Raw genomic sequence first — 120,884 nt, 5'->3', positions numbered from 1 at the left:
GTCAGTACGAGACCCTATATGTGAGCCAATATGTGCGCCATACCCTCCGCCACATTCCTCACCAAATGACAGGGTGTGACAAGCAGGAATGTATTTCTCTCTCGATGATACTAATAAAATAGCCTAGCCCAATTACACACCGCCTTTCCTAACAATCAGTTAATGTTTACTAGGTAGTGTGCTCCATGTTTTTACATATTTCATTTTACTTTCACAGTAACCCTCTCAGGTGGGTTTTGTTATCTCCTTTTTACAAATAAAAAGTCTAAAACTCAGGAGGGTTACGTGACTTGCTTGATGGAAAATCAAGTCTGTCTAAATCCAAGGCCCATCCTCTTAGTGGAAATATCTTCTTTGTTTTGCTTAACACGATTTTTAAAAACATCTATCAGCCTTCCAGGGGCCACAGATTCTGGTGACTTCGACATAAAGAAAGCCTTTACCTCTTTTCTCACCCCCTCCTATTCCTCCCTGTGTTAATCTTCTTAGGCTACCATAACAAAATACGATAGACTAAGTGGCTTAAACAACAGGAATTTATTCCCTCACAGCCCTGGAGGCTGGAAGTCCAAGATCAATGTGTCGGCAGGTTGGGTTCCTCCTGAGGCTGCTCTCCTTGGCTTACAGATGGCCGCTTCTTGCTGTGTCCTCACGTGGCCTTTTCCCTGTGCATCACTGGCGTCTCTTCTTGTAATGACACCAGTCCTATTGGCTTAGAGCCCCATCCTTATGACATCATTTAACCTTAAGTACCTCCTCAAAGACCCCATCTCCAAATGCAGTCACCTTCTGAGGTACTGGGGGCTAGGACTTCTGCATATGAATTTGGGGAGGGGGACACAATTCAGCTCATACCACCTTCTTACCAGGTGCCAAGGATATAATAGTGCTAGTTCCAAGGAGGCCTCAGAGATCTCTGGATTCAGCTGATGTTCCAAAGAGAAAGCCTTCAATCAAGCGGGATTTACTCACCTTCTCCCCTGCAATCTGCAAACTTCTATGTACTTGCCCTCATCTTCATCCCATGATGTTCAGGCATTGCTCTCAACTCCAATTCGGAGCTAATTCTTCGTCCCATATCCCCGCCTCCCCAAGCTCCCAGGGGTCCCAACGCACCTGTGACCACAAGTCATTTTCCACTGGCTCTTTCCCCTTCACCAATAAACATCCCTATTCCTGCAACCCTCAAAGAACAGTCTAGACCCTAGTGGCTCATGCCCTCTCACTCCCTCCTTTAGACCAAATTTTTCAGAGCTGTTGTCTACTTGCTACCTCTGCATCCTCACCATCCACTCACCTCTCAGCACACAGCAGCCTAGCTTTCTCTCCTGTCACTCCCCTGAACCTGCTATCGTCCCGACAGGAAACCACAGGAAGCTCTAGTTGTCCTTATCTTCATTGATCTTTATTTAAGCAGCACTGTTTGCCCTCCCTCTGCAAATTCTCACACACCCAGGCTTCAGCTAGTAGATGTCTACTCACTGATAGCCCGTCCATCAGCCTGATTTCCCATTGGCCCATCTGCTTCTAGCCTTTGCATAGAGCAAGGTTCCGTAATTGCCTATTAAATCAAACAAATAACACAAAGGTGAGGGTTACCAAGCTGCTCAAGAAAATGAATGGCTCCTTTCTATGAAACAGTTTGGCCACATATATCCAAAAGCCCTAATGGCAAGGGTTGCGGACGGAATGCCCACGGAGGCTGGACGAGGAATGCAGGCTTGTGAAGAGGGTGGTGTAAGAAGACAGCTACACAGGACCAAGGATGACAGGTAACTGACACGGAGGGACAGGGAGAGACAGTAGGGAGGGCTGGAGAGCGGATGCTCTGTCTGCGGGGGCCCCGCTGCACCCTCTAGTCAGTGGACGTCCATGTGAGAAGGCACACCTTGGGATGCCTGATCTTCAGGCTTTCGCAAAGGAAGCTAGAAATCCAGGTTTCTATTTCCAGTGTCCTAACGAAATGTTGGCAACCAATTCAAAACTTTAAGGAAGATGATCAATTATGAGCCAAAGAAAACGTTTCTGTGAGCCAGATGGAGCCCAGCTGTGAGTTTGCAGCCCCCTGAAATGAAGCATGTCTGCCAGCTGACTCATTCGGGCTATCCTGGGGTATAGTTGTGTACCCCCTAAAAAGGGATTCGATTCACTTTTAGATGTTAGCAAGGGAGCTGTGTTTGAAGCTAGTTGGCCGTTCTGGTTTCTGGATGGAAAGATGCTGATTACCTTATTTTGAAGATGCTCTTTGTTTTAGGAAATTCACCCAGACGGTGGTGAGTCACAGGCAGGCAGGACCCACGCAGTGTTCTGCGGGGAAACCGTGACGTCACCAGGAAACCGAGTGCTGTGGTATAGACCACTGGCTTAAGGGTCTGTTGGTTGTGTGAATTAGCGAACTCTTTCTCTTGATAGTGCCCTAAAAGGGAGGGAAAATATTTTCTCTAAAGAGATGTTAACTGGATTCCTGATGTCCCCGGCACTGAATAAAAGCACTGATGGTGTGTTCTTGGACCATGTGGGGTCAGTGGGGGGTTTCCGCAGAAGGAAATGGATGACCCCAATGTCCAACATCTAGGAGCTGGAAGGACTGGAGGTTGCGGAAGAGGAGAGTCCTCGAGGGAGGAGCTGGGAGCTCCCGCACTAGCGGGAGGGAAGCTGGGCCCTGCGGGGAGAGGCCCTGATGTGGGATCAGAGCATCACCTGGAAGCACTGCCCTCCCCCTCTGAGCTTTAGGCAGACTCCATCGTGTGACCTTACTTGTGTTGGCAGGACTTGTACGTGTTAGGAGGGAATTGATTCAGGAAACACAAATAGCTTGGGCAGAAGTAGTGCCTCTGAGTGCAAAAGCTGGGCCGAGGTGTCAGGCCGCTACCAGAACAGATTTCCAGCACATGGCCACATCCTTCAGGGATTCCCCCAGAAGCTCCTTGAGGAGGGGAACCCCAGGAGAAAGACCAGACTTCCTGCTGGTTTGAGCCATTTCATCTGTTTTGCTGTTTCTAAGCATCTGTTATCAGCCATTGAATCTACTTCGTGAGAAAGTTATCCTCAGGTCGTCAGGGTCTTTAAGCAATCATTAATCCTGATTGGTGAAGGCACTTGCAGAAAGTTTTTCTCTTCAAATAATTTCATATTATTCATAAGTGTATATGTGCATGTGTGTGTATATACACACATAGTCCTTCTGAGAAATCATAGACTCAGACATAATGTGCAGAAATAAATCTCAGATCTAACCTCATACCCATTCAGAGATTTACATTTTCACAACAAACTTACATGCTAAAAGAAACAAGAAGAGAAAAAGGAATACGATTTCATGTCATTATGTTACACAGCAGACTGAAATGTGTACAGAAGGTTTGGACGACGCTTACTTAGAACTGAAACTCTATCTCATAAGCTCAAGAAAAGAGTGAAAAGAAATTACAAATCTCTTAGGTATGACTATGTCATTATGAGCCAACAAGCCATGATTTTTTAGCAAAAAAAAGTAGTTCACAAAGCCTAGTCTGTGTGTACCCATAAAGATGCACACATACTATATCCAAAATGGAGGGAGAGATGAAAAGAAGACAGCTTTTTCAAAGTATTTGGGTACTTCCAGTGTTTAACTTTCTACTGCTCTGATAAAAGATCGTTTTATGCATTTGTTTCTAAGAATGAAAAGTGGTCGTGTGTTCTGAATCTTCTTCACTTATGAAAGAAAAAAAGGAAGTGACAGGACCCCAGTCATTGCTAAAATACACAGGTATATGCTGTATGTAAATATTTACACAATTTGGCAACATCTCACTATACAAATCAATTTGTTTTGTGACGGTTGCCAATAAGTGGTCCCAAATATTGAGTAGTCTGATATTTTTACACTCATCAGTAGGTAGAAGTATTTGAAATACAAAATACTTGCAGTTTTCATGTTACATATTAGTTACCCCAAACCATCTAAGAATCCCAAAAATAAATTAGAAGATTTACACCTGTATCAAGAATATAGAGCCATTTCTCATTTGCTCAAGAAATTCATCGCAAAAAAAAAAGAAATTCATCACAAAATCTTGATTAGCCTTTCCTTACACTAAGCACTAAGTGATATTTCTGAAAAATGCTGTGTAAATGGACACTAATAACGCTGGTTCAGGAGCTGAATTACTGAGTCGGAAGGGATCGCCGGTATAGGAGACATTTTTTTGTCAGTTTCTTTTCCTGCTTCGTGGAAAACTCCATCCCGGGAAACAATCAGGCCCATTGTCCCCTAGCTGTAGAGCTTCTGGCTACTGAAAGGCTGGCAGCTGAGTTCTTGTGTTTCCCTGGGGCTCCCAAAGTTTCCACCCCTGCAGCATTCTTCTCTTCACATCCTGAACTGTGATTCTGTCTTGCTTCTTGCGCCTTCTTTCTTGGATCATTTTCGTTCTTCCTCAAGTACATTTTTTACTTTAGATTTTTTTTTTGTAGTGAGGGTCTGTTGGTAGTAAATTCTTTCAGTTTTGGCATCTGAAAATATCTTTGTAACTACCCACGTTCTTTAAAGGCAGTTTCAGTGAATATACAGTTCTGGGTTGACAGTTATATTTTCTCATCAATTTGAAGATGTTATTCCACTGGTTTCTGGCTTCCATGTTTTATATTGAGAAGTCAGCTGTAAGTCTAATAAGCATTCTGTTGCAAAAGGTAGGTGTATTCATCTACTAGGACTGCTGTAACAAACTGGGTGCCTTAAAATAACAGAAGTGTACTCTCTCACAGTTTGGAAGACCAGAGGTCCAAACTCACGTCAGCAGCATTGCCTCCCTTCTAGCCTCTGGTGGTAATTAGGTTACCAGCAATCCTTGGCATTCCCTGGCTTATAGATGCCCCACTCTATCCTCCACCATCATGTCATGTTTTCCCTGCCTGTCAGTGTCTTCACATGATAGGGTATGTGTGTGTGTGTGTGTCTGCATCTCTGTGTTCTCTTATAAGAACATCTCTTATAAAGAGCATTATGACCCACCCTAATCCAACGTGACCTCACCTTAACTAATTACATCTGCAAAGATCTTATTTCCAAATAATGTCACACTCTGTGGTTCCAGGTGGACAAGAATTTGCAGTAGGGGAGGGAGCATTATTTGACCCAGTACAGTAGGTTATGTCTCCACCATAAATATATCAGATACACAGAAAAGTCTCTGTGCTTGATTTCAAAGCTTTCTCATTGCTCTTGACATTCTTCTGTGTCTCGAAAGATATTTCATTCTTTTATTTATTTGTTTTTAATTTTAAAAGTTTTATACAGTGTTTAAAGTTTACTTTCCATTTACAGTTATTACAAAATATTGGCTATATTCCCCATGTTGTTCAATAGATCCCTGAGCCTATCTTACACCCAATAGTTTGGACCTCCCACTCCCCTACCTCTATATTGTCCCTCACCTCCTCTCCCCACTGGTAACCACTAGTTTGTTCTCTATATCTGTGAGTCTGCTTCTTTTTTTGTTATATTCACTAGTTTGCTGGGGTTTTTAGATTCCTTATATAAGTGATATCATACAGTATTTGTCTTTATCTGTCTGGCTTTTTTTTTGCCATGCCACACAGTTTGTGGGATCTTAGTTCCTCAACCATGGATTGAACCTGGACGCTGGCAGTGAAAGTGCTGAGTCCTAACCACTGGACCACCAGGGAATTCCCTGTCTGACTTATTTCACTTAGCATAATGTCCTCCAAGTCCATCCATGTTGCTGCAAATGGCAAAATTTCATTCTTTTTTCATGGCTGAGTAGTATTCCATTGTGTATATATGACACATCTTCTTTGTTCATTCATCTGTTGATGGACACTTTGGTTGCTTCCATATCTTGGCAATTGGAAATAATGCTTCTGTGAACACTGGGGTGCATGTATCTTTTTGAATTAGTGGTGGTTTTTTTTTTCTTTCTGATATATGCCCAGGAGTGGAATTGCTGGGTCATATGGTAGTTCTATTTTTAGTTTTTTGAGAAACCTCCGTATTGTTTTCCATGGTGGCTGCACCAATTTACATACTCACAGTGTTAGGGGGTTCCCATTTCTCCCCTTCCTCTCCAACATTTGTTATTTGTGTTTTGTTTGATGATAGTCATTCTGATATGTGTGAGGTGATATCTAACTGTGGTTTTGATTTGTATTTCCCTGATGATTAACAACGTTGAACATCTTTTCATGGGCCTGTTGGCCATCTGCGTTTCCTCTTTGGGAAAATGTCTGTTCAGTTCTTCTGCCTATTTTTAAATTGTGTTGCTTGTTTTGTTTGTTTGTTTTTAAGATTTTTTTTGATGTGGACCGTTTTTAAAGTCTTTATTGAATTTGTAACAGTATTGCTTCTATTTCACATTTTTTGGGTTTTCTGGCCATGAGACATGTGGGATCTTAGCTCCCCGACCAGGAATCAAACCCACACTCCCTGCATTAGAAGGCAACGTCTTAACCACTGGACCACCAGGGAAGTTCCTGGTTGCTTGTTTTTTTGATGTTGAGTTGTATGAGCTGTTTATGTATGTTGGATATTAATCCCTTATCAGTCATATCATTTGCAAATATTTTCTCCCATTCAGTAGGTTGTTTTTTTTGTCAATGGTTTCATTTGCTGTGGAAAAGATTTTAAGTTTAATTAGGTCCCACTTGCTTATTTTTTATTTTATTTCCTTTTCTTTTGGAGATGGATCTGGAAAAATATTGCTGTGATTTATGTCGAAGAATGTTCTGCCTATGTTTTCCTCTAGGAGTTTTATACTATCCAGTCTTACATTTAGGTCTTTAATACATTTTGAGTTTAGTTTTGTATATGGTGTTAGAGAATATTCTAATTTACTTCTTTCACATATAGCTGTCCAATTTTCCCAGCACTACTTACTGAAGAGACTGTCTTTTCTCCATTGTATATTCTTGCCTCCTTTGTCATAGATTAATTGGCCATAGGTGGTGGGTTTATTTCTGGGCTCTCTATCCTGTTCCGTTGATCTATTTTTCGATTTTTGTGCCACTACCATACTGTTTTGATTACTGTAGCTTTATAGTATAGTGTGAAGCCAGCACAACATCACTCTGCTTCATTCTATGGGTTAAGGTGAGTCACAGGCCCAACCCAGACTCTGGGTGGGAGAGACTACACACGCCCATGCATACCAGGTGGCATGGCTCATGGGGGTTACCACACATGGACACCATCCTTGGCAGGCTATTGTGAAGCAAAGAGGTGGAGAGCCTCTTTCTCTACCCCTTCCCCAGATTTTGCTCCTTCAATGCAACCTCAGAGCAAAATGTCTAGAACCCCAATTACAGACTCCAGTGGTCCAGCTGTCCCAGGCCCTCAACCTAGACCTTCCAACATGATGACAAGGCTGTTCCAGTACCAGCCAAGTCCCACTCACTCTTCACATACAGAGAGTCCCCTCATGGGCTCACAGGATTGTCTGGAGCTGGACTTCCATTGCTTCCCCTCCAGACTTCCCAGGCAAGTCTATATTTACTGACACCGCAATTCAGACATTGTTCAAATCCTCCCCCATCTTGCCCCATAATCAGCAAGACTCTACAACTCCAAATCTCCCCTGGGAATTGGGGAATCCTTGTGGGGAGGCCCCCCTACTCGATACCACATCTGCTCTGAGCTTCAGCTCTAGAGTTTGGACTTATAGGTGACTTCCCCCCCGTTATTTTTACCTATTTTCAAATTTCCTATAATGAGCATGGACTCCCTTTTACTACAAAAAGGATATTAAAAAACATTTAAGAAGAGAATTCCCTGGGGGTCCACTGGTTGGGACTGCCGAGGGCACGGGTTTGGTCCCTGGTCAGGGAACTAGGATCCCACAAGCCTTGTGACACGGCCGAAAAAAAAAAAAAGAAAACAAGTTTAAGAAGTACCATGAAAAAAAAAAAAAAAAAAAAAGAAGTACCATGGAAAGATGATGTTCAGGAAGAGTTAATGATGTGGAAGAATGGTTATAATTTTTAATTATTCAAAAACAAGGTGCAATTTTACATTTTACTATATATACATATATATGGTACATTTAAAAAAATAAATTTATTTATTTTATTTATTTATTTTTGGCTGTGTTGGGTCTTTGTTGCTGCACGCGGGCTTTCTCTAGTTGCATCAAGTGGGGGCTGCTCTTCATTGCGGTGGGCTTCTCATTGCGCTGGCTTCTCTTGTTGGGGAGCACGAGCTCTAGGCCCGTGGGCTTCAGTAGTTGCGGCTTGCGGGCTCTAGAGCACAGTCTCAGTAGTTGTGGCGCACATGCCCAGTTGCTCCGCGGCATGTGGGATCTTCCCAGACCAGAGCTCAAACCTGTGCCCCCTGCATTGGCAGGCAGATTCTTAACCACTGCGCCACCAGGGCAGCCCCTAGTACATATTTTTTAAACGACAGGACAAAATACACGTTGGCAGCTACTTACCATGAAGTGAATGAAGCTTCAGCTCCAGGGCCCCTCACTTGCACAGGTTACTTTGAAGACCCTGGGAGGGGCTCTAACTATGCATTCCCAGGGTCATGTGTTTTTGCAAATTTTGCAAAAGTGAGGTATTTGAACCACAATTGGTTAAGATCACTGACTCCACTCTACCAGCCCCCGCACATTCTAAGTGTTCATGGAGAGACCCCAGGCATTTTTGTGGTCTGGCTAAGGGGAAGTTGCATTGGGGACATATTCAGTTTAGGTTTAGTGGGACACAGTTAGAGGACCCACAATCCTGTACACATCCAGTTATGTGACTGCTAGCTGTCCCGGTGTCTGAATTCACCTGGGGCAGGTGTAAGGCCAGAGGTCAGATCATCATACAGACACGTCCCATAGCACGTGTCAAAGGTTGGGCTCTTTGGAGGCAGATATTGAGATAGAGCCTGTGGTGCAAGAAGTTTACTGAGGATCGAAGCCTGGGAGGGGAAGGAGTGAGAACATGAACAGCAACACAGGTCTGACACAGCCTTAGCCGACCAGGTGGAAACTCTGGAGCGAGGTTTGTCCACGGGGGTGTCCTGTGAGCTGAGGGGCAGGGCCTTTATGCTCAGTGGCTGGGTATGGCTGCCCTGGGAAGGGCGTGACCTGGGATGAAGCAGCTCCCAGTGGATGGACAGACCGAAGTTACAGATGCTGTACCCTGACCTCACTCTACTCAGCTGACCAAGCTCTCCACAGCTACACGGGAAGTTCCTCCTCCAAGGGGATCCTGGTGGTGCGTCGTTGGGTTTCATAGCCCATGCTGTTCGTACGCACACACCTCTCTCTCTCTCTCTCATATTTTGAGGGTTCTGATCCTGCAGGATTTCAGTCAGCCTTTCTTCTTGCTTTCCTTAGAAGAGGGAAGTTAGCAGGATGAATTGTAGCCATTGTCACTGGAGGCAGCCCCAAAGCTGCAAGGGATACCCATCCTCTCCCTCCTCCATTCTAGACTCCCCTCACCTTTAGTTACTACCTCTGCTGGCTTTGATGGCTTACCTGGGGGCATGACCCAGACCTTCATCTCCCAGGGACATGCCCTTCTCAGGCTGGGGCTGCTGTACCCATTCATTTATGGTCATAATTGTGCAAGGGACTACCAGGAGGCTCGGAGTAGATCACCCGAATTTTATGGAGTAGCAGCGGCGCTACCTCCTCTTGGTATTAGGGTCAATTTCCCTGTCAAAGTGGGGGCTCTTCTTGCCAATTGGTGTCTGCACATAAGAAGCCCAAAGTACCCAGGCAGCATCTGTGGCTTATCATCCCATCGGACTCTTTTGTGTCCTTTGGTGGAAGTGTCCCCCTTTGGGGACCAGGACTCTAGCCCTGCAGAGCCCAGAGTTGCGGCAGCAGAAGTGATGGGATATCCCTTCCAAGATCAGGTTATAAAAAGACTGTGGCTTCCGCCTTGAGCATCTTCTCTTGCTTTCTTGCCCACTTGCTCTAAGGGAAGCCAGCTGCCATGGTATAGCTGCAGTAGGGTGAGGCCCACGTGGCAAAGGACAGATGTCTCGTGCCAGCAGCCAGAGAGGGCCCAAGGCCTACCAACAACCATACCAGTGAGCCTGAAAGCTGATCGGCCCCAATCATCCTCCACTCAAGCCTTGAGATGACCACAGCCCTGGTCAATGCCTTGATTGCAGAGCTCCTGAACCAGAGGCCCCCAGGCAAGCTGCAACCAGATTCCTGACCCACAGAAACAGCGAGGTAATGAATGTGCATTGTTTTCAGCTGCTAAGTTTGGGGGTGATGCGTTACCCAGCAACAGATATGATACATGGGACCACTCCTGCTTCCACCCCTTGGTGTCCAGGTCCATGCATTCTTCCTTGTGAGGACACAGTGCCAGGCAGAAGTTTAGGGCACACGCCATCCTGGGGGATGGCACCTCATCTTGCCGAGCACTGCCCTTGAGCTGGCATTTCAGCTGCACCATCCACAGGCTGTGCCATCACATCACCCCTAGATGGCAGCTTCTGGGTGGTGTGGTGTGTGATATCACCAGCGGTCCAAGGGGTCATGGGCCCACTTCCTACTTCCTTTGCTGAGGAGTGGATCCTCCGGTGGGTTGTAGTATTACGGGGGTCCCATGCTGGTAGATCAAGCACTCAGTAAGCTCTCAGCGTGTGGTGTCAACAGAGCTCTGCATGCAGGAAAGGCAGGTGTAAGCTGATTGGCAACCTTGTTAGAGGCCCGATCCTTTGGCCCCTTGGAACACCACATTTGTTTTGGTTTTTGTTTTGGGGGGTGGGGGGAGTTGTGTGTGTGTTTTTTGTTTTTTTTTTGGCCATGCCATGCTGCGCAGCTTGTGGGATCTTAGTTTTCCGACCAGGATCTAATCACCTGCTTTCTTGGACCCCCACCTCCAACTGTCACGGGGTGGGTTCTCCAGAAGCAGCTGCCACCAAGATGGTTTGGGGTATGAGATGTTTATTAGGAACCTGAACCTGTGGAGGGCAGAAGAGGAAGCAGGATTGGGAAGATGGAGAAGTCAGTGGTTACACAGGCCCAAGAAAGTCACGGCCACGTGATGCGGAGTTTGAGACTGAGTGTGGTCCACTAGCATGTCCCTCTTCAAGGTGACATGGCCAGGCCTTGACACCCCATCTCACTCTCCGGCAGCAGGTATGGGCTTGGGTGAGGTGTGACCTTGGATGAGGGGTCTCTCTGTAGCTGCCAGCTGGATCCTGACCACACTTCTGCAGCTGGGGATGCATCTCTGTGTCTAGTGGGGCACAGACAGTGTGTGCAGTACAGAGGGCGAGAAGTTAGTGTGCAAAAAGTTCTTCCAACCAGTAAGAGGGTAAAATGGTAGGTGGACGATTGGGTTCTCAGTGATGCTCCATAAAAATGGAAAATCTCTCCTGTGTCAATAGATTCAAAAACCCAGTGTATACAGTTATGGACACAGGATTCATTTTTGCGTTCATGGAAATCCAGTGAGGTAGAATGATCACAGTTCCTCTGTACCTCTGTGTGAAGCACAAACCCTGGTGGAACTCAAACATCGCATGGGTCTTTGGATGAAGTTGCATGCCTTATGTATCACTCCAGCACTGGTTTTCTGTGACTGGGTAACAAATTACCCCAAAATTTAGCATCTTAAAACAGCAAATATTCATTTTGGAATGAATATGTATTTTGGAAAGCCAGGAATTTGGGAGTGGCTCAGCTGGGTGCCTCAGGCTCAGGAAATATCATGAGATTAGGTAAATAAAAATCTAAAAAGTTTACAATTTTCCTGGTGCCAAAAGGGAAAAACACCCTCCCCCCAACACACCTTTTCTTTCAGCATTTCCTTTAGAAAACTTGTCATCTTAACTCCTTTCTCTGTCTCTTTCAGGCACATAAATCTTTTTAAAAACTAAATAAGCCTCTTGCCAGTTTTGCATCCTAGGACTGTCCTTGGCGGGTATTGGAGCTGTCTCTTTGAAATACAAACACCAAGGCTTCCTGTCTATGTGGGAGTTTAGCCACTGTGCCTGGCTCACAGTCATAACGTCTTGTTTGTTGAAAAGATAAGTTTTCTCTTTTCTTTTGGACAAAGACAATTCATATATATGTAACGAGTTGTGTCTGCCTGGCTATATATTAATAAAAGGGTGAGATTTCTTTCTGTCCGAAATCTCTTTAGTGGATTGTCTGTGATGCACATCACAGTTTGGTCTGATCCTTATTCAATAGCAAAACTATTGTATTCTTTGCTATATTTTGAGCAGAGGTTTTACTGGGTTGGCCAGAGATTTTATTTTTAATTACATTTCCCCAATAGTTGCATTTAAGACATCAGTCGAGGTTGCATTCATCCAAAGGCTTGACTGGGGCTGGGATACTTCTTCCAGGATGGTTCATTCACACGGCTGCTGGCAACGGGCCCCAGTTCCTTGCTGGCTGTTTACAAGAAGACTCAGTTTCTTACCATGTGATCCTCTCCGCACGGTTGCTTGTGTGTCCTCCTGGCCTATAGCTGGCTTCTCTCAGAGTGACTGATGAGAGAGAAAGGAGGAAGCAAGAAGAACTTTTATGACCTACTTTTGGAAGTGATATGACATCATCTCTGTCATATTCTTTTTTTTTTTTTTTTTTTTTTTTTTTTGCGGTACGCGGGTCTCTCACTGCCGTGGCCTCTCCCGTTGCGGATCACAGGCTCCGGACGCACAGGCTCAGCGGCCACGGCCCACGGGCCCAGCCGCTCCGCGGCACGTGGGAGCCCTCCGGACTGGGGCACGAACCCATGTCCCCTGCACCGGCAGGCGGACCGTCAACCACTGTGCCACCAGGGAAGCCCCCTGTCATATTCTATTTGTTAGAAGTGAGTCTCTAAATCCAGCTCACATTCAAGGTTGGGGGAGGGGATTAAGCTTCCCTCTTAAGGGAAGTGTCAATGAATTTGTGTATGAAAACCATGAAATACAACAAGAAGTGCCAACAAGCTAATTAGTGTCATCAATCCAAAAAGTATTACATTAGTCCTTGCACAAGAAAACTAGAAAATGCCCTGAAAACTTGGAGCTTTCTTCTTTTTAAATAAATTTATTTATTTATTTTTGGCTGCATTGGGTCTTCCTTGCTGCGCGTGGGGTTTCTCTAGTTGCGGCGAGCGGTGAGCAGGGGCTACTCTTCGTTGTGGCGCGCGGGCTTCTCATTGCGGTGGCTTCTCTTGTTGTGGAGCACGGGCTCTTGGCTCGTGGGCGTCAGTAGTTGTGGCTCACGGGCTCTAGAGCTCAGGCTCAGTAGTTGGGGCACGTGAACTTAGTTGCTCCTGTGTATGTGGGATCTTCTGGGACCAGGGCTCGAACCCGTGTTCCCTGCATTGGCAGGTGGATTCTTAACCACTGAGCCACCAGGGAAGTCCCAAACTTGCAGCTTTTATATGAAATAACTTGATTGAGGTTTTCTGAATGTGACAACTGTCCTAATAACGTCCCTGATATTACCAATAACGAGTTGAGAAGATGAAAGAAATGTTTCCAAACTATCAAAAGCATTTTTCAATTAACCATGATGGAGAAAACATAATTCTTCTATTCTCTCTATAGAAAATATTTCAAAATCATTGTTGGGGTGAGACTAGGCAAAATGGATAAAGGTGGTCAAAAGGTCAAATTTCCAGTTATAAAATAAGTCCTGAAGATGTAATGTACAGCATGGTGACTATCGTTTATAATAATAGAGTCTTGTATATTTGAAAGTTGCTGAGAGAGTAGATCTTAAAAGTTCCCATCACAAGAAAAAAATTGTGTAACTATGCATGGTGACGGATGTTAACTAGATTTATTGCGGTGATCGTTTGCAATATATACAAATATTGAATCATTACATCGTACACCTGAAACTAATGTTTTATGTCAATTATATCTCAATAAAAAATAGAAAAAAATGGCAATGTTCTGCATTATTAAGGTTGTTAATCCCAACACACTGACATACAAAAAAATCATCGTCCTATGAAGAGGTGGCTGAAGAGTGTACAATGAAAAAAAAGTAGGAAAAATGAGCATTACAGAAGTGCGCCAGTGAGTTAATTAAGAAAAACATGTTTCATTTTCAGGATTTAGTGTTGTTTGTGGTATCTGTTGGCAGGGCTGACTTCATGCATTTTCACAGGGACAGAAGGTCCCATAATCAAGGCACAATGGTCTACCCTCATCTTCTTCAAACTCTTAATAATTTTACCTTTGGATTTATGTCTTGCAAGTGAGGTCCCATGAGACAATGGCACATGCAACGGAGACTTGGAGTCTTGGCTCCTGGTCGTTTGTCCCTCAGCGTGCCTGCTCCCCTGTGCCCTGGGAGCCCGGCCTCCTTCTCTCTCTCCTGCCCAGTGACCGCTGCATCTTCTGCTTACGTGGGGGCCAGGGTGCAGGTGCAATGTGGGTCAGAGTGGGTGGGGTTGAGCTCGTGTGCCCTGCGGCTTCTCTGAGCAGGACATGGTGATGGCTGTCCCACCTTTTAGCGGCCAACCTGGCAGGCGCAAGCCTCGTGCCCACCCCTGATCCAGGTACCTCATGTGTCCTGGCACCGAGGTTGCAATACGCTTGATGTTGCCCTCTGCCATGGGTTGAGGTGGTAGAGGATGGTAAGGGGAGGTGCCTGGTTTCACCTCGCTGCCCCAGCAAGCTCAGCTGGAGGGAGAGGGAACCAGCAGCCAGCAGGCCCATGCTGGTCCTCCAGCCAAGTCCAGGGCAAGACCCTGGCTCACTGGAGCAGTGGCACTGGCCCATCCATTATCCCACGCCCAAAGAAGTGCTCCTTTGGCCTCCACTGTCCCTGGGGACCCCTTTTTCCTCCTTCCAACCTTCCTGGGTCTGGCCTGTGTTCATCTCTTCTGGCCAACTCCAGGCGCCCTCCATGCACAAGCCATAAAATACAAATTACACTTTCAGCGATTCCGCACCCGTGTTAAATGCTCTGATATTTGCATTCAAAACTGACATGGCTCTATATAAAGACAAACGGTAAAATTCATGATCATAGTTTAATATTTTCTTTTTTCTTTACTTAGAATGACATGAAACAGAGAACAGGAAGCAAGTCGAGAGAGACTGCAAAATAAAGGGAAAAGGCTTACATTTTAGAACCTTTAGCAGCAGGTTTTTTTTTCCTGCATTTGAACAATCAGGGGACCCACGTTTTCATTTTGCACTGGGCCCCGCAAATTATGCAGCGTATCCTGTTCGTCAGCTTCGTTCCGTTAGTAATTTCTTGTGATTTATTTTCACATCCTACAGAAATGTTCGTTTTCTACCTAATTTTGCACACTCTTTGTCAAAGAGAGTCCCCAGAAGGGTAAAATCTTCAGATCCCCGCATAAGCCTCACCCTCCCAGAAACCCCAGTATCCACCTTATCTTAAGTGATGCAATCACATTAATTTTTTCCCCCTCATACTTTTTCATACGGTAAGCCTATAGAGCTCTTAAGATCAGTGGGAGGGGAAAAAATATCCCCCACAAGAGAGTGTCATTTCAAAAATTAAAGGAAATCGCTGGCACCCGAAGGGAAGCCGGAAACCCGGCAGGGGGAAGTTCGCAAGCAGTCTGGGTCCTAGGTAGGGGGCCCCGGAGCCTGCCCGCCCTCCCGGTCTGCTCCCGAAGCGTCCCCTTTAAGGGGCGGGGAAGGGGCGGGGCCTGGCGGCCGTCCGCTCTCCCAAGCTGCCCCGCGCGCGCGCCGGCAGTTCGGCCACGTCCCTGGCCACGTCGCGCTCGCTCTCGCCATCTTCGCCGCTTCCTGTCTGTGGCCGCCGCCGCCGCCGCCGCCGCTGCCTGAGCCGCGGAGCCTGGGGCCGCCGCGCAGACCGCCGCCGCCATGAACATCTTCCGGCTGACCGGGGACCTGTCCCACCTGGCGGCCATCGTCATCCTGCTGCTGAAGATCTGGAAGACGCGCTCCTGCGCTGGTAAGCGGCGGGCGAGGCCCAGGAGAGGCTCGGGCGTGGGGCCGGGTCTCTGGGAGGACCAGGCGACCTCGGCTGCCCCACGGCCCGCGGGCCTGCGCCGGCCCGACACACCCCCTCGGCCGGCCTAGCGGGCGGCGGGGCCCGGGGGGAGCCTGCGGCCCCTCGGGGTGGAAGCTCAGGCCGGGGTGAGGTGTCGCGGCGCTGGGCCCAGCTCTGCACTTGGTCGGCTCGCGAACTTGAGCCGTCGGAGCGGGGGAGGCGCCAACTGGACAGCGCGGGGCCTTGTTCTCTCTGAAAAGTTTGGAGGGGGGGGCGGGGGTCCGGCAGGCACGGCCTCCGCCCGCGGCTTTAGTGGGCGCTTCTCCGAGCGCCTGTTCTGGGGGTCCCGAGGTGCGGAGAGCCCGCGAATCAATGGGACGCGCGGGAGGAGGATGGGCAGGACGGCGGCGGCTCGGCCTGACGTGGCAGACTACCCAGCCCGGTAGGTGGGGCTGGTGTGGGGAGAGGTCACCCTGCTCCCTACCCTGTTCCTTCGAGGACTGGCCGTTACGTTAGGGTGTCCGGGCAGGCCTGTCCTTGGAGTCCTGCTCTAACACGCCAGCTCTCGGGTCCAGGATCACGCCTGCCACGGGAGGGGGTATGGGGAGGTCTCTAAGCGAATTTCTTGGGGCAGTTAATGCTGCTTTGAGGGACGATCTACTTTGTCAAACTCCGAGTGCCTTCATCTAATAAAGGGTTCTCTTCAACCTGCGGCGCGGCGCCGGGTACCGCCGAGGTCTCGTGTGGTCTCCTGTAATTCCTCACTCCACGTCACCAGTGAGTTGGCGGCTCGCTCCTCTGGAGTACACATTTCATGCTCACACTGCTGAGAGGCAGTGAGACAAATCTTTACCGGCTAGTAGTTGCGGGGTTTTGCATTTCATTAACCCTGAAAGCTTAAGACTGGCGAATTTTAAATGATTTCTTAAAATTACAGCGTCTTCCTTAAGCATATTTTTGATGCCATGGCCTTAGTATAATAACGTTTGATGAATGAAAGAGCTTAATTTTTGCAGAGACAGTAAAAGATGGGGTCCCAAAGGACCTGGGTGGCAGAGATTCCATTTACCCGACTGATTTCTAAATATTTTCACCTGTCAAGGAACACCACATCTTTGGCGAACATAGCTGAAATCCAGGAAGTAAGCAAAACCAAAAAAGACCTTTGAGCAATCAAAGTGGATATTACAAAGTCCATGTACTGAAGCTGGTGTGTTTGGCTTGGAGGTGATCTCTCAACTTATGTATAGTTCTGACAGGTTCAGTTGTATGATTTCCAAAGACAGTGAAGTAATTTCAGCGATTGTGATAGCTGACATTTAAGTGCTTGCTGTGTATTAGGTAGTGAGCTAAGTATCTTATGTGGCTTATCCCATGTCGTCCTTGAAATACCCTTATGAGGTGAGTGCTGTTGCCCCCATTCCGTGGACCAGGGAACTGAGGCTCAGGGAGGTGAGAAAATTAGTGCCAGGGTTGGAACACAGGTGATCAGTAACTCACAATTAAGGATTTGAATAAATATCTATTTGGCCTGAATAATTTTGTTTTAAATTACTCAAAATTATTCAGGTGAGTAGTTTAGGACATTTTCTGTTGCACTCAGGAAATGTTATTTTTTATCCCTGCTTTATTGAGCTGTAATTGACATGTAACATTATATTAGTTATAGGTGTACAACATAGAAATTTGATATGTGTATTGTGAAATGATTACCAGAGTAAGTTTAGTTAAGACCCATCACCACACATAGCTACATTTTTTTCTTGCCATGAGAACTTTGAAGATCTACTCTTAGCATCTTTCAAACATACGATACAGTGTTGCTAACTACAGTTAACCACTGTATGTTACATCCCCAGGATTTACCTTTTGACTACCTTCACCCATTTTGCCCATCCCCCCACCAGAAAATGTTACTGTTAATCTTTATTTTTGCTCCAAAATCTTTGTATGAATCTCTTTATCCTTCATATGTTCCTCAGAACCCCCTTCTCTGTCAAGTCATTAAATGTTGAAGCACGCGGTCTCCTAAATGTGTATCTAAACTAAGATGTTGGGGAGAAGTTAGTGCAATGCTGAATATAGAATTCTTAAGGGAACCTTGAGTAATAGGAGAAAGTAAGGAGGTTTGCTATTTTGTTTGTTTTAAAATATTCATTTAGAACATTTTTAAATGTTCTCATTTGGGAGATTTAGGAGCATTTAGGAAAATATAAAATACTTCAGCCAAAATAATAAGGAAGGTAAATAGGTGAGTTAAGTTTGTGTGCGTTTGCCCAGCATCATTTTAGTTCTTATATGTGAGATTTCCTGGCCTTGTAAAAATCAAAATCACCAAGATCGTTTATTCAGAATTAAAGTCTGAATTTGACTAACTGCCTTGTTTTTTCCATCCTAATTTAAAGTTGTTTAGAGACTTTTGAAAGAGTAAGAATTTGATACGAGGTTCTCAACTAAAATAGGAGACGTGTACATTCAGGTTGTGTTTCTCACTTTGAAAATACTGGTATTGGGGTTCATTTTAGGATTTTGGCATTTGTTTTGAACACAGCTGCAGCTGCTACTTCCCTGGTGGCACAGTGGTTAAGAATCCACCTGCCAATGCAGGGGACACAGGTTCGAGCCCTGGTCTGGGAAGATCCCACATGCTGCAGAGCAACTAAGCCCTTACACCACAACTATTGAGCCTGTGCTGTAGAGCCTGCGTGCCACAACTACTGAGCCCGCTTGCTATAACTACTGAAGCCCACGCACCTAGAGCCTGTGCTCCGCAACAAGAGAAGACACTGCAGTGAGAAGCCTGCGCACCGCAACGAAGAGTAGCCCCCGCTTGCTGCAACTAGAGAAAGCCCGTGTGCAGCAACGAAGACCCAACACAGCCGTAAATAAATAAACAAACAAACAAATAAATAAAAACAAACATAGCTGCAGCTATAGAACCACGGGGCTTTTTCTCCTTAGGGTAAGGGATGAGACAGGTGAGTGAGGAAGATTCTGTTTTCTTGAACAACTGCCTTAAAGGACCTATTTTAAAGTGAGGGCAGGGGAGTTCATCTTGGTTTAGTTTGAACTGGCATTCTCCGGTGTCTGCCGTTGTCATGCCAGAGGGGTACCCGAATGAAGTGTGAGTTCCTCATCTTCCTGAACTATGACTGCAGCTGGATCCACAGTATGCTCAAGTTGTCACTTTATTGTCTTCAGCACTGACCTGGGTAGTGTTGGGAGAACAAGCCTTGGTTTGTACGTGAAGGATTTCCTATCTACATTTTCCTGTAGGCTCATAGTTATTATCGGTACTGTATCTATTGTGCTTAAAGTACTAGTGGAGTTCTGAGCTCCAAGGCTCCCAGCCATCCTCCCCGAGTCCTCCCCTTCCCTCCTCCACCTATTGCTTAGATTGTTGTTAGCTGTTGTCATGTAAGTTGCAGACTTTTCATTCTCCTGAAGATGACTGTAATGTACAGTGTCCCTGCATTGCTTGTAATTGGACAGTTTTTATATGTGTGTGTGTGTATGTATGTATATATATTTACCTTTATATTTTGAACTTATTAGGAGATAGTTTTTTTGCAATGAATGTATCTAATTTACAAAAAGCAGCCATTTTCTTGGCTCTTAAATGTGTTGAAGTTTTAGGTTTTAATATATTTCATCTTAAATTGTCTTAAGTAGTACGCAGTGTCTGGTATTTTGATTGATTGATTGATTTTTGTAGTTGCTCTTCCAGATGTAGGGAGTTTTTTCCCTCTTTTTGTTTTTTTTTTTTGTTTATTGAAGTGTGGTTGGTTTATGGTGTTTTAGTTTCAGGTGTACAGCAAAGTGATTTATATACATATATATGTGTGTGTGTGTATGTGTATACATACATATTCTTTTTAAGAATCTTTTCCCTTATAGATTATTATAAGATATTGAGTATAGTTCCCTGTGCTATACAGTATGTCCTTGTTGTGACAGTTTATATTTTTGAAGCACATGGAAAAGACCTCCTCTTTTATTGTCACTGAGTACTTCAGGAAGCTTTTGCCTCACATTCCCAGCTCCCTCTTGGTAGCAGCTGTCACCTTTGTTCTTTTGAGTGCCAGTCTTGTGAGTAATCATTGCTCTCACTTACTGACCACCCACCATGTGCAAGGAGGCACTGGGGGCACAGTCCAGAGCAGCAGCTTGTTGCTGTCAAAGTTTCTGCTCTCAAGAAAGCTGCAATTTAGTTGAAATAATAAGACATGTATAAGAAGATAAAAACACAGGGTATCAAACCATATAGGCAGTAAATCCTATGGATGTGAAGTGGCAAGACCCTAGGGAAGGCTCCCTTAATTTCCCAACAAGGAGGGTATAAGACCTCCATGAGGAAAAGTATGAAACTTTGCTCATGGACATAGCAGGTGACCTTGAATATATGTTCATACCAATATCCTGGATAGGACCAGGCAGGCTGGTGAGGAAGCAAGATGATTTGTCTCTCCAAATTAACTTACTAATTCAGAATATCATCAAAGTTAAAAGATAATAAACTGAGAGAAATAATCTGCAATATATCTAAGTGACAAAAGGTTAATATCCATAATAAAATACTCCTACAAATTAAAAAAAACAATCTGATAGATAAATGGGCAATGTTGGCAGTTCACAGAAGAATAACAGAAGGCCAGTTAAACATGGAAGAATGCCTTGCCTCACTAGTAGTTAGGAGCTTGGATATTAAAATAGCAGTGCATGCCATCATTTGCTGCTGGGTGGGAAAATGTCAGAGGTTAACAAGATCTAATGTAGGCAAGGGTGCGAAGTAAGGCGTATTCTCATCTGGTGTTAAGGAATATGTAAATTGGCACAGCCTATGTAGAGGAAATTTGACAATATTTCAAAACAAAGTGTTTATTTTATCCCAGCATTTCTAGGGAGTTTGAACTACAGAAATTGTCATATATGTGAACAAACTATATATAGGTATAAAGATGTTTGTTGTACATAAATAAATACAAAACACTGTTTATAGATACAAAGATGTTTTTATAAGAACAAAAATTGTACACAACCCTAATGTCCATTAGTGGAAGGGTCACACATGTCGGTACCTGCACGCTACGGAGCACTATGCAGCCACTAAGAAGAATGAGCCGGAAGTATTAACAGGAGAAGGTAGATCTGAAACACTGAGTTAACAGAGCAAATTGTAAAGCAAGAGATGGTATGGCCCCATTTTAAGGGGCAAACGTGTGGGCCCACATATAAATACACATATAGAAAGCGGCTTTAACAAAAAGCCTGGAACATTGCACTTAAAATGGAGGTGGGAGGGGTGTTAAAAAGGTCCTTTTGATTTTTATTCCATGTATGTTAGTCCAGTTGTTATTTTTAATAAAATAGCATGGATTTCTCTGAGAACAAGAAAAGATGGCAAAGCGATACATAGTAATAGCTGTCATTTGTTGAGCGTTTGCAGCATGGCAGGTATAGTCAAAAACACGTTTTCCAGTAGTCCCACAGTTTGGCATAATTTGTCCCCATTTGACAGCTGCAGAAAGTGAGGTTTAGGGGGGCCAAGAATGTAATAGGCCCTGACTTACCTGGTGCATTCAAGGGCTGAGCTTGAACCCAAACCTTCTGGCTCCAAAGCCTCTTGTTTCCCCAAGTCCCAAGAGCTGTGTTATGAGTCAGGTGCTCTGTTGGGCTGCTGGTTCCAGGGTAAGTTAATGGCCTTTAGGAGAGCTTCTGGATCCTTTGAGACAGTGGGTCAGAGCATGGTGCCTGGGACCCTTGTTGAATGCTGCCATGCAGATTATCCTGGTAGTCTGACCTACAGTGCTTGGTTGCATCTCAGCTGTTGCCAGGACAAAAATAATTCATTGAACGCTTTTCTTTTTGGTTGAGGGCTTTGTTCTATAAATACAATGGGAATATGAGAAGTGCAGCTTTTAACCAGCTTAATTTAAAGTAACATACAGTGGAGTATTTAGTTGTAGGCTTTTATTAAACTTGGCCCAGTGGGAAAAGACAGGAATGGTGTTAAGTTTAATGACTGGTTTCCACTTTACAAGCTATACTCCTTACTCTGGGTATTTGGTGCATTTGGTATGGGGATGTGGCTGTTACAGAAGCATTTAGAGTGAGTGTTCTTGAGAGCTCGTTACCGGTAGCGTTCGCATGCTTCGGTCTCGACTCGGAAACTGACCGTGGGAGCCCCTCTGGCTTATAGCAAGTATTCCCCCTGGAAGGAGATTCCTGCCCCTGCCTGATCTGTCTTCAGCTGGGATCCCTGCCTTCCCGGGAAGACAGAACAGTTTTTCTGTTTTAAAGGGAAAAGCTGCTACCTGCTAATCAGGATCCCAGGCCAGGAAGAATAGGGTAAAACTGTGTAAGCACACTCAGGTTTCCAGCATGGCGGTTCCTGCGTGGATTCTGCACCACGGGACGAGCTGCAGGCCACTCGCTGCCTGTCCCCTGCTCCTCTGCCCCACCCTCTGGCTGGCAGTAAATTAGGGCAGAGCCCAGAGCATGTCGCCTATTTACAGTCGTAGAGACGCAGTATGACTTAGAAACTCTTTGGAAGTGTTACCCCAAAATACCATAAAATGAGAGCTTACCCCCATGACATGAAAATAAAATGAATTGCATTTTCTTTTTTCCATTTGCTCATTCATTCAGCAAGTATTTTCTGCGCCCTGCTGTGTGTCAGGCCCAGTGCTCAGCACAGAGAGCACGAAGTGGAATAAGGCATGACTCCGGCCTTCGGAGATCTCTGTGTCTGGTGGGGGTTTGGGGGAGAGGGAGACAGGCAACCAGGTAATCACAGTGTATTTATAAGCACTGTAACAGGAGCTAGGGCAGCAGCTGGCTTGAAGTAGTTCCCAGTATATACTTGCTGAAGGAATAAACAGCAACGAGGGAGGGTGTCTTCAAAGACGACTTCCCAGAGGAAGTGATGTGAATTGGGTCCCAAAGGGGAGTGGTAAAAGCAATATGATAGTCCCTGATGTTTAGTATAGGAGTGCTGAAAATGAGGACATTAGAATAAACCCTTTACAACAAAATTTGCCCATGTGTATTCCATAATTTTTTATTTAAAATATTGGAAAGAACCGTATAGAAAATGAACTGGAAATTTCTCACTCAAGGCTTCAGCAATCACCAAACGTGAACTGCATGCTCCCTGTCCTTTTTCCCCCATCTTGTCTTCTCTCTCCCATCTTCTCTATGTCAATGGCAGCCTCATTGTTTCTCCTTTGGAACACTGATCTTTGATAAGAAAAAGAAGTTCCTATTACTGGAGAAAAGACTAGAAGGGGCAGGCTGACTATCTGTATCTCCACCTTTGGCGCTTGAAATTGGTTACTACTGATGGATCCAGAGGGATAGAGTCAACTTTTTCTTCGGTTTCTATTTAGGTATTTTTGTGAATAGGTTGGAACTGCAATTATGCATGTGTAGAAAGTAACATTTTTAGATCCAGGCTTTTCGCTTCAACAGGCTTTAAAATTGTTTTGTAAAGTAGTGTTATTTGTAAAATATCATTTAAAACAATGTGATTTTCACATTCTGGAAGAATATTGCTAATGATTTGGCTGCAGTGACATTTCTGCTAAATACAAACTTGCTTAAATGTCTGGTGGTGTGAAGTTTGCAATGTAGGTGAGGTTGGGCCGGTTCTGACACCTAGTAAGGCTCAGTTTCCTTAATGAATTCGCTCTTTCTCCAACCTCTGAAACCCACAGTTCACAGTCTGTTGTCACACAAATATTTGGCCAAATCCAGATGTCGGGTACACTCCACCTGATCTACTAGATGTCCCCGGCTGTGTCTCCATGTGCCACAACAGTGCTCTGGAGGGAGAAACAGTTTCAAAATGTGAAAACAATAGAAGACTGCTCTTTGGGAGACTAGCAGGTTCCCACCCTCTTGTTGCCATAGCATCCAGGAGCATTTTTATGTGAGTCTGAGATTGGTTGTGTGATTCATCTAAGAGAACTTTTTTTTAAAGTTTTTAACCTGTCCCAAGTAAATGCTGCCCTCACAAAAGAAGTCATCTTGGGAGGCCAATCCAGGAGGATTACTGCTCAAACTCTGCCCTGAAACACTGTCCCCCACAGGGTTCCTTAATCCAGGTAGATTCCAGCTCAATCCTCGAAAGATTTGTCACCACGAGACATTGTTTTAAAATGGAAAGATGCTAAAGGTAACAGACAAGTTACAACACTAAGTAACAGCAGGGTTTTTGAAATAAATTTCCTCCTGCTTAGACATATTTGAGAAGTTTAATGTTCATTTGAACAGTGCACATCCTGGTATATTGGAGCTGGCATAATTAAGTCACTTTCTATGGTCACCCATCATAGTAAGACAGAAAAGTTGTTAGAACCTTCCCAAACGGTTATGTTCAAGAATGTTAAGGGAAAGAAAACCTGAAACTGCTGTCATTTATTTAGAGTCATCCCGACCACCAGCCTTGACCCCTGGTGTCCCACTTTCCTGTGTTTCCTGCACGGTGTTGTCTACAAAAATCATAAAGCTCTTGGAGGCATTTCTAATGCTTTCCTTTTGTTTCTTTAGGTATTTCTGGGAAAAGCCAGCTTCTCTTTGCACTGGTCTTCACAACTCGTTACCTGGATCTTTTTACTTCATTTATTTCATTATATAATACGTCTATGAAGGTATGGTGTGGCATCCAGTGGAATGTATTTTATCCGTAATTCACAGACCTGTGGAAACTGTTAAATTTATGTCACCTGTGCACTTAATTAAACATCTTCAAGAATAATGTCTAAATATGCTGTTCTTGATGTAGGCACTTTTAGACCACCTAGTACATATAACTAGGAATAGTTACCATTAAGCATAATTTTTTCCTACATCAAAGCAGTATCTATTTAATGAAAGTGCTTCACACTTAGAGATTTCTTAGTCTTAAGTTCCTCAACTATGATAAAGTTCTAAAGCTCTTGAAAACCTTATAAGAAAGAGGGGTGACTATCATGTTTTCAAGCAGTGGGAAATTACAGACTCCCTGGGAAACCCAGCAAGTTGGTTCAGAACGAGAAGCGAAAGCTGGGGCTCCTCGCCGCACAGCCTTGTCCTGCTGCTCTGGGAGGGCCGGGGTGTGCCATCTGGGTGTCACTTTTGCTGTGCTGAAGCAATAGCTGCACCATAATTTACTTAATATGGATTTTAAACCTTTTAACTTGTCCTAAGTATCAGTATCCATGACACCTTTGGTGTCCTATATCCCCGCATGAAAACAAATGTATAGCTCTCAAAATACAAAATGTTTGTATACCACCTAGCCTCTTGTGTGCCACTGGTGGTACGCGCTCCACGCTTACGGCAGCCTCAGTTCTCTCCCACAGGCACTGACCTCACACTTGGTGAGCACCGCCAGGGCGCAGTGAGGGTGGGGCAGACAGCAAGCAGCACTCCGTCTGACAGCGGAGAGCAGACTGTCATAGCAGCACTAAATGGATGACTGCAGTGTGTGACTGGTGCCATGAAGGAAAGGATGGGGCTCTCAGCGTGTGTAAAGGATGTCTGATTTCATTCATTCATTCATTCTTCAAATGCTTAACCGCACCTGCGTGCTGGGCACTATGGTAGGCACTTGGTTATTGGTACCCAGGGAAGCAATGTTTAAAGCCATGGGTATGGTATTTAAAGCAACTCCCCCCAACACTTTGTGTTCAAAAGCATTTTTGTAAGCACAGGTCAAAGTAGACAAAGCAATATTTGAGCCTGTGGTCTTTACTAAGAAGCAAATTTGAGCTACCTGTAATCATTCCATTCTTTATTACTAAGTGATGGGAGCGTCATTATCAGGAAATAATTAGCTCCCTTAAAAATGGCTAGGTCCGGGAATTGCCGGCAGTCCAGTGGCTAGGACTCTGCGCTTTCACCGCCAAACTGCCAGGGGCCCGGGTTCGATCCCTGCTAGGGGACTAAGGTCCCACAAGCTGCATGGCGCTGCCCAAAACAGAAAGCCTCGGCCTTTGCTTGCTGTGCAGGCAAGTTACAACTGTAGATACTGGAAGTGTATGAGTGAGAGTCCCCTTACCCCCAGGATGCCTAGCTTTCAGAGGAATCCTTACTTGCTTAATTGTTGCTTCCAAACATAATGTCTTGAAAATCAGGGCAGTGAGAGCCAAGTTTTATGTGCTCATAGCTTTTTACTTTAAATGCCAAGCACTGGTGAGAGGAGAAAAGCAGCTGCTTTTCCCAGTGGCTGCTAAGCCTTTATGGGCCCAGTCTGGGCTGGCTGCAGGAGTGGGGCTGGGGAGGGACCCCCGGCCACCGTGTGCCTTCACAGGTTGTTCGGGGGCGGGGGGGCTCTGTACATAGATGTGTGTGTATTTTGTTTATACATGTGGATTATATGTTATTTTATTCATATACATACGTGCATATATTTTCATGTGGAGAGAACTCTAACAGTATAAGATATTGACCTTCCTTGATTTTGCATTGGGGAGTGTGTGTGTTACTTCTTGGTGTATGGGTATCATCAACAATTTTAAATAACTTCATGATAAGATGCCAGGGACAGTTTAGGTCTTTGTTTTGTTTTGTTTTTAAGCGTATGTGGACTGGATGCTTGCTCTCATTTTTCTCTGAAGTTGTCTTGCCCAAATGTTTTCCTAATCAGGTTTCACAAGTTGCCTTTCCTGGAGAGAAGTGGCACCAGGCCACGCGGCTGACATCCTGGTTGTCTATGTTTATAGGCTGGAATTGCCGTTTGCTTCTTGAGCCTAAAATTCTGCAGTCTGAAAATTGGTGTAATTTCAGAATATCAGACTTTTCCTTGGGTTCAGATGAATATATAGTGTTTTACCTTTTGAATGTGAAAGACGAACATGTAGGCAGCAGTGTTTTATAAATTACCACTTAGTTTGGTTTTGCTTTTGTTACGTTACCAGGCAAAATTTCATAGCAGCAATATATAAGTTAAAACCATCATTGCAAAGTTTAACATGAGTTACATTGTTTATCTTATCTTTAGATAAAGCACTAGCTCAGAAATATCTTCATGCTGTAAGGAAGTGCCTTGGTTTTGAACTGCATTGAACTTCCCGTTCACTTTTTTTCTAAAGCTACTATCTAATAGTTTAAAATGAGATTAAAAATACATTCTTTGCAGTCTCTTATATAAAGTTAAACTTTAACACTTAACATATGATCCAGCAATCCCACTTGTAGGTATTTACCCAAAAGAAATGAAAACTTACGTTCACACAAAAGCCTGTACACAAATGTTCACAGCAGCTCTACCCACCATCTCCCAAGCTGGGAACAACCCACCTGTCCTTTAACTGCTGGGTGGATGAACAGCTGTGGCACCCAGACATGGGCTGTTGCTTTGAAATATGGGGGGACCAGTTCTTGATACACATGACAACACAGCTGGATCTCAAATCGTCATGCTAACTGAAAGAAGCTGATCTTAAAGTTGACATATGGTTATGATTCTATTTATGGAATGGAATTCTAGAAAAGGCAAAAACTGCAAGGACCAAGAACTCATCAGTGATTGCCAGAGGTTAGGCTGGGAGAAAGGCTTGACTCTGCAGGGGCAGCATGAGGGAATTTGGGGTGGCGGAGGTGTTAGGACTGGTCTGTGTCTTGATTGTGGTGGTGGTTATATGACTTATAGAACTGTATATCCCAAAAAAGTATATATTTTAAATTAAAAAATATATATATATATATACACACGTGTGTGTGTGTGTGTGTGTATACATATGGATGATGTAGACAGCCAAGAGAGTGTGAGCAATTTTAAGATATTGATGACCCAGTATTTTTTTTTCTTTGTAGCTTATCTACATTGCCTGCTCCTATGCCACAGTGTACCTGATCTACATGAAATTTAAGGCAACCTACGATGGAAATCATGATACTTTCCGAGTGGAGTTTCTGGTGGTCCCTGTGGGAGGCCTCTCGTTTCTAGTCAATCATGACTTCTCTCCTCTTGAGGTTAGTTAAGAGGCTATTTAGTAATCCTGTCTGGTTCCCTAGGGAAATAGACCTGTTTGCAGGTAATGGGGTTCTGTTTTGGTTTGGTTTTTGGGGGGGCGGGGCAGTGGGTTGGCAGACATACATGGTTTGGTGTAAATAAATCGTGGGCAGGAATTAAGCACCCAGGTTAGACACCTCTTTGGGTGTCTCTGACTCTCCTTTAGAATATAAACTTGGCTTCTGTGATTCCAAGCACAGTGCACTGCCTGTCCGAGTGTCTGAAGCACACGGTCTTCTCCCCGCTCCTGCTCTTCGTGCACGGGCTTCGCTCATTGGTGCCGTCTGCGAATCACCTAAGTAGCGTTGCTTCAGTCCTCGTCTTCAGGAAGCGCAGTTAGCGTGGTGCCCCAGCACTCCTATGCGCTCCGCCCACCCCTGAGCGTCCTGGGCTTGATTCAGTTACCGCACTGACGGTGGTCATCTGATGGTGCAGGGAGCGCCTGGGTTTTGAAACACTTCGGGGACTACTCACAAGTCCTCCTTTCGTCATCGTGAATGAAGTGTTGTGTTGGGCAGAGAGTTCGCATGATTACAGCTCTGACTTCCTACCCCTTTGATTTAACCATGCTAAAAGAGCCTGAAGGATAAGAAAAATAGTGAGCCGATTTAAATAGCCTGGAAAGGAGACCCAGTTGGTGAGGAAAAACAGCAGTGAGGGAGTGGAAGGACCCCAGTCATCAGTCTTGTCAACCCTGGCAGAAAGCAGAAATTAGGGACCCTAGATTCGGAGTGGGATAAGCTGACGCAGGAGAAGCAGCATATATGTAGAGTCCCAGAAAATTGAAGAATGCAACGCTGGAGAGACAAGGGGATGAAAGTCCAAGAGGTAGAGCTGTGCAGGTTGTCCAGCCTGTCACTGGGAGCGTCCGTGCCTTTTATCTCTGCCTGAAGTTTCTGTGATTTATTAAATTGCAAAGCTACTCTGGCCTGGGCTCTGATGCCAGATTCCCCAGTCTATGCTACTTCACAGTAAAGCAAGAGTGTTTCCTGTGAACTCATGGCGGGCACTGGATGCTGACCAAAGCATGCTGTTTCTCTTACAGATTTTGTGGACCTTCTCCATTTATCTTGAGTCAGTGGCTATCCTGCCACAGCTCTTCATGATCAGCAAGACCGGGGAGGCCGAGACCATCACCACCCACTACCTGTTCTTCCTGGGCCTCTACCGTGCTTTGTATCTTGTCAACTGGATCTGGCGCTTCTACTTTGAGGGCTTCTTTGACCTCATCGCTGTGGTGGCCGGCGTTGTCCAGACCATCCTATACTGCGACTTCTTCTACTTGTACATTACAAAAGGTACGTTGGGCTGTGTCCTGCCAGCTTTGTTGTACGGCCGTGTGTTCTTCTAGGGGCTCTCCTTGCCTCGCATGCTCCTAATCTGACACTTGCTCAGAAAGCAGAACTGGCTTCAGAGGAACGTTTTAATGACTGTCCAGTTAAATTCTCGGTCAGGGTTGTCAGGCTTTCTTTTTTTTCTTTTTCTGTAACTTTATTGTTTTCTACAATGACACGTTTTCATTGTAAAATCAGTCAGAACTAATAATTCTGAAAACAATCACCCAGAATCCTACCACTCAGAGATAATCATTGTTAATGCTTCAGTAAATGTAATCATTTAATGATACATGGTTTCAACTAAACATGTTATTCTATAATCTGCTCTTTTTCCCAGACATCTACATAATTTTTAATAGCGATAGAGTATTATGTGGATTACCATAATTTACTTACTTAGCCCCCTGTTCATGGGTGTTTGGGCTTAAAAATCCAGTGCTTATATCAGCATCCTTGTATGTGTATATTTTTGCATTTGTATGAATAGAGGATGTGTGAACGTCACGAAAATCTGATGAAAGCCGTGGTCCTTGCTGAGAAAAAAATGCACAGTTAGACATATTCACACAAATATATGTGTAGAGTTTTAGGGAATTCAGGAGCTTCTGAAACCCAACCACAGAATCCTGGCTCTGCAATAAAATTCCTAATGGTGGAATTGCTGGGTATAAGGGCATATGTGTCTTATCTCCTTTTTTTAACATCCAAAATATCATAACAGTTATATTTCAGTACATGTTAATTAGGGAAGAAAGTCATGATAAAAAAAAGCTGCGGGCTTCCCAGGTGGCGCAGTGGTTGAGAGTCCGCCTGCCGATGCAGGGGACGCGGGTTCGTGCCCCGGTCCGGGAAGATCCCACATGCTGTGGAGCGGCTGGGCCTGTGAGCCATGGCCGCTGGGCCTGTGCGTACGGAGCCTGTGCTCCGCGATGGGAGAGGCCACAGCAGTGAGAGGCCCGTGTACTGCAAAAAAAAAAAAAAAAAAAAAGCTGCGGTGAATTTAGTGACAATTTCAATTGAATTACTATTTTCAAATTCAATTGCTGTGGCATCCAGATACATGATGAAAATTCCGGCCTGTGTGTGCGCGACACTTCCATAGTTCAGAGGGCTTTGTTTATTGACACCAAAATCAGACGCCTGTTGGTTGCCAGAAGCTTATTTCCTTGTACCTTACTATGTAGTATCTTGTATGACAGACTTCTGGGAATGGGAAGGAGGAAACTGTAAGCTTGTCAGGGTCAGTAACCTTTTGTTTTTTTCTCCCTCTCTTGAAAATTCTAGTACTCAAGGGAAAGAAGCTCAGTCTGCCAGCGTAAGTGCCAAAGACCATGACCAGCATCTGTCCTTCAGGGTGCTCGGACAGAACTCTTACCACAGCAAAGGCACAAGATGCTTCATATGGAAAATCAGAAACTTAACTCTTTTGTTGCAGATAGTCATCTATGGCTCTGTAAGAACCCAGAGAGAAAGAACCAGAAGGTTTCTGTTCAGTGCATCTTGCCTTATCTTTTTTTATTACTATGTACAAAGATTTTTTTACACAAAGAAACTTAATGCTGTATTAATAAAGTCAGTGTGTAGCTTCAATTGGGATAGTTGCAGAAGTGAAGATTTCGTGAGGAATAAGTGCACACTTTTTTTAAAATTCTTTGAAATTGTTGATTCTTTGTGTCTGCAATGAAATCATACTCCTTGACAATTGGTAGATCATATATTCCTCCATCTATCAAACTTGCATTCCACTATATTTATTTTTTTGCCAAGAGATAAGTTATCTTTGTTTGAAATCTGAGACACCGTGTCCAGTTTGGTACATCTGTTCAAATCACTTCCCACCTGATGTGGAAATCCTTCCTTGGACGTCACAACACTACATTTAAGGCTGGTAAGGGTGACTTGCAAGTCTTACGGTTTTCATTACCAAAATTTTAAGATTCTGAATGTCGATGGAGTCTCATTTAGGAGTCACCAAAGGTGCCTGCCCTCCTCCCCTGCTAAGAAGTGTCAGTTTGAGACCGTCCCAAGGCTGTTAGAGCTTGGGCAGGGGCTGTGGGCTGCCTGCTGTCTGAGCGTGAGGTGCAGGAAGCATTTGTGATTATTTTGGATCTAGGACTCCTCTGAGAAATGGAACACAAGTAGTTACCTATCACTTTAATTTATAGTTACAAAAGATTACTACAACCATGTCTATGCTCAGATTTTTCATATCACTTTTGGAGAGCAAAGTGATTCACCTTTTTTTTAACTGGCAGCACCATTTTCAATTCTTTTTAATTTTTTTGTTTTTTTTTTTTTTTTTTGTTTTTTGTTTTTTTTTTTTTTTCTTTTTCCTTTTTTTTTTTTTTGGCGGTACGCGTGCCTCTCACTGCTGCGGCCTCGGGCCCAGCCGCGTACGCGGGCCTCTCACTGCCGCGGCCTCGGGCGCAGCCGCTCCGCGGCATGTGGGATCCTCCCGCACCGGGGCACGAACCGGCGTCCCCTGCGTTGGCAGGCGGACTCTCAACCACTGCGCCACCAGGGAAGCCCTTTGTTTTGTTTTTACTGAGCTCTTGCGTGACTTATCTTGTGTTACCATCCTAAATAAACATTTTACTAAACAGAGAATAAACTGTCTTTTTTCTGAATTAGGCTTTTGGAACATCCTATGTCAGGATGGGTTTTTATGTTTTTCGATTGGCAACAAAAGCTCTACATAGGGCTGCAAACATTTGTTCTCCACTTAATAATCTAAAACCCTCTGTATTTTTTAGAAACTTTGGAATTTTCCTCCTGATTTTGCCATTGTCTTGGTTTGCTGTGTTTTTTTGATTTATGCAAAAGCAGTTGACTTTGTTTTTCTGTGATGCACCATAAATGTTAACGTGTTGAATACTAACAGTGCTTACTACAAGAAGGATGTAGTCTTCTTGCTTGCTGCATTAAAATATCTTGTGGAGGAAGGGAGCTGGATGGGTTTTACTTTTATCTAGTGTGTCTCGTAACATCTTTCCAAATAAGCAGTGTAACTGCATAGTTTAACCTCCTGTCTTTCTCTCTCTCATTCCCACCTCCCGACCCCCCGCATGTCTTTGCTTTTGTGTATCAGAGTATCTTTCTTTCTGGCATCCTAGTTTTGTTTCTGTTTTCATCCTCCTTGGAAGATTCTAATAGTGTGGAGGAAGGGTAGGAAATCGTGTCCTAAGTGGAGCAGACTCCTTGCTGCCCAAGCTGGGGATGGGTGGGGGTCTCACACTTGTTTTTGTGCATGTAAATCAAACACAGGCTGGGATCATTCGTTGGAGAGCACAATGCATAGAGCGAGGATCTGGGACTTCCGCACGCCACTTGATTCATGAAGTGTCAGTGCCTCCTTCAGTCATTCTGCCCCAGTAACTGTAAAGCTGGCTAAGATGCTGCCACCATCTTGTGGCCCACCAGGATGACATCTTAACAGGTGCCTTAGGGGAGCACAGGACTGGGCAGCATCCTTGCACACGCTGGAAACAAAGGCATTGTCTGATGCACCTCACGAAGCACTGTTTCAGAATTACTCTCACTTCCTGAATAAAGGTTATCAGGTAATTCATACTTTTGATAGAGCTGTTTTATTTGTGTGAATTTTTTTTAATGTAAACATACAGAGAAATAAAGCAAAGTTAACAAATTTGCCCACTAAGTAACTCTGAAAAGCTGCTGGCTGTTGGCAGCTTACAGACACCAATCCGTTCCCTGTCCAGTTCAATCACAGGCATCCTAGTTTCCCAGGGAGTTCCCTGGTGGTCCAGTGGTTAGGACTCGGTGCCTCACTTGTGGTGGGTTCAATCCCTGGTTGGGGAACCAAGATCCTGAAAGCTGCTCAGCATGGCCAAAGAAAAGAAGAGGAGGAAGGTTTCCCGCTTTTTATAGTCGGGTCAAAGAGAGAAATGGCTGGAGAAAAAAAAGTTGCAGGTGGAAGGCCTTGCTAGGGAAGATCCAGCCCAGCCTTTCCAAAGATACCAATTGGTTGGACAGTTTCCTGGAAAGATCAAGCAAAGATTCCATTTCAGTAGAAATCGTAAGTGGTTTGTGGGAATGCTAGGTAAGGCACAAGCTTTGGGGTCAGACTTGTGTTGAGTCCTGGCTCCCCCACACTCTAGCTCTGACCTTGGATTTAACGTGAGCCTTGTTCCCGCTCAGTTACCAGCAGAGACTCCTGCCACAGGGTTTCTGCGAGGTGTAGATGAGCCCATGTCCTGAAGCTCACAACACAGAGCTTGGGGTACATCAAGTGCTCAGGACCTCAGGGGCCCTCTTTCCCCTCCCCTTCTTTGTGCTTAACTTGGGACAGCTGCCTTGAAAGCCGGCTGGAGCCAGTTCGGCCAGAGTTCCTTTGACCCGTTTGACAACTTTAGTAGTTTTGCCCTTGCTAGAGAGCTTGCATCTTCAGAAAGTGACTCCCAGGTACCTTGTAAAACCTGCTGTCAGTGAGGTCTGATGAGGGCTGATTGGATTGGGCTTCCATGTGGGTTTTTCTCCTGTGTGCTTCACCATGCAGTGGCTGAATGTAGAAACTCCAAGGAACCTGCACTCTGCCCAGTAACCACCGCTCCCTCCGCTGCCAACTGATCTGGTTTAGCCTTTGCAGTGTAGAGTCTTGTGCAGGAGCTGGGCAGGGCATTCTCTTCCAGTTCTGAAACAGTTCCCACGAACAACTTGTCCTTGCAATTTAAAAGCAAGTTGCAGCATAGTATAGCACTAGTCCTTTTAAACAATGACAAGGATACTTCTTTATACTACCAGAACATAATATTCCAGATTTCTGACCTAGGGTGACCTTGGGTACTTAAAAAGTGAGTCTTCAGGCAAACACTCTATACTGACCCTGTTACCAAAATGGAATGGAAATACAGAACCTATTTACTCATAAGTTTTCTAAGACAATAAATAGTTCTGTAATAGGAAAACTGGTGTGCCCTAAAACTAAGTGATGTGTTTACTTCAAGTTCTGAGAACTGAAGATCTCAGGACTTTAAAGAATGCTCAGAGAAACAACTATCCAACTGATGGAAAGATCACCTGGCTAAAAGCCCCCATCCCAACCCCCATCTGACACAGACAATAGAGCAAACATTAAATCCAAGGATATTAATCCTATTCAGAACATAGGGGTTTACTCAAAGAAAATCCAGCCCTAAAGGGAGAAATAGAGGAAGATGTGAATCAGTTTGAAACACAGAATAAAGATCAGTTTCTTCAAGTTAATATGAAGGTAAAATGAAATGCCAAGAAATCGCTGAAGAATACCTGCTGTTATTTGCAGATACATAGTGAAATTAACCTGAAAGAACAAGCAGGGAAGGATATCAAAGATCTCCCCCCCACCACCACCAAATTCAAGATGAAGCAAATATGGCAGGATGTTATCCCTTGTCAAATCGGATGGTGGGTCCTTAGGTATCAGACATCTCTGTATTTGAAAATTTTCATCATTTAGAAGTCATGATGGGTCATTCACTTTTTCAAGAGCTATGCTTTGACTTGGATATCTCATTTGGAAGTAACAAAAAATAGTTATTTTTTAACGTTGATTTTTAAAAACTTTTAAAATAGCTATTTTTAATAGAAAATTGAAAAAAAACTGTAAAATAAGGGGCTGTCTGTGCTTTGTATGACATACCCACATGATGGCACAATATATTGTTTTAAAATAGCTCCAATTCAGGACTCCCCTGGTGGCACAGTGGATAAGACTCCACGCTCCTGATGCAGGGGGCCTGGGTTCGATCCCTGGTCAGGGAACTAGATCCCACGTGCGTGCCGCAACTAAGAGTTTACATGCCACAACTAAGGAGCCCACGTGCCGCAACTAAGGAGCCTGCCTTCCGCAACTAAGACCTGGTGCAACCAAATAAAACAAATACTAAAAAATAAATAAATACAATAGCTCTAATTCAATCAATGGAATACTGTTAACGTGGAAATTGCAGAATATACCTGTAGTGATTAGAACTATACAAAATACAGGGAATTCCCTGGCGGCGCAGTGGTTAAGAATCCGCCTGCCAGTGCAGGGGATACGGGTTTGAGCCTTGGTCCAGGAAGATCCCACGTGCCACGGGGCAACGAAGCCCCTGTGCCACAACTACTGAGCCCGTGCTCTAGAGCCCACGAGCCACAACTAATGAGCCCGTGTGCCGCAACTACTGAAGGCGGTGCGCGTAGAGCCAGTGCTCTGCCACAAGAGAAGCCACTGCAATGAGAAGCCCATGCACCACAACGAAGAGTAGCCCCTGCTCGCCACAATTAGAGAAAGCTCGCACACAGCAACGAGGACCCAACACAGCCAAAAATAAATTAATTTAAAAAAATACATTTACCTTGAAAAAATTTGTTTACTCTTTTTTTAAATTAATTTATTTTGGGCTGGATTGAAGACCCCAATGGCTGAAGACGAGAGGAAGACAGCCCTGGAAATGGTCCAGGCAGCTGGGACAGATAGACACTGTGTGACATTTGTATTGCACGAGGAGGACCATATCCTGGGAAATTCTCTTCGTTACATGATCATGAAGAACCCGGAAGTGGAATTTTGTGGTTACACTACAACCCATCCTTCAGAGAGCAAAATTAATTTGCACATACAGACTCGAGGTGCCCTTCCAGCTGTTGAGCCCTTTCAGAGAGGCCTGACTGAGCTCATGAATAGACATCTGCCAACATGTGCTTGACATGTTTGAAGCCAGCATAAAGGAATATAAGGATCAAAAAGCCAGCAGAAATGAAGCCACATTCTAGTCCCTTATGCACTATGCAGGGAGGACTGACCTCTAGGATATTCTATTCATGTTCTTGCAAAACCCAGAAGTAAACATTTGTGGTTACAACATGACCTGTCCTCCAGAAAGGCTTCCTTCTAGCTCTTAACCCACTTCTGCTGTTGGAGTCCCCATAAGAAACTGTATTCTTCTAATAAATTCCCTCTTTTATTTAAACTGGAAAAAAAAAAAGAAGGCACAACATTCTAACTTCTGAATCACCCTTTTTCACCTTAATTGCTACTCTTCCTCCAGATCTCATTTTAATATCTTCTTCAGGGAAGTCTTCCCTGACCTCTCTGATTAAGTCACTTCTGGCCACACCAAGTGCCCAATAAATATTTATTTTATGAATGATTGAATGATTCTCTTTTTCTATAAAAATCTCATAACTTCCTTGTTTACAATTCCCTGTATCATTTTCACAACCGTCAATACAGTTTCATTATTATTATTATTATTACTTTTTTTAACATTATTATTTTTAACTCTGAAATTCTGCCCTTTAGAAGACCACTGAAGGTTCTTCAGACTTGGAAAATTTTGACATTTGATGTTTGTTTGTGCATTAATCAAGTATTTAATAAGTGCATTTAATGTGCTCTATTATGTGCATTGCAGTGAACAAGATGGACAAGGTTTCCAGGCTCAGGCAACTTAACACACTCAAGGTGGGAGGCGAGCGGTAACACACGTGATACAATGTCAGGGAGTGATTAAGAGCTGTGAAGGAAACTAAAGCTGGGCAAAGGAACGGGAACCGATGGGTGGGCTGTTTTAGATGAAGTGGCCAGGGAAGGCTCTTGAGGCAGTGACACTTGAGCTGAGGGCTGAATGAGTGAGAGAGTGACAGGGAAAGAAATACCTGCAGGAGGAGCGTCCCTGGCAAAGGACACAGGGACTTTGAAAACCTTGGGGGCGAGGATAAGCTTGATGTATTTCAGGGGGAAAAAGGTGGCAGGCAGTGGAGTGAAGGAGGGAGAAAGTAGTAACCCTAACCCGGGAAGGCAGATGATCACGCATTTACAGACTTATGCTGTGTAACTACCAAGGAAAAGCTTCTCTAGGGGTTTGGAGTGCAGCTTTGCAAGATCCTAAGCTGATGGGCCTGGTTTGACGGTTCAACAAGGTCACCCCAGCTGCTGTAGGGAGAATGCACCGTAGGTGGGGTGGCAGAGTGGGGGAGAGCAGTGGGGAGACCGGGTTAGGTACACGATGAAGGGGGCTCGGGCCAGGGTGGAGGCGAGTGGAGGGGCTGAGAAGTGGTCAGAACCTATGACCTGCTCGGGAGGAAGGAGGGCAGATCAGGCTATTCCCCACTCCCCAGCACAAAGCTGCCGTGTGGCTTCAGGCCCTGAACCAGGGAATGGTCCTAAAGAGGCACTCCTGACCCCAGGATCGGTCGGGGCTGGGGGCAACTTCGTTATAGGCTTGCAGCCCCACAGACCTGGGTATGAACTCCAGATCCGCCACTGACTGCTGGGTGTCTCTGGGCTAGCTAACCCTTCGGGTCAGGAAGACTCCTTATCTACAAAATTCACACCTGCGAAGACCCTACGAGGCCCACCTGCGTCTTCCGGGTCAGCTCATCTGCGCAGGCGCAGAGGCCCAGCGGCCGCTGCGTGGGGCTCAGTGCGCGTGCGCCGGTCTCGGCCTCTCGCTCTTTCTCCCCCCCACTTCCCCCCCGCACCCGCCCCAGCGTGCGCCTGCGCGGAGTCGCGGTTCGGCGGTGGAGATCGGAAGGCTCGGGGCTCCGAGTGGCAGCGCGCTCGCGGCGAGCCGGCCCGAGCCCGGGCGGCGGGTTCTTCGCCATGCCGGGGATGGTGCTGTTCGGCCGGCGCTGGGCCATCGCCAGCGACGACTTGGTCTTCCCGGGGGTCTTCGAGCTGTTCGTGCGAGTGCTGTGGTGAGGGCGGGCTCTGCGGGCAGCGGGCGGCCGGGACGGAGGAGGGAGCGGGGCCGAGGCGGTCGAGGGCAGGAACGGTGTCGCCTGCCCTGCGTTCTTGTACCTGGTCCTCTCCACCGCCCGAGGAGGTGGGTGCCGCTGCTCTCCCCATTTCCAGACGGCATACGGCGGCCCAGAGCGGGGGCGCCGTGCCCGGCGTCATGGGGTGGGCCCGCCGGCGGGACGTCGGCGCTGCAGGGCACGGGCACTCCTCCGGGGCGTCGAGACCCGGGCCTGGGAGCCGCCGGGGCTGCGCTGCCGCCCAAAGCCGTGGCCTCGGGACCTCCTGCCTCGAGCCGGGAACAGCCATCAGCATCACTCCAGCGTTCTGCATGGAAACGCACTGCATCTTGTCTGCCAAACGCAGGAATGGCAACAATACCGTTCGTGCCGTTCCTGAGCCGGTTGTGGCTGAATCCCTCGACGAGCACACAGGACTGGCATTTTCTCTCTAGTCTTTCAAAATGTGGAATCCGTGGGAAGTGGAATTGGGTGCCTGAAAGTCAGTCCCGGAGGGTCTGAGCGAAGAGTAATATCATCGTTATTAAAAAGTAGATTCTTAAGGGGAGAGGAATTTAAAAACATGAAATTATGAGCTGCTTTTAGTTGTTTCATAGTTTTTAGGGCCAGTCTTTCTGAGATCATTTCCCGTTATTATTTCTAGACAAGGATGTAATATCACAAAACTGACAAAAGCGTAAAAAGTTATCTAGTCCAGTTCCTCTTCTGGCCTTGAATCTCTAATACCGCGTTCTTGCGAAATGGTTCCCTGCCGGATTCTGAAATAACTCTAGTGAAGAACACTATCCCGTGGCATTGTTTGGTGCTGCCTTTCATTGTTCTGTCCCGAATTACAAAATATACTTATGAGTCTGCAATCCTTGTCCTTTCAAGTTGATCAGTGTTCACCACAGAACATCTTTCCATAGCTTGCTTCCCATCCCCTTGTTTTTGTACTACACCCAGCAGATTACGATGTGCGTTTGTCAGTTTCTTGTTAATCCACAGAAGTAAAAATTCTCTTGCTGATGACTGAACAAGTGTATACTTTGTTTACCAGGTGCATATCTTGGAGTCAGGATGGGGCAGCTTTCCAGCAGTTCACATTATATCTGCTTGCTTATGGCTTTAAATGAATTACAACAGGCACAGAATAAAAACGATGTAAGCATAGAAAGTATAAAACTCATTAAAAATAAAAAAAAAAGCCATGCTCTTTAATTGACTTAGTAAATATTTTATTGAGGAAGATTCAGTTCCAAAGTGAACCTCGCCTTGTTTTGGAAAGTATTAACTCCATTTACTTCCTTCCATGGTGTTTTTCAAAGCGGCTCCTTGGATTCCATTTCTGACGCTACCTGTGTCTCGGCAGGTGGATCGGCATCCTGACGCTGTATCTCATGCACAGAGGGAAGCTGGACTGTCCTGGTGGCGTCCTGCTCAGCAGTTACCTGATCGTGCTCATCATTCTGCTGGCAGTTATCATATGCACCGTGTCAGCCATCGTGTGTGTCAGCATGAAAGGTAAACACCAGTCTCTTCTGTTTGACACCGCTTCTTCCTCTTCTTCTTGTTTTGGCTGCGCAGCCTTGCGGGATCTTAGTTCCCAGACCAGGGATGGAACCCGGGCCCCCTGCAGTGGGGGAGTCCTAACCACTGGACCACCAGGGAATTCCCAACACCTCTTCTTTTTTAATCGCCTTTTTGAGATACACTTCACATACCATACAATTCATCCATTTAAGTGTACAATTCCGTGATTTTTCGTATATTCAGAGAGTCGTGCAACCCTCCCCGCTATCAATTTCAGAACATTTCATCACCCCAAAAAGGATTTCCTGTGCCCACTAGCAATTACTCCTCATTTCTCCCCAACTCCCTCAGCCCTAGGCATCCGCTACTCTACTTCCGGTCTGTAGATTTGCCTGTTCTGGACATCATATAGGTGGACTCATCCACGATGTGGCCTTTCGGTCTGGCTTCTTAAACTTGGGATAACGTTTTCAAGGTTCATCCGTGTTAGAGCATGCGTCAGCACTTCATTCCTTTTTATGGCTGATTAATATTGCACTGAACGTGTATACCACAGTTTACTTATCCATTTGTCAGCTGGTGGACATTGGGGTTGTTTCCACTTTTTGGCTGTTACAGATAATGCTGCTTTCAGCTTTCGCGTACATGTTTTATATACCCTTATGTTTTTTTTTCTCTTGGATATGTACCTAGGGGTGGTAGTGCTAGGTCACATGGTAAATCTGTTTAACTTCCTGAGGAACAGCCAGACTGTTTTCCAAGCAGTTGCACCATTTTTCTTTCCCACCAGCACTTTATAAGGGTTCCAGTTTCTCCACATCTTCACCAATACTCATTATCTGACTTTTTGATCGTAGCCATCCTGGTAGACATGAAATGCTATCTCATTGTGTTGTTTTTGTTTTTTTTTTTTTTTTTTTTTTTTTGCGGTACGCGGGCCTCTCACTGTTGTGGCCTCTCCCGTTGCGGAGCACAGGCTCCGGACGCGCAGGCTCAGCGGCCATGGCCCGCGGGCCCAGCCGCTCCGCGGCATGTGGGATCTTCCCGGACCGGGGCACGAACCCGTGTCCCCTGCATCGGCAGGGGGACCATCAACCACTGCGCCACCAGGGAAGCCCTCATTGTGGTTTTGATTTTCGTTTTCTTGATGACAAATGATATTGAGCATCTTTTCATATGCTCAGTGGCCATTTTTATATTATTTTTAAAGAAATGTCTGTTAAGATTCTTTGCCCAATTTTAAATTGGGTTCTTTGTCCTGTATTAATGAGTTGTAAGAGTTATATCTCTTCTTGATAGTTTTTTTCTATATGTTACCATTTTCTGCAGACAGTCGTTTAGCTGAGAATGTCTGAAAACGCTGGAAACCATCGCTGTCGATGACTGTGGTTTGTAGGATGAGCTGAGCACTCTTGTGGCTGATAAAGAAATGCATCAGTAAATGAAAACTCATCCGTCAAGGGCAGGGCTGCGTGGCATGCTACCATCCAACGCGTTCTATCACTGCTTGAATCGGGATGTAGGAGGGAGGCTTACAGATTGTAGATGATGATGATAAAGCTGGGAGGGAGTAACTAGCTGATACCCTGGGTGATGGAATCAAGATCTTGATAGGGTGGAACGATAGACTGAAACTTAATAGATGGTAGTTCGTGGGGAGAAATACAGAGAGAAATGTCAGTGGCAGAGTGTTTCACGAGAAAAAGCCCTTAGGGTTCGGATGACCAAGAAGCATGGCGCATGCCCACGCACTGCAGTAACGTAGGAAAGAGAGCGCTGAGTATTTTAGTTTACCTCTGAAAACGTGAATGCGTGGGGTCTGGATCAAAGACGGTCCCAGTTCTTTGGTCTCTGTCGGACCCCAAGTCTGGATGGTCACTGGTACTGATGCTGAAGGAAAGGAAGGAGCTGAAACGTGTACGATGAGGATTTGGCACTCTGAGGTCCGTGCTGAGCTCAGATTTTCTGAAAGATGGTGTTGTTTCAGGTACAGGGTATCTAATTTAGTTTCCCTGTCTGTCCACAGCACATTCTGTTTAGCACACCAGTTTACAACTGTAATAGTGGGTTAAGTACAAAGGCTTTTTCTCCTGAAATGCTTTTCGTCGGATATTTTGGGTGGTGTCAGGGCACAGTCACACCCCTGCGGTGGATGGATGGCCGCATGCCTCAGGCTTCTCCTCGCAGGCACCGGCCACACGTCAGAGTTCGGCAAACCTCTGTCGGTTGTGTGGGGTGTTCTGGGTGGGTTACTTACGCAGCAGCCTCCTCCAGACAGGACCTCCCCCCAACCCTCACAGAAAACCGGCCCTGTGCCCGGTGCAGGACGGGTGGTTGGTTCAGGACTGGACACGTGCCCTGATTCGTGCCAGTGAAATTCAGGAGTTTCCTGGGAAGTTCCAGGGAAGTCCTTCCCTGCTCCTCTGGGAAAAGATCCGGAAGGAGCATATGGTTTTCCTTCTGGATGGCGCTGTGCACGAGTGAGCTGCTGAGTTCCTGCTGACTCTCCTCCACTCACAGCCCAGGAGGAGCTGAATACAGAGGACGAGCAGGGCTGAGAAGCAGAGGACGCCCTGGTGCCAGTCCTGGCCCTGCACTTCCAGCCGCTTGAGTCAAGACAGGTCCTGCTTGTTCTTATTTTTTTTAATTTATTTATTTTATTCACTTATTTTTGGCTGTGTTGGGTCTTCATTGCCGTATGCGGGCTTTCTCTAGTTGTGGCGAGCGGGGGCTACTCTTGGCTTCTCATTGCGGTGGCTTCTCGTTGCGGAGCACAGGCTCTAGACACATGGGCTTCAGTAGTTGTGGCACGTGGGCTCAGTAGTTGTGACTTGTGGGCTCTGGAGCGCAGGCTCAGTAGTTTGTGGCGCACGGGCTTAGTTGCTCCGCAGCATGTGGGATCTTCCTGGACCAGAGCTCGAAACCCGTGTCCCCTGCATTGGCAGGCGGATTCTTAACCTACTGCACCACCAGGGGAAGCACCCTGTTTGTTTTTAAACACAGTTTGAGTTTCTGATACTTGTAGCTAAAGATACCACAACTGAACTGAAGACGGTACTTTATAAAAACATGTTAGTTTAATTGCCAATTTGTTACAAATCAATAACATCGTATGCTTTATTTTAAATATTATGTAAATTTCAGTGAAGAATACCATAAAGTTAAAAAAAAAGACAGATGATGGTTAGGGTCAAATAAGAAGAGGAATAACCATCCAGCCGACAGTAGATGATGACTGAAGATTATCAGTGAAGTAATACATTTGGATGAAGTCAGAATTTCTCTTAACAACCTAGGGGTATAATTTCAAAGCAGTACTGGGGATACAGCTCATTACCTTAGTAGAAGCCATAAGGTTGTTTTCATTTTCTTCTGATGGAAATTAACCTCTACTACTAAAATAAATAATAGAATCTATAATAAATGTCAGAATTGGCATATTGGTGGATTTAATCCACATTTTAGCGGTAATTGATCATTGCTTAACGGTGTCACATTTGTGTATCAGTTCAGGTTTGAAATGAAACTGCTGTTACAACCAGCCTTTGCTGTAGCGTGCATACCACTGAACCTGTTTGAAATAAAGTTTTTCTCTTACTTTTTCAAAGAAAAAAAAAGACAAATGGGAAAAAATATTGTAATAGATGAGACGTAGAGCCAATCTCCTTAATATAGAAGGGCTCCACGATAAATAAGAAAAAGACCAATAGCGCAAAAATGGGTAAATATGGTGAACAATAAAATAAGTAAAAGAGATTTTTACATATATAAAAAAACATTCAGCCTCAATCATAGTAAGGAAAATTCATCAAGATGATACACTGGGTTGGTGAATCTGTGCAGCTGTGAGACTGTTGCTTCTGGGTCTTTCCTGGAGCAGGGAACGCCTTCCCCAGAACCTCCCTTCTGCTCAGGCAGCTCATTTTGTTGGTGGGCATGTAGATTTGTTGAATCTCTTGGAAGCCTAATTGGGCTGTGTGTGTTGTGTACATGTGGGTATCAGTCGGTTTCTTCCCTGTGTATTTGCACGTGTGCAAAATACTTGAAGTTTGCCACCGTGTTGCTCGTAGGCATGGAAGATTGGAAGAAACTCGGTGCCTGTCAATAGGCCGCCGGTGTAAGTGTCACTCGTTCGTATGATGGTCTCCTGCGTACCTGTTAAAAAGAATGTGAAATGCTTTGTGAATGGACAAGGAGTGAGTTCCAATATGCTAAGGTACGGGACACTGTATGTAGTTTGTTTCTTTCTTGTAAAGGGATAAACTTACCTGTTTGGTTTATGTGTGGACTCTCTGGGGTGGGTACACGAGTGACTAGTTTACCTTGAGGGAAGGTGACCGAGGGCTGGGATTCAGTGGTGGGAGGGAGGCTTAACATTTACTTTATACCCACTTGAGCGCTTTGAACTTTTCGCCCTTTACCTGCATTGCCTGCACAGAATCAGAGTCTTTTACAAGTCATAAACTTCAGGTGTATCTTTGAATAACCGTGAACCCCTTGGTAAACCTTATTACTGATACATGGATAACTCCCGTCACCCCTTCTGTTTCGTAAGTCATCTCAATAGTTAATCTGTCATTTGAACGGAAAGGCCCTGTTTCTGAAGCTTTTGGTTGATAACACCTCTAAATGAAACAGCGCACATTGTAAGGGAGCATTTGGAACAAAGAGAATTCAGTCATCTTTATCCAGAAAACCGACGCTTGTGTAGTTACCTCTTTCTTGGTCTTCACTGTAGAATCTTGATATCGTGGTAGTTTCTAGTTTTGATTTGAGAACCTCCCTGATGAAATCCTACTGTTTTGACCATGTGGGAGGTTTAATTAGGGAAGATCCACGCTCGCGACTATGGTGTTTTGAGAGAACGTCCTCAACTTCCAAGGTCTGCCCTTCGCTGTGTTTGGTTTGTATTCTGGGACATCTTGCATTGCCTTGGCGTTTGTGTCTCAAGAGCTCCTCTCGTTCCGGAGGAAATCACTGCAGTGGCTAGAGGTGTCAAGTCCCGAGATTCTGTGACACAGGCCTTCCTTGTGTGGCTCTCATGTCATTGGCTCAGCCATGTGAAGGGCAACGGGGTTCCTTCCTGAGACGGCGTCAGGGATATTACGATCGGGGCCGTAGCCACGCTCGTTCATTCTGGGGCGCCAGCCTTGTGGTGCTCGCTGCAGCGCCAGTTCCACACCGGCAGCTCTTTACGTCGAGGGGAAAATAAAGGTCTGAGTAAAATAAAAATGCTTTTCTAGGCAAAGCGTAAACATAAAAAGGCTTTTTCAGTCTCTCACGTCTTCTCTGGACCCTTCACCAGAGCTCCGTCTCCTGCTTCCTTACCTCTGAGTTTGCTTCATCCGGGCAGTGTCCCGGGCTGGAGCCTCCCTGCTCCAGCAGCCTCTTCTTTGGAATCCTAGCCCTCCAGGAGGTAGGATGTGGGCAGGTGCTGTTTCTTGTTTCTTTCTGCTGGTTGACTATTGCTATATAATAATACACTCCAGATACACGACTGATTTTTACATACCTGCACTATTTGTCCCTCAGGGAGAGAGAGGGCGTGCTGTTTCAGTTATCTTAGAACATTGTGTCTTTGTGCCAAAAACAAGGCCGGATAGTGTCTAATGTTTTAAAATACGACTCTGAGTAATTCATTCTAATGGAAGGTAGCTTTTGGAATTTAAAAGCTATTTCCTTATCCAGTTATTTTTTAGATCTTAGATTCTTTTTCAGTCACTGTTTTTGTTTTAATCATGGGGCATTTTTATGTTGCTTAAATTGGTGTTTATCACAACTTTTTCCCAAAGGGAGAGAGTTGATTTACACCAAGAATTAAAGTACACAGGCCTCTAATGATACTTGGATTTGTTTTACAAACAGTTTTATTTATTTATTTATTTATTTTTATAAATTTATTTGTTTCTTTTTGTTTTTGACTGCGTTGTGTCTTCGTGGCTGCACGCGGACTTTCTCTAGTTGCGGCAAGTGGGGGTTACTCTTCATTGCGGTGCTCAGGCTTCTCATTGTCGTGGCTTCTCTTGTTGCAGAGCACGGGCTCTAGGTGCTCGGGCTTCGGTAGTTGTGGCTCGTGGGCTCAGTAGTTGTGGCGCACGGGCTTAGTTGCTCCGCAGCATGTGGGATCTTCCCGGGCCAGGGCTCAAACCCGTGTGCCCTGTATTGGCAGGTGGATTCTTAACCACTGCGCCACTAGGGAAGCCCCAAACTCAGTTTTAAATGTTGTGTCTAAGTGGTGGGCTTCTGCAAGTGGTCTCACACATCAGAATTGTTCGCTTCCCAAAAGTGAGGACCACAGATCATTGGTGAGGCAGAGAGCCTGCAGCATGCGAATCTGGGTTATGTTTTAGAAAGTGGTTACTAAGCCCTCTGAGCCTCAGCTTCCTCATTTGTAAAATGGGATGATGACTGTGTCACAGTCATTGGGAGGATTAAAGAATAACGGGCCCATGCTGTTTCAGGTGGTGCCTGGATTTTCCTGGCTGTGAGAACCCGGGTGACTGTACACCTCTGTTTGCTGGTGACAGTTCTGTTTTATGTTGGTTGTCCCAGCATTATTAATAGAGCCTCCCTTTGCTCTCAAAAGTATCCCAATTTGGACAGTGATTTTATTGTCACTCTAGTTAGAACCCAGAAGTGTTTTTAAACGCTGGTAAGTCTAAGAAATGAATCTGAGGCTTTTTGTCATGTTTCCCATCCCTCACTTTGTCTCTTGCTCTCAAACTTCGGCATTGTTGCCCAAGTACAGGCAGAAAAGTCAGGTGGTGGGTGAGCCTATGGGACACATATGTGTGCTGTGATAGCTGTTTATTTGTGGAAGGGCAACTATTCATCTCTGAAGGGGCAAGTGACCAGTTTGAACATTTTCTGTGTTTCAGGGACCATTTGTAATCCTGGACCACGGAAATCCATGTCTAAGCTGCTCTACGTGCGCCTGGCACTCTTTCTGCCAGAGATGGTCTGGGCGTCCCTGGGGGCCGCCTGGATAGAGGACGGTGTTCAGTGTGACAGGACGGTGGGGAATGGCATCATTGCGACTGTCGCGGTCAGGTGAGGTCTCCAGTCTTCTGCAATTTCTTGTCCAAAATGTACTCAAGATGGAGGTAATCAAATACCTTGTGAATAACTGAGGTGGCCCAGTGTCATGCAGGCTTCCTAATATAGTCAGAAAGGGATCTTTTTTTTTTTTTTTTTTTTGTGGTACGTGGGCCTCTCACTGTTGTGGCCTCTCCTGTTGCGGAGCACAGGCTCCAGATGCGCGGGCCCAGCCGCTCCGCGGCATGTGGGATCCTCCCGGACTGGGGCACGAACCCACGTCCCCTGCATCGGCAGGCGGACTCTCACCCACTGCGCCACCAGGGAAGCCCAGAAAGGGATCTTTCTGAGTAAATCATAAAAATGCAGAGGCACTTGTTCATACACGAGGAATAGTTCATCTCCCATTATGCATTTATTGATGTAGTTTCCTTTCTTACCGGTTCTCATTTTTCTGCATTCCCTCCCTTCCCTTACAAGAAGGAAGAGACCTGAAGACCAAAATAGGGCAAAAACTAAAAGTAGGACCTGAAGAAATATGTAGTCTCTGGAACTGCTGCAGGAAATAATCCGCTAGAATAAGGTTTATGCCCTTTCCAGACTAAAAATCTTACAGATGATCTAGTCACATCCCCTCATGCTGTAAATAAGGGGATGGAGACTCCTGCTGCCCTGCTGAGCCTCTCGGGAGAGGCCGTGGCGGCCCTTCCTGGGCCACCTTCCAGGAGCACGCGTGCTCATGGGCCCAGGGCGCCTTGCGCATGGTGGACAGCCTAGAAGTATTGAAACATATGAATGAAAGACCTGTGAGGGTATCCCGTGGCACAGGAAGCCTCCTTTGGTTTTACTGAGGGGAACCCCGAGACCCTGGGGAGTAGGCCTAGGTCAAGGTCAGGGACTTCCAGGCCCAGGCCGAGGCTCTGCCCACCAGACACTTCCCCCTTTCCTTTTGTGGCTTTTGGGGCTCTGATCTTTGTCGGGCCTGGGTTGGCCACGGGCTCATAAGGAACTTTCTAGAAGAAACAAGTTGCCCGCCTCCGCCAGGTTCTGGGAGACCCCCGTCTTCCTTAGTAACAAGAGCCTCAAGTTGTATAGATGCAGAGAGTGACCCCATGGGTCCCTTCAGGGCTGCAGCCCCCAAGCCTTTTCCTCTCTCTGTGTCGCAGCTGGATCATCATCGCCTCCACCGTGGTCACCATTGTCATCGTCTTTGACCCGCTGGGGGGGAAGATGGCTCCGTATCCCCCTGCGGGTCCCCATCACCTGGATAGTCATGAGTCCAGCCAGTTACTTAATGGCCTCAAGACGGCAGCTACAAGCGTGTGGGAAACGAGAATCAAGTTCCTGTGCTGCTGCGTTGGCAAAGACGACCGTACTCGAGTTGCTTTTTCGAGTACGGCAGAGCTTTTCTCAACCTACTTTTCAGTAAGCCGACGGGGTCTGCTCTGGTCTCTTTCTTCTATCTAAGTAAACACTTCTTTTGAGAAGATGAGTTCTCCGCATTTTGAACCCTGTTGTCTCCCTGTTGACATAAAACACCTCCTGAGAGTGAGTCCCCTGTGGGTGCGGCGGGTGGAGGTGTGCCCTGGGGTGAGCGCCCGAGAGCTCCAGGGAGCAGGGACCCAGGGCCCTGTGCTCACAGACCCTACGCCCTCCCTGGTCGGCGCATCCTTGCGTTGACGCCCATCTGTTACACAGTTAAGATTTTGAATTAGTTCTCAAGGAACTAAGTAGTGGAACCTGTACATTTTGAGAATCCTTTGCCAGTCGTTTCCTACATTCTTTGTCCAGCTGGTTCTCAGCAGATGCCAGGTCCCGGCAGTGTCGTGCCTCCGAGGTAGTATCGGACCCTGGTTTCTTACAACTTTATGGCATGATGGAAATGATAGATGATTCTCTTTTTAAAGACAGTTGCAATGCAGAAGGGTGTCATGGTTCTAGAGCCGTTTCTTCAGTGATTTGGAGACATTTGTTTTTCTTTCACATCCAATTTCTCTTATAATGATCTCTGATAAACTCCTCTTATGTTCAGTACTGCAGCCAAGTGAGAGAGAGGAGTTCTCTTGACGTTGTGCCCGCCCGCCAGTCTTTTTCTCACCTCTCTGTGGTGTCCAGGCCTGCCCTGTTCGAGGCTGGCTCCGTAACCAGCAGCCCCCACATAGGGATGAGAGAAGTGTGTCCCCCTAAATAATTTCAAAGGAGCACTTCAGCCCGGTCTTAAGATTGTCGAAAGAAGGAGGAAGAGAACCTGGCTACTCTTAGAGGACGTCTTAACCTGCATCGTGGGCAGAACCGATGGCTCAAGTGGCCGCGTGGCCAGTGCCTGGTTTCTCGTGGACTCCCGTCTGCTCCGTGTCCCTCGTGAAGGAGAGGGTCGGATCAGGCTCTGGACGCTCACTCGGTTGCTTTCCTAGTTTGAGGGTCTTTTTGAGGCTCGTTCTGCCCAGTGGGTATAAGTCCAGTCTCATACATCTCTGCCGTGGACTGTTTCAACAAAACCTTCTCAGTAAGAGTGTAAACCTGGGCCAAAATCAGACGTTACTCCAAAGAGGGCGAATTTACCCATTTACTCACCCACTTCACAGGCGATGTGAAGTAGATTAAAAATAGCCGACTCCCTTGACGTGGAACCTGAGAACAGAGATCAGTACAATATTTGTGTTCTCGAGCAGGTTTGTGTGAGGGCAGGATAGTGAGAGACACGAAGCTCACATGCAGGAGTCCTGAAAGGGAAATAGTTTTCAAAACACCTTTTCACACGTAACTGTATGTGTATGTGCACGTGTGTGCGTGTGAAGTGCGTAAAACTGGGCCCTCGGGAGCTCATGGGCCATTCCCACTGGGTTTATGATAAGCCGCTATGGTTTCCCACCCAGGACACGGACCTGGTGCCCAGCGACATTGCAGCAGGGCTCGCTCTCCTCCACCAGCAACAGGACAGCATCAGGAACAACCAGGAGCCTGACGAGGTGGTCAGCCATTCCCCAGGGCCCTCCCAGGTAAGCCCACGTCTCCGTTGAGCTGTACCGTTTTGACATTTACACCTACTTGTAAATTAAAAAAAAAAAAAGCAACCGTTTCAGGAGCAGTTGATTGGAATCTGATTTGTGGCTTTTGCTAGTTGTGGTTTGTCACCTGTCCGGCGAGGCATCTCCTCATCACCTGGAGTTCAGGTAGAGGGAGCCCACTCCTGGCCCGTTCACCACCCATTGTATTTTTTTTTTTTTTCCTGAGATTCTCTTTTAGGAAATTGGCTGTTGTCTGCATATCGAAAATTCCCTCTGGGGTGGGACCTGGTTCTCCCAGAGTGTGTTTGCTCTCTTCTCTGGGTCTGGGGAACAGAGACAGTTCAGCTTTGCTTGATGATTGCTTTCCCGCCACAGACTTCTGTGCTTTTGAAAGAGAAAATTGCATACGGATTGTGTGTCTTATCTCTGCACCTAGTTCCCAGAAGCCCATTTGTTGCAGGGGCGTCTGCACCTGCATCCAGCAGGAAGTCCTGGGCTTATTTCACCAGGAGTCAGAAAAGTCATTAGGGATTTTCGCTGCTAACTTCTGCATTCTCCTAAAATGAGGGGTTCATCTGTCTGTGTTTAAGGACCAGTTTTCCCAGTGGAAGTCCTCCGAGAGGTCTATTCCCTGAAGAAAGAAAGGGAAGAATCAGGAATTTGAGTTCAGGTTTAAGATCATAGTGTGTTCTACTGCTTATCAAATAGATAATCCACAAGGACCTACTTTGTAGCAAAGGGAACTCAACGTCTTGTAATAACCTATATGGGAAAAGAATCTGAAAAGGAATAGATATAGGTATATGTATAACTGAATCACTTTGCTGTACACCTGAAACTAACACAACATGGTAAACCAACTACACTCCAGTATAAAATGAAAATCAGATTAAAACAAGAAAGATCATAGTGTGTTGGTCCTCTCCTTGATGGGCTCCCCTACACAAAAGGCTTTTCTTCTTCTCTTCCAGGAAGCTGATTTGGACGCAGAATTAGAAAACTGCCATCACTATATGCAGTTTGCCGCAGCTGCCTACGGGTGGCCTCTCTACATCTACAGAAACCCTTTCACAGGGCTGTGCAGGATCGGTGGCGACTGGTAGGTCGGCACCGTCTGAGGCGTCCGCCCTCATTCCGCCCCGGATGTTGCTTGCTATGGTGTCCGTACTTTATTTTCTAAAAATAATCCCATTTCCCTGTTTAAAAAAAGAACTTCCTATTTTGAAATATTTCCCAAACCGCAAGAGCAGTGCTAAGAACGCCCACGACCAGTGGTGACTCAGTTTTGTCACGTGGGCTGTATCACTCTCTCCATAAATACGTGCTTTTCCCCCCAGAACCGCTGGAGATTCAGTCGCGGGCATCATGCCCCTCTCCCTCGAATTACTTCAGCTTGTATTTCTTAAGAACGAGGTCTTTCTTTGCCATAAATTACAGTACAGTTAGAAAATTCAGGAAGTTTATCACTAATCATTAGCTATTCCAAGTTTTCCCGTTGTTCCAGTAATACCCCTCGTAGCACATTTTCTTCCAGTCCAGGAGCGTGGATTGCATTTAGCTGTCATGTCTCCTGAGTCTCCTCCAGTTTGGAACGGTTCCTCAGTCTTTTTTTTTTTTTTTTTTTTTAAGTCTTTCGCAATATCGACATTTTGAAAAGGACAGTCTGGGTAATTTGTAGGCTGGCCCTCACTTTGCATTCGTCTGGTGACTTCTTCACGATTAGGTTCAAGTTACACATCTTTGGCAGGAATGCTCCACGCGGAGCGTGCGTGCTTCTTAGTACATCATATCAGGAGATACCTGATGCCGGCTTGTCCCATTCCTGGTGATTTTAGGGTCTCTCCCATCCTTGTTGGTTTATTTTTTGAGTACATAAAGCATTAATAAATAAGTCAGACTGTAGTAAGACGTGTACACAGAAGTGTCATTTAAAGGCCACTGCAACTTCACGCCAGGAACTCTGGTTTGAAGGGACTGGTGCGAGGCCACTGCTTGCAGTTCCCTGTGAGCGAGTGAAACCGGACTCAGCACAGAGAAAAAGAAAACAAAAAGGCTGTGTTCACGCCGCCAACCCCAGTCCTCTCCCTGACATCCGACGGAAGCCCGAGCCTCAGCTCCCAGCCTCCGCCCACCCCGGCGAGTGAGCAGACAAGTTTCTAGGGCTGACGTGTGGATGAAAGGCTCTTGGTGCTCCAGCCCAGGAGGCAGGGCTCTGCCTCTGAGGTAGGAGAGCCAACTTCAGGACACTGATCAACAAGAGACCTCCCAGCTCCACATAATATTAAACGGTGGAAATCTCCCAGAGACCTCCATCTTAACACCAGCACCCAGCTTCACTCAACGACCAGCAAGCCACAGTGCTGGACAACCTATGCCAAACAACTAGCAAAACAGGAACACAACCCCACCCATTAGCAGAGAGGCTGCCTAAAATCATAACAAGGCCACAGACACCCCAAAACACACCACCAGACGTGAACCTGCCCACTAGAGAGACAAGATCCAGCCTCATCCAGCACAACACAGGCACTAGTCCCCTCCACCAGGAAGCCTACACAACCCGCTGAAACAACCTTAGCCACTGGAGACAGACATCAAAAACAACGGGAACTACGAACGTGCAGCCTGAAAAAGGAGACCCCAAACACAGTAAGATAAGCAAAATGAGAAGACAGAAAAACACACAGCAGATGAAGGAGCAAGATAAAAACCCACCAGACCTAACAAATGAAGAGGAAATAGGCAATCTACCTGAAAAAGAATTCAGAATAATGATAGTAAGGATGATCCGAAATCTTGGAAGTAGAATGGACAAAATGCAAGAAACAGTTAACAAGGACCTACAAGAACTAAAGATGAAACAAGCAACGATGAACAACGCAATAAATGAAATTAAAAGTACTCTAGATAGGATCAATAGCAGAATAACTGAGGCAGAAGAACGGATAAGTGACCTGGAAGATAAAGTAGTGGAAATAACTACTGCAGAGCAGAATAAAGAAAAAAGAATGAAAAGAACTGAGGACAGTCTCAGAGAGCTCTGGGACAACATTAAATGCACCAACATTCGAATTATAGGGGTTCCAGAAGAAGAAGAAAAAAAGAAAGGGACTGAGAAAATATTTGAAGAGATTATAGTTGAAAACTTCCCTAATATGGGAAAGGAAATAGTTAATCAAGTCCAGGAAGCACAGAGAGTCCCATACAGGATAAATACAAGGAGAAATATGCCAAGACACATATTAATCAAACTATCAAAAATTAAATACAAAGAAAGCATATTAAAAGCAGCAAGGGAAAAACAACAAATAACACACAAGGGAATCCCCATAAGGTTAACAGCTGATCTCTCAGCAGAAACCCTACAAGCCAGAAGGGAGTGGCAGGACATACTGAAAGTGATGAAGGAGAAAAACCTGCAACCAAGACTCCTCTACCCAGCAAGGATCTCATTCAGATTTGATGGAGAAATTAAAACCTTTACAGACAAGCAAAAGCTGAGAGAGTTCAGCACCACCAAACCAGCTTTACAACAAATGCTAAAGGAACTTCTCTAGATAAGAAATGCAAAAGAAGGAAACGACCTATAATAACGAACCCAAAACAATATAGAAAATGGGAATAGGAACATACATATCGATAATTACCTTAAATGTAAATGGACTAAATGCTCCCACCAAAAGACACAGATTGGCTGAATGGATACAAAAAACAAGACCCTTATATATGCTGTCTACAAGAGACCCACCTCAGACCTAGAGACACATACAGACTGAAAGTAAGGGGATGGAAAAAGATATTCCATGCAAATGGAAACCAAAAGAAAGCTGGAGTAGCAATTCTCATATCAGACAAAATAGACTTTAAAATAAGGACTATTAAAAGGGATAAAGAAGGACACTACATAATGATCAAGGGATCGATCCAAGAAGAAGATATAACAATTGTAAATATTTATGCACCCAACATAGGAGCACCTCAATACGTAAGGCAAATACTAACAGCCATAAAAGGGGAAATTGACAGTAACACATTCATAGTAGGGGACTTTAACACCCCACTTTCACCCATGGACAGATCATCCAAAATGAAAATAAATAAGGAAACACAAGCTTTAAATGATACATTAAACAAGATGGACTTAATTGATATTTATAGGACACTCCATCCAAAAACAACAGAATACACATTTTTCTCAAGTGCTCATGGAACATTCTCCAGGATAGATCATATCTTGGGTCACAAATCAAGCCTTGGTAAATTTAAGAAAATTGAAATTGTATCAAGTATCTTTTCTGACCACAACGCCATGAGACTAGATATCAATTACAGGAAAAGATCTGTAAAATATACAGACACATGGAGGCTAAACAATACACTACTTAATAATGAAGTGATCACTGAAGAAATCAAAGAAGAAATAAAAAAATACCTAGAAACAAATGACAATGGAGACACAACGACCCAAAACCTATGGGATGCAGCAAAAGCAGTTCTAAGGGGGAAGTTTATAGCAATACAAGCCCACCTTAAGAAGCAGGAAACATCTCGAATAAACAACCTAACCTTGCACCTCAAGCAATTAGAGAAAGAAGAACAAAAAAGCCCCAAAGCTAGCAGAAGGAAAGAAATCATAAAAATCAGATCAGAAATAAATGAAAAAGAAATGAAGGAAACAATAGCAAAGATCAATAAAACTAAAAGCTGGTTCTTTGAGAAGATAAACAAAATAGATAAACCACTAGCCAGACTCATCAAGAAAAAAAGGGAGAAGACTCAAATCAATAGAATTAGAAATGAGAAAGGAGAAATAACAACTGACACTGCAGAAATAAAAAAAATCATGAGAGATTACTACAAGCAACTCTATGCCAATAAAATGGACAATCTGGAAGAAATGGACAAATTCTTAGAAATGCACAACCTGCCAAGACTGAATCAGGAAGAAATAGAAAATATGAACAGACCAATCACAAGCACTGAAATTGAAACTGTGATTAAAAATCTTCCAACAAACAAAAGCCCAGGACCAGATGGCTTCACAGGTGAATTCTATCAAACGTTTAGAGAAGAGCTAACACCTATCCTTCTCAAACTCTTCCAAAATATAGCAGAGGGAGGAACACTCCCAAATTCCTTCTACGAGGCCACCATCACCTTGATACCAAAACCAGACAAGGATGTCACAAAGAAAGAAAACTACAGGCCAATATCACTGATGAACATAGATGCAAAAATCCTCAACAAAATACTAGCAAACAGAATCCAACAGCACATTAAAAGGATCATACACCATGATCAAGTGGGGTTTATCCCAGGAATGCAAGGATTCTTCAATATACGCAAATCTATCAATGTGATAAACCATATTAACAAATTGAAGGAGAAAAACCATATGATCATCTCAATAGATGCAGAGAAAGCTTTCGACAAAATTCAACACCCATTTATGATAAAAACCCTCCAGAAAGTAGGCATAGAGGGAACTTTCCTCAACATAATAAAGGCCATATATGACAAGCCCACAGCAAACATCATCCTCAATGGTGAAAAACTGAAAGCATTTCCACTAAGATCAGGAACAAGACAAGGTTGCCCACTCTCACCACTCTTATTCAACATAGTTTTGGAAGTTTTAGCCACAGCAATCAGAGAAGAAAAGGAAATAAAAGGAATCCACATCGGAAAAGAAGAAGTAAAGCTGTCACTGTTTGCAGATGACATGATACTATACATAGAGAATCCTAAAGATGCTACCAGAAAACTACTAGAGCTAATCAATGAATTTGGTAAAGTAGCAGGATACAAAATTAATGCACAGAAATCTCTGGCATTCCTATATACTAATGATGAAAAATCTGAAAGTGAAATCAAGAAAACACTCCCATTTACCATTGCAACAAAAAGAATAAAATATCTAGGAATAAACCTACCTAAGGAGACGAAAGACCTGTATGCAGAAAATTATAAGACACTGATGAAAGAAATTAAAGATGATACACATAGATGGAGAGATATACCATGTTCTTGGATGGGAAGAATCAACATTGTGAAAATGACTCTACTACCCAAAGCAATCTACAGATTCAATGCAATCCCTATCAAACTACCACTGGCATTTTTCACAGAACTAGAACAAAAAATTTCGCAATTTGTATGGAAACACAAAAGACCCCGAATAGCCAAAGCAATCTTGAGAACGAAAAAAGGAGCTGGAGGAATCAGGCTCCCTGACTTCAGACTATACTACAAAGCAACAGTAATCAAGACAGTATGGTACTGGCACAAAAACAGAAAGATAGATCAGTGGAACAGGATAGAAAGCCCAGAGATAAACCCACGCACATATGGACACCTTATCTTTGATAAAGGAGGCAGGAATGTACAGTGGAGAAAGGACAGCCTCTTCAATAAATGGTGCTGGGAAAACTGGACAGGTACATGTAAAAGTATGAGATTAGATCACTCCCTAACACCATACACAAAAATAAGCTCAAAATGGATTAAAGACCTAAATGTAAGGCCAGAAACTATCAAACTCTTAGAGGAAAACATAGGCAGAACACTCTATGACATAAATCACAGCAAGATCCTTTCTGACCCACCTCCTAGAGTAATGGAAATAAAAACAAAAATAAACAAATGGGACCTAATGAAACTTCAAAGCTTTTGCACAGCAAAGGAAACCATAATCAAGACCAAAAGACAACCCTCAGAATGGGAGAAAACATTTGCAAATGAAGCAACTGACAAAGGATTAATCTCCAAAATTTACAAGCAGCTCATGCAGCTCAATAACAAAAAAACAAACAACCCCATCCAAAAATGGGCAGAAGACCTAAACAGACATTTCTCCAAAGAAGATATACAGAATGCCAACAAACACATGAAAGAATGCTCAACATCATTAATCATTAGAGAAATGCAAATCAAAACTACAATGAGATATCATCTCACACCAGTCAGAATGGCCATCATCAAAAAATCTAGAAACAATAAATGCTGGAGAGGGTGTGGAGAAAAGGGGACACTCTTGCACTGCTGGTGGGAATGTGAATTGGTTCAGCCACTATGGAGAACAGTATGGAGGTTCCTTAAAAAACTACAAATAGAATTACCATATGACCCAGCAATCCCACTACTGGGCATATACCCTGAGAAAACCAAAATTCAAAAAGAGTCATGTACCAAAATGTTCATTGCAGCTCTATTTACAATAGCCCGGAGATGGAAAGAACCTAAGCGCCCATCATCGGACGAATGGATAAAGAAGATGTGGCACATATACACAATGGAATATTACTCAGCCTTAAAAAGAAATGAAATTGAGATATTTGTAATGAGATGGATAGACCTAGAGTCTGTCATACAGAGTGAAGTAAGTCAGAAAGACAAAGACAAATACCGTATGCTAACACATATATATGGAATTTAAGGGGAAAAAATGTCATGAAGAACCTAGGGATAAGACAGGAATAGAGGCACAGACCTACTGGAGAATGGACTTGAGGATATGGGGAGGGGGAAGGGTGAGTTTTGACAGGGCGAGAGAGAGTCATGGACATATACACACTAACAAACGTAGTAAGGTAGATAGTTAGGGGGAAGCAGCCGCAAGGCACAGGGATATAAGCTCGGGGCTTTGGGACAGCCTGGAGGGGTGGGAGGGGGAGAGTGGGAAGGAGGGAGACGCAAGAGGGAAGACACATGGGAGCACATGTATATGTATAGCTGATTCACTTTGTTATAAATCAGAAACTAACACACCATTGTAAAGCAATTATACCCCAATAAAGATGTTAAAAAAAAAAAAAATAAATAAAGGCCACTGCAGGTTCGCCAGACTGAGCTGTGCAGGCTTGCAGTGGGTGCCCTCAGGTTTGCTAGGAAACGAGACAGCAGGGTGGGGTCTTCCTTGGTACGTGGCTCTGGTTGGCACAGTAACGCCTCTGCCCCCGTTTTAGTTGCAGAAGCCGGACAACCGATTATGACTTGGTTGGAGGTGATCAGCTCAACTGTCACTTTGGCTCCATCCTGCAGACGACGGGGCTGCAGTACCGGGATTTCATTCACGTCAGCTTTCACGACAAGGTAGAGTGAGCAGTGCCTCCTAACTTCTTCTGGGTCTTGGAGTCCTTTGAGATTCTGGTGGACGTTATAAACTATTCCCCCGGAAAAATGTGCCGAGACACAGACACATACTCACCCCAAGTCTAGCGCACTATCTTCGAGGTTCACAAACGCTCTTGAAGCCCCCACAGGTTTAACGTAAGATGGGGCAGAAGGTCTCCATCAGAGAGACTGTGCTGTGTTTCACCTGAGCCCATTTTTAGTGAAGAACGATGAGTTGCACTTGGCATTAATCCCACACAGGTCACCGGGGTTGATCAATCCTAGTCTCTGGGTCTGAGCTCCATCCTATGAGTGCAGTGCAGTGCAGCGGGTCTCACACTCGGGAGGGTCCCGGCATCGCAGGGCTGGCTAGTGAACCTGCGGAAGCCAGTCTGTGTGGCGTCAGGGACCCGTCCTGCATGGCTTCGTGGCTCCCCACACGGTCCTCACAGGCACCGGAAGCCCAGAACCTGCCGCCAAGCGCAGCGGCTCTCACATCTGCTGTCTACTGGGATCTCCTGGGGAGCTTTTAAAACTCAGAAGCCCAGGCCAGACCCCACATGAATGAAGTCAGAATCTGTGGCGATGGGACCCCAGCTCAGGAGCCCCCCACGGTTCCAGCGCACAGACGATTCAGACAACCACTGGTGTCCTGTTCTTGACCCCCCTGGCTCCCAAACTGCTGCATTTGAGACTCACCTGGGAGGTGTAAAAGTCACACCCCACCCCACGGAGATCAGAACGTCCAGGATCTTGTTTGCATGTCCGCAGTGAATCTGGTACCTTCAAAGCGCAGGAGCCCGTGAGCCCTGTGCCGCTCTGTCACTGCGTGGTGATGACAGAAAGCGGATGGGGTTTAAAGGAGGTGATTTTCCACAGAAGGCTCGTGACTGCTCTTTGGGCTCTTTCAAGGAGCCCCCCACAAGGTCATCAGTAGAAGTCCCTCTCCTGCGGAAACCAGGGCAGTAAAGTCGGCAGTCTGTCCTCCCCTGCTGGCTCCACATGCACGACCGTTCACCACGCACAGGTGGCCGTCCCCGTGGTGTCACACCAGCTGGAGGACCGCACACCGTGGTGTCCTCCTTAAAGATGAGGAAATGGGGTCGAAGAGAACTTCAGACATTTGCTTGGGGTCCCACGGCAGGGATGGGGTGGAGCAGAGTTCCTGAGGCAGGTCTGCCTAACCCAGACCCTCTCGCTGCTCCTTCAGGAGCCTCTGCAGATGCGAAGGCAGGAGCCTAGGGTTACCGCTGGACCCGCGGTCGGTGCTGATGCAAGTGGGTGCTTACGGCGCCCAGAGCCTGTCACCCGCTGCTTGCACTGACCCAGAGTGGAGGCTCTGGTCTTGCCCGCTGAGATGGCTCTGTCCCCTGCCCCCGAGGGTAAAAGGGGCTTGGCTTTGGAGAGCCTTTCATCACTGAGAATCTAGAAGTCACACTGTCTACTGAGAATGAGCAGAGGTGGGGATCAGCGCGCCCCTCCGCGCCGTGCTCGGAAGCGCGTGTGTTACACGCTGCGGGCTGGCCCGGCCGTGTCCGCAGACACCTGTGCTAATGCTCCTTCCTCTCTCCCAGGTGTACGAGCTCCCCTTCTTAGTGGCCCTGGACCACAGGAAGGAGTCGGTGGTGGTGGCTGTGAGGGGAACCATGTCTCTCCAGGTGCGGAGCCTGGCGCGCTGGCCCAGGGGGCTGGGGGCGGGCAGTCAGCAGCTCGGACTCCAGGAGACCCAGCTTTCCTGGAATTGAGGGGAAACCTTCGTAAGCGACAGCATCAGACACGGGGAAACACCGGGCGTGGAAAACAGGGAGGCGAGTCCAGGGCTGTCAAATATTCCCTTTGAAAAAGCAGATAAAGCCATTTCCTTTTAACCAAGAAATACTGGAAACTTAGACGCTGGCTGGGCTGGGCTCCCCTACTCCCAGGAGGGTGCCCACTGGATTCCCTGGGCCCCCAACCCGGGTGACCCTCCCCTTGAATTTTCTGCACCCAAAGCCAGAAAGAACAGTAGGTTAAGTCATGCAGTCCAAAGTCAGCCCACTCTTAGGTACCCCCCCCACCCCACCTCCCCAGTTCCCGTTGGGGGTCTCAGCCGGCCCGATGCGCCTGCCCCCGGCTCCCCTGGCCGCTGCTCCCCCGGTGCCGTGGGAGTGAGCACTGCCCAGCCCCACCCAGCGGCCCCCTCCCGTCCTGCTCGGTCTCTGCCCCACGAAGACACCTGGCGACATTCTTCTCTCCTGTGTTGTGCTTTTTGGTCTCTTCTTGGCCGTTCCTCAGTCTCATTTCCTAGTTCTCTCTTTTCTCCTGACCCAGGAAATGAAACAAGACTCCACCCTCTTCTGCTTCCCCCCCGCCCCCCGCCAACCTTGCCCCTGCCTCGCCAGGAGCCATCTGGGTCTGCCCGGGCCCCCACTCCCGGGTCTCCTCTCCCGTCGGCACCACCCACCCCAGTAACCATGTGGCGCCCCCTTGCCCACCAAGAAGTCGCACAGCTGAAGTCGTCTCTGGCTCTCTCCTCGCTTCCTGCCCAGTCTGTCGCGTGTGGTCCTGCCCGGCCCCTCTCTGGCCCGTCTCTTCCACTCCCAGCACCGCAGCCCTGGTTCTAGTCCCAGGCCTCTCTTTCCTGGGCCAGCGACGGGTCCTCTACCTCGGTCCCTGCCTGTCGTCTCGCGTCTTCCCAGTCTGTCCTTTGTACTGTCCAGAGGACTCTTTCTAGAACATGGTCAGACCTGCCACTGCTCGCAAACCTCAGGCAGTTCCTGTTGCGTTTTATACACGGTTCCTGGTTCTTGTTGAGGCTTTTTCGGCACTGTGGCGCACAGTTCCCAGCCCTGGCAGCGCCAGAGCCACCTTTGGGGCCCCTTCCCCCGCAGGTGGGCCTCCCCGGGTCCCAGGGACACACCAGCCTCCCAGGCTCTGCCCGCGGCCCCTCGATGCCTCCAGAGTCAAGTGCCTGTGAGCCCAGCCCACTGCCCTCTTCCCGTGCTCAGATGCCTCTGCCCTGGGTCCTGCTGCTCCCCTGGGTGAGGATGCCGGCCTCTCTTCTCTCCTCTGCTTCCTGAAAACCAGCTTTTCCATCAGGCTCTGGCTCAGGCCACCTCCTCCAGGAAGCCCCCCGTGCCCTGCAGCGCTCACCCCTCCTCTGCTCTGTGTGACGTGTCTCTTACCCTCCCAGCCGTTGACTGGGCCCATGGAGGACGGGAACCATGCTTTGCTCAACGCCCTGGCCCAGGGCTCTGTGCTTCGTGGGTGCTTAGATGCTGTGTGCAGGGAGTGGGGGCAGAGGGTGCGTCTTAGACGTGTCCCTTCCCCAGTCTTCATGTCTGATTGCGCCGTGGGTTCCTCAGGAGCTTCCTGGCCACCTGGCATCTCTCCCGAGTTCAGGCACCTGGGGTCCAATTCTCAACAGCCTGACCCGGGGGACTGTCCCACGCAGCCACCCTCATCTAGCCCAGCCCAGCTGACGGCCTCTTCCCACGCACTGTTTCCAGGACATCCTTACGGACCTGTCAGCGGAGAGCGAGCCGGTCGACCTCGAGTGTGAGGTGCAGGACTGCTGGGCACACAAGGTAGGAGCTGAGGCCGTGTGGTCTGGAATGTTCTGTCAAGGGGAACCTCGAAGGCGCTGGAGTATTTTCAGTTCGGGGTCTCCCGCGTTAACGCTGCTCTGTGCCAGGTGCTGTCCAGCACAACTTCTCACCACAGCCCTGAGAGGTTACTTTTGTGTTTTGTTGTGTTTTTTTTTTTTTTTGCGGTACATGGGCCTCTCACTGTTGTGGCCTCTCCCGTTGCGGAGCACAGGCTCCGGACGCGCAGGCTCAGCGGCCATGGCTCACGGGCCCAGCGGCTCCGCGGCACGTGGGATCCTCCCGGACCGGGGCACGAACCCGCGTCCCCTGCATCGGCAGGCGGACTCTCAACCACTGCACCACCAGGGAAGACCTCTTTTTTTTTTTTTTTTTTTTTTTTTTAACATAGCCGTTCTAGTGGCTGTGAAGTGGGTATCTCACTGTGGTTTTGATTCGCATTTTCCTGATGACTAACGAGGTTGTAGAGCTGAGCGTTTTAACATTTGAGGGAAAGTCTGGGATGATTCCTTCCCTAAAGGTTACAGCGGCTGCTTCTGGGGAGAAGGATGTCGGGGGCGGAGGGCAGTGGCCTTCCACTATTTTTATACACTTCGTGTGGTTTTTAACCAAAACATGCATTACTTCTGTAGTAATAGTTTTTTAAATAGAATGCTTAATTTTTTAAAAATTCTGTTTATTTCTTCTTGGTGCCTGGACAGGGACATGAACCCTGGGCCCTCAGATTAAAAGTCTGGGGCTTCCCTGGTGGCGCAGTGGTTGGGAGTCCGCCTGCCGATGCAGGGGACACGGGTTCGTGCCCCGGTCCGGGAAGATCCCACATGCCGCGGAGCGGCCGGGCCCGTGAGCCATGGCCGCTGAGCCTGCGCGTCTGGAGCCTGTGCTCCTCAACGGGAGAGGCCACAGCGGTGAGAGGCCCGCGTACCGCAAAAAAAAAAAAGTCTGATGCTCTCCCAGCTGAGCTACCTAGGCTGGAATGCTTACTTTTTATAAAAGCACGTGTTATTGCCGGAGTGTGGTGCTGGTAATTGAACCCCAGTGTCCTGTCTGGACAACTTTTTTCCTTCCAGGTTTTTTTTTTGTTGTTGTTTTTGGGGGTTTTGTTTTTTTCTGTGCCTGGACACTTCAGGGAAGAGCCAGCGTGGAGGCTTTTGGCTTTTGTTCTGCCGCCACTTAGGAGCTTGACAGTCCTGGGAATGTGAACTTTTTTCCTTTATCCCTTAGCTGTCTTTTCATACCTCAATTCACCGACAAGTCCAGTTTAACTATTACTGGGTGTGCATAAAGAAAAACAAATAAGAAACTTAAAACTTATTATAGAGACGCATCAACTAGCCAAGCACAGAATACCCTCAGAGCCCTGTGGGCTCGGCTGTGGCTCTGGTCTTAGAAAAATTTGGGCCGCAGACCAAGGCTTTGTGCCTCCAAGCTGCGACCCGCAGGCCTGGCCGGCTCTCAGCGGAGGCCTCCTCCAGCACTGTTCCTCCAGCACTGTTTCGTTCAGTGACACAGCTCTTGCCCTCCCCCCCCCCCCCCCCCCCCCCCCCCCCCCCCCGGGAAGACAGCTGCTCAGGGCCTAAGGGCACGGACTGTTCTCTGCTCTTGGCCTCGGTACCGATTTTTGGCTCTGATGCTGTCCACGATGGTTGGAGTTCAAAGCTGTGCAGCTGAAAACGGTCTTGGCGTTTCACCTGAAACACTTGTGCCAGGGAGACTCACAGCCGGCCGAGTTGTGGTCCAGATGCCGAGTGGCTCTGGCTGCCCAGAACCAGACACGCGGGTAGGTGCCTAATAAATGTTGGCGGAAGTCGACAGCATCGTGTGGTAGGAGGGGGAGGAGAGGGAGAGCTGGTGGTTTGTCCAGAAGTGCCGTCAGACTGTGCACAGCATGTTAACCCTTCAGACCTCCCGGTTTGTCATATTCGAGGCCAGGTTCCGCATTCTGCTCACAGGGTTATAGAGCTACTGAATCAGGAATTTGCAGCAGCTTCAGAGAGGAGCAAAACAGCCTCCCATCTTATGTGGAATTTCTCCCACTTCATCCTGTTGGAGGTTAGGCTGCCGGGGCCGGTGGCCAGGCCCGTCCTGTGTTGTCATGCAGGAAGCACTCCGAAAATGCTTTTGGTTGACAGGGTTGTCTCTCCTCGATGGGAACTACTTAATTTTCAAGAAGTCTGTTTCGTGAGCTAGCTGTATTTGTTAGGAAGTTTTACATTCTATTTTTTGAAATTAAACCAAAGCCTGACCTTCCTAGAACTCAACTTCCGACGGTTTTAGTTCTGCTTTTGCAGGAACAGGGGCTGCTTAGTCACTGTCACTGATTCAGAACTTTACATTTTAACATACTTGTAAAAGACCAGCCATTTATAATCTAAATGTGACGGACCATGGGGACTTGGCTAAAGTAAATTGTGGGAAGTCCACGCAGCATAGTGCCTTGCAGCTGAAGAAGCCTTAGAAACGTCCACTGACGTGGAAAGATGTTCCTGACGTCACCTATTCGCTCATGGAAATATTTTTTGAGCCCCTGCTTCTTGCCAAGCTCTGTGCCAGGTGCCAGGAATACAGCAGTGAGCGGTAGATGTGCCGGCTGATCCCAGGATGCCTTTCCTGTCTGGGGGGACAGCGTCACCGACAGGAGACCCCGTGTAGGCCTGCCCTGTCTGACAGTCACCGGCCACCTCTGTGTCTGCACTTTCAGGGGATTTCTCAAGCCGCCAGATACGTTTACCGACGACTCATCAACGACGGGATTTTGAGCCAGGCGTTCAGCATTGCACCTGTGAGGTTTTAATTCTTCTTTTCTTTCGTTTTCTCTGCCATTAGCTATTTGTTTTCCTAACCTTTACTCATTCTGCATTTGCCCCCTAGGAATACCGGCTGGTCATCGTGGGGCACAGCCTGGGGGCAGGCGCCGCGGCCCTGCTGACCATCATGCTCAGAAGCCCGTACCCCCGAGTCAGGTGTTATGCCTTCTCCCCGCCCAGGGGGCTGCTGAGGTACTTCTTTGTTTTCTTTCCTGTAAGGAGGTGCTACTCACAAGTCTTATGGTCAGAACTGGTCTCTTTATCTGCAAGTTAGTTAACAATTTCTCATCCTCAGGAGAAGTTTGTGTCAAAGCCCTGTTTGGTTGAAAAAAGACCGGATAGCTTTTCATAGGTGTCTCTAACCATAGCTTTGATTTGATTTGATTTTTTTAAACTGAGGTATAATTATGTGAGTTTCAGATGTACAACGTAATGATTCAATATTTGTATATGCTGTGAAATGATCACAATAAGTCTAGTTAACAGAGAGTCACAGAATCATTTTTCCTTGTGAGAACTTTTAAGATTTACTTTCCTAGCAGCTTTCACGTACACAGCTCATCACATGATGAACTGCAGTCGCCATGCTGTATGTACAACCCAATAACTTATTTATTTTATAACCGGAAGCTTGTACCTTTGGACTCCTTTCTCCCATTTCACTGCCTCCCCTCCCACCCCCCGCCTCTGGCAGCCCCCAGTCTGTTCTCTGTATCTGTGAGCTTGGTTTGTTTTTTCAGTTTTCACATATAAGTGAGATCACATGGTATTTGCCTTTCTGTCTCTTATTTCACTTAGCGTAATGCTCTTAAGGTCCATCCAGGCTGTTGTCCATCCACAAATGGCAAGATTTCGCTACCTTTTATGGCTGAATAATATTCCATCACACACACACACACACACGTCTTTGTCCATTCATCCGTTAGCGGACACTTAGGTTTTTTCCATGTCTTGGCTATTGTAAATAATGCTGCAGTAAACATGGGGGTGCAGGTATCTTTCAAGTCAGCGTCTTCATTTTCTTTGGATAAATACCTAGAAGTGGAATTGCTGGATCATCATATGGTAGTTCTATTTTTAATTTTTTGAGGAACCTCCATACTGTTTTTTTTTTTTCTCTTTTCATACTGTTCTTTTGTAGTGGCTGCAGCAGTTTACATCCCCACCAGCAATGCACAAGCATTCCCTTTCCTCCACATCTGGCCAGTGCTTGTTATTTGGTTTACCTTTTTAGGATAATAGCCATTCTGACAGGTGCGAGGTACCATCTCGAGCTTTGCATTTTCATTTGATTTGCATTTCCCTGATGATTAGTGATGTTGAGCATCTTTTCACGTACCTGTTGGCCATCTGTGTGTCTTCTTTGGAAAAATGTCTACTTAGATCGTCTGCCCTTTTCTTTTGGACACGCGACATGTGGGATCCTAGTTCCCGGACCAGGGGTTGAACCCTGCAGGGGTCACACGCCCCCTGCAGTGGAAGCTCGGCGTTTCAACCACTGGACCGCCAGGGAAGTCCCCATCAGATTGTCTTATTGCTATTGAGTTGTATGAATTCTTTATGTATTTTGGTTTTAACCTCTTACCAGGTATATGATTTGCAAATACTTTCTTCCATTCAGTAAGTCGCCTTTTCGTTTTGTCAGTGGTTTCCTTTGCTGTGCAAAAGCTTTTTAGTTAGATGTAGTCCCATTTGATTACGCTTTTGTTGCCTTTGTTTTTGGTGTCAAATCCAAAAAATCATCACCAAGACCAATGTCAAGGAGCTTACTGCCTATGTCTTCTTCTAGGTGTATTCTGATTTCGGGTCTTACATTTAAATGTCTTTAACCCATTTTGAACTAACTTTTGTGTATGGTGAGATAGTGGTCCAGTTTTCCCAACATCATTTATCGAAGAGACTGTCTTCTCCCCACTGTGTATTCTCAGCTCCCTTCTTAATTAATTCACCGTAAGTGCACGGGCTTATTTCTGGGCTCCCTGTTCTGTTCCGTTGACCTGTGTGTCTGTATTTATACTAATCATCATACTGATTACTCTAGCTTTGTATTATATTATGAAATCAAGGATCACAATATTCTCCAGCTTTGTTTTTCTTTCTCAAGATTGCTTAGGGCTATTTGGGGTCTCTTGTGCTTCCAAATGAATTTTAGTGTTGTTTGTTCTATTTCTTGAGAAATGCCATTGGAATTTTGATTAGGATTACATTGAATCTGTAGATTTCTTTGGGTAATATGGACATTTTAGTAATAATTCTTTTAATTCATAAGCACAGAATACCATTCCATTTATTTGTGTCTTCTTCAGTTTCTTTCATCAGTGGCTTCTAGTTTTCACTGTGCAGGTCTTTCACCTCCTTGGTTAAATTTATTCCTAGGTACTTTATTCTTTTTTTTTTTCAACATTTATTTGTTTGCATTGGGTCTGAGTTGTTGTGGTGCATGGGCTTCTCTCTAGTTGTGGTGCATGGGCTCTAGAGCACACGGGCTCAGTAGTTGCGGTGCGGGCTTAGTTGCCCTGCGGCATGTGGGATCTTAGTTCCCTGACCAGGGATCAACTCGCGTCCCCTGCATTGGAAAGCTGATTCTTAACCACAGGACCACCAGCGAAGTCCTATTCTTTTTGATGTAATTATAAATGGGATTGTTTTCGTAATTTCTCTTTCTGATAGTTTATTATTAGTATATAGAAACGCAACAGTTTCTGTATGTTAATTTTGTATCCTGCAACTTCACTGAATTTGGTTACTAATTCATTTTTTGAGTTTGAAAATTATTTTTCTTTTCTGATTCAACATACTTAATCCTGTATAATCTTTGGCCTGATGATAGAAGAAATCTGTACGACCATTAAAAAAAAGAAATAAAAAATGAAAGGGGTAAAAATTAAATTTGTATCCATCGTAGAATTTTTGAAAAATATAAATAAGTGAAGAGATCAGGATCTACCCAGAAATCATCACTGTAACTATTCAGGTTTGCTTTCTTCCAGCTCTTTGTGTGTGGATATGTGTTTTTCTAATACTCTATATACATTATATCCTTAACTATTCTTTGAGAACATGTTTTTAAATTAACTTAGTTTTCTATCATCTGGTTACACCACTTTTATTTATTCCCATACTGATATTTACATTCTTTTCATTTTTTCATTATTATAAATCTATCAATATCTTTATACATAAATGTGTACCTTTAAAATTTTTTAAAGCTCTTTTAATATTAAAACACATATTTATACATATAAGACACGAAAGTGACTTTTTAAAATAACTGATTGTTTTTATTCAGTGAAACAAAGATAAAACATGTTTTTTAGAGTAATAAGCAAAAATCCATACAACTTGGATGCATTTTGCTGTGTGAAAGAAACCTGACACAAGAGACCTTACTGTGTGATTTCACTTATATGACATTTAAAAAAAATTTTTTTTAAATAAATTTATTTTATTTACTTATGTTTGGCTGTGTTGGGTCTTCGTTGCTGTGTGCGGGCTTTCTCTAGTTGTGGTGGCTTCTCTTGTTGCAGAGCGTGGCCTCTAGGTGCACGGGCTTCAGTTGTTGTGGCACGCGGGCTCAGCAGTTGTGGCTCATGGGCTTAGTTGCTCTGTGGCATGTGGGATCTTCCCGGACCAGGGCTTGAACCTGTGTCCTCTGCACTGGCAGGCGGATTCTTAACCACTGCACCACCAGGGAAGTCCCTGTATGACATTTTAGAAAAGACAAAACTATAACAACAAAAAGCAGATCAGTGGTTGCCTGGGGTTGGGGATGGGGTATTGCAGAAGGACACAGGGAGCCCGGGGGGTGATGGAAATGCTCTACGTCTTGATTGAGGTGGTTGCTAAACAATTATATACATTTGTCAAGAGTCATCAAATTGTAGACTTAAAATGGGTGTGATTTTACTGTTGTAAATTACACCTCAATAAAGCTGATGTAAAAATAGTCACATACCTCTGCACCCACCCAAGTGGAGAAATGAACATTGCCAGTGCCTTAGAAGAGTCCCTGTGTGTCCTCTCCTTTCCTGTTCACAGGGAATCACTGTCCTGATCTTTGTGAAAATTCTTCCCTTGCTTTTTTTTTTAATTTAAAAAAAAAATTGTTTTTTAATTTTTGGCTGCACCACACGGCCTTGCAGGATCTTAGCTCCCCAACCAGGGATCGAGCCCATGCCCCCTGCAGTGAAGCACAGAGTCCTAACCACTGGACCGCCAGGGAAGTCCCTTCCCTGGCTTGAAAAATTAGTTTTACCACCTGTATACATGTCTCTACATAGTCTGGATTTGCATGATTTTGAAATTCAGAGAAAGGGAATTATACTTTGTTTTTTTTCCGCACATTGATGTCTGAAACGTTATTGTGTAAATTCTTGTTATGTTTCATCACATATCACAAATTATCTGTTCTGCTGGCGACGGACATCGGGCTGTCACAGACGTGCTGGGTCATGGCGCGTGTACATGCTTGCGCTTTGCGTGTTGTGGCTGCACCCATTCACACCTTACCGGCAGCGTGCATACCCCTCCACATTCTAACACTTAATAGTGTCCAATTGGAACATTTTTGCCAATCTGATGGGCACGCAGTGATGTTTCATTGTTTAATTTGCATTTCCATGATGAAGTTGAGTCTCTTCATATTTTTATTGAATTTCTACTCTCATGAAGTTCCTTTTGCCCACTTTTCTATTGTATTTTTTTTCTCACTGGTTTGTATATATATTCAGTACATCACTTCTTTGTTGGTTCTAAGTATGTGTTGTAAATATACTCCTTGATGTGTCTGAGTCAAGTCTTTATCAGTTCTTAACTTTAACATTGACTAATTTGTCATTATTTTTGGCTGTGTTGGGTCTTCATTGCTGCGTGCAGGCTATCTCTAGTTGCAGCAAGCGGGGGCTACTCTTCATTGCGGTGCATGGGCTTCTCACTGCAGTGGCTTCTCGTTGTGGAGCACCGGCTCCAGTAGTTGTGGCTCACGGGCTCTAGAGCACAGGCTCAGTAGTTGTGGCGCACAGGCTTAGTTGTTCTGCGGCACGTGGGATCTTCCCAGACCACGATCGAACCTGTGTCCCCTGCATTGGCAGGTGGATTCTTAACCACTGCACTACCAGGGAAGTCCCAGGTTTTCGTTTTAAGAAATCTTTCTCTGTCCCAAGGACATGGAGCTAGTCTCCTATCGTATCTTTTAAAAGCCTTTTAGTCTGACCTTTCACCTTTACCTAGGTCTTTAATCTGTTTAATTCGGGGGTTTTTTTTGTGTACAGCATGAGGTAGAGATCCAGTTTCATCTTCCCGCTCACACCTTGAGTGCTTTATCTCAGCATTGTTTATTAAAAGCCCATCCTTCCCCTGTGGGAGGCGTCTATGCTCACTTTTCCCCTGGCTTCGTCTGACTCTGCTGACGCCACACTGGGTTAAGTACCTTAGTTGCCTACCCAGTGCTGACATCTAGTAACGCAAATCCCCATGCCTTTTACTTTTTCAAGAGAATCTGGCCAGTGAGTTGCTCTACCTGGAATCTCTTATTTCTCTTCCCCTTTAGAGGGTGGAGAATAGAGTGGAGTTCTGTGAACACTGACCTCTTCCTAACTTGGTACAGTTACTTGCTTTCTCTTGGAAGCCTTCTGTGGGCAATATAATCACTTTTTTTTTTTCATTTCAGCAAATCCCTTTATGAATACTCTAAGACCTTCATCGTGTCGCTTGTTCTGGGCAAGGATGTGATTCCCAGGTGAGTCTGCTGGCTGTCCTGTCTGGGCTTGGGCTGGCGGGAAAGGCAGGGTTCTAAGCCTCGGTCTGGTCTTTCGCTCAACAGGTTAAGTGTGACCAACTTGGAAGATCTGAAGAGGAGAATCTTGCGGGTGATTGCTCACTGCAACAAGCCCAAGGTAGCTCGGGGGTGGGGGGTGCGGAAGAGGACCTGCAGGGGTTAGGGCCTCCCCACCAGGCTGTTTGTGGCCTCGAGAGGACGTTTCTAAATTCAGAGCCTCATGGCGCAGGGCACTGACGCTGCTAGAAGCTCTTCTACCCCCGGCACAGACTGTTGGCTGCTGTTCTGCAGAGGCCGCCTGAGAAGCAAATGGCTAAACCATGCGCAGGGAAGCTGCAACTAGAACATACTATACTAGAACCATCCCTGTTTGGTTAGGTGATTTGTGTTTTTTTTTTGTCATACTTAGTCCTGTCATGACTAACAGCGTTCTGATGGTTTTGGTCCCAAAGCTTAGAAAACAAGGCTGCCAGATACAGAGTTTAGAAGGCGCTGGTATTGCTGGGCTGTGGAATATTAGAGTTGTTACAAATATAAATGCGTTTGTATTTACCAGTAGAGAAAAATATCCATGATGTTTTGAAGAGTTTTTTTAAAAACGGAAGGATTAAAAATGCTTCTTAGAATGTAATCCAAGGCAGGGGTAGGTGACGAGGTATATATAGTTTTGACCAAAAAAATACACCAAAATGTGGTTTTATTTAGATAACGGGACTAGAGATGATTTTTCACTTAACATCTTTGTTTTGTGATTTTTTTGTGTTTTTGTTGCTAATTAGAAAAAAATTTTTAATTTAAAAATAAACTTCCTCATCAGCTACACTCCCCCCAAATTAAAAAAAAAAATTTGTATCTAATGTCTTTAAGGGTAAAGGGTAAAACTGGTTTACAGAATTGCCTAAAAAGAATTAAGGGTAATTTTTCCTCAAAATCTGCCTGAATTTGGTTTTTAAATATTGCTTCAAGTGTGATGGCGTCACTGCCCCAGAGAAACCTGGGTTTGGGCCCCTGACCTCCACACTCTTAAGGTCCATGTTGAAAAACAAAGCAGCCAGGCTCCTAAGTGCTGTGGGGTTGCCGCCACCAGCTCACGGGTCGCAGGAGGTCTCCGGGGACCGCGAAAGCCTCACGGAGTCACACGCATGCCGTCTTCTCGGTCTCGCCCTCAGTACAAGATCCTGCTGCGCGCGTGCTGGTACGAGCTGTTTGGAGGGCACCCTGAGGACCTGCCGACGGAGCTGGATGGGGGCGACCTGACGCAGCCTCTCCTCGGGGAGCGGAGCCTGCTGGCGCACGGGTCCCCGGCCTACAGCTTCTCCAGCGACTCCCCGCTCGAGTCCCCCACCAAGTACCCACCTCTCTACCCTCCCGGCAGGATCATCCACCTGGAGGAAGTGGGCACTTCAGGGAGGTGAGTGCGGCGGGCCTGACGTCAGTCACCCACCAGCGGTGAAGGGAGACTCACGGGGGTGAGACTTGAAGAGATGCTCGGCTTTTCCTCTTTCAGGTTTTCCTGCTATCCTGCTGCTCGGTATAGTGTGAAATGGTCACACGAATCGGAATTCAGCAAAATACTCATCGGCCCGAAGATGCTAACAGACCACATGCCCGACATCCTGATGAGAGCCCTGGACAGCGTGGTGTCCGACAGGGCTGCTTGTGTTTCCTGTCCGACCCAGGGAGGCTCCAGTGTGGAGGTCGCGTAACCAGGGCAACGGGGAGCTGCTCGGGCCGTGGACATCTGAGTGATTCCCACGATGCCAATGATCGGATTTCAGTGGTCTCCTAAATGACTAATTTGAGAAATACTTCTGACCACAATATTCACACAGTCAGGAGCCAGGAGAGCACTGAGGTGACGCCCCCCCCCCCCACCCGAGACTGAGTGAGTGTCACGCCCTTTCCTGTAGGCCTGCTGATTCCCAGGAGTCCCACAGCCAGGTTTAAGGCCCTAATGGATCTGTAGGCGCCCGCCCCTCAGGCCACCTTTTCAGGGACAGGGTCCTGCCTTACGAGTTGGCACACAGGTGCGCAGCGTATTCTGCAAACTGGACTTTCCCGCCTGCACAAACTCAGTATCAGTTGCGAGGGTGCAGACTGGGGTCTGTCATGGGTGGCACTAAGCGAGGGTCAGCCCTGAGCTCCGACTGGGAATCAGACGAAAGCAGGTCAGGGAGGCGAGCAGAGACTGCAGCTCCTGGCCTCCGGGTGCCCCGTGCCCTGTTCACGCTGCTTGCTTCACCAGCCTCAGGGTGATGGCCCAGTTCTCGTGGGGTATTCGCAGAGGTCGGCCAGTGGATTCAGAGTGAGTTAAAAAAAAAAAAAAGCACTTACGTATCATGAGTGCCTGCACAGCCATGAACTCTTCCAAGTGGGTATTTCTGGGAAGGTCTGTTTTACTGGGTAGTTTTACAACAGTCCTGTTTTAAACATCTTTTTTCTGTCCTCTGTAAACAACAAAATGGAGTCTTAAGTTTTCCTGGAGGTCTGGCTAAAGACTGAAGATTGCCCAGGCGTCTGGCTGCACTCCACCCCCGATCCAAACCCTGTAAAATGAGAGTAATGGGATTCCTTTAGAAAGCATAAACCCACAAGCACGGGGGGAAGAAGAGACAGGAACAATGAGATGGCCAGAGGTAAGCGGACTCCTGGGTGAAGTGGGGAAGGAAAGACAAGAATAAATCCGGTCTACAAACCAGATGCCCCAGGTACCTCGGACCCGGGGAAGCAGACAGCGGGGGACCGGCCAGAGTGACGGCTGGAAGAAATCTGGCTCCTCGCTTGCTTCAGGGTAGAGGGAGCGCTGGACACCAGCGCAGTAGAACAACTCCTCCCACTTGGCTCCCAGAACCTTCAAGAAGGTGCTCCAAGGAAATCAGACCTCTAGGGATACCTGCCCCCTCAGGGCCTAGTAGCTGTCACAGCCATACCACCTTAGTTTTTGAAAACCCGCAAAGGTCTCTGTCTGAAATGCTGTGGTAACATCCAACTGCTACAAGTTTCGTTGCTAAACATAATTCCTGTACGTTCCTAGCGGCAGGAAGGAAAGCGATCCCAGCACCTTGAACCACACCGCCCTGGCGTGACCCACCTATGTGCTCAGTGTCCGGTCTGCTTTTTAATTTTCAGTGTTCAAGCACGAGCCAGGGATTGCCAGACACCTGGGGAACAAAGGACCAAAAGAGACACGGGAGAAGCTACATACAGCTGAGGAACAGAAAGAGTGCTGCAACCACAAAACTGATCCACAAGGCTGAAAAATAGTATTTAGGGAAAAAAGAACTCCTGGACATGAAAAGTATAAAAAGTGAAATCAAAAGCAGCTGGGAAAGGGACACCTGAATAACGGGAGACAAGCTTCCAGACGAACAAGCCCACCAAGCACAGGGTACGCGAGACAAAGATCCACCCAGGACATGAAGACGCAGGGCAGACCCCGCAAGACGTGGAGATAAACGTACCGCCCCCTGCAGTGCAAACAGCCAAGACGGGGAGATCTGCCTTCGAGAAGCCGAAGAGAAGGTATTTCCAGCCTGGAATTTCAGACCCAGCCAAAAAGTATCAGGTTCGAATGAAGTTATTTTCAAAGATACAAGTGCTCAAAAACATAGATGACCCACATACTTCTCAGGAAACTCTTGGAGAATGTGTCCATCGGGTGAGAAAGTAAATTAGGAAACAAGGAGTTAAGATGTAGAAAATAAAAGATCAACACGTAAGAGAAGTGGTGGTCAGAGGGCTCTGTGCCTTCAGGGAAATGAAACCTGATGAAACACATGCTACATCCAAACATCCTGAGAGATTCAGACAACAGATGGAAAAGTCAGTTAAGCTAATCAAGTACACAGAAAACAAAGCAAATAAACTAGTACTCCAGAAGAAACCAAAGTTGTGCAGGAAAGGCAGATTCTGTTACTACATGGCTCAGCCCTGAGCGTTTACGTGGCAGTGGTAATGCAGACACTGAATATCAGCGCCAACCCAAACGACTGTACTGAAGGGGTGGGAAAGGTGTGTTGAGGCTGGGGTTACGGCTGGTTAAGAGCTACTGCATCCCCACCAGGGAGGGGACGTCGTCACCGGTGGCTGGAACTGAAGATCCAGCGGAGCACCCAGCTCAGCCTGAGCCCCGGGGAGGAGAGGGGCTGACAGCTCAATCGGTCACCAATGGCCAGTGACTGAACTGAAGCCTCCAGAAAATTCGAAGGGACCTGGTTTGGACAGCTTCCGGGTTGGGGAACACATGGAGATGTGGGGAGAGCCGTGCACCCAGGGAAGCGCCCAGCCCTTCCTCCATACCTTGCCCTCTACATCTCTTCCGTCTGGCTGTTCCCGAGTTACATCCTTTTATGATAAACCAGTGATCTGGTAAGTAAAAGAGAAAAAAGCAAGCACATGCTTTAGACATGTGAAGACAAGTACGAAGAATTACCTAAGAGAACTCAAATGGGTGCCTCTGGGGAGGGTGTGAAGGGGGAAGACTGCTGTTTTTGTAACAGATCTTTAGATTTGGTCTTAAAACTGCATTGTTTACCTTTGGTTTAAAAAAAAAAAAAAACTCTTCCAAGCAATAAAAAAGAGAATTTAAAAAACTGCTTCTAACATGAACTGTTGATAGTATAAGTTTAGGCTCCAGAAAGGGTCTTAAAGTCATATCGTCAGTCCCCACCTTACCAGGCTGCCAGCTCGGGTTCCAACACGTGCGTCTTCAGCCCAGAGCTCTGGTCCGAGATGCGGACCCACGTCCCCGCGTGGATATCACATGAGTCTCGCCAACATTTGCCAGGTCTCAAACCGAACGTCACTCAACGCCCCCTCTTTGTTTGCTGGCTCCTCCGTCTTCTCCCCGTAGAGGGACCGCTCCCTGTCCCCCCACCACGAAAACATGCGTTGGAAATGAACATCCAACGACCCAGGGTTTTACAGGGAGGCAAACAAGCACATACCCCAGCAGGCGGTTCCCCAAGCTCTCAAGAACTCCAGTATTACCAGTCGTGATTCAAGGATTTATTAAGTCACACATGCAAAACATACTGCTAATCGCATTAGCAAAAGACCGATGTAAAAACACTCCACAATTCTGCAACTGTCAATTTAAAAAATTTTGTTCTAGTGGTTGAAAGGTCCAAGCTCGTATTCTTGCCAGTGGGTAAGTTGTACAGAGCTTCGTTAGCACGAGCACGGGGTTGACAGAACCTCACAGACCCCAAGGAGCATCGTTAGGGCAAGGACAGGAGGCGTGTGCACGCTGAGGCAAGAGGCGGTCAGTGTTATTAGTCCAGGGGCAGTGTCGGTGATCTGGCAGCGTTTACAGTTTAAGAATATCTAAGTATTTTAAAAACTGTAAAGCTGCAACATAGGATTTTTACACCTAGTTACTAGAAAACCAAGGAAAGCACTTACTAGCTTTGGATAAGGTAACATGAAAACAGGAATGCACTTTTACTAATCTACAAAAAAAATTTTTCTAATGCATATTCAGAACGATTTTATAATACAAGGAGGCATATTGCTCATTAAGAAGGGGTTCTATAAGAAAAGCACTTACTAAGTTAGCAACTATGAGAATGATGAGGTCAAAGATGGATTAAATGCCCAATTTCAGGAGGGATGGGCACGTTTAAGGAAAAGGAAAAGCTTAAGAAAACACTTACTGATAATACCGGCCTTTCTTCGTCATCTACTGCATTTGACAGAAATTAACCTTTTAAAACGTTTACCCGTGACACTTTTAATAGTTTAATTATTACGTATACAATGTAGTGTAAATTAATCTCCATATTTTGTTAAAATACTGTCTTCATCCTCTGATCACAAGTGTTCCACACACTCCACCCAGTGCACCCACGGCCAGAGCAGAATGCTTCATCGGAGGGAACACAGGAGTAAAAGCTCTGTTCAAAATCTCACAAAAGCTAATACACTAATTTGTTTTAAAAATCTCACTACGAAATCAAAAAGACTGATCCAAAGAGCTGAGCTGTTACACTCATTCATTATGATGTACAGTACAGTGTTAGGTAGTGAACGTGGGCTGGTAAATCAGGATGCATTAAATGGCAACGTTTCAGGAAGGAGGCTGTACTGCTCTTCGCGTCTGAAACCCATTAGCGAGCGTCTGCATCTCCTGCCTCAGAAGCTAGTCTCTTCCAAACAAAGGTCTTTGAACGGTTTAGTGCTTAGTGTTCTTAGCCCAACAATGCAACTTAGTTCACAAGGTATTTTGGCAACTCTTAATCTGAGCAAGAATAGGGGCTTTGAGAAATAAGGCTTTAAGGAAGCTCGTCATCTTAGGGCTAAACTTTAATAGGATGTGAAAGTTTGAACTCTTACACTTTAAACAAACAAAACCTAGAAATTACTGATTGGTTCAAAACGGTTTTATGGAAAAACTAATCTGTAACAAAAACTTGGCATTGAGTGCGAAGGCTCCACCGTTTGAGCAAAGCGTACAAAGGGTCCTGGGGGACGGGGACAGGCGGGAGGGGCCCGGACATTCACAACAGCAGGCATTTTCTCTTCCTCTTCTTGACGGGGGGTGGGCAGAGAACCGCCCGGATAGCTTCATCAAACACCGTCTTAAGACCTCGCTGCGTGAGCGCCGAGCACTCCAGGTATTTGACGGCACCTGTGGGAAACACAGCCTCACCCTCAGATCAGAACGGGGGCGCCCCCCACCCTGACATGGCACCGAGGGCCCTGCTCTGCGGGGTCCCGAAAGGCAAGCCAGACCCCGAGTCCACTTCCCCAGGCGGGACTGCAGCCTCCATCACGAAAATAAAAACGTGGGCAAAGCAGACATGACAATGGGGGGTTCCATACCGATCTCCTTGGCCATGGCCAAGCCCTGCGGGTAGGTGATGGGTGTCAGCTTCTTCTCCTTCAGTTTCTCAATCGTGTCTTTATCATCCCTCAGATCAAGTTTCGTCCCCACCAGGATGATAGGAGTGTTGGGACAGTGGTGTCGCACTTCAGGGTACCACTAGGCACCAGCAGAGGAGGCAGTCAGCCTCTCCTTCGGAACCGCCCTCGCCTGAACTGCATCCACACAGGTGGCCCAACCGCATCAACCACCCACTTGGTCACCGCGTCCCCTTGCCTAGCTCACACCCTCCAGAACCACCGACTGGCTGCGGTGTGCGCCTAGCCAGCCTGGAGCCCAGGACTCAAGCCCCTACTGACAGCTCTACTTGTCCGTAAGAGAGGAAAGAGGAAGGACGACCCCCGCACCCCCCCACCCAACTACTTTGTTTTTGTTTTTGGTAAAACAGGCCAGGTTCTTAGGTCATCTCAAAATCCCTTACGTATTCAAGGATGAGAATAAAACTATCTGGACCCAGGTCTCAGCTCTGCCGCCATTACCCCCACCAGACACGTCCCCGATCCCAACTGAAGGGCCTCTCACCCGTCATTTTCACTACGTTCATGAAAGATGCCAGAGTAGAAAGTATGGTCATTATTTTTATTAGACCGACTCCGAAGTGCTTCATTATTTTAACCAGGAACACGGCACTTCTGAATCAGACCTTGAGACTTTAGAACTCTGCATACTCAAGTCATGTACCTAAAAAACTGATGACTTATGTAAAAAATTAACTAAGTAGTAGAATTACTAAAATCAACTTAAATAACTGAAAGTTTCTATCAGTAAATGGTATTTTATTTTTTAATGTTTCTTCCTGAGAGTGACATTATGTAACAAAATATTTTCCTAAAAAAATCCCACTTACCTTTGCACGAACATTTTCAAATGATGCAGGACTCACAAGAGAAAAGCAAATCAAGAATACATCCTATAAAAAGAAAACAGGAAGGTGTTTAGAAAATGGTCTTACAGTGAGGAATGCACTTTGCTTCCTGAGTGCAGCTGGGAGGGAAGCATGGGGCCAGGGCATACGCCTTCTCCCTGACACGCCTGCAGTGTAGTCAGACGCTCCCAGACCAGAACCAGCATGTGAAGCACCAGTTACCAGTGAGAAGGGGAGTGGAGGACGAAATATGCTGTAAGTTACTCGAGGCTACAGAGACATCAAATTTAGACCCCTGGGAGGCCTCTTTTCCATCCTTCCCAACTCCCACTGGGAACTAACTTAATGCTCTGTTACTACACGGGGACAAGAACGAGTGTCAGGTACTAATGGCAATATTTCTATAAAACTTGGTTTCAGTCTGTCAAAAGCAGATTCAAATTAAAAACTGTTATCCTCAAATGGTATGCTTTTCATTACGCTCCCATCAGAATCTTAAGTACAAACATTTTTAGATGGTCACTGGGTTCCAATTAAACTGCTTCTTAAAGAACTGCCGTCAGAGTCCCAGGCACAAAGCCGGGTCTCAAGACTTCGCTAAACAGGCACGTCCCTCTGGGAGGGAGGACGATCTGGTATGTAAGGGGCATCTTGCCAGCTGTCAGAGCTTCTCAGACCCAAGGAGGGCCTCCGGAAAACTTGCACCCTGTTGTGTAAAAAGTGAAATTTGGGACTTCCCTGGCAGTCCAGTGGTTACAACTCTGTGCTTCCACTGCAGGGGGGGAAAGGTCTGATCCCTGGTCCAGGGAACGAAGATTCCGCGTGCCACGAGGCGTGGCCAAAAAAGAAAAAGTGAAATTTAAATATTTACCCATGTTAAAAAATGCCTACGAGTTTCTAAAATGCTAGATTTATGAAACACTTTCCTGGAAAAAGGCAATTAGGCTACTCTGTGAAATGCACACAATTCCCAAGTTAACACTTGCGATCATCCAGCTGCTATCTTGTACCTGAAAGGGAAGAAACATCCCACACAACAGCTTTTCGTAAACGACACTGAAAATGCTAGCACATGCACAAGCTCGTCCAAGAATCACCACAGCATCTCGGCACCTGGGCTGATCACAACATCTCAAAGCAGGGGTGGGTTAGCTCACCAGCGCCGCGCAGCCTCGCCCGACAGGCCCTGCACCGGACACCAAAGCGGGAGGAAGGAGGGCCCGCAGCGTGGTTAGTCCCGCTCCCGCCAAGCACTCGGGCCACGTGAACTGCAAGGTAGAGCCTCCGCACTCCTTTCCCAACCAGCCTGGACAGGGGCCCTTGCACGACAGTCCCTCCTGTCCCCTGGGAGGGGGAGGAAAGCAGTTCACACACTGCTCTGATTCAAGCCAGCAGGTAAACTGTCAGGCAAAACCCCAACCTTGAGTGTGTTAAATATAAAACACTCAAGGAACGTGAGGCTCAATAGGAAATCCTAGGAAAACTAAGTGAAACGAGAGAACAGATAAAGCTTGAAACTGAAGTCGACTGAAAGTTTTACATACGGCAATCGGCTTGTCTTTGCCCCTGGAGGGTATATCCTTACCATACGTTTCTCCGACCTAGTAATGCATGAGAACTTTGTTTGAGTTTAGTAAAAAGCGAGAAGAAAAATCAATATAACCAGTTACCTATTCTTCATCTGAATTTTGTCTCAACCCTCCCAAGGGATCTAAAAGCAGATGATGATCTAGCGGGTCTATAACGCCAGGCGCTGCTGACTCGCTCCATCACTCTGTGAAGGTCAGAGACGGTGGAGACCGAGGCGCGCTTCAACCTGTGGTGGCACAGGGATGTTCCTTCCCCAGCATGAAGCCCATGGCTTCTGCTCAGCAAGGACATGCCAGAGGGGTGTCCCACCCTCAGCAAGGGCGTCCATCAGCAACGACACACCTCTCAAAGCTCTCCGGCCAAGTTCTCAGACAGGAGCCCAGCTGGAGCCAACAGGAGGCGCGGCCGTCTGCACGGCAGGCCTCTCGGCTGAGACGCCGTCCAGCAAGGCGGCCGGGTGTGAGGGCTGTGACCTCACGGGAGTGCGGCTCAAATTCAGGGACCCGCTCTACTGAAAGGACAGCGCTGCTCCCGCCCCCCGTGTGCATAGAGGGGCCGCCCAGAAGGGACTGCACTTCCAGCGTGTATCACTGTGCTTTCAATTCACTCCTCTGTTCCAGTAAGAACTGAAGGCTTGCTCTTCAGCAACAGAGAACCTGGAATTCTAGAATCGAGAGAAAGACAGGCGAGACAACTATTTTAATTTCACCTCACTCAAGCTTCTCCGATTTACAATTTAAAGCGAATGTTAAAGTCTCTCTAACTATCCTGATTTAATCTATGGGCTATTTTTGAAGCCTGGTCCTCCCGAGACCTTGAAGTGATGCCAAAGCTTCACTGTGATACAGGGACTCATGGGGATTGGCTACAAAAACTCAGCTTCAAAATATCCTTTAACCACATCTGTTCTACCCTTTTGCATCTTTCAGAACATCTTTCTGATGGAGAAGAACATGCTTTCTGTCCCACATTAACGTGACACCGTCTGCCTGTTCCTTCCTCTTCCTTCTGCCCCCAGCCCAAACTCGGCTCGAAGAAAACGCCTCTAGCGCTTCTGACGACTAACCGTCAGGCGTCCAGTCCCTCCCACCTCTGCTCTCCGACCTGACGTGCTGTCCGTCTGTCCTCAGCCCTCCTCATAGGGTCACTCCCGTGTCCTGGAGCGGCGTCATTCCTCCTGAGCTGCTGTCTTGGGTCTCAGGCCCATCTCCCCTTTGGTCTGAAGGCTACTCTCCCTCCGTGGCGGCCTGTCCTCCCCACACCAGACGCCCCTGGGCCTCCACCGACCTTGACTCCTGTGCCGCAGCCCCATCTCCCTCACAGGAAATGACAGCAGCCCTCAGCGCTCCTGCCCGTCCGCAGATGGACCAGCCTCTCCCAGGAGAATGAGGGAGCTGGACCTCACTGCTCCAAATGATGACCCCGTGCCCACCACCTTTTGGAGAACCAAGTGGAAGCTAATGGTTTAAACAGTTTTAACTCAGCCACACAGAGGATGCCAGGATTAAATGACCACAGGAAATACACGTCTCTTTGTAGGTCATGAAGACCTAGAGAGTGGGGAGATCTCTGTATGAAATCATCCAGCTGGCCCTTCAGGCATGGGTCAGGGCAGTGTCATGGATGAGCCACAGAAACAGCCTGCAAACCAGAGACCGGGTTTCATTTAATACAAAGTTCAGAGGTTTCTCTTTGCCAAGAAGAAATCCAGGTGCCAGCCTGTCACTTCCAGGGTCTGCTCCTCCTGGCAGGACAGCATGGCCCAAGGAAGGAGACCCTCCAGGCCCCAGCATCTCAGCACTCGGGGTGGCCCTCAGTAGCCAAGATAACCCTCTCGTCTCCAAAGGAGTCCAGGCAGGCACAGCTTTAACTGCTAGTTGGGTGCCCGCCCCTCTTTGCCCCTAAGCTGGTGAGGGGTGGGTTACACACTGCGGTGCAGGTCCACTGCCTTCCCCAGATGGGATGTGAAAAGTTCAAGTCCTGGCCCCGAAAGGACAACACCCACTTGGACTTCAGGCCTCACACACTACAGCCTGATTCAATGTGTCACTTATCTAGGTGTTCTTCAGCATGTAAAGTGGGGATCTTGCCAAGTCACCTTGCACTTACTGCGAGTGACCGCCTCAAAGGAAGAAGCCGCACCCTGCCCTGGACCCCCCGAGTCACAGCAGATGGTTCTCATTTCTCAGTAGTGACACGCCGCCCTCCCAGATGTACCCAGTTGACTGGGGACTCCTACTCTACCACTCAACGCAGATGCCTTTGAAACCTGGACTCAGCAAGCATCCACCGGGGATGGAACAGTTTCCTAAACTATTCTACTGAAAAATACTGAAGAATTCAAACCATTTGGTGACTATGGGCTGATTTTGTGTGTGTGTGTGTGTGTGTGGGGTACGTGGGCCTCTCACTGTTGTGGCCCCTCCCGTTGCAGGGCACAGGCTCCGGATGCGCAGGCTCAGCGGCCATGGCTCACGGGCCCAGCCGCTCCACGGCATGTGGGATCTTCCCGGACTGGGGCACGAACCTGCATCCCCTGCATCGGCAGGCGGACTCTCAACCACTGTGCCACCAGGGAAGCCCTATGGGCTGATTTTTAATACATAATCACAGTTAACTTTTACCTGGAGATTAACTGAGAAGCCAGCCAATTCAAGCCTCCCATTTTATGGTTTTGGTCTTTGTTTAGCACTCTTCCCAGAATTCAGCGAAAGGACAATCAGCAAAAATCTACAGCTCAAAGAAACTGTGCCTGGACTTCCCTGGCAGTCCAGTGGTTAAGACTCCACACTTGCAATGCAGGGGTGCAAGTTCAACCCCTGGTCGGGAACTAGATCCCACATGCCACGGACCAAAAAAAGAAAGAAAGAAAGAAAGAAACCTGGCAATTCCTCTAGCAGAAAGCAAATGGAAAAGACAGTAAGTTTTGCTTGGAAAAAGCCATATTTCAAAAGCAGAAAAACAAGATTTGGGTAGACTAGAACTAATTACTTCTTTTCACTCACACTCCCCCCCAGAACAAAGTGATAATTAAATCAGTGGAAGGGCAGAGGCCTGTCTTCTCCGGGATGTTTCCCTGACCCCAACCCCTCTGGCTGCCCAGCTTGCTGAGAGCGAGTCCTGCATCTTCCTCTCCTCTGGATGCAGCTCGGAACTGAGGGCCTCCCCACATCTACCAGCACAGCTACACAAACACAAGGAGTCGTCCCAACAGCAGCGACACGCCTGGGGCTGTTCTACGTGCTCTACGCTCTACATCTATACTCATCCAGCCCTGCGAGGAACGGGGCAGGCCTAGAGGTGAAGAAACCTGCCCGGTCACAGGGCGAGGAAGGGGAGGGCAGAACTTGAACCCGAGGAATTCGCTCAACTGCCTCTGTGCAAACTGCCCTGGCCAGTTAGTCACTAACTCTCCAAAGCTATTTTAAAAAGCACTTTTAAAACAAAGAACAGACATGTAACAAGAAGCAAATGATACAAGTAAGACAACTGCTTATTGAGAGAAAAGTGGCTTCTGACCACGTGTCCACCAGCTACGGCTCCATAAAATTAGCTCTGGTAAAGAGACGAGCTACTAGCTGATAGGCAAGCAAACCCAATCTAACAATTTTCTGACTGGACACAGTGGACACATTTTTATAAAGCTAAAACCTCAATCTACATTGAGAAGATTTAGGTACTAAAGCTGCAAAAAATGAACATGTATTTTATAGAAAAACAGCCTTAAACCTGTAAGATTAGTTACTAACTTGATCTAAAGAAACCTTAACCTTCACTGCTTAATTTGATTCTGTGGTACAAAACTGTCACAAAGCAAACTCATCTAGAAACTAACTGCTCTTAAAACTATTTAGCCAAAACAAAACAATACCTATTTCAGACGGCTGTCCTAAAACTACACAGAAGAATGTAAAACGCACAGTGCCGTAGTTAATAACTGGTAATGCTCAAAAAATAAAAACAAGCAAAACCGTGGTTTGCATCCAGGCGGATATTCACTATTGAACTAATTTAACGTTATTTGTTATTACTCGATATACCCAAAAGATGGCAATATAAGCACATCCAGAGGTGATATGAATTAATTAAATAATCAGGAATTGTAAAGGACAAACTAAAAATCAGTCACGCTCCTTACCGTTTGAGGATAGGATAGGGGACGTAATCGGTCATAATCTTCTTGTCCAGCTGTATCCCACAAGCCCAGATTCACCGGTTTTCCATCCACCATAACATTGGCAGAATAGTTGTCAAAGCTGTGGAACAGAGTGAAAATGGTTAGTCTCTAGCTGTAGAACACAAGGCACAGACCTGGGAGCTGAGTGGTGCCCAGGCTGGGGTCGCAGGGGCAGAAAGCTGAGGAGGCTGAGGCAGGCCCAGAGGCGGCCAGGCCAGCAGGTGCCCAGCCCAGCCTGCAGGTGCGAGGTGAGGCTCCCAAGGGCTGAGAAGCAGAGGGAAAACGGGAACTGGAGTGTAAGGGAAACAAAGGCAGCACTTGAGAAAAACACCCGAGAAACAGGAACAAGCTACTAAATTTAACCAAAACAAATCGCTGTCAGCAATAAAAACCTGCTTGCCTTTAATGAAGACAGCATTAAAGTTTTTCTCCCTAGGAAGAAATAAAGTATAAAATTAATCCCTCTTTCAAACCCCACGTGTTGACTTTTCCATGTACACGTGTGAGTCATTCTCAGTTACGGGACACACCAGGACGGCTGCACTGGCAGTGTTTCCAGAACACTACCACCCCCCCAAGCTGAGCCTTGGTCATCCACCTTGCGACCAAAGTGCAGGGTAATGCAAAGCAAACTGGATCTGAGAAGCTATTGTGTAACGCTTTCAAAGTGAGTTCACACAGGTATTTAAATTAATTTGAGGCTGCTACACACAAATTAGTTTATCTATAAGAAGAGGAAGCCTAGAAGGCCTATAGGCTGACAGGGGGAAAATAAGGTTGACATTAAAAAATTACGGCGAGTACCATGAAGTAGCTCATTAAAATCTGGCATCACAAGGTAAACCAGGGTAAGTGCCAAGCAGAATACAACACATCAGCCTTTAAAATAGAATTCCAGAATTAATTTTTGCATACTTAAGACTAAAACTTAGGATCTTACTACACTACACTGTGACAGCAAAGTCATGGTCTGAGTAAGTTCCATTGTGATTTATAAAAGTTAATGACCAAACCAGCTTTCATAAAGAAAAGGTCTCATATGCTGTATTTCTTCTTCAGTGGGAAGATGATAGATTATTCAATAAACGGTACTGGGACTTTTTTTCTTTTCAACCTGTGAAGAAGAATCAGGTTCCTGCCTCATACCATACCAAAAAATAAACTCTAAATGAATGAAAAATAAAAACTTCAGCTACAAAAATCCTACAGAACATTTTTAATAAGACATTAAACTCAGGGAAAAGGCAGGATGGCATGTTTACATAAAAAAGCAGAAGACACCATAACAAAGTTCAAAGACAAATGACAGAGGGATAAATATTTCTCATACACACAGTTCCAACAGTAAGAAGAATTTTCAGTGGAAAAACAAGCAAGGGATTTCAAAAGGCAATTCACAGAAGAATATTATACATGGACAGTAAACATTCAAAAGATTTTAACCTCACCGGTGACCAGAAATGCAAATGATGAGGTCACTTTTTTTTTTTAACTCATGTTAACCACAGTATGTATGAAGGGGGTGTTTCAGTCACAGCTGCTCAAAGTGACAGCCTGTGGGACAGCAACTGTGTAGCATCTATCAAAGCGTAAAGTGTCCGTTCCTTTGCTTTGCCACAGTTCCTCTAATTATCTATCACATGTGCACAAAGACATGTGCAATGATATTTAGCCAGCCCTGTTTGCAATGCCAAGTGACCAGTGGTTAAGTCCGCTACAGCACTTTAGTCAGTAACAGCTGTGAATGATTTAGCTCTAGCTACATGTGGAGATTAAGAAAGTCCCCACCAGGGCTTCCCTGGTGGCGCAGTGGTTGGGAGTCTGCCTGCCGATGCAGGGGACACGGGTTCGTGCCCCAGTCTGGGAAGATCCCACGTGCCGCGGAGCGGCTGGGCCCGTGAGCCATGGCCGCTGAGCCTGCGCGTCCGGAGCCTGTCCTCCGCAACGGGAGAGGCCACAACAGTGAGAGGCCCGCGTAACGCATAAAAAAAAAAAGAAAGTCCCCACCATAAATTCAGGAGTGTGATCCCACTTACATTAAAACACACACAGGACACGGAGATGTGCCTGTTGTGACTGGGGGGGTGAGCACAGCGGGAAGTGAGGTGTTTCCTCTCCACCAGCACCGCAGCCATGAGGACAGAGCTCCCAGCAGCAGGGCGGTACGTTACGAGGCTCCCTGGTAACCCCATCATCAGAAAAGCACTTTTCCACCCCTGCCCAGTTCTGCTGCCAACAGGGAATAAACAGCTCAGTAGCTGATTCCGTCCTCCCATCCGTCCCCCCACTCTACACCCCACCACGCACACACACCCTGGTTTCAATTCCAAAGCCCAATAACTCAACAGTGACATGTAACCGTTGAATTACTCGCCAGAAAAGGCCAATTAAAACATAATGGAGTATTTTGCTCCAGTTCCTTGACCCTTCACACAGAGCCCAGAAAGCCAAACTTATCCAAAACTCTTATATTATCCAGTCTCTGTACTTCACAGTTGGTTTAACTTTCACTTCCTGAATATCTAAAAACCAATTAGGAAAGCTGTGTGCTTCATCACTGTGCAGAAACTTGACGTTAGATTTTTTTTTTTTTAAAGACACCAATTGTACTTGAACATTTGTTACTTTTTTTTTTTAATTTGTTTTTGGCTGTGTTGGGTCTTCGTTTCTGTACGAGGGCTTTCTCTAGTTGTGGCAAGCGGGGGCCACTCTTCATCTCGGTGCGCGGGCCTCTCACTATCGCGGCCTCTCTTGTTGCAGAGCACAGGCTCCAGATGCGCAGGCTCAGTAGTTGTGGCTCACGGGCCTAGTTGCTCCACGGCATGTGGGATCTTCCCGGATCAGGGCTCGAACCCGTGTCCCCTGCATTAGCAGGCAGATTCTCAACCACTGCGCCACCAGGGAAGCCCCCGCATTAAGTATTTTTTAAAAGTCCAAATACCTTATAATGAGACCTCAGTGACTGAAAGGAAAATTAATCACATCTGTTTGCATAAGGATTAAGAAAGAGCAGAACAAAAAAAAAAAAAGAAAGAGCAGAACAAAGGTCAATAGAATCCAAAGCAAGTATCACAGACAAGTTAACTTCCAGTTTAACTCAGGATACTTACACAGTGGGGATATACTCTCCAGGAAAGGCATTGGTCGTATAACTGATCAGGAGGCAAGTTTTACCTACGGCTCTAAAGAGAGAAAAACAGGGTGTAAGTTGCTTAGTCCACATGAATGCAGTCTGAGATTTCATTATTCGGTGAAAATAACTTACAGAAAAATCAAGAAGTATACATCAAGTACTTAGCCCTAAAGAGTTTCTATAACCTTTTATTTAACACTACACATAGTTTTAGCCTGAAATTTAAAGTAAACAAACTAGAACTACTCAGAAAGGCAGAGTCCAGAGGCTTCATACTCTGCTTTTGCTTTAGGTATTAGCACTAGTAGTCAGGAAATACGTGTTAATAAGCACAAGGTTGAACAGGAACAGTATTTTAAATCGATTGATTGATGGCTGTGTTGGGTCTTCGTTGCTGCGCACGGGCTTTCTCTAGTTGGGGCAAGCAGGGGCTACTTTTCGTTGCAGTGCATGGGCATTCTGGTGACTTCTCTTGTGGCGGAGCACGGGCTCCAGGCGCGTGGACTTCAGTAGTTGTGGCGCACGGGCTTAGCTGCTCCGCAGCATGTGGGATCTTCCCGGATCAGGGATCGAACCCGTGTCCCCTGCATTGGCAGGCAGATTCTTAACCACTGCACCATGAGGGATGTCCCCGGGAAAAGTATTTTTAAACTGAAAGTCTCTTCTGTGAAGATCTCTAGAAGGCTTTCATCCAAGAATCTGCAAATCTATCCCCAAATTATTTTGATGAATACTAATATGCAAACATAGCTTTCCTCTCCAGCTTCCATTTTGTTGCTAAGTAATATATTTTGCTGCCTCCGAGTGGCAGCTCAAATCCCACCCCCTTCCTAAAGCCTTCCCTCTGGCCATCAGTGACAGCTGTTCTCTAAAGAGAGTGCTTAGTTACCAACCACCACACACAACTGCTCTCACTTTAATTCATCTGCATTCACGTGCCACCTTGCCACATCCTCACATCCACCATAAACTTTTTTTTTTCCTGGTACGCAGGCCTCTCACTGTTGTGGCCTCTCCCGTTGCGGAGCACAGGCTCCGGATGCGCAGGCTCAGCGGCCATGGCTCACGGGCCCAGCCGCTCCGCGGCATGTGGGATCTTCCCGGACTGGGGCATGAACCCGCGTCCCCTGCATCGGCAGGCGGACTCGCAACCACTACGCCACCAAGGAAGTCCCACCATAAACTTTTAGAGCAGCTAACACATTACGTTCCAGACATATTAATTAATGGCTCAGGGACGCTGGAGTAAACTTCCCAAACAGCTGCAAAGAGGAGAAGTAACAGAAGAGTGTAGAAATACTCCAGAGACAAGAGGGCCTCCCGCACAGCTGGAAGCAGATACAGGGTGCCAGGGCGGTGATGAAAGTCTCCCAACCACTTGGAAAATTTTTCAGGGGGGTATCACCTAAAAATTAAGACGACCACTGCACCAGTAGCCAACACACATTCTCTAAATTTTACAACATTCACAGGGTGGCTTCAGGGGCTTCTCAGAGTCCCTGGCCTCCCAAGGGCTCACCAAATAAATGCTCCTTACACGGGCCCATCTCCCTGCTGTCCTCTGTTGGCTCACCAAGGTCACGAGATACACTGGAGTTCTGAGTCGTAAGATTTTGTTGTTCAATCTCAACTACTACTATAAATTAGGACTCACAATAAAGAAGTTAATAGCTTTTCTATTTTCCTTGCACTCTTAGCAAAAACCTCTCAACAAGAGCAGATTACATATAGGTCCAGGCAGTCTTGCCAATACTTGTTGCACTCATAACATTATCAAGGCTTAACAAAAGCTGGAACTCCCTCACCCCAAAGACCTCATAGTCAAACATGACATCATCAGGAGCTAGCGTCCAACTCCTAAAGGCTTTCTAAACAGAAATGACTCATTGGCCATACATTTTGTTAAAAGCTTAGAATGTTAAAAAAAAAAAAAAAAAAAACCTGAATGAGTAGGAGTCTGAGATATCTGAAGTCACTGTCCCAGATGTGCGACCCATAGCCAACTCTACCACTTACTGGCTGGAACTGTTTAAGTTTCAACTTCCTTATGCCTCAGTTTTCTCAATTGTAAGATGGATACAAAACTACCAACTCCATCACCAAACTACTGTGAGCATTAATGCAATTTCAATCTATACCAACAAATTGGGTGCTATGCCAGAAGTACACTAGGTGCTAAAGACACTGCAACGAACAAGATCTCATGGAACTTATGCAGTTACTAAACTAAAAACTGAAAAATGCAGTCATTACACAAAATTATAGGTGTGATAAGTGTTACTAAAGATGCTCTGGAGATGGACAGCAAAGGGATCTAACCTAGTCTTGGGGGCAGAGGCGGCAGCAATGTCATTGAGACTGATGAGTGGGGACACAGCAAGGAGGAACATTCTAGGCAAACGCAACAGCACGTGGCGAGACCCAGACTACAAGAAGCCCGGTAAAACTGAAGGACGAGGAAGGAAGGGGCAAGTGGCAGAGGGAAATCTGAAGAAGTTGTCCTCTCTTCTCGTTAAGGGCCTGGAACTTGATGCTACTTGGGAAGTAACAAGATTTTTGTTGCCGAGAAACCATTAGATTTGCATTTTCAGAAGAAGCCTCTGATGACGGTGTGGAAAGAGGACCAAAGAAGTTGAAACTGGAGGCTGAAAACAAGGAAGCAGCTGCCACTGTGTTCCAGGAACCAGCCCTGGTGGCCTGGACCGTGGAGGGGGTTTCAGGGTGCAGAGAAGTGGGCCACTCCAAGAGCTACCGAGATGTGGGGCAGAACAAGCGTGGCTTGGCCAGGGGCTGGATGTGGTAGCTGAGGAAGAGAGTGGACTCTAAGGCCATGATAGGTGAATCTCTTTTCAAAATTACAAATGTTGCTGTGTAAAAATGTTAATAGTTATTGCCTCTTAATGTCAAAAATAAGAAGCTCTAAAAGTTTTAACTGTTATGTTAAAATATCACAGTTTCACTTCGAGACCCTGTCCTAAGTCTCTCCTATATGCATGAAGAACAAAGCCATCACTATAAATACCACCAACTGTGTTTTAAATGCTCCAAAATTTCTTTTCCTGAAACTCCACCTTCAGCTGAGCCTTCATCTTTTGAAAGGTTTAACTGTAAAGGAATTCAAGGTACTGGCATCACCTGATAATAAATGAAATTTTATTACCAATCATCATTTGCTAAAAAGCTGTATTCAATAAGAAAATTAGTAAAGTATAAAATTCTGACTTTTTAAAAAATAAGTACATGTCCAACCTTTGATTTAAATGTTTACTTAATTTTAAAAAACAGATAAAAAGAAAAGGTTATTTACCTCCCATTAGTGTATTTACTCACCGCTTTTAAACACACTCCACAAATAAATGCTAGAGGCCAAAGTCAACATCGGCTCTAGATCAAGTCATGGCTTTTCCCCACAGAAAGAACAGAAGCAGTTATTTGGTCAGCCTTGACGGATGCTGCTGCATCATTTCTGGAAGTTACTATTTGCTTTGGAATTTCCAATTTTATATATTTAACTATTCGGTTCGGTCTCTTTTTAATCTTTGAAAGATGCTGTAACTCTAGAAAGTGAACGAGTCTACTAGAAGAACATTCACATAAACACATTTTTTTTTTAATTTAAGAACTATCTTATTTGTGATACTCGCAACTGTTACTAGTTTCTTTACGGGTTACAAAGTTGACAATGTAGATAGAAAATATTTATTTAAGTTTTAAGTGACAGTGAGTCATCACACAACATTTTAATCTAACGGCAATTGAGCACATTTTTTTAACCTATGCTTCTGCTCTATCCTGTAGAAATAATCAAGACCAAAGCCAGTAAATTATGTTCCTACTATGTCCTTTATTTTTCCATTAGGAGAACCTCAAGGAAAACTTTTCCTTAAAAAATTTTTGGTAAACTTCAGTGTTACTTCCTGAAACCTATAAGCCAAAACTTAAAAGCACATAAAAATCGATAAATCTGTAAACACTGGCAATTTCCTCACGTTAAAAAAGTAAGGGATGGGGCTTCCCTGGTGGTGCAGTGGTTAAGAATGTGCCTGCCAACGCAGGGGACACGGGTTCGAGCCCCGGTGCAGGAAGATCCCACATGCCGCAGAGCAATGAAGCCTGTGAGCCACAACTACTGAGCCCACATGCCACAACTACTGAAGCCCATGCGCCTAGAGCCCTTGCTCTGCAACGAGAAGCCACTGCAATGAGAAACCCTCGCACGGCAACGAAGAGTAGCCCCCACTCGCTGCAACCAGAGAAAAGACCACGCGCACAGCAACAAGACCCAATGCAGCCAAAAATAAAATAAATTAATTAATTTTTTTAAAAAAGTAAGGGATGGACTTCCCTGGCGGTCCAGTGGTTAAGACTCTGTGCTTCCACTGCAGGGAGCATGGGTTCGAGCCCTGATGGGGGAACTAATGAGATGCCACACACCACCCAGAGCAGACAAAAAAAAAAAAGAAAGAAAAGAAAACAGTAAGGGATCCAGGCAACTCAAAAAGAAGATTCTGCATTGCCTTAAAAAAAAATAAAAAAGATAAATTGATCTTAGTAGGACAGAAAAACGAGATTTCTCCAATGACTATTGTAAACCAAACTAAGGAGCCTGTATTGCTGTCTAAAAGTACCTAGATCTTTTTTTCCCCAGTTTTATTGCGGTATATTTTACATACAGCACTATATAAGTTTAAGGCGTTTAACAATGATTCAACTTATATACATCATGAAATGATTACCACAATAGCTTTAGTGAACGTCTATCATCTCTTAAAGGTACAACATTAAAGAAATAGAAAAAATTTTTTCTCCTTGTGATGAGAACTCTTAGGATTTATTCTCTTAACAACTTTCATCTATAACATACAGCAGTGTTAATTACCTTTATCATGTTGTACATTACATACCTAGTACTTATTTATAACTGGAATTTTGTTCCTTCTGACTCCCTTCTAATTCCCCCCCAACCCCTAAAAGTACCTAGGATCTTAAGAACAAATTAATAGAATGTAGTGGAATGTTAATTATAAGTATCAAATATATATTTATACTTATTGCATTAATGAAAGACCCTGAATGAAAGTCCTCAAGTTATGCCAAGAAATGGGTTTTGGGGACTTCAGTTATACATTTACTGAAGACACCAGCCCTTCAGTAAATGTATAACTACGCAGAGAGTAAGTTCAGAAAATGTGTGGATTAATAGAGCAATTTAGTGCTACAAAAACACAAAACCCTAACTGAAATTCTGATGTTCTGCCACCAACAGGGGACATTCCAACCAACTTAGAGAAAGCCAGTCATTATCACCATTGGAGGCGTCAAAGAGTTCAGATTCTCAACACTTAGGTTACTAGAACACTCAAGGCTGAAGATGCCACCTACGATAGAGTTCAAATCTGAAGCAGCCGTTACTCCAGACTGTCATTCTAGAACCACCAAGCCTAACCCTGGGGTAGCTGATTATATGGGTCAGCTAAAGCTGCAGAGTTCAAAACCAAGAATTTATATCTGTGTGTCACCCCCATTCTCCTTCCAAAATCAGCTTCTGTATCAAATCCTCTTAAACTACTGCCCCCAAATGGGAACACGTTACCATGTGATAAAGCAAATAGAGCAAACTCTTGATTACAGAATCTAAGTGGTGGGCATATGAGTGTTCACTGCACAATTCTTCCAACTTTCCCATGTTTGACATTTTTCACATTAAGATGGTGGAAGAAAAAATCCCGTCTGGTGACATGTGGTAACTGCCCTGGTAGCAGGATCCCTGGTAAAACATCTCCTTTCTAGGAAGACTACAATTCTAAGTTAGAGCTACCTGATGATGCAAAGGTGGAAAAGTAGCAAGTACAAAGACATTAACTGACTAATGCAAAAGACAGACTATAAAAGGGTGGCTTTAAGGTTTCTAAAAATGGACTCCTGATACTCCTTCACTGAACCCAACCCCAAACTTTTAGCTGGAATTATCACCTGAAATTAAAACAACAACAGCAAAAAACACATCACACAGAATTTTACCAACCAAGATCAGATTCAAATACTAAACATAAATTTGGAAGGCAATGCAGAAACTTAAACTTATGGATCACACCATTACTGCTTGTTCAATGGAAGTAGGCAGGAACTGGTATATATTCCTATCAAGATGACATCATGGAAGGCATTTATCATGCTCAACTAAAAAAATTCCTGGACAGCAATGTCTAAATCAGACACTGGGCTGGAGAGACCACTAACGCCACCTGGAGTGAAATGGGGGGCGGGGGCTCAAGTCACTCACCCCCAACCTCCCAGTCAAGCAAAGCCAAAACAACACATGATTAAAAGTGGCTGTTCAGGACCTCCCTGGCAGTCCAGTGGTTAGGACTCTGCGCTTCCACCCAGAGGGCACGGGTTCGATCCCTGGTTGGGGAAGTTCCACGTGCCGCACAGTGCAGCCAAAATTTAAAATGTGGCTGATCATAAATGTGAGATGCTGTCTTACCTAAGTAAAGCTGAGAGAAAATCGTGGGGCAGAAGTTCCCCAAATGAAAGTGACAAACCCCATGTTCAGGAAGGACTAACAGAATCAGGATCAACAGAAGGATTAACACAATTAAAAAGTATCAAAATTTACCTCACATTTGATACTCAATGCCAACTGAATTGGTGTATAGAAAATAATCCATTAGAAGAATATAGGCTTGGGGACTTCCCTGGTGGCGCAGTGGTTAAGAATCCGCCTGCCAATGCAGGGGACATGGGTTCCATCCCTGGTCCAGGAAGATCCCGCATGCCTCGGAGCAGCTAAGCCCGTGTGCCACAACTACTGAGCCCACACTCTAGAGCCCAAGAGCCACAACTACTGAGCCCACGTGCTGCAACTACCGAAGGCCGCGCGCCTAGAACCCGTGCTCCGCAACGAGAAGCCACCGCAATGAGAAGCCCGCGCACCGCAACGAAGAGTAGCCCCCGTGCGCTGCAACTAGAGAAAGCCCGTGCATGGCAACAAAGATCCAGCACAGCCAAAAATTAATTAATTTAAAAAAAAAAACAACGTCAGAGGCAGAAGCTAAGTTCTAAAAAAAAGAAGAAGAAGATATAGGCTAATTGGTGCTAATTATAATACAGTTACGACAGAGCCTTTAACCAGAATATTTTTTAAATAAGGAAGCCTCCGATTTGTGGAACCTCAACCAGTTTGCCTTCCCTGCTTAAACTGCCCCTAACTGCCTGAAATTCCATAACATTAAGCAACTTTCACGCCACAAAATTTAGACCCGCACTTACAGCTGTAACAATTTTTTAACAAAACATTTCCAGGAATATAGTTTATTCAGATAAAAGCAGGAAAATACTTTTGATGGAAAAAGTATATATCTAGATTTTTCACTTAAGCCATGTCTGCTACATGTTAGCCCTGATATAAAGTAATACAGCTCAATTTTTTTCGTAAAGGTACACTTCACTTCTAATGTCAACATCAATGTCAAATACAGTACTAAAAAACTGACAGAAAACTCTAGGTCACCGTGTTTTATGCCTAACACTCCTCCCACAGAGCCTAGCAGTGCCTCAGAGTAATAGAAACAGCAATAATAATAAAAATACTGGCAGCTGGCACTCACTAAGCACTCAGTAGGGGCCAGGCACCTGTGAGGCACTTAATAGCCAGCATCTTGTTTAATCTCACAATTTCCCCTTGAGGCACCTCTCTTGGGGGATGAGTGATATGCTCAGGGTTTCCCCATAAGTGGTGAGGTGGGGATATGAAGGAAGGATCCAGATCCCACGGTAGGCATTCAACAAGTATTTAACTAGATAAACAAGCCAAGCAAACAGTAGAGGTCCACAGTCTGTAAGTATAATTAAGTAAACTGAATATGTCTTCTGTGCTTATGTTTTTAAATTTTTCAAATAAGAATATTACATTCTAGGATTAGGTAATGGATTATCAGCAATATGACTTAAAAAAACTAGTATGTATTACTGATTCCGCGTTCTTATTTTTTAAAAGAAATTCAGATAATTCAAAATGTTCCTAAGACAGTGACATATGCTCAGTTAATTCAGTAGCAAAAGGATCAAAACTTCATTTAAATGAATTTAGTGATTTCACTGTTAAACCAATTAACTGAACATTTTCCCCCAAATTAAAGCTTTCTTTTAAAGGGTTAAAAAAACACAAAACTGCTATACATATTCCTAAATAGAAACTTACAATTTTTAATTATATAGGCAGAACTATGAAGTGTCAATAATCTTTCACATTTGTGAGCCTGACAAATCATACAGAGGGCATCTTTTAAAAAAAATTAGTTGTCTGTCCTTCGTGGATCTGAATTAGTTATAGAAACAAGTCAAATGTCTAATTTACAATGATCTAAAGAAACCGAGAACTCATAAATTCATCGAGAGGCATAAAAGCAAACCAGCCCTTATAACAAGTTTAGGGTACAGGGATGCCAGAACTCTTCGTTCGACTTTACAAGACTCCAAATAGGTACCAGTTGCATTCTGACTTTGCTCCAACTGGTAGTAATTCTTGGAGCTTCCTTGTTAATGCTCATGTACTCGAACCATACTGAGACGCACGATTTTGCTCGGATTACACTGAGATTCTTGTTCCCAGGGGAGGGAAAAACTGCCTAAGACAAGTCTTCCTTTAGGGCCGGGAACCACCACAGACAGTAGTGAAAAGAACTGTTTTGAGTCACAGGGCGGCCCGGCTCAGGGAGGCTGTTCTGCTACATCCCAAACTTAACGCATGAGGCGAAGGCCAGCTTTTTCTTCTTCTTTTTTTTTTTTTAATGTATGACCTTTTTTTTTTTTTTTTAATGTATGACCACACCACATTCCGAGAAAGGAACCGTCTTAAGCACACCCAGCTCCTCGCAGCTAGAAATCCTAAAAGTTTCCCCACCTTAATAGCAAACTGAGAGTCCCTTTAAAAATCTGAAAAGTGGCTTAAGTACAAGCGGAAGGCACCCCCTGGCGAATCAGTTTAGGATCCACCCCCAACCAGCCCGTGCACTTATTCCTCCCCTACGACCGAGCAGGGACCGCCGGGACCCACGAAAGGTCTCAATGAAACTCGAGGTTAATGGGAAAATCAAGAGGAGGTCCTTTTTTAAGAAAGGCAACTCCCTAAACCCACCCAAACTACAGGCAAACGAGGGAGGGTGGTGGCCCGGGGCGAGTTCTGCCGGGCGGTCAGCGGGCCGGGGAGAAAGCGGGAGGGTGGAGTTCACTTTCCCTCCGGCCGCCGATTGCCGATCCCCTCCCCCCCCCCACCACCACACACACACACACACCCCCCAAAAAAAAAAAAAAGCCGGAACCAGGCCCGCGCCGTCCGGTCTCGGGGAGGGTGGCGGCCCACGCCCCCCGCCCCGCGCCCCCCGCCCGGGAGAGGCCCGGCCAGGCCCCAGGCCAGCCCGCGGCGCCCGCCCGCCCGCCAGGCCCCTAGCCCCGGCCCTCGACCCCCGGGGTGGCCCGCGCACTCACCCGTCTCCCACCACCACACACTTGATGGCCTGCATCTGGGCCGCTCTCTGGGCCGCGGCGGCGGCGGCCGGGCACTGAGGCGAAGAGCGGAGAGCTCGGGGCGCGGCGGGCGGGCGGGCGCGCGGCTGCGGGCGGCGGGGCGCGGGGTGCCGGGGCCGCTGTCCACGCCGCCTTGCCCTCCGCCGATGGGAAGCCGGAGCCCAGCAGCAGCCACCACCCAAAGCTGGGGAAAACTGCAGAGAAACAGGAAATGGCCGCTCCACTCACATCCGGCCTCCCCTCCCCCGCCCCGGCGCCTCCGCTCCCAGGCTCCGGGGCGGGGCCGCTCCCGCCCGCGCGGCTCCCGGGGTTTCTCTAGGCTTCGGGAACGCTCGGGAGCGCTCGGGAGCGCTCGAGAACGCTCGGGAACGCTCGGCTCCGGACTCCGGGAGCCGGGAGCGGGGCGGGCCGCCAGCCATCTTTGTGCGCTTCGGCCGCGGTCCTGGCCCCGCCCCGCCCGCCCAGGTTGGCCTCGAGGGGGGGCCCCGGCTTCCAGGAGCCGGCTCCCCGAGCCCGCGACCAACTGCTGTCGGAGGCTGCCCAAGGGGTGGACATCTGTTCTTTGTGATCCCCATAATTTAGGTGATGACAAGGCCCTTCTAGAAAATTCGCAACCTAGAACTATAAAGACCATACATGGTACCATTAATAAGATAACTAATGTTCATTCAGCCAAAAATAGGTTGAACTTTCCTCCTTTGCATATGCATTTTCTAATTATTCTTAATTATTTTTATTTTTTAAATTATTTATTTTTGGCTGTGTTGGGTCTTCGTTGATGCATGCAGGCTTTCTCTAGTTGCGGCGAGCGGGGGCTACTCTTCGTTGCGGTGCGCTGGCTTCTCATCGCGGTGGCTTCTCTTGTTGCGGAGCACGGGCTCTAGGCACGCAGGCTTCAGCAGTTGTGGCTTACCAACTCTAGAGCGCAGGCTCAGTAGTTGTGGCGCACGGGCCTAGTTGCTCTGCGCCATGTGGGATCTTCCCAGACCAGGGCTGGAACCCGTGTCCCCTGCATTGGCAGTCAGATTCTCAACCACTGCGCCACCAGGGAAGTCCCCTTAATTATTTTTAATGCGTTGAGCGTTTACTATGTCCTACTGATTTGCACCAAGTTCTGGAGATAATGTCCTCTTAGCAGACCATTAACGTGAGAATATTTTAGTATATCTCCTCCTAGTTACATCTGTATATATATAATGAACATGTTTTTAAACAAAATTGGGAAATCATGCTGAATCATTGTTAGAACATTTTTCATGACTGCTTACTTTTCATTCCATTATACGCATGTGCCTTAATTTAACCAATTTCTGTATTATCAGACAGCCGATATTTCCCTATTTGAGAAAGAATGCTGGGATGAACATGTGTGTACAAGAATCTTTGTAGCTTTATCTCTTTAGACTGCATTCCCCCAAAATGGAGTTACTGGGTTAAAAGAAGTGAATGTTAAAAAAAAAAAAAAAAGAGGTGAATAGTTTTTTAAAGCTTTGATACGTGTTGCTGCAATGCCCTTCTGCAAGATGATAACCAGTTCACACTCCCCTTACCTTGTTTAAGAGCGGATCTTCCGGAGGAGTTATTTACAATAATATTTTCATCTTGTAGGTCTTCTCTTCCTGTAACTCATTCAGTTGTCCAGTATTATAACAATTTTTCTGAAATCAGACCTTTTCTATACAATTTTTTTTAAACATTTTTGTCTAGCAATTATTTCAAAATAAACGTTTCCAGAGCAAAGGGCATCTCTTCTTTGTTCATTAAGATCCCCCTTGAAGGCCTCTCTCACCCTCGGAGATGGCCCACACACTGTGTGTGGAGTGTGTATCTCCCTGAATAAACCTTCCTTCACTTTACTGTGGCTCACTCTTGAATTCCTTCCTGCACAAAGCCAAGAACCCACCCTTGGCAGCCGCCCCAGGGACTCGCCTGAGACCTGGGACGTGACCATCCTCTCGCCCCGCACTCTCTTTCCTGCAGCATCTTTTCTGGTGCCCAACGTGGGAACTCAAAGGGCAGAATCTCGATCTGCCTATTGGGCTTCGGCTTCCTCTCTGAAGGGTGGCTGGGACTTCTCCTGAGCTGTGTAGATTCAAGGAGGCCCTTAGGTGGTGACTGACACTGCCTGCAAGATCTGGCAGAGACAAGTTCTCTGGCTGTGAAGGAGCCCACTGAGGCCAAGGCTTTTCTCCTCTCAATCCTTCTCATTATCCTATCGCTCTATCTCTTTGGACTCGAGAAGATTGACCCAGACGACCACCGGATATTCAGATTAAGACTGCGCGCGGCAAGTCATTGACAACTTGGCTGGGAACTAAGGCCCCCAGCCAGGTGGAGGATGGCAACTTCAGGCTGAGCACAAGATTCCTGGAACACTGCCCTGTTACCTCACAGCCAACCAATCAGAGGAAGGCCACGCCCCCTGCAGCCCTCACCCCAAATTTTGCCTATAAAAACTTTTCCCCCTTGGGCTTCCCTGGTGGCGCAGTGGTTGAGAGTCTTCCTGCTGCTGCAGGGGACGCGGGTTCGTGCCCCGATCCGGGAAGATTCCATGTGCCGCAGAGCGGCTGGGCCCGTGAGCCATGGCCGCTGAGCCTGCGCGTCAGGAGCCTGTGCTCCGCAACGGAAGAGGCCACACAACAGTGAGAGGCCCGCCTACCGCAAAAAAGAAAAAAAACTTTTCCCCCCAAACCATCAGGGAGTTCGGGGTTTGTGAGCACGAGCCACCCCCCGTTCTCTTTGCTTGACCCTGCAATAAACCTTTCTCTGCTCAAAAAAAAAAAAAAAAAAAAAGATCCCCCTAGAAGGTATTGGAGGTGTGGAGAGGCTGGTTAGGAGGACATAATACTAGTCCAAGGAAGAGGGCTGTTATGGGCTGAACTGTGTCTCTCCCAAATTCATATGTTGAATTTCTAACCCTCAATGCCTCAGCATGTGAGTATTTCAAGATAGGATTTTTAAAGATATAATTAAGGTAAAATGAGGTCCTATGGGTGGGCCCTAATCTAACATGACTGGTGTCCTTTCAAGAAGAGGAGATTAGGACACAGACAACACATAGACTGAGGGGAGACCACGTGAGATCACAGTGAGGTGGTGGCCATCTGCAACCCAAGGAGGGAGGCCTCAGAAGCCAAACTCGTTGACACCTTGATCCTAGACTTCTAGTCATAGTTTCTCTAGACTTTTGAGAAAATAAATTTCTGTTGTTCAAGAAAAAAAGATCCCCCTTAAAGAGGAGTTGAGATTTCAAGGACTGTAGAGCAACTGTGGTCCCTTTGCTGATAGAAATGTCCAGCGAATCTATGTAAAACCTCAACTACTAAGTGTAATTACCTTCCTATCTTTAGATCAGGAGCAAGTAAAAGGGTGGGGCCTCCAGTCAACAATTTAACTGAACAAATATTTCAGTGCTGTTGTTGCATAATGGACTGATAGGAAATGAACCAGACAAGGACACAGTTGCCAGGATTTCAGTCCTTCTGAGCTCAGTGCTGGAAGTGTTGCCGAAACTCAGCCTAATAGAAACATGGAGACACAATCTTAGGTGAAGTGGAAAAGAGTAGCTCTTATTGCTTCGCCAGGCCCACAGCAGGATAATGCCCTCAAGACTGTGTGTCCTTCCCTGGAGGGAGTAGTGAGGAGTCTTACAGTGTTCAAGGAGGAGGGCGTGGTCAGCTCATGGACATTCTTCTGATTGGTTGGTGGTGAGGTAACGGGGACTCAACATCATCAGCCTTCTGGTTCCAGCTGGTCTGGGGTCTACGTGCTTGTGGGCAGCATGCAGTTAACTTAACTTCTTCCACCTGGTGAGAGTTTCAGTCTGTGCAAAACAGCTCAAAGGACATGGCTCAGAGCAGTATCTACAGCCCTTGAGGAGGAACTAAAGGTCCTTGACTTTGTTTAATGGCTAAAGTATTATTATTTTGTATTGTTTGACTGTTTTCCTTTCTTTCTGCATTTTCTTGCTTCTCTGATTAAATTTATTCTTTGACTAAAGTTTTTCTACGGACAAAAGGTGGCAGAGGACATGCGTGGGGGATCTATTATGGGAAAGCCTCATAGGGTCCTGCTCGGTTACAGAAGTGGGGGACAATATGGTGCTTATCAGGAGGCAAAAAACTATAGTTATGCTAATAAAAAGGCTTTCCTCAAAGAGATGAGAGTTGAAAGATGGTCTGGGTAGAATGGGTCTTGATGGAATAAGAAGAAAAGAGTTGGACTTCCCTGGTGGCTCAGTGGTTAAGAATCTGCCTGCCAATGCAGGGGACATGGATTCTAGCCCTGGTCCAGGAAGATCCCACACGCCGCGGAGCAACTAAGCCCGTGAGCCGCAACTACCGAGACTGCACTCTAGAGCCCACGAGCCACAACAGCTGAGCCCACGTGCTGCAACTACTGAAGCCCGCGCGCCTCGAGCTCATGCTCTGCAACAAGAGAAGCCACCGCAGCGAGAAGCCCGCGCACCACAACGAAGAGGAGCCCCTGCTCGCCGCAACTAGAGAAAGCCCGCGCGCAGCAATGAAGACCCAAAGCAGCCAAAAATATAAATAAATATGAAAAATTAAAAACAAAAAAGAAGAAGAAAAGAGTTTTCCACGGAAAGAACAAAGTCCAGGAATTTAGAGGCCCAGGGCCATCTTCAGTCCTGACGCAGAGGCACTTGTGCTGCTCCAGGTCTAGAATCCTGGAGGTAACTGCAGGCTGAGTTACAGACTGGGTGTGGACTTTATTCTGATAAGACAGGAGTTTTTGAGCAAACATGTGACTCATTATTTCTCTAGATTGATAAAGTGAAATTCCATCGTATGAGAAGTTTGACCAGGAATATAAAATAATAATATATATAAAATAATAAAGTTAATGTACACACCACATATGAAAATCAGCTTTAAATGAAAACGGAGTTAGTTTAAAACTTAATCTAAAACTTCTCCAAGTTTGGCCTTGAGTGGCCATTTACAATGTTCCACATGGCAATGAACGGTCCAAAAAAGTTAAAAATTAAAACTAAATAAAAAGAATCTGAAAAAGAATGTGTGTGTGTGTGTAACTGAATCACTTTGCTGTACACCTGAAACTAACACAACATTGTAAATAAACTATACTTCAATTTAAAAAAATTAAATAAGCAAATATCAGACCATGTGTGTTTCTGAATGTGCTACATAGTTGTTTCTCAAGTACCTGTTACGTATGCAACCATATATCCTACTTAGGTCCTTCATTCAAGGTCAGTCATTTATTCCGCTCCAGTCACTGTCCAGATGTTGAAAGTGTGAAATGAACAAAACGAATCCCTGCCATCAGGGAACCTACAGTCTGTTGGGGAAGATGCTTAACAGGCAAATGAACAGACAGTATTCATTTCCAGGTTGACATGATTAGTTGCAAGTACTGTATCTAACGTCCCTTCTATCCAAAATTCCACTAGAATTTCAGAAAAGGAATTTCAATAAAAAAGACTTGTAATTCTAGAACAGAAAGTATGGAGAAGACGAGAGATAGTGGAAGGTGGAATGAGGGGACAGACTGGTTTAGCCACCTAGACCAGCAGTGGGAAAAGGTGATCAACAGCAGATGGAGAGCAGAGACTCGTCAAAGGGTTGGGAACTGGCAGCCCCAGGCACTTCTGGGACTGGCAGTGTTGGGCGCCTACAGTAAGGAAGATGGGATGAGATCTGAGAAGCAAGAGCCAGCAGCCTGTGTGGCTTCCTATCATGCACCAGGCAGGGTGACCGCCTTCCCCTACAAAGGACTGGAGGTCCCTCTCTAGAGAGGTAAACCAGAGGGTATGGGGGGCAGGGGTGGGTAACTCCAGGCATAGGGTCTGGAAAACAAAACAAAGACCAGAGGATTGAGTAGCCTAGGCTGAATCTTGGACCTCCCTAACCCCCTCCTTCTGGGCTCCGGCTGGAAGGTTACTTCAGTGTAGGAGGGTGGAGGGTGGGAGCTCTTCTCTGGGGAAACTGTCCCGTCTAGGAGGAAAGACCAAACAGGGGAGGGTCTTCAGGAAGCCTCCCACTCCTTTACACCTTCCCATTACCCCCTAGTTTCCCACCTCTGATCAGCAACGGAACCATGGGTTAAAAGACATGAGGGAAGGGGCTTCCCTGGTGGCGCAGTGGTTGAGAGTCCGCCTGCCGATGCAGGGGACACGGGTTCGTGCCCCGGTCCGGGAAGATCCCACGTGCCGCGGAGCGGCTGGGCCCGTGAGCCATGGCCGCTGAGCCTGTGCGTCCGGAGCCTGTGCTCTGCAACGGGAGAGGCCACAGCAGTGAGAGGCCCGTGTACCGCAAAAAAAAAAAAAAAAGACATGAGGTAAACCTCCAGAATGGCAGGTAGAAATCAAAATGATCAAAATAAGTAAATTTGGAGAAAACAAAAACAGAGCAGCAAGAAGGAAACTTAAAAAAAAAACCCAAAAAACTATCAATAACTCAAGATAATATAATTCATCCATGAATAAGAAGGGAGTGCTTTTATTTTTAGAAAAAGGAACGTTCAGATGATTAAAACAAACAACAACAAAAAACCCTCAGAAATTAAAAGCAAGCCCGCTGAAAAAACTCGGCAGAAAGGCTGCAACAGCAAGTTGAGGAAGTCTCTCAGAGGACCCAAAAACATGGAGTGAGAGAAAATAGGAAATGGTGAGAACATCAGGGAACCAGCCCAAAAGGTCCAACCATCCTAATAATATCCTGTAATAGAAAAGAAAGAACAAAGAAAAAGCAAAGAAGGAAAACATCTATGAAAAAATTGAAGGAAGTTTCCCAGATCTGAAGGACAGGCGTTTACAGAGGGAAAGCACCAGCCCAGCAAACAGAAATACCCCACCCCAGAACACATCGCTGAGAAACTTCAGAACAATGGGAACAGATAAGATCCCACAAGCTTCCAAAGAGAAAACACAAGTCATAAGGAAACAGGAAATAAAACAGCTTCAGGTTTCCCAACAGTTACACTGGTGGAGCCACACCTTCAAGATTCTGAAGGAAAATGATCTTCCACCAAGAATTCTACTCACTGCTAAACTATGGATCCAGTGGGCGGGTAAAGTAGGAACATTCCCGCACATCATGTCTCAGGAAGCTACTGGCACATGTGTTCCTCCAGTAGAAGGAAATAAACCACAAGAGGCAGAAATGGGAGCAGAGCGGAGGGCAATCCCCCCAACCTCCCCAACCCCAGGCATAGTGTCTATTGTGTGATCAGCCCACTTCAGAGCAGGGAAACTTCATGGCCAGAAACCGCACACAGTCCTATTCTTGGCCACTTCCCTCAGGGTGACTGGCTGGAGATAGTGAAAGACAAACAGTACTGCAGTTGTGTTGACCAGCTCAGCTCTGATGACAGGGCGAGGATGTGATACCAGTGAGTCGGTAAAAATGAAACAAAAGTACTTACTTCTGGATATGAAGTATACTCCCACCCATACTTCTCTTTTTTTCTTTTTCCCCCACCCATATTTTATTGTAAAAATTTTCAAACGCACATAAAAGTTGAAAGGCATGTACAGTGGACGCCCATATATCCGTCCAAATTCTATAGTTAACATTTTTCTATACTTGCTATCTTGCTATCTGACCATTCATCCATTCAACAATTCATCTAATGTTATGCATTTCAAAACAAGTTACAGAAATCAGGACATTCCACCCTTAAACAATTCAGCGTGCATATCATTAATTACAGTTGCTTATAGTTTGCTTTTTTTAAAGTAAAAATTACATACAATGAAATACACAAATCTTAAGTTTGCCATTTACCAAGTCTGGCCGTTATGAATAAAGCTGCTAAGAATATTCTTGTACAAATCTTTTTAGACATGTATTTTCACATATCATGGATAAGTACCTAGGAGTGGAATTGCTGGGTCATAGGATAGGTGTTTTGTTTTATAAGAAACTGTGAGAGGTTGGTAAACACGTGGAGGTGCTGCAAGGGTGAAACACCCAGAAAGGGCATGGGAGCTCCGTGCCCCTTCCCACGTACCTTGCCCTACACATCTCTTCCATCTGGATGTTCACCTCTCTATCCTTTATCATACCCTTTTTTTAAAAAAAATAGATTTTATTTTTAGGGCAGTTTTTTTTTTACAATATTTATTTATTTGGCTGCGCCGGGTCTTAGCTGTGGCACACGGGATCTTCATTGCAGCACGCAGGATCTTTAGTTGTGGCATGCATGTGGGATCTAGTTCCCTGACCAGGGATCGAACCTGGACCCCCTGCATAGGGAGCACGGAGCCTTAGCCACTGGACCACCAGGGAAGTCCCTATCATATCTTTCCACAATAAACTGGTAAACAAAAAGAACATGTCTTCCCTCCCATTTCATTCCGAAAGAATCCTAATCAGTGCATTCAAAGCTTCTCCAACAACGGCGGGGGATTTCAGATACTGGGCACAGTCTGACCCTATTGCAGGATTGGGAGAGAGAAAACTCTGTCCTCTTGTTTCAGCAGCAAAGGAGAAGTGAGTTGGTTGAGGATGGCCTGGTTCAGAAGCTCCAGAACCAAAGTAAAATCAAACTGGAAAGGATCTTTGAGATGCAGCTGAGACCGAATCTGGCTCAAGTGGAGAAGGCAATGGATGTCAGAAGAACTGGGTCTCACTGTCCATCCCCCTGATGGAGGCGCCAGAAGCTTCACTTGGCGTCTGCGAGTCAGTTCTGATGGAAATACTTGGTCTGGGACTTCCCTGGTGGTCCAGGTGGCTAAGAATCCACCTTCCAATGCAGGGGACTCAGGTTCAATCCCTGGTCAGGGAACTAAAATCCCACATGCCGTGGGGCAACTAAGCCCATGTGCTGTAACTACTGAGCACGTGTGCCACAACTACAGAACCTATGCGATGCCCTCGAGCCACAACGAAAGATTCTGTGTGCCACAAATAAGACCCGACACAGCCAGAAATAAATAAATAAATAAATATTTTTTTTAAAAAAAAAGATATACTTGGTCCCTACAAATTATCACAGCAGACTGGACTTCACCCTAACGAGGTTGACTAGACATGAACATTAGATGAGTCATAAGAATAATAGTAATGAAAATTATAAACCCCAAGTGGGAAAGTCCATACAAGGATGCTCAGTTCTGCATTATGTATGGCCCAAACCCTAGAAAGAGGGCTTCACGTGCTTTCCCTAGGCCATCTCCAGGACAGTGGCCTCTAGCCACTCACGTCGGGGCCAGCTTCTGGACTTGAAACAAGCTTTACAGAAACACGCTTTACACTCTGTTCAGCTTGGGAAGGTGAGAGAGAGAAGAGGACAATTTGCATCATCTCAAGCTGGAAGTAAGGCAGTGCCCCCACCATTCCTCACCGCCGTGGGCAATTGCTGAACCAAACCCAGCTTGCGCTAACAGGGGTGGCTGAAGGGAAATAAATTAGTTCTGTGCTCAAAATAAAAAGAAACTGTGGGGCTTCCCTGGTGGCGCAGTGGTTGAGAGTCCGCCTGCTGATGCAGGGGACACGGGTTCTTGCCCTGGTCCAGGAAAGACCCCACATGCCGCGGAGCGGCTGGGCCCGTGAGCCATGGCCGCTGAGCCTGCGCATCCGGAGCCTGTGCTCCACAACGGGAGAGGCCACAACAGTGAGAGGCCCGCATACCGCAAAAAAAAAAAGAAAGAAAAAAAAAGAAACTGTGACTTTTTTTCCAAAGCAATTGTTCCATTTCACATTCCCATCATCAAGGTATCCCCACCAACGCTTGGTGTTATTGACTTTTTTTTTTAATCAGTCTTTTTGATTTTAGTCATTCTGGTGGTTTCTAGCAGCATCTCATTAATTTACCTTTTCCTAGTGGAAATGCAAATGATGTTGAACACTTTGGTGTGTTTGATTATCACCATGCCTCTCTTTTAACTAATAACTCAGCAAGAGTCTTCTGATTTTTCTGGACAGTAATGCAGAAAAAAAATTCACAAATCTGCCTCAATAAGAAAAATTCTGTCATATAGACATGGTTATTTACGTGTAGACTCTCTCTGGAAGGAGACGCAGGAAGCTGGTGACAGTGCTGGCTTTGCGGAGGGGTCTCGGTACCTGGGGAAAGGGTTGTGAAGGAGATTTTTCACTGTTTACCCTTGTTCCTTTCGTATTTTATCCTATGTGCATGGAATACCAGCTCAAAATCAGAATAAAAATTAAACTTGCTGTTAAGAGATTGCAAGAAGGAAATCAAAAAGATCTCAAGGGTGTGGATGTACTTTGCTATCTTGATGGAAAGAAGCAAAACCCCAGGATATGGTCCAGATTCCTTCAATAAGGGGCACCCATGGCCCAGAGAAACGGCTGCCTTGTCTTCATCATGTCAGACTTGCTGATATTTGATGCTGAAAGCCTGGCACAGTGGAAGGAACGCTGGAATAGGAGCCCGAGAATGCCCAGCTTCGCCACCAATGGGCTCTGTGGCTTTGCTGAGTCACCAAACCTTTTTTTGCTGGTCCGCACAATGACAATGAACCTTGTGCTCTCAGTTCTATGGGTCCAGAATTCCAGCAAGGGCTGTAACCATGAGGAGGATACAAGCTGTACCGATCACTCATTACGTTATTGGAATTTTTTGGTAAGTAAAGCCACATGCACGTCGTTAAAACAGCAACTGTGGGCTTCCTTGGTGGTGCAGTGGTTGAGAGTCCGCCTGCCGATGCAGGGGACACGGGTTCGTGCCCTGGTCCCGGAAGATCCCACATGCCGCGGAGCGGCTGGGCCCGTGAGCCATGGCCGCCGAGCCTGCGCGTCCGGAGCTTGTGCTCCGCAAAGGGAGAGGCCCGCGTACCGCAAAAACAAAACAAACAAACAAACAAAACCCAGCAACTAGTACAGCAAAGCTTATACTAAAGACCACGGTGCTCAGCCCAACTTCTCTTTGGATCTCCTACCCCCAAGTCTGCCCCTAAGGACCAACCACTTTTTTTTTTAATTGTGAAATATAACAAATGAAAGAAAAAGGCATTAAACCTAAATGTACATTTCTAGTTTTACCAGTTTTCCTGCAGCGATTTCCCCAATCTCTAAATAACGAGCCAATACCACGATTTCTTGCTTGATCAACTGTCAACCTGATATCTTGGCTTTGTGCTGTGATAGATAAAGATTAAGCTCAGTGCTATCACCATTCCCCCCTTTGTTGTATATATCACAATTTCAGTTCTTCTCTTGGTTACCAGTAAAACTTTAAGTAACGTACTGTCCCTCTCTTTTTTGCTTTACTCGCTATCATCTCCGGACCCTCCTGGGTAAGATGAGGATAACTCATCAGGCTCACCCAGGCCAGCAGGTGCTGAGCCTGGACAGAGAGTGACCAAGGCAGCACCAGCCAACCTGCTTGGGCCTCTGACCCAAGGGCAGGCTGTTTGCTTGGGCCCCAGCCTCCTTGAAGGGTTCACCGATTTTGTCCCTGACATCTGGACAGGTAGAAGCCTGAAGGTGAAAGTCCTGCCCAGAATTCAGGTGGGAGAGATGTTAGGATCGTCTCCCACCCCTCCAGACCCCAAGCCAGCTGCTGCTTGCTCCTTTGTTTCCTAAGGTTTCTAGGTGTGGTGTGTCATGCTGGCTTATCTCCCTGGAAATGTTTTTAAAATGCATTAAGGGACTTCCTGGTGGCACAGTGGTTAAGAATCCGCCTGCCGATGCAGGGGACATGGGTTAGATCCCTGGTCTAGGAAGATCCCACATGCTGTGGAGCAACTAAGTCCGTGCACCACAACTACTGAGCCTGCTCTCTAGAGCCTGCGAACCACAACTACTGAGCCTGTGCGCCACAACTACTGAAGCCCATGCACCTAGAGCCCACGCTCCCCAACAAGAGAAGCCACCACAATGAGAAGCCCGTGCACCGCAACGAAGAGTAGCCCCGGTCGCCGCAACTAGAGAAAGCCAGTGCACAGCAACAAAGACCCAATGCAGCCAAAAATAAATAAATAAATAAATTTATTTTTAAAAATGCAGTACTGTTTATTGTCTTAGGGTTCTTCAAAGAAAACCAATAGGAGAAATATGGAGAGACAGAGAGAGAAAGAAAGAGGCTGAGATTTATTATGAGGAATTGGCTCATACAATTATGGAGGCTGAGAAGTGCCTGGGTCTGCCATCTGCTGTAAGCTGGAAGCTCAGGAGAGCTGGTAGCTCTAGTCCAAGTCCAAAGGCCAAAGGACCAGGAGAGTTGATGGCGTAAGTTGCAGTCTGAGTGGAGCAAACTGATGTCTCAGCTTGAAAACAGTCAGCAAATTCTCCCTTACCCCACATTTTCTACTCAAGCCTACAGTGGATTCTGCTTTATTCAATGTACTCATTCAAATGTTAATCTCATCCAGAAACACTCTCACAGACACACCCAGAATAATGTTTAACCAAATATCTGGGCACCCTATGGCCTAGTCAAGTTGACACATAAAATTAACCTTCACCTTTACTAATATGGGTACTGAGGGGGATGTGTTATTATCATCATTAATAATAATAATTGCTCATTAATAACAAGAACAAAACCCAACTAATCATTGAACACATACTATTTACCAAGCACTGCATATACTATACTTTTTTTTTTTTTGCATATACTTTTTTTTTTTTTTTTTTTTTTTTCTTTTTTTTTTTTTTTTTTTTTATGCGTTACGCGGGCCTCTCACCGTTGCGGCCTCTCCCGCTGCGGAGGACAGGCTCCGGACGCGCAGGCTCAGCGGCCATGGCTCACGGGCCCAGCCGCTCCGCGGCACGTGGGATCCTCCCAGACCGGGGCACGAACCCGTGTCCCCTGCATCGGCAGGCGGACTCTCAACCACTGCGCCACCAGGGAAGCCCCTGCATATACTTTTATTGTGTTCTTTCTAAGTCTCAAAACAGCTTGTGGATGAGACAGTACTATTATACCCATTTCACAGATAAGGATATTGAGGCATATTGACATTCAGTAACTTGTACAAGATTATGTCTCTTGCAAATGACACTTTGAACCAAAGTAGTTGGATGCCAGTGCCTTCTGTCTTAGTCACTACACTAAGCTACTTCATTTATTCATTCTTTCATTATAAATTCTTAAAGGTCTGGTCCCTGCCTTCAAGAAGCTTCCAGGATAGCAAGGCCATGAATACGCTCACAAAAAGAAACCATTTGTGGTTTGGAAGATAAACACGATGCCAGGGAGATGCATCAGACGTGTCCACAGGAAGACGTGGCCTGGATCTGAAAGGACAGGTGTCCATAGGGTTTCCATACTTGTGGCAGGTTATATTTTCCAAGTTGGCCACTGGAAGATCTCCTATCCTACAGTCCCCGCTTACAAATTGATATTGACACATCTCCCACTGAGAGATGAGATCTACAGTCCCCACCCCTGAGCCTGGGCAGGATTATGTCTCTGACAGAAGTGGCTCTGCTGGTCTGCCTGGGATCTCTTGCTCTTGGAATCCAGTCGCCACCGGTTGAGGAAGCCTAGGCCACCTGAAAAGGCCACAGACAGGTGCTCAGAATGACAGCTTCAAGTGGTCCAGCCAATAGCTGGCATCAGCTGGTGGATTCGTGAGCAGGAAGTGTGGTATAACAAAAAATATACCTGGTTTTGTGTCCAGTTCCTGGCCCGGAGATCCTAACACCTTTGGAATTTCCTGAGCATTGGAGTGTCTTTTGTTACTCATAAGGAGACCTTTTCCACCATACCGGAGTTTATGCCAATGAGGTGACTCAGACCTGGGTCCCTAGGTGTGTGCAGGGTGGAGGTAAGCACCAGAAAGACCTCCCACGTGAGTAGAGGGTTGGAACCTTCAGCACCATCCCCAACCTCCAGAGGTAGGACAGGGACAAGAGATTGGGTTCAAGAGTGTGATTTAATCAGTTGTGCCTGTGTGATACAAACCTGAGACCATGAGGCTGGAGGAGATTTGGGTTGCTGAACACAACTTCATGCCGGGAGGGCGGAGTATCTAGATGCTATGAGGCGAGGGCATGGAAGCTCTGTGCCTCCCCCCACCTTGGAGCTCGTCCTATTTAACTCTTTTTAAATTTTATTTATTATTATTATTAATTATTATTGGCTGCACAGTGCAGCATGCAGGATCTTAGTTCCCTGACCAGGGATGGAACCTGTGCCCCCTGTGGTGGAAACAGGGAGTCTTACCACTGGACCACGAGGGAAGTCCCTCTTTCTTTTTCTTAACCATTTCATTGAAGTATGATTGACGTACAAAAAGTTAGACATATTTAGCGTATGTAACTTGATGAACTTGGAGATAAATATACATCTGTGAAATTATCACCACCATCTATGCCCTAACCATATGCATCAGCCCCAAAGTTTCTCCTACCTCGTTTACTTACTATTATTATTTGTTATAAGAACACTTAAGACCTGCACGCTTAGCAAGTTTTTACATGTATAATACAGTGTTGTTAATTCCAGGCACTATGCTATGTACTTAGCTCTCTAGGACTTGTTCATCTTGTATAACTGAAATTTTGCACCCTTTGACTAACACCTCCCCGTTTCCCTCTTCCCCCATCCCCTGGCAACCACCATTCTATTCTCTGCTTTTATGAGTTTGACTGTTTTATTATTTTTAAAATTTATTTATTTATTTGTGGCTGCATTGGGTCTTCCTTGGTGCGCACGGGCTTCTCTAGTTGCAGTGAGCGGGGGCTACTCTTCGTTGCAGTGTGCGTGCTTCTCATTGCGGTGGCTTCTCTTGTTGCAGAGCATGGGCTCTAGGAGCACGGGCTTCAGTAGTTGTGGCACATGGGCTCAGTAGTTGTGGCTCACAGGCTCTAGAGTGCAGGCTCAGCAGTTGTGTGTGTGTGTGTGTGTGTGTGTGTGTGTGTGTGTGTCTCATATCTTCTTTATCTACTCATCTGGAGTTTGATTATTTTAGGTTCCTCCATATAAGTGGTATCATGTAGTAATTGTCCTTCTGCGTCTGACTTATCTCACTCAGCATAATGTCCTCCAGGTTCACCCATGTTGTCACAAATGGCAGGATTTCCTTCCTTTTTAAGGCTGAATAATGTTCCATTGTATCCTATTGGACTCGTCATCTAGCTATTCATTTGTATCCTTTATAAGAAACCAATAATCATAAGTAATAGTGGTATCTCGAGTTCTATGAATCATTTCAGTGAGCTATCAAACCTGAACAGAGGTGGTGGAAACCCCCAAATTTACAGCCGATCTGTCAGAATTATGAGCAGCCCCCAGGACTTGTGGCTGGAGTCCAAAGTGAAGGCTGTCTTGTGGGACTGAGCCTTTACACCTGTGGAGTCTAGTGTCAGGATGGAGTTGAATTATCGGACACCCAGTTGGCCTCAAGGAATCGCTCGGTTGGAAAATACAGGAAGCTTTCAAGACAACTGCAGTTCTTGCTACCATCTGACTGCAAAAACATAAGAGACCCCAAGTGAGAACCACTCAGCAGAGCCCACTCAACCCTAGAACTGTGAGAGATGATAGCAGAATGGTTGTGGTTGTTTTAAGCCGCTTAGGGGGCTATTTGTTATGGAACAACAGTGACTGTGGAGTGTCAGGGATTCCAGGGAGAGACCTTGGCACCATCAGAGGTGGAAGAAAGAGAAGCAAAGGGCATGTGGGAGAACATCAGCAGCTGTGGCTCTTGGGTTGCAAGTAACCAAAAGCTACTCTGTTTTGTTTTGTTTTTTAATATTTATTTATTTGGTTGCACTGGGTCTTAGTTGTGGCTTGCTGGCTCCTTAGTTACAGCATGGGAACTCTTAGTTGCAGCATGCATGTGGGATCTAGTTCCCTGACCAGGAATCAAACCTGGGCCCCCTGCATTGGGAGCACAGTGTCTTAACCACTGTGCCACCAGGGAAGTCCTGTGAAACCTACTCTAAATTAAGAAAGAGAGAAAAGATTAATAGGAAAAATACTCGGGGAGCTCAGAGAATCAAAGGAGATGATAAGTAACCAGGACTCAAAAAGGACATGATTCAGGACCACTCTGGGACCCTCAAGGATCTTCTTTTGGGGGCAGACATCACAATACCTTAGACCCACCTGCCTGAGGACCCTGTGCTACTCCACCCAGGTTGCCCTTCCTGGTGAAGGGGAGGGGGGATTCTGGTGGCTGGTCTGGTTACCTGCTTGCCTATTGGGGGAAAGGGAGGGACCCAGTGACTCACAGCCCACCAGAACCACAAGGAATGAGGTAGAGGAAGTCCCCCCCGACCAAAACAACAGGCAGTTGTGGCTATGCAGGCAAAGCCAAAAAACATTTGTAGGAGTAGGTTCCGTGCCAGTGACAGAGACCTAAAGTGACAACGGCTTAAACAAGATCAAAGTTGACTCCTCCTGTGTGTGTCAAAACCCAGAGGTAAGTGGTTCAGGCTGGTATATCCCTCTTATCTGTGAAGCCTCAGGGCCCAGCTCCTTCCTCACATACCAAGACGGAGCTCTAGCCAGCATGTCTAAGTTCCAAGTACAGGATGGAGAAACAGAGCAGAAAGGGAGCAGAGTGTGTGTCCACACAATCCTGGGAAAACATCATGGTTCTCCTTGCATCCCACTGGCCAGAATTTTGTCACACGACCACCCTAAGCTGCAGTGCAGGCTGGGAAATATCGTCCCTGCTAAAAATTCTTTTGCTCCTAAGGAAGAAAAGCCTGGATCCAGGACTGTGACCAGGTCCTACCGTAGCCACCATCTGGCTGCCCAGTACTCACACGTATACATCGTTCCCCACATTTCATATTTTTCAATGTTCCCACCTATCACAATGGAACCACCAACATCTCACACTCAACCAAGAACACACTCCCCATCCTCAGGCCCAGGTGCTGTAAGAGCACCAAGTCCAGCACCTCTGGGGAGTGTCCTCTTTCTTCCATCTCTTCTCAGTGTTTTGAAACTTGTGGACCAAACAGAAGTTTAGCTGGCGCCAACTCACCTTATATATAATAATGAGGAAAAGGAGGAGGAAAGAGATGTAAACTTTTAAAAATAACAATAATATGACACAGAATGCAAGAAAATGCAGGTAGGCAGTATCCACAGTCCCCATTCTGCAGTCATAATCCTGTAGCTGACGTTTATCACTTCCCTTTTCACTACCCTTTCTGAGATCCCCTTGCCTTTGGCCAGAATCAAAGTTAGTTAGTTAGTTAATTTGCTCAAAACTTCATTCCTAAGAGGTCTAAGCCCTTGATGGTCCAGCCCATGTAGGGGTTCTGGCATCTTTTAAAACCTTTACCCTTGATGGATCAGTCATCTATTGCTGGGTAATTAACAACTCCCAAACTTAAAGGCTTAAAAGAACAATAAACAGCAAGCAGCGTTTTGTAGAATGACTGTGAACACTTCTACGTCATCCTGTGGGGCTGGGGACGCCCCAGGAGTACACACTCACAATACTAGAGTGGGAGAGTACTAAATTATCAAGCAGAGAGAAACACTAACAGGCTATTCAGTGTCTCCTTTTTTTTTTTTTTTGTCTTCAAACAGCACTCCTTATAAAAGGCATCACAGGGGCTTCCCTTGGTCGCGCAGTGGTTAAGAATCCTCCTGCCAATGCAGGGGACACGGGTTCGAGACCTGGGCTGGGAAGATCCCACATGCCGTGGAGTAACTAAGCCCATGTGCCACAACTACTGAGCCTGTGCTCTAGAGCCCGCAAGCCACAACTACTGAGCCCATGCGCCACAACTACTGAAGCTGGGGTGCCTAGACCCCGTGCTCCGCAACAAGAAAAGCCACCGCAATGACAAGCCCGCGCACCGCAACGAAGCGTAGCCCCCGCTCACCGCAACTAGAGAAAGCCCGTGCACAGCAACGAAGACCCAATGCAGCCCCCGCCCAAAAAAAAAGCATCACAGGTGCAAACTATTATATATAGAATGGATAAAAAACAAGGGAACTATATTCAATATCCTGTGATAAACCAAAATGGAAAAGAATATGAAAAATAATGTATACATATGTAGAGCTGACTCACTTTGCTGTGCAGCAGAAATTAACACAACATTGTAAATCAACTATACTTCAATAAAACAAAATTTTTAAAAAGGCGTCACAGGGACACTTATTTTGGTCAAAAATTTTTTTTGAAATGAGAAAATAGAGGATCACCATATCAACTCCTAAAAATTCATCTATAATTTTCATTACTCTTAGCTTTTTGTCAAGCTGTATAAAACTTAAGTATTTCATGGATCACTCATGGATAACTGGATTTTTTTTAAATAAATTAATTTATTTATTTTTGGCTGCATTGGGTCTTCGTTGCTGCGCGCGAGCTCTCTCCAGCCTCGGCAAGCGGCGGCCGCTCCTCGCTGCGGTGCGCAGGTTCCTCATTGCAGTGGCCTCTCTTGTTGCGGAGCACGGGCTCTTAGGCACGCGGGCTTCAGTAGTTGTGGCACACGGGCTCCAGAGCGCAGGCTCAGTAGCTGTGGCGCACGGGCTTAGTTGCTCTGCGGTATGTGGGATCTTCCTGGACCAGGGCTTGAACCCGTGTCCCCTGCATTGGCAGGCGGATTCTTAACCACCGCGCCACCAGGGAAGCCCCTAAGGAAAACTTTTGATACCTTGTGGCTTAACAGAAACATTTTATTTATTAGCCGCTGCATGCGGCATGTGGGATCTTAGTTTCGAACCCATGCCCCCTGCATTAGAAGCGCAGCGTCTTAACCACTGGACCACCAGGGAAGTCCCTGAGTTTTATTTTTATTTAAACTCTTAACTAAAGATATTTTCAAATATACAGAAAAATAGAAGAGAGTAACAAACTCTTAGGTACCTATTACCCAACTTCAATCATTATCAATATAAGGCCAGTCTTGTTTCATCTATCTCCCTACTGTCAACACCGGAGTACTTTAAAGCAAACTCCCTTCATCATACAATTTTGTTCATAATTACTTGAGTATGAATCTCTAAGATAAAAACTCAATAAAATAGCTATAATTACATTAGCACACCTAACGCAATAATTCTTTAATATCAGAAATATTATACCTAATTCATGGCCAAATTTCTCTATCTCAAAAATAACTTTTTTTTTTTAAGATGTTGGGGGTAGGAGTTTATTAATTAATTTATTATTTTTGCTGTGTTGGGTCTTCGTTTCTGTGCGAGGGCTTTCTCTAGTTGTGGCAAGCGGGGGCCACTTTTCATCGCGGTGCGCGGGCCTCTCACTATCGCGGCCTCTCTTGTTGGGGAGCACAGGCTCCAGACGCACAGGCTCAGTAGTTGTGGCTCATGGGCCTAGATGCTCCGCGGCATGTGGGATCCTCCCGGACCAGGGCTCAAACCCGTGTCCCCTGCATTAGCAGGCAGATTCTCAACCACTGCGCCACCAGGGAAGCCCAAAAATAACTTTTGAAAACCTTTTTTTAATATGGAAAATTTCAAATGTATGCAAAAGCAGCAGAATAGTAGAGGGAATCTCCATCTATGTGCATCACCCGATTTTTTTTTAAGTCTTTTACTGAATTTGTTACAATATTGCTTCTGCTTTATGCCTTGGTGTTTTGGCCAAGAGGCATGTGGAATCCTAGCTCCCTGACTAGGGATCGAATCCATACCCCCTGCCTTGGAAGGTGAAGTCTCAACCACTGGACCACCAGGGAAGTCCCCGCATCACCCGATTTAACAGTTATCAATTTATGGGTCTTTTTGGGTCATCTCTATCCACTCTCCTCCACACTCATTATTTGGAAGCAAATTCCTTGTATCATACATTACATTTGTAAATATTTCAACAGGTATTTCTAAAGGATAAACTCCTTAAAAATAATAATAATTCCTAGGATCATCAAATTTTCCCTATTGCTCCCTCCCTTTCTTACAGTTGACTTTTTTTGAAATAAAGTCCAACATCAGATTTGGTAGCTAAATCTCACAAGCATCTTTTAATATATCACCTCCCCACCACTCTTTCTCTTTCCTTTTTAAAGTATCTTTTTAAAAATGTCACAGTCTTGATTTTGCTGACCACATCACTGTAGACATTTAATATGTTCCTCTGGTAATTAGATCTAGATCTAGATTTAGGGTCACATATTCTCCCACTAATATTTCATCAGGAGTCATATGTAGTTTTTTGTGTGTTTTTTTGTTTTCGTTTTGTTTTTGCTTTTTGGCTGTACCGAGCGGCACGCGGGATCTTAGTTCCCTGACTGGGGATTGAACCCGTTCACTGCAGTGGAAGCGTGGAGTCCTAACCACTGGACCGCCAGGGAAGTCCCAGTTTTTCCTTTTCGTGATGTTAGCAGTCATCAGCGATCACTGCTTAGATTCATTCATTCATTCATTTCTGCAAAATGGTGATGTTCTCATTCTGGCATTCCTGTTTTACTTATTAGCTGGACCCATATATAGAAAGTGACCTTATCAACTACTTGCTTATCCTGAAGTACAGTATATACAGGTAAAGTAAGATAAATGCTTCATTTCTTCCCTTTACTTACTAGTTTATAAAAAAAAGTTTGTCTCCAAGCATATTCCTAAGGTGACCAGTGAGGCTGTTTTTGTTTCCTTTTGTTTTGTTATTGAGTACTATATTGGGTTAGAACCTAAGAATGTGACCTTGTTTGGAAATGGGGTCTTTGTAGACCTAGTTAAGATGAGGTCTTACTGGATTAGGGAGGGCCCTAAATCCAATGACTGGTGGGTGTCCTTCTAAGAAGAGGAGAGACACACACAGGGAAGTTGGCCGTGTGAAGACAGAGGAAGAGATTGGAGCGACATAGCTACAAACCAAGGGAGACAAGGATTCCTGACAACTTCTAGAAGCTGCAAAAAGCAAGGAATGATTCTTCCCTAGAGCCTTCGAGGGAGTGTGGCTCTGACAACACCTGGATTTTAGACTCACAGCCTCCAGAACTGAGAATAAACTTCTGTTGTTTTAAGCTGGCTTGTTAATGTATTACAGCAGCCTTACGAGACTTATACAAATACCATAATGAACTCAGGGATTTGCCCATGCTTTGTGTGTTTCATCTCATCATAGTTATTATCCTTATTGGTGCTCAAACTGTCCCATTTTGGCCAGTGAGATCCCCTTTAAGTTGGTTCCTGAGTCTTTTTGACACAACCCTAGCATCTATGAGAACTTCCCTGCTGTCTGGTGTGACAGGAAGTTCTAGGCTCATCTTGTACATCGTCTGCCCCAGATCAGGTATCTGCCTTTGAGTAGGAAGTAGTATTTAGAGACTCTAACCTGGACACTAGGAGTGCTCATTGCTACTAGATTGGTCACTACTCCTAGGCTTTTTCGGTGAATAGAGCTAGGAAACATACGTACATTACCGAACCAAACTTGGGTCGGTTTGCCCTTGCGCGGTAAACCCAATCTCCTGACACGAGGCTGTGGTGAAGGAAAGGGCAGCATGTGTTGCACGGCCAAGCCAGGATACACGCAGCTAATGCTCAAAGGACCTGAACTCCCCAGTGGATTTCAGGGAAGGGTTGTTTAGAGACAGGGCGAGGGAGAGGGTAAAGGGGTGTGTGATCAGCTGGTGGACATTCTTCTGATTGGTTGGTGGTGAGGTAATCAGGAGTTTGCATCATCAGGTGGGTTTCAGTCTCTGCAAAACAGCTCAAAGATAAGGCTCAAGATATTACCTACAGCCCTTGAAGAGGAGCCAAAGGTCCTTGACTTTGTTCTATGGCTAAACTATTATTTTGTCTTGCTTGACTGTTTTCCTTCGCTTCTGCATTTTCTTACTTCTCGGATAAAATTTGCTCTCTGGAACTCAGGGAAAGCCTCGGAGGCTAAAGTTTTTCTACAAACAAGAGGAAGGCAGAGGACGTGGTTGGAGGTCTGTCCTGGGAAGGCCCCATAGGGTCCTACTCAGATAAACACACACTCATCTTTTTAAGATAAATACATATGAATTCACAGCATACCTCCAATTCAAATTCAGAATTACAGTATTTTATTTAAACCCATCAAGTTTATATGGGCAACTCCCTTCTCCCATGCCAAAATTCCTTGTTCTCAGAAACACCAAAATAATTACTGATTACAATACACACATACGAGTTTCAGAGCAACGATACCGAAGCCTCTACCCATAATACAGTTAGCGAAGACAGTTTAGGAGTTTATCTCGGTTTTTAAATTTTTTTTATACAGTGAAATTACAGTTGTGATGTTTCTGGGAACAGCTGCTCGCTCTGTATTATGCCGCCAATTGGATCCACAGGTTCATTTGTTTCATTTTGCTTTCTGTTTAAGGGTTTTAAATTAAAAAAAAAGTTTTTATAATTGTGTAAAATATTTACATGGTTCCAAACTCAAATTCTAGAAAAGAAGGTATATTCAGTTAATAGCTTTTATCTCTGTAGCCTTGACTCTATTCCCTCCCTCTCACTATAGGTAAACATTTTATTTATTTATTTAAATTAATTTTAAAAATTGAAGTCTGGTTGATTTACAGTGTTTCAGGTATACTTAACTGATTTAAGTATACTGACCTCTTAACTGACCTCTCATTACATCTAATTACAACAGGCTTCTCACCTTGCTCAGTTAAGCAAAATGATTCATATATATATATATATTCTTTTCAGTTATATACAAGATACTGAATATAGTTCCCTGTGCTATACAGTAGGTCCTTGTTGTTTATCTATTTTATATATAGCAATGTGTATCTGTTAAACCCAAGTTATTAGTTTATCGCTCTTCTGTCCTTTCCCCTTTGGTAACCATAAGTTTTTTTTCTATGTCTGTGAGACTATTTCTGACACTTAACCACTTTAAAAGAAATTTATGGTTTATCATTTTACTTAAAGAATAAACAAACAAAAGACCCCTCTCAAAACCTATAAATATGTATTTTAAAATATGTGTATATTTAGATGAATATATATATGTGTGTGTATATGTGTATGCATTCTTCTCCTTTTCTTAGCTAAACAGTGGCATTCTATGAATACATTTTCTCTTAAGAATGCTCCATACTAGTACTGACTCAGCAACTCATGTTGACTTTGATCTGTTGAAGTAATAAGTCAGGTGCCTGAAAAGAACCCCTTAGCAGGAGACTGGAAACTTGCATTTTCTCAAAATGACAATTAAGGTAGTGTGTTGAAATCTACCCCCCCTTTCCAAGTCTCCATGGGAATGAGCACAGGAATTTTAATTACTTCTGACCCACATTTTGGATCGTTTGTGTCCATCTTCTCTTCGAGGTGCTTGTGATCCATAGTTAAACATTATTAATTATAATGATTAGAATCCACTGAACTTGCTTTCTAAGGACTCAAGGGCTCTGAGTATGAAAATAGCTACTACTTTTTGGGTGCCCTCTGTCTGCCTAGGATGTGCCAGGTGCTGTGCATCCCTGATCTCACTTATTTCTCACAAATATGCTGTAGGATGGGTGTCCTTATTCTCATTTTACAGAACCAGATCACAGGGCATCGAGCAGTTTCTGAACCTGGAACTTGGCCTCTCTCTGCTTTTCTCACTGGGTCACGCTGAAAAGAAAAAAGTCTTTACTATTTTCCTCACCTGAGATGCTGCTCTGATGGCAAGAGGGAAGATTACAGGCAAATCACCTGGATCTTGCTGATCAACAATCAGGATTGTTAATAAAATTATTTTCTTCTTTGCCTCTGCCTCTTTTCTCCTCTTTCCTCTCATAATCCATTGTACGTCTATGAAAATACTTTTCACACTGACATAATTAGTTCTGTTTGTTTCTCAAATTATAATTAGCAGACTGTCTTTCCCAGAGATGTCAGAAGATTGGGGCTGAGTTAAATGTTAAGTCATGAGGCTACACTGATTTACCCGCCTGCTTTGTAGCAAGGAACTACTTAACCTTGATATATAGTAAACTTCAAATCTTGTTCGTGTTCCCATGTCTTCTCTTTGACCTCTCATTACATCTAATTACAATAGGCTTCTCACCTTGCTCAGTTAAGCTTTATGGTAATTTTGTTTGCCATTGTTTATGGCAACTGAAGAGCTTGTTAAAAACGCCTCATTGCCTCAATGGCATTTGGAGACAAAGAATGAGTAACCAGGGAGGAGACATATATATATATCTCACATCTCCGAAGCCCATCTGGTTCTTCAACATAGTTCTAATAAACAGGACTGCCAATTCTCCACCCATGAAAATCTTTATAGGCCCAAGAATAAATTTAGCTGATCTCCAAACCTGTTTGCACATTGTCAGACTAGTTTTGTGTCTTTTGGTAAATTTTCCATGGAAGGTCCTAGCCTTTAACATTTAGTCTCCTAAAAACTGTATAAAGAATAGTTCATTTTGCTTTTGGGAGGGGATGGTTTGAAAAACAATGATAATTCAGCAGCATGTGTTCTGTTGTCCTCAAAGATAGCATCCACTATGCACCGAAAGGAAAACATGGCTCACAAAAAAAGCGAAGTGAGCTTTTTAAAGTCAGCGATAAATGTGGCAAAATGCAATGCTGCAAAAATAAGGGAAATTAAAAGTTTGTGCAAATCCTTTGAAAAAATATTATTTTCATAATAACAAAACTAGCCACAAGCGGGCTTCCCTGGTGGTGCAGTGGTTAAGAATTTGCCTGCCAATGCAGGGGACACAGGTTCAAGCCCTGGTCTGGGAAGATCCCACATGCCACGGAGCAACTAAGCCTGCGACTACTGAGCCTGCGCTCTAGAGCTCGTGAGCTACACTACTGAGCCTGTGCACTACAACTACTGAAGCCCGTGAGCCACAACTACTGAGCCCATGTGCCACAACTACCGAAGCCCGTCCACCTAGAGCCTGTGCTCCACAACAAGAAAAGCCACCGCAATGAGAAGAACGTGCACTGCAACGAAGAGTAGCTCCCGCTCGCCACAACTAGAGAAAGCCTACACACAGTAACGAAGACCCAACGCAGCCAAAAATAAATAAATAAAATAAATAAATTTATATATTAAAAAAAACTAGCCAAATGCTAA

General features: G+C 45.7%; 3 protein-coding genes across 7 annotated transcripts; 2 read left to right on the top strand and 1 right to left on the bottom strand.

Moving 5' to 3' along the window:
- Positions 1 to 15,643: 15,643 nt before the first annotated feature.
- Positions 15,644 to 32,812, top strand: KDELR2 (KDEL endoplasmic reticulum protein retention receptor 2). Of its 2 annotated transcripts, XR_004345633.1 has the most exons (6): positions 15,644 to 15,863; positions 24,453 to 24,553; positions 27,702 to 27,860; positions 28,946 to 29,198; positions 30,522 to 31,125; positions 32,502 to 32,812. XR_004345633.1 is itself a non-coding variant. In XM_032603964.1 (5 exons), exons 1-5 carry the CDS (start codon positions 15,773 to 15,775, stop codon positions 30,554 to 30,556), a joined length of 639 nt encoding a protein of 212 aa, XP_032459855.1. In that variant the 5' UTR covers positions 15,644 to 15,772; the 3' UTR covers positions 30,557 to 32,812. The 2 variants fall into 2 exon arrangements, 1 of the variants encoding a protein (XP_032459855.1); XM_032603964.1 differs by having other exon boundaries at positions 30,522 to 32,812.
- Positions 32,813 to 37,722: 4,910 nt separating this feature from the next.
- On the top strand, positions 37,723 to 74,409 carry DAGLB (diacylglycerol lipase beta). Of its 4 annotated transcripts, none has more exons than XR_004345631.1 (16): positions 37,724 to 37,919; positions 39,331 to 39,482; positions 46,370 to 46,541; positions 47,693 to 47,951; positions 49,403 to 49,525; positions 50,506 to 50,633; positions 57,499 to 57,625; positions 59,221 to 59,304; positions 61,135 to 61,212; positions 63,932 to 64,012; positions 64,102 to 64,229; positions 69,706 to 69,774; positions 69,859 to 69,931; positions 70,983 to 71,224; positions 71,321 to 72,449; positions 72,943 to 74,409. XR_004345631.1 is itself a non-coding variant. In XM_032603946.1 (16 exons), the coding sequence occupies exons 1-16, from the start codon at positions 37,825 to 37,827 to the stop codon at positions 71,517 to 71,519; spliced, it is 2,229 nt and encodes a 742-aa protein (XP_032459837.1). In that variant the 5' UTR covers positions 37,729 to 37,824; the 3' UTR covers positions 71,520 to 74,409. The 4 variants fall into 4 exon arrangements, 3 of the variants coding, with proteins under 3 accessions (XP_032459838.1, XP_032459837.1, XP_032459839.1); XM_032603946.1 differs by adding an exon at positions 62,792 to 63,010 and having other exon boundaries at positions 37,729 to 37,919; positions 71,321 to 74,409; XM_032603947.1 differs by having other exon boundaries at positions 37,723 to 37,919; positions 71,321 to 74,409.
- A 396-nt stretch (positions 74,410 to 74,805) lies between these two features.
- Positions 74,806 to 96,217, bottom strand: RAC1 (Rac family small GTPase 1). Its single transcript, XM_032603967.1, has 6 exons — positions 95,951 to 96,217; positions 86,439 to 86,510; positions 83,290 to 83,407; positions 77,544 to 77,606; positions 76,636 to 76,795; positions 74,806 to 76,441 (listed from the first exon to the last, which is right to left on the bottom strand). Exons 1-6 carry the CDS (start codon positions 95,983 to 95,985, stop codon positions 76,311 to 76,313), a joined length of 579 nt encoding a protein of 192 aa, XP_032459858.1. The 5' UTR covers positions 95,986 to 96,217; the 3' UTR covers positions 74,806 to 76,310.
- Positions 96,218 to 120,884: the final 24,667 nt, after the last annotated feature.

This window comes from Phocoena sinus, chromosome 15 (assembly GCF_008692025.1).
Source record: "Phocoena sinus isolate mPhoSin1 chromosome 15, mPhoSin1.pri, whole genome shotgun sequence".
Lineage (NCBI taxonomy): Eukaryota > Metazoa > Chordata > Mammalia > Artiodactyla > Phocoenidae > Phocoena > Phocoena sinus.
The sequence above is the reverse complement of the archived record's forward strand: the minus strand, read 5'-3'. Positions and strand labels throughout refer to the sequence as shown.

What these genes read in the sequence shown, in the direction of transcription:
- KDELR2 (XM_032603964.1), top strand. Translation starts at nt 15,773, where the DNA reads ATGAACATCTTCCGGCTGACCGGGGACCTGTCCCACCTGGCGGCCATC. An exon ending in ATGACTTCTCTCCTCTTGAG is followed by an intron (nt 27,861 to 28,945) that starts GTTAGTTAAGAG and finishes TTTCTCTTACAG; the next exon opens with ATTTTGTGGACCTTCTCCAT. An exon ending in CTACTTGTACATTACAAAAG is followed by an intron (nt 29,199 to 30,521) that starts GTACGTTGGGCT and finishes TGAAAATTCTAG; the next exon opens with TACTCAAGGGAAAGAAGCTC.
- DAGLB (XM_032603946.1), top strand. Translation starts at nt 37,825, where the DNA reads ATGCCGGGGATGGTGCTGTTCGGCCGGCGCTGGGCCATCGCCAGCGAC. An exon ending in TTTTCTCAACCTACTTTTCA is followed by an intron (nt 47,952 to 49,402) that starts GTAAGCCGACGG and finishes TTTCCCACCCAG; the next exon opens with GACACGGACCTGGTGCCCAG. An exon ending in CCGCCCAGGGGGCTGCTGAG is followed by an intron (nt 64,230 to 69,705) that starts GTACTTCTTTGT and finishes TTTTCATTTCAG; the next exon opens with CAAATCCCTTTATGAATACT.
- RAC1 (XM_032603967.1), bottom strand. Translation starts at nt 95,985, where the DNA reads ATGCAGGCCATCAAGTGTGTGGTGGTGGGAGACGG. An exon ending in TGTGTGGTGGTGGGAGACGG is followed by an intron (nt 86,511 to 95,950) that starts GTGAGTGCGCGG and finishes TTCTCTCTTTAG; the next exon opens with AGCCGTAGGTAAAACTTGCC. An exon ending in GGCCATGGCCAAGGAGATCG is followed by an intron (nt 76,442 to 76,635) that starts GTATGGAACCCC and finishes TGTTTCCCACAG; the next exon opens with GTGCCGTCAAATACCTGGAG.